The 138,634-nt window shown below is 31.7% G+C and overlaps 11 protein-coding genes, 2 non-coding genes and 1 pseudogene across 14 annotated transcripts; 8 read left to right on the plus strand and 6 right to left on the minus strand.

Moving 5' to 3' along the window:
- Nucleotides 1-19,607: 19,607 nt before the first annotated feature.
- On the minus strand, nucleotides 19,608-20,442 carry LOC108460743 (peptidyl-prolyl cis-trans isomerase-like). The gene has a single exon (XM_017760363.2). The coding sequence runs from the start codon at nucleotides 20,353-20,355 to the stop codon at nucleotides 19,834-19,836; it is 522 nt and encodes a 173-aa protein (XP_017615852.1). The 5' UTR covers nucleotides 20,356-20,442; the 3' UTR covers nucleotides 19,608-19,833.
- Nucleotides 20,443-23,275: 2,833 nt separating this feature from the next.
- On the minus strand, nucleotides 23,276-25,926 carry LOC108460742 (proline-rich protein 4-like). The gene is made up of 2 exons (XM_017760362.2): nucleotides 25,637-25,926; nucleotides 23,276-24,287 (listed from the first exon to the last, which is right to left on the minus strand). The coding sequence occupies exons 1-2, from the start codon at nucleotides 25,809-25,811 to the stop codon at nucleotides 23,482-23,484; spliced, it is 981 nt and encodes a 326-aa protein (XP_017615851.1). The 5' UTR covers nucleotides 25,812-25,926; the 3' UTR covers nucleotides 23,276-23,481.
- A 4,746-nt stretch (nucleotides 25,927-30,672) lies between these two features.
- On the minus strand, nucleotides 30,673-34,826 carry LOC108457737 (translocon-associated protein subunit alpha-like). The gene is made up of 8 exons (XM_017756846.2): nucleotides 34,555-34,826; nucleotides 33,741-33,902; nucleotides 33,601-33,651; nucleotides 33,328-33,416; nucleotides 32,104-32,181; nucleotides 31,796-31,999; nucleotides 31,397-31,468; nucleotides 30,673-31,171 (listed from the first exon to the last, which is right to left on the minus strand). Exons 1-8 carry the CDS (start codon nucleotides 34,619-34,621, stop codon nucleotides 31,124-31,126), a joined length of 771 nt encoding a protein of 256 aa, XP_017612335.1. The 5' UTR covers nucleotides 34,622-34,826; the 3' UTR covers nucleotides 30,673-31,123.
- Nucleotides 34,827-41,968: 7,142 nt separating this feature from the next.
- LOC108457660 (triosephosphate isomerase, chloroplastic) lies at nucleotides 41,969-46,015 on the plus strand. The gene is made up of 9 exons (XM_017756722.2): nucleotides 41,969-42,270; nucleotides 42,629-42,655; nucleotides 43,593-43,662; nucleotides 43,876-43,999; nucleotides 44,324-44,408; nucleotides 44,480-44,612; nucleotides 44,733-44,906; nucleotides 45,481-45,563; nucleotides 45,669-46,015. The coding sequence occupies exons 1-9, from the start codon at nucleotides 42,100-42,102 to the stop codon at nucleotides 45,723-45,725; spliced, it is 924 nt and encodes a 307-aa protein (XP_017612211.1). The 5' UTR covers nucleotides 41,969-42,099; the 3' UTR covers nucleotides 45,726-46,015.
- A 3,958-nt stretch (nucleotides 46,016-49,973) lies between these two features.
- On the plus strand, nucleotides 49,974-50,746 carry LOC108459764 (auxin-induced protein X15-like). The gene has a single exon (XM_017759169.2). It carries the CDS (start codon nucleotides 50,113-50,115, stop codon nucleotides 50,437-50,439), a length of 327 nt encoding a protein of 108 aa, XP_017614658.1. The 5' UTR covers nucleotides 49,974-50,112; the 3' UTR covers nucleotides 50,440-50,746.
- A 4,637-nt stretch (nucleotides 50,747-55,383) lies between these two features.
- LOC108460068 (auxin-responsive protein SAUR50-like) lies at nucleotides 55,384-56,146 on the plus strand. The gene has a single exon (XM_017759448.2). The coding sequence runs from the start codon at nucleotides 55,465-55,467 to the stop codon at nucleotides 55,870-55,872; it is 408 nt and encodes a 135-aa protein (XP_017614937.2). The 5' UTR covers nucleotides 55,384-55,464; the 3' UTR covers nucleotides 55,873-56,146.
- Nucleotides 56,147-58,510: 2,364 nt separating this feature from the next.
- LOC108458365 (uncharacterized) lies at nucleotides 58,511-60,993 on the plus strand. The gene is made up of 3 exons (XM_017757728.2): nucleotides 58,511-58,666; nucleotides 58,851-58,916; nucleotides 60,656-60,993. The coding sequence occupies exons 1-3, from the start codon at nucleotides 58,619-58,621 to the stop codon at nucleotides 60,701-60,703; spliced, it is 162 nt and encodes a 53-aa protein (XP_017613217.1). The 5' UTR covers nucleotides 58,511-58,618; the 3' UTR covers nucleotides 60,704-60,993.
- A 2,094-nt stretch (nucleotides 60,994-63,087) lies between these two features.
- Nucleotides 63,088-63,171, minus strand: TRNAL-CAA (transfer RNA leucine (anticodon CAA)). The gene has a single exon. It is a non-coding gene; the product is annotated as a tRNA-Leu (tRNA).
- Nucleotides 63,172-63,512: 341 nt separating this feature from the next.
- On the minus strand, nucleotides 63,513-63,596 carry TRNAL-CAA (transfer RNA leucine (anticodon CAA)). The gene has a single exon. It is a non-coding gene; the product is annotated as a tRNA-Leu (tRNA).
- Nucleotides 63,597-65,666: 2,070 nt separating this feature from the next.
- On the minus strand, nucleotides 65,667-68,707 carry LOC108459533 (NADP-dependent D-sorbitol-6-phosphate dehydrogenase-like). The gene is made up of 6 exons (XM_017758918.2): nucleotides 68,482-68,707; nucleotides 68,309-68,403; nucleotides 68,092-68,209; nucleotides 67,193-67,325; nucleotides 66,412-66,631; nucleotides 65,667-66,082 (listed from the first exon to the last, which is right to left on the minus strand). Exons 1-6 carry the CDS (start codon nucleotides 68,681-68,683, stop codon nucleotides 65,849-65,851), a joined length of 1,002 nt encoding a protein of 333 aa, XP_017614407.2. The 5' UTR covers nucleotides 68,684-68,707; the 3' UTR covers nucleotides 65,667-65,848.
- Nucleotides 68,708-78,658: 9,951 nt separating this feature from the next.
- On the plus strand, nucleotides 78,659-81,352 carry LOC108457613 (V-type proton ATPase 16 kDa proteolipid subunit). The gene is made up of 3 exons (XM_017756653.2): nucleotides 78,659-78,888; nucleotides 79,617-79,902; nucleotides 80,990-81,352. The coding sequence occupies exons 1-3, from the start codon at nucleotides 78,810-78,812 to the stop codon at nucleotides 81,120-81,122; spliced, it is 498 nt and encodes a 165-aa protein (XP_017612142.1). The 5' UTR covers nucleotides 78,659-78,809; the 3' UTR covers nucleotides 81,123-81,352.
- Nucleotides 81,353-94,078: 12,726 nt separating this feature from the next.
- Nucleotides 94,079-96,843, plus strand: LOC108460720 (arginine decarboxylase-like). Its single transcript, XM_017760328.2, has one exon. It carries the CDS (start codon nucleotides 94,553-94,555, stop codon nucleotides 96,698-96,700), a length of 2,148 nt encoding a protein of 715 aa, XP_017615817.1. The 5' UTR covers nucleotides 94,079-94,552; the 3' UTR covers nucleotides 96,701-96,843.
- Nucleotides 96,844-112,134: 15,291 nt separating this feature from the next.
- LOC108458951 (arginine decarboxylase-like) lies at nucleotides 112,135-121,081 on the plus strand (annotated as a pseudogene).
- Nucleotides 121,082-121,679: 598 nt separating this feature from the next.
- On the plus strand, nucleotides 121,680-124,729 carry LOC108457842 (uncharacterized). Of its 2 annotated transcripts, none has more exons than XM_017757012.2 (10): nucleotides 121,680-121,728; nucleotides 122,140-122,193; nucleotides 122,372-122,449; nucleotides 122,569-122,593; nucleotides 122,688-122,720; nucleotides 123,121-123,242; nucleotides 123,374-123,504; nucleotides 123,797-124,020; nucleotides 124,131-124,384; nucleotides 124,474-124,729. In XM_017757012.2, the coding sequence occupies exons 2-10, from the start codon at nucleotides 122,191-122,193 to the stop codon at nucleotides 124,567-124,569; spliced, it is 966 nt and encodes a 321-aa protein (XP_017612501.1). In that variant the 5' UTR covers nucleotides 121,680-121,728; nucleotides 122,140-122,190; the 3' UTR covers nucleotides 124,570-124,729. The 2 variants fall into 2 exon arrangements, with proteins under 2 accessions (XP_017612501.1, XP_017612503.1); XM_017757014.2 differs by having other exon boundaries at nucleotides 121,681-121,728; nucleotides 122,283-122,449.
- The last annotated feature ends 13,905 nt before the right edge of the window (nucleotides 124,730-138,634 follow it).

Raw genomic sequence — 138,634 nt, forward strand, 5'->3', positions numbered from 1 at the left:
ATTGCGCAAATATCCCTTCCGCTTTAAAAAAACATTCGAATCCTATCGGAGCGGGTCGGGTCGACCCGACCCACACTCAAAACGGCGTTGTTTTCTGCATTAAGGGGGGGACCAAAACGGTGTGTTTTGGCCCCCTATATAAGTTAAAAATTTCTGAAAAAATTCATTTGGGATGGGGAAAAAAAGAAAAAAAGGAGAGAAAGGGAGAGGAAGAGAGAGAGAGAGAGAGAGAGAGAGGGAGCTCCGGCCGGGGGGGTGGCCACCGGTCCGGTCATCGAGTCTCGCTGTGTAAGCACCACCAACCACGTACAGTGGTAGGAAATTCGAAAAGGTCAACTTTTTTTTATTTTTTGTATTATATTATTATTTTTATATATCTTAGTGTATATATATATGGGAAGATAGAACAGAAAACAAAACAAGAATAGATTCACAATCACCTTAGGTTTCCGGTTTTGATTTTCGTGTTTTGGTTGCCCTATTTGATATTATTCTTGCCTTTTTTTTTACTTCCCTCAACTCACTACTTGTATTTTTGTAAAAATCTATTTTTGTATTCATGGAAAAATGGCCGAACCTCCTTTACAGAAAGCCAAATAGGCTTTTATAGCCTTTACAAAATTGTATTTAATATTTATTGTCTTGTCTTCTTTCTGGTCCTGCAGGGAATGGGTGAAAGTGACAGAGGCATGGTGGTACAGAGGAGCAGGTGGTCGACATGGTGGCATGGAGAGCTGGTGTCAGAAGGTTAGTGGGCAAGTGGGACTAGGGTTTCCCAATTCTGGTCTTGGGCTAGGGATTTGGTATTGGTTTGGGCTTGTTTTGTTTAGTGGGCTTTTGGATCAAGGGTTTTTGGATTAGGGTAGGTTAGTTTAGGGTTTGGGCTAATAGTATTTGGGTTTGTAAAAGTGTGAATGGGTTTGGGTTTTAAGGGGTTTAGTGTTTTGTAAATGGGGTTTTAATTTGTAAATGAGATTGGGCCGAAATTGGCCTAGTACAGCTGCCCCTCTTTGCTCATTGTCGTGTAACGGGAATAGAGCAAAGACTAAGTGAAAGGCAAATTTTACCCTGTCCTGCCGAGTCTTGACTTCATTGGTGCTCTTCTTGTTCAGATGGTCTCCTTCTAGTCCACCGTATCTTGTAGCTTAGGTTCAATCCACTGCATATTCTAATATGTGCCTTGTAACTTCAATCTACTCCTCTATCTCTTTAGTGAAACGAGGTTTGTGAACTTCTCTTCTGCAACTTTAGAAAGGCAAAATCTGCTATCCTCGATCAGCTCCACTGTACCTTCAGGGAGTCAAGACTTGCAACTTTGACTTGCTCTACTGCAACTTCAGGGAGGCCAAATCTGGTGTCTTCAATCTTTATTCCTTACTCAGCATGTGGTCTTGATCTCAACTCATTTCTCGCAATATGGATTGACTCATAAACTCTCGCAATATGAGTTGATTTTTTTGAAAAACATAAACTAAAAACAGAAATTGAAAATACCTCAGCGTGTCCTGAGGCTCAACTCATCTCTCGCAATATGAGTTGATTTTTGACAAACAGAAATTGAAATTACCTCATCGTATCCTGAGGCTCAACTCACCTCTCGCAATATGAGTTGATTTTTAACAAAACAGAAATTAAAACGAAAAATTGAAAATACCTCAGCATGCGAGTCGAGGTTTAACTCACCTCTCTCAATATGAGTTGATTCTGGAACATAAATTGAAATTACCTCAACGCGTCTTGAGGCTCAACTCACCTCTCGCAATATGAGTTGATTTTCTTGAGAAGCATGAATTGAAAAGTAGAAATTAAAGATACCTCATCGTGCCCCGAGGCTCAACTCACCTCTCGCAATATGAGTTGAAATTAAAACACAAAAATTGAAAATACCTCAGCGTGCCCCGAGGCTCAACTCACCTCTAGCAATATGAGCTGATTTTGAAAAACATAAACTGAAAACAGAAATTGAAAATACCTCAGCGTGTCCTGAGGCTCAACTCATCTCTTGCAATATGAGTTGATTTTTGACAAACAGAAATTGAAATTACCTCATCGTATCCTGAGGCTCAACTCACCTCTCGCAATATGAGTTGATTTTTGACAAAACAAAAATTAAAATGAAAAATTGAAAATACCTCAGCATGCGAGCCGAGGCTCAACTCACCTCTCGCAATATGAATTGATTCTGGAACATAAATTGAAATTACCTCAACACGTCTTGAGGCTCAACTCACCTCTCGCAATATGAGTTGATTTTCTTGAGAAGCATGAATTGAAAAGCAGAAATTAAATATACTTCATCGTGCCCCGAGGCTCAACTCACCTCTCGTAATATGAGTTGAAATTAAAACAAAAAAATTGAAAATACCTCAGCGTGCCCCGAGGCTCAACTCACCTCTAGCAATATGAGCTGATTTTGAAAAAGTATAAATTAAAAGGTTCAACCCACCTCTCGCAATATGAGTTAATTCTTGAACAACATAAATTGAAAACAGAAATTGAAAATACCTCAACGTGACCTGAGGCTCAACTCACCTCTCGCAATATGAGCTGATTTTTCTGAAAAGTAGGAATTGAAAAGCAGAAATTGAAAAGACCTCAGCGTGCCCCGAGGCTTGACTCACCTCTCGCAATATGAGTATTTTCTAAACATAAACTAAAAATACCTCAGCGTGTCCCGAGGCTCAACTCACCCCTCGCAATATGAGCTGATTTTTGAAACAAAAGGAATTAAAATACCTCAGCGTGACCTGAGGCTTGACTCACCTCTCGCAATGTGAGTAAACTAAAAATACCTCAGCGGTGCCCTGAGGCTTGACTCACCTCTCGCAATATGAGTCAATTTTTTGAAACATAAATTAAAAATACCTCAGAGTACCCAAAACATATCATCTGGTGGAACTCATGTGTCTTTTCCTTTGATTCAATACAACTATCATCATGTCATTTGCTCTATTGGATTAACTGTATATGCCATGCATGATGTTATCATGATATGCACATGTTTGTCTTAAATGCCTTTATGCTTACATGATTATGCAGTGCTCCTTAAGCATGTTTTTCGTATGTCTTTTTTCGTCACGATTCTTGTGATGGACCGCATCCATTACTTCGGCTCTTGACTTTCTCTTTACGCCATGTACCCATCTTCAAGCTTCACGAGTAATCGACGTTTCTCAGATAACACTCTTTTTCCTGGTTGAATTAAGGCTCTTGTACTTATCAAATTTTCATCCGGGTAATGCTCAACATTTCCTTTGTTTAGAGTATGTCATTTCACTATTTATCATCAAATAAACACATAATGAGATGCATGAAAATGGTCAGGTAGGGACAAAAAGGATATCTCATATTCCTTTATTTCAAATGTGGCAAACAAAGCAAGTTGAACAATGAGAGTAAAAAATGTCAAAAAGAAAGAAAGGATCGTATTCAACGGATACAAATGCTCTAGATATTCAACACATGAACTCTTCACGTTCCTCAATCAAGAATCTTTTAGAGTCTGGCTCCTTGCGTAGAAGATTTCGAGCTTTCAGAAATACTTCAATTACTGTAGCCTCACTACTTGACCTATCGTTCGACCGCCAGGTTTGTTTCATTAAGACGCCCTCTCGGGTTTTCATCTTAATCTTTTTGTACTAATCAAGATGCCCTTTTCAGGTTTTTGCCCTTTTTTATTATTAATATGCCATTTTCGGGTTTTTATCTTAAGCATAATATTTCTTCACAGTATCTGAGTTCACTGGATTCGAGAACTCATTCCCATCCATCTCGGTAAGGATCAAAGCTCCTCCTGAGAATGCCTTCTTTACGACATACGGTCCTTCCCAGTTTGGTGCCCATTTCCCCCGCAGATCTTTTTGTATTGGGAGAATTTTTCTCAACACGAGTTCTCCTTCATGGAATTCTCTTGGTCGTACCTTCTTGTCATGGGCTGCTATCATTCTTTTTTGGTACATCGCCGTGACAAATTGCCCGAGACGCTTTTCTTCAATGAGGTTCAGTGATCATATCGAGCTTGTACCCATTCGCTTCTTCTAACTTTGATTCCATTAAGACTCGTAGAAGAGATCTCAACCTCGATAGGTAGCACGACTTCCATTCCATAAACCGAGAGAAGGAGTTGCTCCGTAGATGTTAAATATAGATGTGTGATATGCAAACAAAGCAAATGGAAGCTTCGTGCCAATCTTTAAATGTCTCGATCATTTTCCCAATGATCTTCTTAATATTTTTATTGGTCGCTTCAATGACCCGTTCATCTTTAGGCGATAGGGCGAGGAGTTATGATGCTTTATTTGGAATTGCTCGCATACTTCCTTCATCATCTTGTTATTGATTCATAGCGTTATCTCGAAATGATTCTTTCGAGCAAACCATATCGACAAATGATTTTCTTTTTCAAAAACACGCAAACTGCAGTCTTGGTCACATTGGCAAACAAGCGGCTTCTATCCATTTTGTGAAGTAATCAATGACCACAAAATGAATCAATGTCCATTAGAAGCTTTAGGAAAATAGGCCTATGACATCCATGCCCCACATAGAAAAAGGTCACGGAGAAGTCATGACGTGAAGGGCGAAGGGCTACATGAATTTTATCGCCATAGATTTGACATTTGTGGCATTTTACGCAAAACTAATACGATCGCTTTCCATCGTCAACCAAGAGTAACCGAGTCTCATAATCTTTCCGCCATCTTGAAACCATTGGCATGTGTCCCATGATTCCTTCATGGACATCTTCAAGTATCTTTTCGCTTCGACATCATCCACGCATCTCAAAAGTACTTGATCCTTTCCTCTTTATACAGATATCCCCATCAAGAACAAATCCCGCGCCATTCTTCCGATTGTTCTTTTGTCGTTCTCATCCGCTTGTTCGGGATAGTTTTGATTCTTGATATATTCTAAGATATCATGGAACCATGGCCGTCAAATCGCCTCTTTCTCAATGCTACAACAAGATGCGGGACCTCGTATATGCTCATTTTGAGGGCATTATTTCGCTTCTTTACTTGCTTTGAACATTGAAGCCAAAGTGGCGGGGCATCACCGATTGGTTCTCTTCTCGTGGGAAGTAACGAAAAGTTATTTCTTTGAATTCCTTGATCAACCCAGCCACTAAATCGCTGTACTTAATCAATTTTGAGTCCCTCACTTCCCACTCTCCACGGATTTGGTAAATCACTAAAGCTGAATCCCCATACACCTCCAAGATCTTGATGTTTCGTTCGATAGCTGCACGAAGCCCCATGATACAGGCCTCATATTCTGCGATATTATTGGTACAAAAGAAGTTCAGTCTTACAGTGAACGGATAATGATTCCCGTCTGGTGATACCAAGATTGCTCCAATTCTATGCCGTAAAGTATTTGACGCACCATCAAAGCACATCTTCCATGACTTCTCTTTTGATGACTCGGATTCTATTTCTGTGATGCACATTAAGTCTTCGTCTGGGAAATCGAATCTTAAAGACTCATATTCCTCTATCGTTCGAGTTGCTAAGAAGTTAGCTATTGCGCTCCCTTTTATCGACTTCTGACTTACATCGACAATGTCATATTCCGAAAGGAGGATCTGCCATCGCGCCATTCTTCCTGATAGTGCCGGCGATTCCATCATGTATTTTATTGGGTCCAGCTTTGAAATTAGCCATGTCGTGTGATACAACATATATTGTCTGAGTCTCCGAGCTACCCAAACCAGAGCGCAACAATATTTCTCAATGGACGAATATTTTGCCTCATATTTAGTGAACTTTTTGCTGAGGTAGTAGATCACTTTTTCTTTCTTTCCTGACTCATCGTGTTGCCCCAGTATGCAACCCATTGAACTTTCGAACACAGTCAAATACAATATCAATGGTCTTCCAGGAGTTGGCGGTACTAGCACTGGAGGACTAGACAAATATTGTTTTATCTTATCAAAGGCCACCTGGCATTCCTCGTTCCATTCTCCCGGGTTATGTTTTCGAAGAAGCCGAAAGATTGGGTCGCATTGGTTGGTAAGTTGAGCGATAAATCGGGCGATGTAATTTAATCTCCCTAAAAATCCTCTAACTTCCTTTTGCGTACGCGGAGGTGGTAATTCTTGGACAGCTTTTATTTTATCTGGATCAACTTCGATACCTCTTTCACTGACAATGAAGCCTAGCAACTTTCCCGAGGTAGCCCCAAATGTACATTTAGCTGGATTAAGCTTTAGCTGAAACTTTCTTAGCCTTTCGAACAACTTCTTGAGGTGCACTATATGCTCTTCTTCCCCTCGGGATTTAGCAATCATGTCGTCGACGTAAACCTCTATTTCTTTATGCATCATGTCATGGAATAACATTACCATAGCCCTCTGATATGTTGCCCCAGCATTCTTTAGCCCGAATGGCATCACCTTGTAGCAGAACGTTCCCTACATTGTTATGAAGGTAGTTTTCTCCATATCCTCAAGGGCCATCTTGATCTGATTATACCCCGAGAATCCATCCATGAAAGAAAACAATGAATGTTTTGCTGTGTTGTCCACCAACGTGTCAATATGTGGCAAGAGAAAATTATCTTTTGGGCCTGCTCGATTCAAGTCACGGTAATCCACGCACATTCGTACTTTGCCATCTTTTTTTGGTACCGGGACTATGTTAGCCACCCATTCTGGATATTTGGAAGCTTGTAGGAAGCCAGCGTCAAATTGCTTCTTGACTTCCTCTTTTATTTTCAACAGCATTTCGGGCCTCATCCGTCTTAATTTTTGCTGGATGGGCTTGCATTTTGGCTTTAATGGGAGCTTATGGACCACTAAATCTTCATCTAGCCCTGGCATGTCCTGGTATGACCATGCGAAAACATCCTTGTATTCGCAGAGTAAAGTGATCAAACTATGCCTGGTACTTTCTGAAATAGAAGTCTCAATCTTCACTTCTTGTTTCTTCTCTTCAGTGCTCAAATTTATTGTTTCCACAGATTCTTCATGAGGCAGAATCTGTTTATCCTCTTGTTCCACCATTCTTAACAATTCAGGAGACGAGACATAATCTTCAGCATTTTCTTCGGCTTCAAATTCTCCTAAGCAAACAACCTTCTCAAAATCAATTTCAAGATTCGTAACGGGCTTATTCATGTCGTCAATATCTGAGCACCTGAAAGTTGGATGGAAAAGGAAGCTATAGGGGGACATCCAAGTATTGGAAACAACAAACAAAATGTTATGTCATGGCAATAAGGCAAATGTAAGGATAGGCTATGAAATAAGAAAATGATTATGAAATTAGTGATAATGCGAAAAATCGTGACAAAATGCATCTTCATTGATATTCATTTAAATGATAAAGAGCGAATGCAAGCTCTTACAAAAGAATTCTATTATATCTAAGGACACAATAGAAGGTTAATGTTTAGCATTACTCTGAAGACTTATAAACTATAAGAAGCTCCTCAGCAGTCCAATTGTTCAACATGAAACCAAGAGGGCAAGGGCGTATCGTCGAGACATCTTTACTTGCACCAGCCTCTTTGTCAATGACATTTATACTGACATTCTGAAAACCCCTTTCAATTAACCCCAAACATGTTTCATGGATCATCTTGTCCAGGTACATCATTCCATGAGATGTAAATGTTTTTGACAAAGGAGGGTACTCTATTGGTTCCCATTCTGGTTCTCGGCCCAAAGTTCTTGCAATTCTTCTCTCTTGATCCTTCTTCCACTGTCTTCTTCTTTGACGCATGTCAGGCTAGAACCCTAAACCGTATCGGGCCTTGTGGTGCACTGGTTTTAAAGCCCTAACTATTCCTTGCAGATGTCTCCCTAAACCTCTTCTCGCACGAGCTCCCCTTCCCACATTCAACTTGACACCCATTCTGGTATTTCTCGATAGTTTTGGCATCAGAATTCTGTTTCCCTCAACGACGAAAGTGGCATTGATGAATTCAAGGGATCGAAAGGAACATTCCACTGCGTCCTTGCTTACTTCCAGGTATGGCGCATCAGCAGAGATAGATGCGACGATGTCTTCTTCGCCCTCGACTGTGACCAAACAGCCATCCATGATAAATTTCAACTTTTGATGGAGGGATGATGGGACTGCTCCAGCAGAATGGATCCAAGGTCTTCCCAAAAGGCAGTTATAAGAGGGTGTAATGTCCATGACTTGGAATTCGACCTCATAGATGTAAGGGCCCACTTCCAAAGGGATTTCGATCTTTCCCATGACTTCGCGCCTCCTCCCGTCGAATGCCCTTACCATGGAATGACAATGCTTTAAGTAGGACAAATCCATCGGTATTCTGGAAAGCGTAGCCAATGGCATAACATTTAACGCTGACCCATTATCTATGAGTACGTTCGGTATTATGTAGCCCTTGCAGCGGGTCGTGATATGCAGCGCTTTCACTGAGCCTCTACCATTTAGCGGTATCTCATCATCACTAAAATAGATGAAGTTGTCCGCATTCAGATTGTTTACCCACCTATCAAGCTTTTCGACAGATATGTTGTTGGCCACGTAAGCTCGATTTAACACCTTCAATAAAGCATTCCGATTGGCTCTGAATTTAACAGTAGAGATAGAACTGAGATTCGTGCTGGCTGCTTGCTCAATTGTTCCACCACACTATACTCGTTGTGCTTAATAAATTTCAAGAATTCTTGAGCTTCTTCCTCATTCACGTGCTTTTAGTTTCTTGCACGGGTGGAATTTCTTGCTCGACTTCAACCGTGCATCTTCGCTTTCCTTTTTGCTTCGAGTCGCTACTTTTCTTTACCGGTTCAACTTCTTTAGAATAGCATCGTCCACTTCGAGTAAAATGACCTACCTCCCTAACATCTTCAGTTATGGCTTTGGACTTTTCAACTTCCGGTGTAACGATATTAACATCATATCTCCACGATACTGTTTTGTTGTCCTTATACGGGAAAGGAGACGGTACTTTAATTACCATCTGTGGTTTCAATGGCTCTCTCATCGCGTCGTAATAAATTACCAACGGTCGATCAACACTATAAGGGGGCCCTGATGATTGGCTATCAGAGATGCATACTTCTCTTTCGTTGGCATCTTCCCTCTTGTTAAGGACCTTGATCTCCTTATTATCCATCCGGTCTTGAAGTAACCTTTTAAAGTCCTCACATGACTGAATGTCATGTCCAACAATCCATGAAAATTGCAAAACTCGACCTTCTTCTCCAAAAATTCTATCGAGTGTGAGCAATCCTTTCTTAACCAATACCTCCCAGATTTTCTGCAGAGGCGTCCTTATTTCTGCAACACATCTTCTGACCTTCCATTCATCCTCTTTCCCCACTGTGCTCACATTTCCTTCAGTATGGTTAGGGAACGGGTTCCCCGTGGCGTTACTAGCACTATCGAATCGTAGGATACCCGCGTCAATGAGTCCTTGAACTCTCCTTTTGAAAGCGAGACAGTTCTCAGTAGAGTGCCCCTGGTTCCCTACGTGGTATGCACAACTAGCGTTTAGATCGTACCATTTTGGGTATGGAGGTTTAAGGGGTGCCATGTAATGGGGAGAAATTAGCTGTTTTTCCAAAAATTTTGGGTACAATTCCCCATACGACACAGGGATGGGGGTAAATTGCGGTCTCTCGGGATTATGCCTTGTAACACTCCTTACCCGAGACTGTTGCCAGAATCGAGCACGAGGCATTACTAAACTTATTCTATCCCTTAAATAGGTTTAAATTATTTATTTAAGCATTTCGGAATGTCTTGCCATTCTGCGTCAGAGTCGCCTAAAATTCATATCTTGAGTTCAAACTCGAAATTAAGATCCGTAAATTTTTCCTGAAACTAGACTCATATATCTATCTATTTATTTTTTTCATAGATTTTTTACTTGGCCAATTAGTACAGTTTATTAGTTAAAGTTTCCCCTATTTCAAAACTCGACTGCACTAACCTCTTGTTACTACGAACCATGTTTCTTCCTGTACAAAATTCATATCACTAAGCCGTTTGTTTCTCTTAAAACTAGACTCAACAAGGATTATAACCATATAAAGTATACCTTCTAATTAGCTTTGTACAATTTATGGTGAATTTCCAAAGTTGAAACAGGGGTTCTAGAAATTTCTCTGACCCTGTTTCACTAAAACTCAGATATATCATGAAATATAATACCTTTACCTATTTTTCTTATTCCATAAGAAAATAGACATAATAAGATTTAATTTCATATATTATTCATCTTCAAACTATGTTTATGCAATTTTAGTGATTTTTCAAAGTTACATCATTGCTGTTACTTGAATCTATTTTAGGTTACTTTCACATTTTATAATTTTCATGTGATAATCACCATTCAATCATACATATTAATAAACATGCATATCATCGGCCATTTTATTAGCTAATCACTAGCAAGTATTTACACATCATTCATTGTTCATATTATACCAAAAGTGGCTAAGTTTCTATACATGCCATACACAAAACAAAACGTCTAATTATACCGAGTTATTTCTTTGATAGTGTGATCGGCCTCCGCGTTTCCTTCGATCCCCGAGTGGCTAGATAAGTACTATAAGAAGAAGAAAATAAAGAGATTAAGCACTAGGCTTAGTAAGCTTACAAGCAAATAAATCACAACATTCAAACATAATGGATAATTATGCATAATATCATCTAACATCATAAATTTCTTTACTTCTCAATTTCTATCTTCTTCTTTATTCCCTTACCTTCTTTCTTACGACCTTTCCTTTTCATAAGTATAATCTACTTTTCCTTTGCTGTTAATTCACTGTAATTTAACTCGTATCCTGACCCGTTGAACCACTCGGAATACTAAGGATACTAGGTCGTTCTGTCTATCAATATCTCGCCAATGCCATGTCTTTGACATGGACTTACATGAATTATTCTTGTCTCCAATGCCATATATAATATGGACTTACATGGCTCAATCCTGTCTCCAAAGCCATATTTCTAATATGGACTTACATGGCTCATTTAGATTACATCTGTCAACCCTAATATCCTAACATTCCTAGGGTTCAACCAGGCTTTCTAACACTTTTCCTCTGTCACTTCACCTTAAATTCGACTTTAAATATTTTCATAACATAAATATATAAATGCTGAAATTGACAATAATAATGTAAAATAAAAGAATATTGCATTTATTTACTGTAAACTTACCTCGATACAAAATGTGACTAAACTTTACAATTTAGTCCTTTACTTTTTCTTTTCCCGATCTACTCTCGAATTTCGCTCTTCTTGATCTATAATAGCAAATTTAGCTTATTTAATATCAACATTTATCAAAACAACCCTTTACTCAAACTTTGGCAAAATTACATTTTGCCCTAAACTTTCACATATTTGCACTTTTGCCCCAAGGCTCGTAAATTAAACTTCATCCTATTTTCTTATGTTTTATGACATGCTGATCATTTTTCCTTCTATGGCAACATCAAATTCACACACTAACATGTACTTATGACTATTAGGTATTTTTACCGATTAAGCCTTTTACTCGTTTTCACTTAAAACCAAGTAGCACAAGTTGTCTAACATAATTGAAAACCTCATATTCCATCATAAAACATCAAAATACACAAATTTCACCTATGGGTATTTTTCCAAATTTGATTCCTAACTTAAATTATTGCTAGCATAAGCTTTATCGAGCTAGGGACTTCAAAACGTAAAGATCATTAAAAGCGGGCTTGGAATCACTTACTATGAAGCTTGAAAGTTGAAGAAACCCCAGCTATGGAGAGAGGAAAGGTTCTGCTGGTAACTTGAAGAAGATGATACAATTTTATCATCTTTTTACCTTTTATTAATGTTAATAACCAAATGACCAAAATGCCCTCCTTACTAAACTTTCAAAATTCCTTCCATGTCCTAATTTTGTCCATGAACTTAAAATTGGTCAAATTACCATTTAAGATCTTCTAATTAATATTCCAAAATAATTTCATACTAAAAACTTCTAGAATGCAAGTTTTGCAAATTATTTGATTTAGTCCCTAACCTCAATTTAAGCACTTTATGCATAGAATTTTATCACGAAATTTTCACACAATCATGTAATCATACCATGAACCTCAAAATAATATATATATATATACATATATTTACCCTGAATTTGTGGTTTCGCAACCACTGTTCCGTTTAGGCCCTATTTCGGAATGTTACATGCCTTGCTGGTCTTGGTTCGTTTCTGGGTTGGCTTTGGGCAGGTACCGTGTTTTGTGGGAAAATGGTGACGGGTCTTTGGTTGTTCGTGGCGTATATGGGGTAGGACGGATGTGGTGCTTGGTAGTAAGGGGTTTGAGGGGGATAATAGAAATTCGGGGGTGCATAATTTCGAGGTCGGGGTTGGTTAGGATATGAATTGGGAATGTAACGACTCCCAGTTCCCACCATGTGGGCTTCTGGCTCTTTTTTCCTTACGGGTGCTGCTTTTCTTGAGCCTTCTGATCCTTCCATTCTACCGCTCTTGACGGCATTCTCTATGAGTTCACCGGATATTACAATATCCGTGAAATCCTTCGTGGCACTTCCACTAATTTGTCATAAAAGCAGTGCCTTTAAAGTATTGATAAAGAGAACGGTTATCTCCGTTTTTGTTAGTGGGGGTTCCACTTAAGCTGAGACGTCTCTCCATCTCTACGCATACTGTCTAAAAGTCTCTGATGGCTTTTTCTCTATCATTTGCAAGGTCATACGGTCTGGCATCATATCCGATATATGCTTGTACTGATCGCAAAATGCTGACGCCAAGTCCTTCCAGGATCGAATCTTTTCTCTACTAAGTTGATTGTACCACCGAAGAGCTGACCCTGTTAGACTATCTTGAAAGCAATGTATGAGTAGTTTATCCTCGTTCACATAACCGGTCATTTTTCGACGTAACATAATGAGATGTGCTTTTGGGCACCTTGTCCCATCATACTTCTCAAAATCAGGCACTTTGAATTTCGGGGGCAAAATTAGATCAGGTACCAAACTGAGTTCCTTGGCACCTAGTGCGGAGAAGACTTCAGTGCCTTCTATTGCTTTGAGTCTTTCCTCTAGACTCCTATATTTTGCGTCATGGCTATCCAATTTCAACTTGGCTACCTCTGCTAGGTCATCCAGATCTGGAACTAGTGGATCAGCAGGACTAGCCCCTGGGTTCGACGCGAATATTCTTTGCCCCAAATTAGTGGGTGGAGCAGGTGGCATAGGTCGATGTTCCAAGCCAGTGGGTTCCCCTTGAGTATACCCTCTTTGAGTTGTATATGAGGGCGGTGGAGTGAATCCCGGGGGATAGAGTGGATCCTGATCGTGGTGAATTCTTGACTGAGGTTCCATAACATCGGGGTTCTGCATTTTTCCTTTGACCAAAGTTGTCATCATCTCCATCATTTTAGCCATCTGATCTCTTTGCTCGAGTGATTCCTCTCGAGATTTCACCATTAGGTCTCTCGTCTCTTGTTGCGATTTGGCCAGTTGCTCTTGTAATTCCTTTTGAGCCCTTTCCATCCTTTCAATTCTCTCATTGAATTCAGCTTCCATTACTCTAACTTGTCGGCGCGTTTTATAGGAATGGCGCGGTTCCAGATTTGAAATCTTGCAACTGCGAATTATACGATTCTTTAGTTTCGGTGGATAATTATGGTGATGTGTACATGCGATGAATGAATGACTGAGTATATGAACGGATGAATGTCTAAAGAATAAATGATGCATAAATGTTAGTTATGAGTAAACATGCAAGAATTTGGTATTGATTTCAAGATAGCCCCATATTTAGGCATTTCATTTATCAACATAGTCTATTACACAAAGTTTCCATTTTTCCAACGGTTACACAAATTTCCTAGCCACATTGCCTTGTTTCTTCACTTGCTCTAAAAACTACGATATGCTCGATCTTTGGCTCGGAGGAATTGCAATCGAGAACTTGGCTTCATCGATAATTGAACAACTTGCATAGTCGCTGCAATTTCATTGATCAAGAAGTCGAGTTGCATTTCTTTTCTCGAGAGTTCCTTCATACGCGTGAATGTCCCTATCGTCATCGCTCACTCTTTTTTCTAGAGTCTTCGGAGGTTATCTAATTCTTTGTTGGCGAGATTGCAGCATATTTTCTAGATCTCGTGTTTTCCTTTTTAATTCTTGATGTTCAGACTGACTATTCGCAAATTCTGCAGTTTCATACTCGGCGTTCTTCCTTCTTAACTTTATCACAGCGCGCGCAGCCTTTTCCTCCTCTTTCTTTGCTTTTCTCTTCCAAAACTCCATTCCTCCCTTGATATTGCTAATTTCTTCCTTCCATTCTGCTGTCGACTTGTCCAACCCGCTATTCTTTATAGTGTTTCTTAATTTCTTGTTTTCCAAATGAAGGTCCTTTAAGTCGTTTCTCACAATCTCGGCTTCTCTTTGTACTTTTTCAGTTCTGGACCTTTCAACCTGAACTTCAATTTTCAGTTGATAGTTTTCTTCTTGAAGGGCACTAAGGTCCCGAGACATCTTGGCCTTTTCTCGTTCGAATTCTTGTCTTGCCATTTCTAGCTCAGACGGCGTTTCCTCCGAGAAAGGATTCTGGATGGTGTAGTTTATTGACGAGATTTGCTGACTATTTACCCGTTGCTTCCTCCATATGTCGTAGTCTGGGGTAAGAGTATCAGCATACAAGGCTAATTCCATGGTATGAATTTCCTTCCAAGACTTTGCAGTGTCTCGGACTCTCTTCATATATCCTTCACCCGCGAAAGCGAACTCGAACTGTACTAATCCTCCAGTTGCGGGTAGGAATTGTCACGAAGAAAATTGTCTTTAGACTAATAGCGGAGCATATCCAACTCCTCCCCATAACCCGAGTAAAGGTACCCAATCTTGGCTTCCACATTTGTATAGCAGAACTGAATGACGGATCCAGGGTGCTCTCCATGTTATATCCTCGGCGCGAAGATTCTGAAAAACTGATACCCAATGTTGTTCGGTGACTTCCTTCGGCCATTCTTTCTTGAGGTAAGCTTCTAGCGGGGAGAATGTTTTAGAAAACATATGGAACGGAGTGCGCTCTACCTTCTAGAAATGACTCAAAATCCAAACATTGAGCAACTGAGCACATCCACTAAATCGTCCCTTTCTAACCCTTCGACAAGTACTCAGAGACCTGAAGGTCTCGGCTAGGATAGTCGGGACAGGGTTGACTCCTTGTTTTAACCTTTTGAAGAAATCAACTACTGCAACTTCGAGATGTCCAAGAACTTTTGGGAAAATGACCAAACCATAAATGGCCAAAGCGAATAGATTTACCCTTTTCAGCATGTCGGGATGGTTCAGAGCCAAATCTCGTAGGGAGGACCATGGAATGCAAATGGTTTCATTCTTCTTCTTTATCTGTTTTTCAGCCCATGCATCAGTCATGTCTGTCAGTCTCACTAACTTTTTCTTAAAGGTCATTGGCTTAGGCTCCTTCACATATATTTTGCCGAATTGTATATTGTCGATGCGGAGTAAAGCAGCATACTCTTCTATGGTTGGAGTCATGTCTTCTTAATTGAAAGTGAAACAACGATAAGTGGGTCCCGTAATCGAACCATGACTTGAATCAACTGTTAAATCTATACGGATGGTGATCAGGTAAGCTATATCTCCATACCTCTCAGTGAAAATGTCTCTAGTGTCTGAATCCCACTGATGCCAAATTCGAACCAAATCCTCAAAGTTATTTTGGCGAACATTTACAGTTATATGTTCGGGTAAATTGGCAACACACTCTTCCACTAGACTATCCCCTTTTCTCTCGAGTTTTAGAGACCGATCCGAATCACGGCATTCTTCTCGGTTATTTGTGTAATTGACTCCTCCATCAGAAACCCGTTTTTTGGCAACCAACCTTTAATCAACACCTTCCTAATATGATGCCTATGATGCATGATGAAAATAAAAATAAAAACAAACAAACTTGGTTAGTAAACATAACAAATATAATTTGAAAAACAAATTAAACTACCCAATCCAATTAATTTGCATAAACAGTGTAAATGAAAGGCAAAAGGCATTTTCCCCGTGTACTTATTTTGGTGACTATAAGCGGACAGATGTTCGGCATGGCTCTAATTGGATAGATCGTATGGTTCATTATATGTAGTCTTGATTCTAGACAGGTACTCGAATTGCTCGTACTATCATATGCTAAGATTAACACGAAGCCTCGGTCATAACCCATCACAGGCTCACGAGTTCAATTCGAAGGATTACATTTACTTATGCCTATGCGGAGGGACAAGTTAACTCACGAAAGCATAAGTCATATGTAACCCGAAAGTATTCACTAGCCTGTGCGGAGGGACGAGTTAACTCATGAAGGTGTAGCATTTACTTTCACTTAAACGGACGGGGCCCGGGTAAAGAGCTCATGTTATGCGAAAATGCAAGTGCACGGTGTGTGGGGAAAAACTCATAAACCTTTACGTTTTACTTAAAGAAACTAAACCAAAATTAAAACCATAAAAATTGAAAACTAAAAACAACCAAATAAGCAAGTTAGAAGAAATATTTACAACACGATACAAATGCATGAATTTTGAAAACGAGACTTTCGGATCACGTCCAAATATTTACTTTGAGCAAGGAAATTTGAAAATTTTGACAAAACGTGTTTAATTCCAGACACGACTCTCAAAAAGGCTTCCCCAGCGGAGTCGCCAGCTGTAGCGACGTAAAAATTTTGGTTTTGGGTCGCTAATTGTGGCGATCTAGTGAAAAAGTTTGAAAACTAAAATTCGATTTTGAAATGAAAAGGAGTCGCCACCGATCCCTTTTTTATAGGTGTGATCGGACACCTATTAGATCTATTTTTAAAACAAAAGAAGACTAAGTTCAGGTCTGCGTTGAAATCCAGAGAAAAAATAGGGCTCGGGAGTCTGTTACGTGCGAGGAAGGTATTAGCACCTCATGACGCCCAAAATTGGTATCTCATAAACACAAAGTTGTCTTGATTTTCAAAAATACGGGTTCAATGTAAAATTTAGTCGTGATCCGATTAGAAAAACAAGAAATTTTAGTTTATTCCGTTTTTCTTTTAGAAGGGTATATCGCTTTAACACGGGTCAATTGACGTTCACCCAACATAGCGATGAACTCGATGACTTAATGTTAAATCGATATATTGCCTTGACTATTGGAATTAATTAGAAAATCGGAACGTAATTTTTAAGAGAATGCAAGACATAATTGATACGAAATGAAAATAAGCAAATAGAACGGCTTGATACATTTGAAACAAATAACAACATAACAATAATATTAGAAAATAATAACCGTGCATGCAAGATCAAATGCAATGTTAGCATTGAATACGAGAACGTAATAAGAATACAATGAATACACATATGAAGATAATTAAGAGTATATCGTAAAATATATATATATATAATAGTAGTAGTGTTAGAAATATACTATACGTATAATGTTTGAAATACGTATAAGATAGTAAAAAAGTACATAACTAGCAACAATAAAATAAAATATATACATGGAGATACATAAGAAATATATAATGATAATATCAAAATATTCACATAATAATATATAAAAGTATATGTATATAATATAATATGAAAATATATAATATTAAAACATAATAATACGACATTAAAAATATATGATACATATAAAGTATATTAAGAACACATATATACGACATATGAAGAATATACATAATACTAAACATTTAGGTATAATATATATATAAAAGGTAATAATACTTAGGCATATACAACTATATTAAGTATATATATACGTATTATAAATATATAATTGTATAATAAAACATAAACTAATACATAATAATAATAATAATAATAATAATAATAATAATAATAATAAAATAATAATAATAATAATAATAATAATAATAATAGTAATAATAATAATAATAATAAGAACAATAGTAATAATAATAGTACTAATATTATATGAATAATAAGAATATTTAATAAGAAAATAAGAATAAACAATGAAAATACACAAAACAAAAAAAAAGGACTAAAATTAAATAAAAACAGAGTTGTAGGCGAATTTTAAAGCAAAAAGATAAATAAAAGGATCAATTTGAAAGCGCGTGTAACTGCAGAGGGTTAAATAAGCAATTTACCCAAACATTTGAAACGGCGTCGTTGAAAGGAGGACTAGATCGCAAAGCGTAATAGATTTCAGGGCTAATTTATAAACAAAATAACTTGATTACAAACTATGAAAATGCGGAAGGGCTGATTGCGCAAATATCCCTTCCGCTTTAAAAAAACACGCGGATCCTATCGGAGCGGGTCGGGTCGACCCGACCCATACTCAAAACGGCGTCATTTTCTGCATTAAGGGGGGGACCAAAACGGTGCGTTTTGGCCCCCTATATAAGTTAAAAATTTCTGAAAAAATTCATTTGGGATGGGGAAAGAAAGAAAAAAAGGAGAGAAAGGGAGAGGGAGAGAGAGAGAGAGAGAGGAGCTCCGTGGGGTGGCCACCATGCAGTCACCGAGTCTCGGCCGTGGCGGTGGCCAGCCACCGTGCACGATGGCCGGAAATTCGAAAAGGTTAATTTTTTTAATTTTTTAATTTTTTGTATTATATTATTATTTTTATATATCTTAGTGTATATATATATGGGAAAATAGAACAGAAAACAAAACAAGAATAGATTCACAATCACCTTAGGTTTCTGGTTCTGATTTTCGTGTTTTGGTTGCCCTATTTGATATTATTCTTGCCTTTTTTTTGACTTCCCTCAACTTACTACTTGTATTTTTGTAAAAATCTATTTTTGTATTAATGGAAAAATGGCCGAACCTCCTTTACAAAAAGCCAAATAGGCTTTTATAGCCTTTACAAAATTGTATTTAATATTTATTGTCTTGTCTTCTTTCTGGTCCTACAGGGAATGGGTGAAGGTGACAGAGGCATGGTGGTACAGAGGAGCAGGTGGTCGACATGGTGGCATGGAGAGCTGGTGTCAGAAGGTTAGTGGGCAAGTGGGACTAGGGTTTCCCGATTCTGGTCTTAGGCTAGGGATTTGGTATTGGTTTGGGCTTGTTTTGTTTAGTGGGCTTATTGGGTCAGGGGTTTTTGGATTAGGGTAGGTTAGTTTAGGGTATTGGGCTAATAGTATTTGGGTTTGTAAAAGTGTGAATGGGTTTGGGTTTTAAGGGGTTTAGTGTTTTGTAAATGGGGTTTTAATTTGTAAATGAGATTGGGCCGAAATTGGCCTAGTACAACAATTACGATATATGAATTTTCAATCTCATAAACGTGCATATATCATGTGTAAATTTTGTCCGATTCTTTCTAATCATTTGTCATATATTTTTACTTGCACTGATAATATTAAAATCAATTGTAAAGTATTGTTTCTCCAAATATAGACACTACTTTTTTTTAACAATTTCATTATAAGTTTAGACTCTTTTCAACTTGTGTTTTAGTATACTTAAATTCAGATTTTTCTATATTAACAAAAATATTAATATCAATCAAATTAAAATTCAATTAATTACCAAAATCTTTTACTTGTCTTTATCTTTAATAATAATAAAATTATTAAGCACTTTTCTTTTTGACTTTTCCTTGTAATAAAATAAGAAATAAATATTGTATTGCAAAAACAACAAAAAGGGTATGTAATAACTCAATTATATGGTCAAATATGATGATAAATAGCGTACATTATTTATGGCTGTCATGTTCTTAGAGAACAATCTAAGCCAAATCCAGTAACCAGCAAAGAAAAACACATAAAAATGATAAATTTCAGACATGAATCACCATTCATAGACCAGAGTCAACATTATTCCATTTCTTGTTCTTGTTCTTGTTCTTAACAAAGCTGTCCACAATCTGCAATAACGACAGGCTTAGCAGTTCTTCCACTGCTAGACCCAACTTTTTCAATGGCTTTAACCACATCCATACCTTCAACAACTTGACCAAACACCACATGCATCCCATCGAGCCACTCGGTCTTAGCGGTACAAATAAAGAACTGAGATCCATTCGTTCCGGGACCGGCGTTCGCCATGGATAGTATGCCGGGTCCGGTGTGCTTCTTGATGAAGTTCTCGTCGGCGAACTTAGATCCGTATATCGATTCACCTCCGGTTCCGTTTCCGGCTGTGAAATCACCTCCTTGGCACATGAAATCAGGGATCACGCGGTGGAACTTAGAGCCTTTGAAGTGGAGTGGTTTACCGGAACGACCGACGCCTTTCTCACCGGTACAGAGTGCCCGGAAGTTCTCGGCAGTACGAGGAGTGACGTCTGCGAAAAGCTCCATCACGATCCGGCCGGCCGGTTGACCTCCGATCGTCATGTCGAAGAAAACCTTGGGATTTGAAGCCATAGTTAAAAAAATACTGAAAATTGGCTTATTTTTTGGATTTTGTTTTGGTGGGTTAGTGTGAGATTTAAGCTAAAGAGAAACTGGTTTATATAGAGAAGATGAATGAGGGTTGACCTGCAAACAGGTCGGGTTGATTTTTTAATGGATCTAATTCGGGTGTGGTCATCCATTTTCTTTTTAGTCCTTCAGTTTTACTTTAATGTTCAATTTGGTACTTAAGTTTAGTTTCAATGTTCAATCTAGTATCTATGCCAAAAAATACTTAAGTACTAAACTGAGGCAAGAAAAAATCAAATTTAAGTACTTAATTTGAACAAAGAAAAGCCAAATTCAAGAATCAATCTGATCAGAAAAAATTTAGATACCAAATTAAACATTAAAATGAAACTCATGTACCAAATAACATATTAATTCTTTTGTAGTTAAAGCTAAAAAATTAGGTAGATTCTTTTTATAGAAAAAAATAGGTAAGTCAATTTAGTCTTAACTAGATTGACATGATATTGTTGTCAATACAGGAAGACGTGAGTTCAAGTGGGCTAAGTTGGAGAGGGACTATGGGTAGTTTTAAACATTATGTTAAAAAGAATAGATATGATCAAAATGTATAACGAGATTAATAGCAAAATTGAGTAAAGTTCGATCTCACAAATTAAAACTTGAAAATTATTATATGATATTTAACTTTTTTAAATATCAATTAAAATATATCTCATAATTATTTAATTCATATATAGGATTAAAATATTTTCCTATTGATGTACCAAATAATTAGGTTATATTATTATCTCTTTAAAATGAAAATTTTAATTAACATTAAATTATATAAGATAAATACCTTAAAAAACCTCTCTTACGAAATAATTTATATTTTATATTTAAAAATTAAATGATAAAATTGTGGGTCAAAATTGGATTCGATTCACATTAAATTTGAAATAAATTCGATATACGAAAATAAGAATAATTATTTAAAAGAAAAAGAAGTATCAGATGCGATACGGCAGAGTTTTGTTGGACCATTTTTCCACTATAAAATAATTTTAATAAAAATAAGTTATCATTATTGTTAAAATGCATAAATAAAGTTACATAAATGTTAATTAAGACCGAGATGCCCCTTTTAATCTAGCGTTATACACACGCAAGCTAAATGCGGTCCATTTTATTTTATTTTTGAGGGATTTTTTTTTTACGCTACTTTAAATATTATAGAAATTCAAGTCAACATTAAGTAAATTTATTCATGAGCCAAGTTCAGTTGGGCCCAATTAAAATCTTAAGCTCATTTGTTAGGTCTGTGTTCGGCTTGGGCTCGAAAAATGAGTTTAAAAAAATTTATTTAAACTCAATCTAAATAAAAAATATTAATTTTTTAAAAAATATAATACATTAAAAATATTAAAAGCATTAAAATACATGTTTACCAATAGATTAATAATAAGTTAAATATATATATATATATACATACTTAAATAACACTAATATCGCCCTTTAAAAATTTTTAAAATTTTAAATTAGTAAAGGTAAAATTACTCTTTAGTCCTCTAAAATTATAAAAATTTGGCTTAATCCCTTAAAGATTATAAAGATATAGACTAAAAAAAATTAAAATTTCATTAAGCCCCCCCTAAAAAATTGTTCTGGCTTTGCCCCTGTCTAAAATAGTAACAAAATTAACAATAAAATAATAGTTATACAATATCTAAATAATAGCAACAAAATAGTTACAACATAATAGTGAAGCAGTATTAAAATAGTAAGAAAACAACAAGAAAATAGCAGCAAAATAATAAAAAAACAACAACAACAATAATAAAACAGCAAAAACACAACCATTTTTTTATTTTTGCAAATTCGGGCTAGGTGGAGTCGGGCTCAAGCCAAAAAAGCTTTACCCGAGGTTTGACCCGTTTTCTAAATAAGCCTTACTTTTTGTTGCCCAGGCCTATTTTTTGGGCCTAAATTTTTATCTAAACCTTCCCACTTTTTGAGTCAGGCCACAAGTCTAGGACTAAGCAACTTTGTTTAATTTTTTTCTCTAGTATAATGATTTATTTGACCTTTTAATTTATAAAAAATTTATTTTAGTCTTTTATTTTATTTTTTACTTTTTATTTTTTTAGCCTTTAAACTTGTATGATTTTTCAAATCACCCAAAATAGATGGAAAAATTAACATCAATTAAAATTTTAAGTTTTAAACATTTCAAAAAATAAAAATTAGTAAAATTATTAAAAATATATAAAATATTTTTATTTAAAAAATAATTGCTAACATGGCAATCCACGTGTTTGCCACATTAGCAAAGTTAACAAACATTAACTTTTTCATATATTTTAGGGTGATTTGACAAATAATAAATAATAAAGAGCTAAAATAATTTTTTTTGTAAAGTTAAAGGGTCAAATAAGTTATTATGTCTTTTTTTTTAATTTAAATAGAGTAACAACCTTACTTGTTAACTCAACCCTTAAGGAATTATCATTTTGATCATATAAAAAAATTTCTTTTAGTTTCATAACGGTTGTTAGAGAAAATTTTATTTTAGTCACTCAACCATTAACTTTATTACAATTTTCGACTTAACCGTTAATAATTGAGTGAATAAAATAATATAAAAATTCTAAAGGTGACTTCAAAATTAAAAGGATTTATTTATGAGGGACTAAAATGAAGGTGCCTAATATATCTTAAAATTATTTTAACACATAATATTAATGCATTTTGTTGGATTATAGTAGTTTTTTTTTTTTTGAAAAATCTCATTATAGATTCTGATAATATCTACTCTTTTAGACACAATGTCCCTCCCCAACCCATAAATGGGACGGATAATGCGCTTCGATACACTTGAATTCACTTTCTCTTGTACTGACAACAATACTTAACCAATCGAACTAAGTCTCAATCCGTTGAATTTTAGTTGTATTTATATTGGTCCTTATTATTGCAATAAAAATGACATAGTTTTATAATCAGCAACTAAAGAAAAGATTCTACAAGCACGTCCAACTTAATTAATTTAAACATTTTCTTATATGTTTTACTTAATTTATCGCCCCTACGAAGATAGACCTTTTTTATTGCATGTAACACTTCATTTTACATTACACCCTACGTACTTCAAGGATGATGTGGAGCAAACGGCGGCAACGGCGGCCATTTTCCGAACTTGGGGTGGTGGAAATACTTGGGAGGAAGCTTGGGAAGCGGAGGGCACGGCTTCTTAGTAAATGGAGGAATCTTCGGAAGAGGAGGAAGTGGCTTGTGAGGAATAGGAGGGAAGGGTTTCGGTTTGTAAATAGGAACCGGCGGTGGAAGCGGCTTCTTATAAACCGGCACCGGATGAGGCTTATAAACCGGTGGTTTGTAGACAGGAACCGGCGGTGGAAGCGGCTTCTTATAAACTGGCACCGGAGGAGGCTTATAAACCGGTGGTTTGTAGACAGGAACCGGTGGAGGGAGTGGTTTCTTGTAGACCGGCACCGGATGAGGCTTATAAACCGGTGGTGGAAGAGGTTTCTTGTAGATGGGAGGGTGAGGGTAATGATGGTGGAAGCTTTTCAATGGCGGAAGTGGTGGAAGCTTAGGCAATGGAGGGAAGTTGTGGTGGTGGTGAGGCCAAAAGGAGGCTGAGACACATGTTATTGGTGAGAATTTGAGGTTCTCTTTTAACCCAAACTGGTGTTTCTGGTCGGTGGTGGATTTGAAAACTAGCTTAGAGGATTCTAAGCCATTAATGGAAGGGCAAGGTTGAGGTGATGATACAGTGTGAAGCTGTGCGTAGCAATGTTCATTCAATTTGCCATCTTTGAACAAGTGTTGTGGAAGAGAGACTTTGAAATTGCCTTGTTTGTCAAGCTTTCCAGACCCTCTGGTTTTGAAATGGTCATCATTTTCTGGCTTGCAATCTATGGTTACAAGAAGACCTAGAAAGAGAAAACGCCATTAACATAACATCATAAATATTGCTTCAAATTAAAGAAAGGGAGAATACACCATTAACATAACATCATAAAGTTTAATTTTCTAATGTTAAAAAAATGTTAGTGTGATGGTTCAGTGGTAGTGTCCAGATTTATACGCTAATAATGAATAAAATAAAGACCTCTTTTTACTATTTTTTATACCTTTTGTCTTACTCATGACTAAAATTTATTTGATCCATGGTTTATCTATAAAATTTACGAGTTTAAATTTTTGGGGAGAAGTGTATCTTTATTTAAACAGGTTTTTTTTTTTGGATGTAATGTGTAGTGTGGATTTATCCCTATCATGAGTGCTTGAGTATCAACTCTTTAATTGACCATTGTCAATAAAAAAGTATGTACATATAATTGAGTTTGAATTCGGATATGTATGTATCTCAATCTTAGTGTAATATGTGTGTTGAGGAGAGGTGGCGCTCTGGGTTAATCTTGGAACTTCAACGAAGGTATTGTTCTCTAAATTTCTATGCTCGATCCTACTCCACTAAAGAAATGTTTAACATTTGGCCTTAATGGGTTTTGAACTCATGCCCTTATATGGCATTAGTCGGTAAGAACTAGACCTGTTCATGGATCGGGTTACCGTCCAAGCCCAAAGGCCCATCAAAAATTTGAAAGAGTTTGAGTAAAAAAATTAGGCCCAAAAAAATGGATTTAAGCAAAAAAAAATTAGGCCAATGTATAATATGGGTCGGGCTCGAGGCTTGAACATTCAAGGCCTGAGCCTGACCCGACCCATTTTTAAGTTTATAATACTTTATATTATGTTATTTTTATATATTATATAATTTAGAAAACATTAAAAAAATAAACCTATACTAAATATATAATAGTACTCTAATGTAAATATTAAAATAAAGTTCAGATGACTATATAAAAAATTTTAATAAATAAAAAGTATAAAATTATTAAATAGTAAAATAATATAAAATAAATATTTTTAAAAAAATTAAAAAATAATATGGGCTGACCTAAAATAGGCTTAGATTAGTCTTTTGCAAATATAGAAGAGTTTGAGTAAAATTTTAAGCCTATATTTTGGGTCGAAGCAGGCTTGGACAAGTATAAAGTATATTAATATTATGGCTAGACCCGGCTTGAACTAGTCCATGAACACCTCTAGTAAGAGACAAAACTCACAGCTAATCAAATATAAACACCCAAAAATAATTCTTCCACTGAGGATCCAAAACCGACCCAAACAACGAGCTACTCTCAACAATATAGGCCACTACAACAAGCAAGGAATGGCCTGGAGATTAATTGAGCAGCTTAGATGAAAACAATACCTGAAAATGCTTGGGTGGTGTCCAAGTTATTCTCTTTGCAATCTGCACATTCACCAACCCCGACCACTTCAACTGTTTTACCATCACCGTTAGCATTGCAAAACGTGGTCACAAATAATACTGACCATACTGTGAACGCCACAAGTGCTCTTCCTCGAAACTCGAGGTTCTCCATTGTTATTGCTTCTGTGGTAGTGATATGATATCAGAGATTGGATACAGAAGCCTTATTATATAATGGTCTTCAAAAGGGATCGTTGGATCACCATTTTCAATGGCTTACCGACACCACACTTAAATGCCTCACATAAGGTTAGGGAACGGGACCCTCACCACCTCTTGAGATAACTTTGGTGTAGACACGTAGCTTGAATTTGAAATTTTCACTGATTAATTTCATTTTAAACTTTGGTTTGATATAATAATAAAAAAATTAATAATTTAAATTTGAAATGATTTTGTTAAGTGTTTTTGTTATATATTTTCTTTAATGGGGAGAATCGAATATTTATATGATATAGTTACTGTTCATGGAATTAACGTTCTAGGTAAGCTCCATGTATATAGACACGTATGTTACCCTAGACTTAACATGTGTTCGTTGGTCCAGGTGCTTGCCGGTTCATTCGTTTGGCTTTGTACCATGTGCTCACGAACACCCAGGGATGTGCGAACTGGGCTCGCAAGCCCTCCTCGTGAGCCCCTTAACGACTCCACCTAGTGGGGTCCAAACTCGGGTTGTAGGTCGGTAGCCTGGGTTATATTCAAGTTTCGGGTTGGCAATTGGATATCTCATAATAGATCTAATTCAAAAATTGAACTTCAAATTTAAATGATTTGAACCAAAACAACCCGAAATTGAAATGGCTCGAACTTAAAACAAGTTAAACTCAAAATGATTCAAACCCAAAGTTAATCTAAAAATTCGAGTTAATTCAATCTAGACTGATTGGTCTAAAACTGATCCGACCCACTCAATTTATATGTGAATTTGGTGTAATGGTTTGAAAAAGATTGTAATGTTACCTGAATTACCCGAACCCAAAATAACTGGAAATTAAAATGGCTCGAACTTAAAGTTATTCGAACCTAAAATTGATTCAAACCCAAAATTAACATGAACTGAAATGATTTTAAAATTTTAAAATTCGAATTAACCCGATCTGAATTTGATTTGATCTAAAACTAATCCAACCCACTCAAATTACAAGTGAATTTAGTATAATGGTTTGAACCCAAAACAACTTGAAATTAAAATGATTCGGATCTAAAACAATTCGAATTCAAAGTAATCTAAACTTAAAATTAATTTAAAAATTGATACGATTTAAATTAATTTAATCCAAAACTAACCCTACCAACCTAATTGACAGGGTGTTTAGTGTAATGGTTTGAAAAAGATAGTAGTGTGCCACAACCCCACAACCCCACGACCGATCGGCTTCATTTGTGCCAATGATAGTATCTTTCATTGAATGAGCTCTCAACTGCACAACGAACAGCTAAATTATGCTTTGTGTTTTCTCATATGCATTTTAAAGCCTACTTACTAACTTTCATAAATAATTTTGTTTATATTTACACAATTTTTTGTTGAATTACAAAAATGGTCCTTCAATATTCATCTTAATTTGAATTATTTAAATTGTGCAACATTATGAATTTCAAATAAAGCAACCACAAATGCCAACCAATTTGATTATTACTCAAAAAAACTATTTGCTTTCTAAGTTGTTCTTACTTCTTAGTCATCACTATCATAATTAAGCTCATTTTGTGAGACAACCCCTTGACTATTTTCCATCTAATAAATATGGGGTTCATCCATGTCTTTAAAACAAAAGTGGAGGCCATGAATTTGCAAGTCCCCTCCCCCCTTGATCCAACCTTGGGCGAAACCCTAAATTACCTTTATTATTGAAAGCACATGGTGGAGGTGGACCCTTTCCTTGACCATCAAAGATAATCTAGTAACTTTGCCAAAAGGGGTCTCTAGAAATGAAACCATTTGTTTTAGATTGAAGGTAGCTAGGGTAACCTCAAATGATATTATAATTCACCCTAATGGTTTAAAGAAAATCATTATACTTGAATTTAATTTTCAAAGCATACTTTGAAGCTTAAGCGAGAGCCGAAGAGAGATAAGAAATAAGTATATAAATGAAAAAAGTTATTGAAAATAAATTGATTAGTGTCGGTACGTTTAATATCTTCTTTTTTTTTTTTTTGTGAACCGTCTCATTTTATCCTAAAACATAATGTCAACTAATAAGGATGTGACACTTAACACGTTTATATTAGACGTCATACACTTTTAGGGTAAAAAAATTAGATACTTAAATAAGAAAAACGATATAAATTGAGAATCAATTTTGTAATTAAGCAAAAAAAACATCTTCACATAAATTAATGGCAATGCTGGATTTAGTTACACTTCTTTTTCAAAAATCGGTTTCAAGTGATGTGATTACCATGTGATTAAAAGGAAAAACAAAATCAATCATGGATTTAAATGTTGAAAATGTAGTTATAGGTCACATACAAAAATGTAGGGTCAAACGTTACTTAAATATTTTTCAATTAAAGACAACATTATGCACCTTAATATTTGGTGAGATGGAGTTGCGGATGATATTTATCCCCTATCAAGCTTGCTAATGAGTAGGGTAAAGGTGTATTCATGTAATCTTATGTTTTAACGCAAGTTGTGAATATAAACCAATAAATCTATTTATAAATCGAGTTGGGTCAACTTTCGTAATAAAATTTTGATGAAAGTTATCATTTAGTAGGTTTTTATACCAAAGGCTCAATCGAATTAAGTTCGTAGTGTCTACCAATTTCGTAATTAGGATCTCATGAAGATGCCTCTCCTTCCTCCTTTCTCCCTCCTTTCCCCTTATTTCATTTGTTTATTTATTTGCTTTGTTTTTACGCGAAACCGTTGAATTTAGTAGATATAAATACAGATTCTTATATCAGAGGGTCTTTATCTATTTTTTTGTTTGTTTATCATCTTTCGTCTCTATCAAAGACCCATATTTATTTTTATTTAGTCCAATAAGAAAATATTTTATCATTTTTATATTCGCAATTCAATATAGATGAATATTTCATAACATATATATGTCCTTCTTACTCTCAGTTTTCTCAAACAATTTGGTGGAATACTCGAATGTTCGATTTCTTTTTCATCTTAGCTTCATCTTTTTTATTCTTATAGTTTTATTAGACTATCCTATATAACCATAATAAGAATAGGATAACTAAAAATAAAAATGAAAATTAAATTTATTCATTATTAAATTATTTATTTATTTCTTTATAGTATATAGCTAGAACTAATTATTTATATTTAATAAATACAATTAATTATTCCATTTATTTTTATTTCAAATTCAAGATAATTCAATTTTTTTTAGTTTCAAAAGAGTTCCATTCTAATTATCTAGACTTATAACGTATCATTTCATTTATATAATGATAATATATATAAATAAATAAAAATACTTTGACTCTTATTATATCTATTTAGAACTCTAAACTAAATAAAAATAAATTTAATCTATATTAAATCTATTAAATTGATCGATTAAATAAATTCTATATAACTTAGATGTAAATATACTAAAATCTAAAAATAAACTAGAAAATAAAAATAGAGTCAGTAATATTAGGAATAATTAATATAGAATATACTAATAGAACCAATATATCATTTGTTTCTAAATTTAAATGGAATTTGAGATTTAATATTTGTAATTAAAATTTTTAAAATTAAATCATCCCATTTTTTATTAAAAAATCTTAATTCAATATTTGACATAGATAATATTTTCTATTTAAATTTATCAATTTCAAATTTATAAATTCAACAAATATATACTTGATAGTAAATATTAAAAATCTTGAAGTGAGACTGACCACATATTTTAAAATTTAAGTTGATATTAATATTTATAAATTTTAAATAATTAATAATAATTGGACGAAGGAAGTCTAGTGACTAGTCTTTTGAGTTTTGACTTATAGATCTGCCCCTTAAGGGGGTTTTAATGTATGACTAATATAATGCCGCAAAGTTAGGTGATAAGAAAAAGAATTTCTTTTAGCCCAACTTATTGTCTAATTCAATACAAATAAATCAATATATTTCAAAAAAAAAATAATATATTTGGAATTTAGATAAGGCTTAGTGACATGGATAAATCTAGAAATTGTTTTAGGAGGAATTAGAGATGAATAATAAATTATTAAAGGGTTAAGATGTAATTTTACTATTATAATAATATGTAATTTTATAAAAAATTTAAGGGATTAAATGACAAAACTACTATTTTAGAAGAATTAAGGCCAGTGTCTATTTTCATTATCTTCGTCCCGATAGAACTTAAATACAGAATAATCTAAAAGAGAATCTAGATCAGACATTTGTATCGGATGATATTCGAATCTAGACCACGGACTTCAACCTTACCAACTATGACACATTATTCGTATGTGTATAAGTTGGAATGGTACTAAAGTTGAAAATTATGTGTTATGATTGCACCTATCTTTGGGGTTGCTTTTTTTGCCTACATGAGGGAATCCTTGATAGAGAGAGCTTCGGGCAGTATTCGGATATAAGGTGGGGATTGTTTTGGTACTTTTGCTTCGTAGGGTTCACGGTTGATTTCACAACATGATTTAATTTGCCTGATTTGAATGATTTTTCTAAAATAAAATAATAACTTTTTGCTGTTTCGGCATAAGTATATTGCTTTTTTTTTTTTTTTGATTTAGAATTAGATGGAATTGATTTTAAATTTAAATCTATTTCTAATTTAAATTTAAAAAGGTTCAAACCGTTTCGAATTCAATTTAAGACTTGCTTTTTCGGATCAATTCAAATCCATTTGACTTTGAAATGAACTTAATTTTGAATCAAATTAAGTTAAAGTTCAATAGGTTCTTATTTGTTAATTTTTTTATCACTAAATTGATTGTGAAATTTAGGTTCAAATTCCAAATTCGATATTTGATCACTAAAAATGTAAGTTAAAAAATCAACATGTTTAAACCTGAAATCGATTACAAAAGAAACATAACAAGGGAATTTAATGTATACTTCCCAATAGCAGTGAAAACGTGACAGCAGCTGTGACCAAGATTTCTAACACACCACCACCACACTGATAATACTTATGTTTAACCCAGAAACCAAAAATCCGAAATCCGATGAACAAAGAAACCGAGAAAAAAAAAAAGGGGTAAAATTAGTCCTGCCTCGTATCACAGTTAGTTTCGCTTCTAAAAGCCTCGATTTAAGCATCCTCAAGAAAAGATGTAGTGAAAACCGAAAAAGTTCAAATGCTACAACAGCAAAGGTATATATGTCTATTTTCCTGGCCTAATTCTCAGAACTACCTCCGCCCTCACTTACAATTTTTCCAAATGCCTTGGCAAGAGTTACAATAGCCCGACTTTAGCGATCACTTTTCTCGTCTACTTCTTCTTCTTTGATTTGGAAGCCGACTGAGTGTAAGCAGTTCCCTGAAAATTATGACGACCAAAACCAGAAAATTGTCAGTAACACTCCTATAGAGATCATTATTTGATGAAGTCCCATGGTGAACTCATGAATAACCTCAATCATATCCATTGAATAAACAGATAACGAGCTCTTGGGGACGAAAGTAGTGAAAAGAAAATCTAGCTAAAATAGAAAGAATGGGAAGTGATGATGATGATGATGTGATGCAGAAGCCAAGACATAACCTGAAGCCATTCATCCAGTGAAGCATCGGGAGCCCTGGTCCCAACTTCCACCTTTGGAGCCCTCTTAGTTTTCTAGCAAAATAAATAAGTCAAAACAAATTAGCTTTATTCTACAAAAAGAAGCAAAAAACACATAAAGTAACACTGCAAATTAAAGCTTTCTTCAATTTAAGAACAAAATATCACGGATATTTAACATTTTCACAGCAAAACAGCTTGCTGAAAACTTGAAATAGGTCATGAATGCTAGAAACCTAGAGCAATGTTGATTTCCTTACATGTATGCATGAATGTGCTCTTTTAATTTCTATCAGCAAAAGCCTTGTTAGATCGATCTTATAATAACTGGATACTGCAGCGAATTAATATAACAATAGCAAGGTAGCACAACTACAATACCTTGGTGATACGCTGAAATTGACCATGAAGCCACAAACCAAGGAGAACAAGAAGTGCAATCCCAAGGGTAACAAGGAAAACGGACTCAACACTGAGGAAACCACCAGCCTCAACAACTTCAATGGTACCATTATAGAATGTACTTTGGTATGGTTGCTGATCAATATCATAGATAATCGAACCCACAAGATCAAAAGTTCCAGGCTGCAGCAAAATTCTGGATGTGTAAGCTCTACTGCAAGACTGTAATTCTCACAGAGAATTTATATACAGTACCAAGGCATAAATCTCACAGAGTAATCATTTACCTGTAAGAACTTGCTAACAGCAAATACGTAAGGGAAAGTAGCTTGAACTGAAGGGGGTACAGTAGCATTGTTGAAAGCCTACATTAACACAGACACATTCAGTTCCAGAATCTACAAGGAAACATCACAAGGCAGCTTTCATGCAACAACATAAGCTGTAAAACTCCAAAATTACAAGGAGCATGACCAACTTTGTACCAACAGAGAGCCTTGAGATCTTTTTCAAATAAAGCGGCAAAGTTTTGATAATGAAGTAGGCAAAAAAAAAAAAAAAAAAAACAGCGCAGCATTATTATTGCAAAACAACCAGTTAGAACATGAATGCCTTACATGCTCAATTTCATATCTGAAAATCATTGTAAGGTCTACAATTAAAAGTTAAAGATACAGCAAAATCTACACTAGTACCAAACCCTCTGCTAAAGTTTCTTAAACTGAGATATATAACTTCTCAGTGCAAGTTCAACATCCCTCCACCATATTAACAAGCACTGGTTAAAATAATTGACTCTACTATAAGACTATAACTGTTATAGCCTATTAGTGAGGGAAGCAGTTACAAATGAAACACAAACTAGTGTCGCAATGCATAAAACTCAGATTATTGACCATATGTTTGACAATGGATATTTAAAACATCCAATAAGACACCATATCAACATGAGAACATGCATGTTTCAATGCTCTTGGGGTTAAGCTGGCTTGTCAAGCTTCAAGTAATGAAGGCTGAAATAGAGAATAACTCTTTAGTTATTATTAGGTATCTTATAGGCAATGATCTAGCAGTATGAAGCTTGGGGCACCTAATAACTGAAATTAAAACCCTTTGTGTGCTAGCTTTGCTAGGTTAGGAAGAGATAATGTTTCTACTTGGTGGCAACAACCACTGAATAGTACTGGTCACTGGCTTTGTCCTGATGATGGTATTATTAATAAATGACCATACAACCGCACTCTTTTTCCACTCTTCATTTAGAATAGTGGTTTTTTAGTGGGGCACATTTTTCATTAAAAAACCAGTGAATGCTAAATTGTATTTTATAAAACAAACTCATTGAATGATTAATTTTATTTATAAAAACTAAAGGGCTAGATACTAAATTATGCAAAGCTCTTCAGTTAGGAAATAATAGAAATTAATCAAAATGAAAACTGAACTAACTAATGAATCAGGAGTATTTGAAAATGTTAAACCAGAACAATATCAAGAAATTCTATGATTACCGCTGCTGTAAGATTTTGAACAAGCATACGGTGATCAAAAGGAAGATGAACACTGGCTTTGATAGCAATGACATTCACAGGTGACTCCCCTGCAATTTAAAGAAGTAAGCTATGCATAAGATTGAAGGAAACCTCACATGGCTAACAGAAAAGACTAAGCATTTAAGCATAGTCAACTACGGAAAGATAAACTGTGTGTTGCTATCTCAACACAGTAAAAACAAACTTCATTGTAAAATATATATCAGCAAAGAAGTGAAGGCAAATTATTACCAATATTTTCCATCCCAACGAGGAGCTCAGTCTGTTCTCCAGCAAGAACCACTGTCCAAGATTAGCCAAAAAAACAATACACATCACTCTCAAAATCATAAAACATTGAAATCAGAGATGCGGCTCCAAAAAGTTCTTACATTTGGCACTATTTTTGGGGAAAACGCAAACAGTTTTAACTTCAGGAGCTGAACTGTAATTAGGATCACCAAAATCCTGAACATCCTCCCCAACAATACCGAGATCACCTCCTTCAACAGCTTCTGCAACATCTGCCTCTGCTTCTGATTGACACCTAGCAACTATCACAGAAAAGAAAACCCATGTGAAGCCATAATTTTAAAACAAAATGAAAATTTATTTATTTATTTAGTAATTTACCAAAAAAAAATTAAAAAGTAAACAAAATTAATACAACAAACGGATCCGACATCCGGAAATAACTGCTTTAATAATGTTATTGAAAAGGACACCAAACTCCAAAGTACTTGCCAAGGCCCTAGTACTCTTTCCTTTCATTTTCCAAGAGCAAACCTAAACTGTATTTCTAAAACAGCCACTAAAATGCCAGTAAGAACAGATATCAAGAAGATACCTAAGCTTCTTTCAAAAAAATTCAATCGAACTTTCATAACCACCGCCATGCAACGCAACAATGAATTTAAAAACAAAGAAATCACTTCAAAATGTCACTATCAAATCATAAATCTAGAAAAAAAAAACCAATCTCACATGGAAGTTAAAAAAAAAAAGCGAAAGAAAAAAGGAAAACGAATCGAATTGCTTCTCATTTAAACAGATCAAAGCAATCGCAGTAAGCAACTAAGCATTAAATCCAAAAAGCAACATAGAAACTCCACAAAATGAAACGAATCGGTAAGCATAAATACCTAATTATAGATCTTAAATATAACAAAACAAGTAAAAACAGATCAAGAAAAAAAAATTACAAACCTTGAAGGAAAGGAGATGCGAGGAAGAGGAGAGCAAAGAAGAAAACGCTGAAATTTTTCATCGCCATTTCAGAGATTTTTTTTTTTTCCGTCAAATGAGAAATAAGAAAAATAAATTAATCGGTGTTAGAAACGACAAATAGATGAAGGAGGGACCGCGGGTTTTAATCCAACGGCTATAAATGACAGAGAGCTCGGCCGAACGAACATTCTCCGTTGGATCTTTGGTCAATTGTGTGCTTTTAAATAATATACAACTACTTCTCCACCACCCTTTTGTTCATTTGCGCTTGCAGAAAAATCAAATATAGCACGACGCCGTTTTAGTGCTGACTTATTTTTCATTTATAATTTATTTTTTTATTATAGATAAAATTGAGATTTAAATATCTTGATATTTTAGGTTGAAATATCATAATTTATGAATTTATTTTAGGTTTCAATTATTTTTATAATTTTTAAATAAAATGTAAAATGAGTTTTAAATCATTCCTTTAACTGAATTGATGTTAAGTTAATTGTATTTTAAATTATTAAAATTATTATTACTAAATTATTATGGTAAAAAATTTTGTTTAGCAAATGTATTTATAAAATTTTATATTAAATACAAAAGAAGGTTTAGTTAAAATGGTAATAGATTTGATCATGGGTTGGATTGGATTGGATTCGGTCGGATTGATATAAAATTTTAGATTCGGGTTCGATTGATTCGAAAAATGGGTCTAAATTTTTTTCCAAATCCAGTCTAGATAAAAAATACTAAACTTGAGTTCGATCCGGCCCTCCCGTATTAAAAAATTTTATATATTTTTATATAAAAATAAATATAAAAAATATAATACATCAAATACTTTAAAATTATTAAAATAAATGTTTTTCAACAAATGTATTATAGTTGCAACTTAGCAAACAAATATTTCCAAAGTAATAGCAAAATTAATACTAAAACAAGAGTTATACAATATCCAAATAATAACACAAAATAGTACCAATATAATAGCAAAATTGCAGCAAAAAAGAAATAGAAAAAATTTAGCCAGATTTAGACCGACTCGGGCAAAAAAAAATCTTACTCGAGGCTCGACCAATTTTGAAAATGGGCTTTATTTTTTGTCCAAGCCTATTTTTCGAGCCTATATTTTTCTTAAATCCTCCCACTTTTCAAGTGGACCTTCGAGCCTAGGTGGATGGCTCAACTCATGATCAGATCTAAATGGTAAGTTTGGATGTATGTGATCATCTTGACAAACTTTGTCGAGGATTTATCCAAGGTTCTACTTTTGACACGAGGAGAGTGAAACTTGTAAATTGGGATACTACTTGCTTATCGTTGGATTGAAAGAAATGCTCGACAAGAATTTGGTGTTGCTTGCGAAACTTGAATGAAGGTTGGTTACAAAAGTTGAAAATTTAGTGGCGCTACTTTGTAAGGTCTAATTTAGAAATGCTTCTCAAAAATATTTTTTAGACAAAAGCATTTCTAAACAATGTGTTTTTTAGATAAAAATTATTTCTCCCAAATCAAAAATTGGTCAAAAAATATTTTTTTCAGAAGCTGAAAATTTTAACTTCTCGCCAAAAATGCTTTTAATAAACATTTCTAAATTAGGCCTAAATCAAACTAGAATTTGTTTGAGGTTGAATCCTCTCCTCAATCCTATCACTTAAAGTTTAGTGTCTTAGCATGTAGGACATTTACACAATCTTTCTGATTTCGATATGTGCAGCATTTGTGGTATAGATCGGGAGAGCGTGTTGTATGTCTTAAGGGACTAGTGGATGGCCAAATATGTTTGGAGAAATCTGTTAGGAACTGATCTATATTCCTTACTCTTTTCTTTAACAATTGACGAATGTTGGAAGTTCAACTTGGTTGATTGCAGGTACAAACTGGTTGGACATTGCAGCTAGCCAGTGTTCTTTGCAACCGTTTGCTGGGGAGTCTAGAGGTGGTGAAATGAGTTAGTGACATTGAACAATCGATTGCCGGTGGATGTTAAAATGAAGTTAACATATCACAACTTGAATGAAAAACAAGTTATGGTGGTTGTTGGTTTATGCAAAGTTCAAAAGGAGGTGCTTCTTGGTTGGGAGAAACTAGCTGCGAGTTGGATGAAATTGAATACCGATGGCAAGAATAAAGTTGCAGGTGCTGGTGAAGGGGATATTGCTCTCTTCTAACAAGCCTTGTATACCCCAATTATTGAGGGGATATTGATCACGATTAGAGGTGTGCATGGGCCGGGTTACTCGGCCCGGCCCGAGGGCCCGCTCATAAATTGAGAGGGTTCGGGTAAAAATATAGACCTGAAATATGGGTTTGGGCAAAAAAACGAGGTCCGTTTAGAAAACGGGTCGGGCCTCGAGTAAACTTTTTTAGCCCGGCCCAAATTATATACTAAATATATATATTTTTATTTTTAATCACATTTACATTTAATTTTCAATTTTAATATAGCCACTTTTTATTATATTTTCAAATTGTGTATTATTTTAAGAATTGTTTTAGTCTCATTTTTTATTTGTTTTTTGTTTTAATATTTTTTATATTTTTAAATATATTTAATTTATTATATTTTAATTTTTTTATTTAATGAAATAAACTAAAAAAAATAACATGGGCCGGGTCGAGCCGGGTTTGGACAAATTTTTAGGCTCATATTTCGGGCCGGGCCAAGTCGAGGCCTAGAAAACGGGCCTAAAATTTTGTTTGGGCCCAGCCCGGCCCATGCACACCTCTAATCACGATTCCTTATCTTTATTTTTTTTGATACAATACTCAGAATTCCCCATAACTCTTTTCCAATGCGTTTCAACAGTCTCGAAGCCACACAACAGTCTCGAAGCCACATACTCTTGCACTAGCAACAATATCGATACCAACTTAGTTAAAACTCAATTAACTTATAAAGCTCATTTTTGTTGGCCTTAATTTACTATTATCTTATTAAAAAGAAAAAGAGAACTAATCTGCGTTTGAATTTAAGCTTTAATCGTTTTGATACTAGAATTATCCTTATTTAAATTATTTAACATATTAGGAATAATATTAATTTTTTTTAAATTAGTTTAATTGGTTGAAATATAAATTTTGTTTCTTGATGATATAATATTTGGTCGTTGAATTTGGTAACTAGGTTCATCTTGGTATTTATATATATTTTTGTTTAATTTGGTACTTGAACTTGATAACTAGGTTCATCTGGGTACCTAATCTTGAAAAATATAAAAGTTCAATGATGCAACATAATCTCAAAGTGTCACATTCGGTATTTTAATAATTGAACAAGTGGTTGAGCAGGTTAGACTATCGGTTCCAGATTCAATCGGTTTAATTGATTCGATTGCTTGACAAACAATAATTAAAAATTCAAAATATCTAGATATATTCAAAAAAAATTGTCAAATTGGTTCAACCTATTTAATTGTCAATTTTTGTCTCGGTTTTTGATTTTTACTAATTTCAAGTAATTTTCGAGTCAATCAATTCAAGCCCTTTGTTCGACCTATTATATCGGTCAGTTCTAAATCCGTCCAATTCGGTCATGTTCTAGTAAAATTGGTCATATCATCAAATCTTGAAAAAATCCCAATTCAAGGACTAAAATTGATCTAGTTGCTAAGTTCAATAATCAAAGTAGACCCAAAAAAGTACAGATACCAAAATAGACTTACTTACTATGTTCAGGTGTCAAAATTATAATATCCTTTTGTTTCTTTAGTTGAATGAATATAAGGTAATAGTACTATTTTACTAATTAATTTTTTAATTACAAATAAAATAAATAAAATTATAAAATTATACTAAGAGTGAAAGCTATGAAAATAGAGAAAAAAAATGAAACAAAACAATAATGTATAAAATGTTAAAATTTATTAACTAATAAATAATTAAATAATAAAACCTATTTATATTAACTAATTAATTAAAAATAAAGGCAATACAATTTTATCACACATATATATTTGTGGAAACCACACAGTACTAAACAATAAATTATTGATTTGAACGTAGTAAATGATAACGAAATCATACATTGCTATTGATAATGTAAGATAACTTGATCCAAATGTTATATAAGGCTATATTTGATAAATTGAAAAATTAAGTGTGGCATTTAAGTTATAATGTCCGTTTGAATATAATTTAATTATTTGATGAAAGATAATATAATCTTAAATGAAATAGAAATAATAAAAATAATTGAATTTATTCTCTATATCTATTTATCATTTTCTGTATTTTTAGTAGTTTTCATAGTGGGTTATCAAATGTGTTTAAAAAATTAAGTTGCTGAAAATATTAATTAGGCATAATATTTTATTTGACCCTCCACTTTATAAAGAAGTTATTTTAGTCATTCATTTAATTTTTCGCTTTTTTTAACAATTGAACTTGCATTATTTGTTTAATCACCTTAATATAAATGGAAAAGTTAATATCTTTTAACTTTGCTAACGTGGCGTATGCCACATCAACAATTAATTTTTAAAATAAAAATTATAAAATTAAAATTAAACTTTAAAATTACTAAAAACATAAATTTTATTTAATCATAAAAATTATAATAATATTCTATGCTTTTTAGAATTTTAAAAAATAATTAATTGCTGACGTGGCATATATATCTATATAGATGTCATGTCTAGAAAGTTAATAAATATTATTTTTCCATCTATCTCAATGTCTTTTGACAAAAATTATTAGTTTAGGGTTAAAATGATTTTATTTTTATAAAGTTAGAAAGTCAAATAAATTATTATACCTTATAATTATTTATCTAATTATAATTGAATAAAATTTTTCAATTCCCATTAAATTCCTAAAATAAAAGTGTAAAAAGTAAATCTTATATTTTGACAAAGTATAAGGACCAAGAGCAAAATTAGACCTTAATATTATGAAGTTTAAATGTACGGTCATTGTCACTACAGATTCAGGGAAGATTCAGATCAGTTTCTTCATCTCACATTATTCATCACTTGTGTTAAACCACGTGGCAGGATTATACTATGGTAGGTTCAAAGATAGCCAAAGAAAATCTAGCCAGCACAACTGAAACGACATCGTTTGTCCCTTAGCCATTATCAACTCCTCGTAGGGCAAAGTCAGGGACATTTATGGAAAACGGAACCACCATGTTCAGATAAATGTCAACCCCAGCGGTCCTCATTCGCGTGACAACACGCTACTTTTGGTTAATATGTAGTTTACTCCCTAAATTTATCTAAAATTATTTAGTTGGTACCTAATTTTTTTTGTACCTATTTGGTAACTGAATTTCTATTCCATCACACGCATTGTCCCAATTTATTAAATAGAGTTAATTTTTAAGTGTTAACATATAGTCTCCCCTTAAATTAGTCTAAACGTATATAGTTGGTATCTGAACTTTTCAAAGGAGTACCTAATTGGTACTTGAACTTGTCCAAAAAGTTTTACTTTTTAAATTGATGAGTTAATACATAGTTTCTACTCAGAATGTGTCCAAAAGTACTTAGTTGATACCTGAACATGTATTTCGTCACCCAGGTTGGTACTTTCGCACTAACATCGTTAGTTTATGCTAACGTGACACTAATGACAAATCTTATAGCAACACGTGGTAGCCTTTTAAGCTTGAACTTGAATATATACAAGCTTAATCGAGCTCAAGTGCGAAATTTGATAAACGAGCTTAATCAAGCTCAATCTTACAAATAGATGTTCAATCAAGTTCAAACTGAGTTTTGAACTCCAAATTTCAAGTCAAGATTAAGCTTACCCATTTTTTAACTTAGCTTGGCTCAACTACACCTCGAGTTTTAACCTTTTTCGTTTGAGTAAACTACACCCGAGATTACTTAACTATTAGTAAGTTTAAGTTTTGCTCACTAAACTTAAAAAAATTACAAAATGGTCACTGAACTATTCAAAAGTTTTCATTTAAGTTACTGAGCTATTAAAATCATTGATGTATGGCCTTCTCTATTCACGCTGCATTGCCTACACCAATCAAAAGCTCTTCTTCCCCTTCTATTCTATAGTTCATTTTTTCTTCCTTCATGAAATAACTTTGAATGTCATAAACCTACGAACCAAAATCTAAATAACTTTTTTTCTAATCTCCGACACTAACTGTCAAATCGACTTGGATCTAAGGTATGTTCATCTATTCGTTGATGGGTACTGATCACTATACTTGGGGTTCAATAGTTCAATGACTTAAATAAAAACTTCCGAATAGTTCAACAACTTAAATGAAAACTTACGAATAGTTTAGTGACCATTTTGTAATTTTTTAAAGATAAATGATCAAAACATAAATATATTAATAGTTTAATGACATGGGTATAGTTTATCTTTTTCATTTTTAATGTTGCAGAACGTGCATTGACGTTTCCCAAAAACCGCGTGACTAAAACTGATCTCAGTCCTCGACAAGCCTGCGATTAAAGGCTATTTTACCAAACTAACCCCAAAAAATTTAATATTTACAAAAATGACTTAGGTTCAAAAACAATCACCAAAATGACCTAAAATGAACAGTAGAATGGGGTTTTGGCCTTCTAATGGCCGACACCACATCGTATTTTGGTCCAATGATTGCTTGATGATTATGTCAAGCTTTAAAAAATTGATTTTTTTGGTTTTGGCCTTCCAATAGCCGGCACCAGAGTATTTTTTTTTAAATCATATCATACTAGTATAAAAAAATGAGTATTTAAAAAAAGAAATTGGTGCTGACCTGTCAATGGCCGGCACCAGGTACGAGTATTTATTTTTTATTTTTTTGTTTTGGCCTTCTAATGGTTGACACTAGTACAATTTTTTTTTAAATCTCGTACCTGGTGCCGACCATTGACAGGCCAGCACCAAAATTTTTTTTTTTAAATACTCATGCTGGTGCCAGCCATTAGAAGGCCAAAACAAAAAAAAATTAAAATCTCGTACCTAATGCCGGCCATTGATAGGCCAGCACCAATTTTTTTTTTTAAATACTTATGTTGGTGTCGACCATTAGAAGGCCAAAAAAAAAATTAAAATCTCGTACTTTGTGCTAGCCATTGACAGGCCAGCACCAAAAGAATTTGATTTTTTTCTTATTAATGTCGGCCATTGACAGGCCAGCACCAAAGATTTTTTTTAAATAGTTGTATTTTTTTATACTTGTATGATATTATTTAAAAAAAAATCCTGGTGTCAGCCATTGGAAGGCTAAAATAAAAAATAATAATTTTTTAAAGCCTGACACAATCATCAGGCAATCATGGGGCAAAAATACGAGGTGGTGCCGACCATTAGAAGGCCAAAACCCTATTCTACTGTTTATTTCAGGTCATTTTGGTGATTGTTTTTAATCCTAGGCTATTTTTGTAAATATTAATTTTTTTTGGGTCAGTTTGGTAAAATACCCACGATTAAACCATTAAACATAAAACATAAATCCTAAGCAAACGGTCGCAACCTCACCCTCACTTCACTTTACTAACCAACAGCCACCACCACATACCCTTCTGAAACCTCACCCGCACCAAACTCCAGAACCAGCCTCCGTTATCAATGGCGATGATATCTACATATTGCCCACATTTCAACGGACTTCGCCGATCATCTCCCAAGCTCGACAGTTCTCAATCTCAATCTTTCCTTCAACACATCAACTCTCAGCTTCGCCTCGCTTCGTCTCGTAAACCTTGCAGAGCTGTTACTGCCATGGCCGGTTCCGGAAAGGTAAAGATAAACTGTTACTTGATTTGAAGGCTCTAGAGTTAACCCACCAACCCCCTTTTTTTTAGTACATTTTTAGCCATTTTTATGACTTCGGTAGGTTTTCTAGTTTTGATGTCTGTCAGTCAATACTTAGCAATTAAAAGGAAAAAAAGGGAAAGTTTTAGATGCTGAATCTAGAAATGAATTGCTGATATTTGTTGGGATTTTGTCTCTTTGTTTAGGTAGTGTATTAAGCATTAAGCTTTAAGCAAGAGGGTTTTCACAATGATATTTGCCAACTTCACTTTTTTTCTTTTGGGGGTCTTTTATTAATGCTTTTGGTAAGTACTGACCTTTCTATTTTTTCTTGCACTTGCAGTTCTTTGTTGGGGGTAACTGGAAATGTGTAAGTACCCTTGTCTCACAGATATGGTGTTAGTCTTTGTTCTCTATATTTGTTCTTGGTTTTCTTCTATTGTTAGCTCTTTGTGCCAAATATGGTGCACTACACTCAATGATTCCGTTAGCATCTCCGTTTACTCCGTTTACAATAGTAATGAAGTCCTTTTAGAGTTTTCTTTGTGGTTGTTTGATGTGGAATCTTTCTTGCTAATGTCATTTAATTGTGTTGAGGATCGGTTGGCTCCTTCAGGAGAAGTCTTTGAAGTGTTGTCCCTTGGGAGGTTTTTGTCCCCAGCCTCCATGGAGAGCCAGCATGCTGTAAGCAGCTGCCCTAAGGGCCTGGTTCATGGAGGGGGGCACCTTGACTGTACGCCCACCAAGGTGACCCGAGCATCTCACCCTTGGTAGGGTTTGAACCCCTGACGTATGGCATATAGGTCGCCTTGGTGGGGGTCCAGTCGGCTGCCCAGTGGACAACACTACGAAGACTTCTCATGAAGGAGCGGACCGACCCTCAACAAAATGATACTTATCACTTTGGTTTTTGTTATGACATTAGTGTGAAGTTGACTCTTGCAAGTATTTTGTTCTCATGGTGGTTCTGGTTACTACCCTCCCCCATTTTGATTTATTTTATCATTGCAATTATTATAAATTGAAATGATCTCCTGCTGCTGTTAATTTTGTGCCTGTTCAAGTGATCTATACCTTTCAAAAGTTTCTCAGCCTTTTCTTTTTCAGACTTCAGATTCTTCAAGTTCGTCATGCCCTGCTAACCCCTTTTCCGAAAGTACTATTGCAATTTTTTCCGCCAATACGATTTCACACTCTATTAGTTGTTATGCCGGGATCTTTTTTATTATGGAACAACTCATGTATGTCTATTTGTTTCATTCTCTAGTTCTATTTCCTTCACTGATGATGTTATTTTCTTCGTATAGAATGGAACAAAAGACTCCATCACAAAGCTTGTTTCTGACTTGAACAGCGCAAAGTTGGAGACTGATGTTGGTAATTTAGTGCCTTAAATCTTGCAATTTTTGTATGGAACTTGGCTTAGGGTTTATATATGCAAATGGCTAAAAGATATACAAAATTTTATCGGTTTCATATGTGATCCTTGATAAATTATGGAACTTGGATCGGTTTTGTATTTATCAGTTTTCATCAGTATATCATGTTAAATGTTATGAACATTGCTAATAATTCATTACTGTTTGACAGATGTTGTTGTGTCACCTCCCTTTGTTTATCTCGATCAAGTGACAGCTTCATTAACCAGTCGAATTGAGGTATCTGCTCAGAACTCTTGGATTGGGAAAGGTGGGGCTTTTACCGGAGAAATCAGGTTAGCTAACTTTTTCTTGATGAGCTAAACATGTTAATTCTTCATTATTTCGTACCCGAGGGTCTGAAAATTTATTGTATTTTGCCGTATTACTTCATTGGTACTGACATATGGTCCTCATTTCACTCTGCATTTCTTGTAAGTAGGCCTTTAAGTTTTGGGACATCTGTTATTTCATTTGATCTGTTTCCAAACATAGTGGAAGCTAATTCGTGTTTTGTTTTTTAGTTATGGACATCTTTGTTTGCATGTGCCATACTGTTTGATTGAGTTACTTCAAATCTATCCACGTCTTTAATATGATTCATCTGATTATTTCTGTAGTGTGGAGCAATTGAAAGATATTGGCTGCAAGTGGGTCATTCTTGGGCATTCTGAACGCAGACATATTATTGGTGAAGATGATCAGGTAAAAGCTTATGTGCTTAATGTTCTTCTGAGGTGTTAAAGGACTTACCAGAGATTTGTTGTTGTCTTCAGTTTATAGGAAAGAAAGCTGCTTACGCTTTGAACGAGGGTCTCGGAGTAATAGCTTGTATTGGTGAATTACTAGAAGAAAGAGAAGCAGGCAAAACTTTCGATGTGTGTTTCCGGCAACTGAAGGCTTTTGCTGGTAATCTTTCGTGTCCTCTTTTTGATTTTTGTTACTTTTTTCCTCATGAATTACTTAGGTTATCTTGTAAATGTAGAGGAAAGGATCGTGGCCTAACTCTAATGGTTCCATCATTTGCAGATGTTGTACCCAGTTGGGACAATATAGTTATTGCTTATGAGCCTGTATGGGCCATCGGGACTGGCAAAGTGGCTACACCCCAACAAGCTCAGGAAGTGCATGTAGCTGTCCGTGATTGGCTTAAAAAGAACGTGTCTGAGGAAGTTGCATCTAAAACACGTATCATATATGGAGGTAACTCAGATACTATACCATTCTTATATACATGTATTTGTGGTTTATGATATGAGAGAGGCATTCTAGGATCGTGTAGGTATGACACATGTTCCCCTTGGGTAAAAGTACTAGAGGCTTTTATATTTGGAGTCAAGTTGCATTTTGCCGTTTTTACTAAAAAATGGGCAAATTAGCCCTTTGTATATTGAATCAAAGAGCAAACTAGTCATTCTGTTAAAAATTCCATCCATTTCTACTGTTAAAAATTGGTCCCTGTACGTCAACACGAGGTACATATGATACATCACATGTAACTGTATGATTAATTTGTCAGCTACATCAGTTTTTAACAGAAGAAATGGATGAAATTTTAATAGAAATGTCCAGTTTGCTCTTTAATTGAACATACAGAGATTAATTTGCCCATTTTTTGAGTAAAGGGGGTAAAATGTAATCTAATTCCTAATACAAAGATCTCTATGATACTTTTACTGTTCCCTTGCTATGATATTAGTACAGGGGACGGTCTATAAGAAGATAGTACTGTAACACATGAAAAAACTTGTAAGAACATACTATCTCTTTTTGGCAGGGTCCGTTAATGGAAGCAACTGTGCTGAGCTCGCAAAGCAGGAAGATATCGACGGGTTTCTCGTAGGTGGCGCTTCCTTGAAGGTATTATTCACTCTGTTCCATTATTAATAAAACGTACTGAAATATTATTCGGTTATTCGGTTATGGCATTGCTGACGACCGGATTCAAAATATTTGTTGTTGCAGGGGCCGGAATTTGCTACAATTGTCAACTCTGTAACATCCAAAAAGGTGGCTGCCTAAATATATATGAAGCTGATTGAAAGTAAGAAATAAAGGACCAAAATAAAGAAGCTATTTGAGGTTGAAGCTCATGTGACCCCCATGGAGTTTTTTGATTACTTATTGAGTTCCATTTTCCCGGAAAATGATAGGAAAAAATGAATTGTGGTGTTGTGAAATAAGTTGAAATTCTCGTTGTAACACTTTCTAAATGATCCATGGAAACAAATTGAGGTTGTAACCTATACACGACCATATACTTGAACTTAAATAATTTATCTCTTGCAGTAAAGGTATGCACATTTTCATCATTCTTTTTGGGTAAATTCCTTAGTTAGTCATCCAACTTTTAAGGCTTTATCATTTTGGGATCAAAATGAAATTTTTTTAATTTCGTTACTCAAATTTTAAGGTACTTTCACTAAATCTTTAACGATTGTTAATTGTATACATCACACCTTTGTTTTGGTAACTCAAAATCTAGGTCATTTTATTTTAGTCACCTAAAAATATAATTTTTTTAAAATTATTGATTGGGTTAAAAAGTATTAAAATTAAAATGAAAAAATGGTAGATATTAAAATAATGTACTAAAAAATTGTCAAATTGTTCTTGTTGAAAGTTTTATTTTTATTTTAATATTGAAATTTGAATTCCAAAACATCGAAAAAATTTATCCATAAATAGTGTCATTTGTTCCTATAATAATGAAATTAATTAAAATAAACTCCTTAAATTTTAGATTTTATTTTATGCTTTCAAATTAAAATAAATTTTAGATTTTATTTTTTAATAAATCAAATTGAACTATTTCTTAAGTCTCTCGTTACTTCAATACGTGAGAGAATTCAATTTAATTCAACAGTAATAAAATAAATATATTATCTCGTCAACATATCCTACTCCAACAGGAGTTGGATAACTCGATCTCATTCTCTAAATTTATAATGATAAAAAATATATACATGCTTGATTTCATATAAATCAATTTTGCTCAAAACTCAATTCAATATTAATACAAGCTCTTTATTTTCGTTTTCATCACATAACAATTATTGTTATATTAAACATTGATAATGACGGTAGAACGATCGTAAAGTAATAAGAAAAAGAAAAATAAAAACCACGATAGAGGAGAAAAAATTCACTAATGTTAAAAAACTAATGATACCAATATCAAATTTTTTCGTTCTAATCAAAGTCAATTAGTAAAAATGTAATTCTATATGAATCTACTTGTGCTTCCCTTGTTTTTTAACACTATATTTATTTTTCAATAAATGACGATATTCGAATCACTTAAAATCTAACCGTTATAATCCCCCATCAAACATTTTTATCCAAATCAATTCATTTGACAAATTCATCCAATTCTATTCGCAGCCGTGGGACATATTTAGAGGCCCGACAACATCAAACAATCACATGGCTTTGGTCACTCTAATCGAAAGGACCAGCAGGGGTTAACCGATAATGTCAGACAAAACAGACGGCCGTACATTGGAAAACCCTTCCTGACCTGAAAAACCTCCCTTACCTCTTCTGTTCTACTTTTGGGTTATTTATTTATTTATTTATGTGTTTCTCTTCTAATTTTCAGACACCTGCCATGGCTGATGTATGTGGATTAAAATCATTGTTTAGGGCATGGCACGGCATGGCATGGCACCAACAACATTGGACTACAATGTGGATTCTGGGATTAAATTTTGAGAGATTAGTAAAATTTAATAAATTTTTAAAAAATTAAGATTAAAGAATTAATTAAAATTTTATAAGATTAATGAGAATTTTAAAATTTGAGAGGTTTAATTAAATATTTTTAAATATTTTGAAGGAAAATTTTTCAAAATTTTGGTGCCTTAGGCACCCAAAAAGATCCGCCGCTAACTAGAGAGCTAATGCTTGATAATTCATAATTAAGTTAATTTATGAATTAATCAGAGTCAATTCGATTAAAAAATTAATTTTTTAATAAATATATAATTACATTATCATGATTGCATTTTATCTTTTCAAAATTTTTTATAATAAAACTTATACATTTAAATATAGAACACAATGAAATCTAAATATTTAATTTTATGTAAATTTTAATGAATATATTTATTATATATTGTTTTTTTTGTGAATTACAAGAACAGGACAAAGCCTAAAATAATAAACGCGACAAGTGTGACTTAAACTCAAACCACATCTGGGACGATAAATATTCTAACCATTATGTCATCATATGAGATTCTAAGTAATTTAATATTTGTAATACTAATAACTTTGTATAAGGTTTGAGATAAAATAATATAATATTAAAATGAAAAAAATATTAAAAGATTGGAAGGCTTAAATTGAATTATAAGCATATAATCCTTCACTCGAACCCATGACATGAGTTGTAGGGTGAACACTTTTGGTCAATGAGCCAACAACGCTGTTCAAGTTATCAATATTTGGATACATGTAAATTCGTCAATTAGGTGAATTGAGTTGATTTAACGTCGTATAGATTAGAAATGGGTTAGTTCAAGTTTAAAATATTTGAATTATTTATGTTCGGATTATTTCGGTTATGAATTGTTCTGAGTTTTAATTATTCGAATTTGAGACTCGATTCTTTTTAAGTTCAATTATTATAAAATCATTTTAAGTTTGAATCATTTCAGATTACTTATTTAGATCTTTTATTTCAGATTATTGTTAAATTTTATAATTGCAAAATTTCTATTGGAAAATTGACTAGTGATCAACTAAATTGAATTTAACTTGGTATAAAAATTGATAAATCTACATATAGCTACTTCACATCCGCCCAAATCTGGATGACCTAATACTAGATTGACGTCGGGCACCAATTCGCAGTGGATAGCAGCTGCCTGCCATTGCCACGTTTAACTGGATAATATAACAATATTCATAACCACATGCATCCGTCGACCGATTGGCTGGCTCAACCATCCCCCAATTAAGGTCTTCAAAAAATCATCATATATTTGTTATTATTTTTACCATTTACACCCATTATTTATTTATTTTTAATTTCATTAGTATAAAGACAATATTATTATAAGTATATAATAAGTACAAATTATAAGTATGAATATATGTCCTATTAATTATAATGTAATATTCAACTAATACACAGCACATCACATAAATAATTTGACAAAAGTTAGACTAGTTAAAAAAAATCAGGCAAAATCCATGCAAGGCATACCCGTGAGGTAATTAGAGGGAGACCTATTATTTATAAATATTACCAATAAGTGTGGGATGCAATAATGAGGTATATTGCATTCTCAAGAAAGGAATGTATATTTGAATTTTAAAGATAATTTTTGTCTCAAACCCTAAATATGAAATATATATATATAAAAACATTTAAAATACTGAAAAAGAGGAAGAAAAAAAAAAGCTGCTCAAACCCTTCAGCATGCATGTAATGCGTATGGGACGCAGTTTAATGTGTATAATTTTATATACCGTTAATAAAATTATTCGATCATAATCAATAATTACGAAAGGTAAGTAAATTTTACTTTTAAAATTTTAAAATTATATGTTATTATTTTATTTATTAATAGAGATATGTTGATGGCTTTAGAGGAATGAGTGGTTAATCTCAAGGAATCCATGAGGGACATGAGGGAGACACATGATGAAGTTAAGGGACGCACTATGGAATTGGACTTGAAGGAAGAGCAATTCAAGGAAGTTTGTTGGAGTCTCTCGGTTCCAATGTAGAAGAAATGCAAGGGATACTTAATTTCACTACGGATAAGCTAATAGTGAGGGACGATGCTCTTGAGTCCATGGTGTTGATTTTGAAGAAGGAAACAATGGCCACAACCGAGGACTTTAAACATGAGGATTGAGAAATTTGAGGGAGAGCTTGCCGTGTGTCGAGCTGTCGTGGATAAAATAGTTTAGTAAAATTTCCGTTTTAGTCCTAATTTAAATTTATAAATTTAACAATTAATTTAAATGATGAAAATATATTTTAACCCTAAAAATTTAATATTCAATGTAGACGTAGTTTGTGGCAGAAAGAGAAAAAGAAACCATGAATTCCCGGATATAGAGACTGACATAAGAACATGCAAACAAAAGCTCCACATAAAACCCTTCCATGGATATGTGAGAAACCAGTGGGCGAGAGCTTCATCAAAGTAGTTTTCCCTCATAGGGTCCTTTTTAAATCCCTTTTTAAATCCAACTTGTTAATATAATATATATTATATATACAACTTCAAAGCTCAAGGACAAAGTACATGTTGATTCCTTTTTCATCCATGCAAAAATATTATATCAATGCATTAAATCCCTAAGCCCTTGTGTATATATATAATATACCCCCATAGGCGAAGGACATGAAAGTAATTAAAAAAAACCTACTAGAGATCAGATCATATCAATGGGGATTCGGTTACTGGAGATGATGCTTCACGCGAAGCAGATTATCAGAAGACGGTCACACTCGAAGCAACAGTGCTCATACAGAACATCGTCGGATAGTAAAGTGGTAAATATTGTCCCAAAAGGCCATTTCGCGGTTTACGTTGGGGACGAAGAGAAGAACAAGAGATTTGTGGTTCCGATATCGTACTTGAAGCACCCTTTGTTCCAAGCTTTGTTAAGGCAAGCCGAGGAAGAGTTCGGTTTCGATTATCCGGTGAGGGGTCTTATTGTTCCATGTGCCGAAGAGGAATTCATCAAGCTAACTCGAATAAGTAATGCTTGAGCCAAAGCTCGTAATATTTTTTTTGGGTACATATTACAAATTAGAGAAGAATGATAATATCAAGATATAAATCTTGATTTTTGAGGTGCTAAGAAGAACAGAGATTAACAAGCAAAGCCATATATATATATATATATAGATATGGTGATTTTGATTTGCATTTTTTTAATTTTTTATTTTGTAAATGTGTTTTGAATTTTGAAGGTTGCAAATTAATCCCAAAATTTTGTTGCTTGTTTGGGTTTCTTTTGGAAAGTGCATAAAAAAATTTGTTTAAGATGTTTCACCATATCATGTAATTATATTCAACCCCGTTAAATTTGAAGTCGAATTGGATCAAATCTTTAAACGGAAATAAAAATCTTTCAGCACTGTTTTTTTCAAATCTATAACCTTACTCAAAGGACATCAAATTCCTTTTCAATATGAAGCGTTGATTGATAAAGGTATCGTGAAAATTCTTATACTAGGAGTGAAATTGTATTTTACCCTCTTTACTAAAAAAAATGAGCAAATTAATTGTTAGTTTAAAAAGCAAATGCGTCCTTTCTGTTAAATTTTCATTCATTTTTACTGTTAAAAATTAGCTTGACTAATGAAATAACTAGACAATTACACATGACGTGCCAGTGTACAAAATCAATTTTTAGTAGTAGAGATAGATATATTTTTTAAGAAAAACATCAGTTTCCTCTTTGATCTAATATATAAAGATTAATTTATTTATTTTTAATAAAAAATAAAAATAATTTAAACTTTTAATACAATAATATTCATATTATCAAGTCGCCATGATTCAACGATATTGAATATGGAATGGGCCATTATTGTTGGTTTTACATAATGATAGGCCATGAATAGCAGATTGCAACAAGAATAGGCAAGAGTGGGACAACCTGAAGATTTTTATCATCCTCTGGGGGATCTCTTTCATCACTCTGACAGGGACCTACGTGCTAGAGGTTTATTGTCGGGTTGAATTGGTTCGAGTCTAAATATGATATTAGTGAATTTTATGTTTATTTAAGTTTAAATTGATTTAAAATATTAATATAAAATTTTATTTAAGTTGATTCATATTTGTAATCACTAATCCATGTCGATTTTAAGAACACTTATATTATATTTATAAAAAATTAACATATATATTATTTTTATATATTTTATTTATTATAATTTTACATATAGTCATCCTAACGATTTTTAAAGTTTACATTGTTGTAGTATTATATATTACTATAAATTTAATTTTTATGTGTTATAAATTGTATAATATATAAAATAACATAATATAAAGCATTAGAAATTTAAAAAATGGATCGAGCTCTGCCAAGCTTGGGACTTGAATGTTCAAGCCCGAGCCCAACCCTTATTTTAAATAGACCTAATTTTTTTGCTTAAGCTCATTTTTCCGACCTAATATTTTTGTCAAAATCCTATAAAAATTTAGGTATGATCGGATAACTCAACCCATCAACGGTTGGTATGGACCTACCCCTTCCCTTTCAATTTTTTTTGATTTTAAAAAAATTAGTAAAACATTTATTTTGTTTCCCTAAAAATTTCGTAATTTGATTTTAGCTACGATAATAAAAACAAATTAATTTTGAACTTAATGTTTTATGTTAATTAAGATATATAGTATTTGTTGGTTGGGCTATGAGCAGTTATAGGTATTGTGTCAAAAAGAGCTGATATGATCAGAACCTGTAATGAAATTGTTCAAAAAAATAAACTGGTCGATTATAGATTATGGAAATATAATATATTATTTTAAATTTTTATGGAAACATTTAAAGCATAATAAATTTCTGCATTAGAAATTTTAAAAAAGGATCGAGCTGGGCCGAGCTTGAGACTTGAATGTTCAAGCCCAAGCCCAACCCTTATTTTAAATAGACCTAATTTTTTTATCTAAGCTCATTTTTCTGACCTAATATTTTTGTCAAAATCCTCTCAAAATTCAGGTCTAAACAGACAACCCAACCCATCAATGGTTGGTATGGACCTACCCTTCCCTTTCATTTTTTTCGATTTTAAAAAAATTAGTAAAACATTTATTTTGTTTACCTAAAAATTTCATAATTTGATTTTAGCTATATATAATAATAAAAACAAATTGATTTTGAACTTAATATTTTATGTTAATTAAGATATATAGTATTTGTTGATTGAGAAGGGGTTATGGGTAATTTTAGACATTATGTCAAAAATAACTGAAATGATCAGAATTTATAGTGAAATTGTTCAAAAAAAAATTTAGTCGATTATAGATTATGGAAATATAATATAGTATTTTATATTTTATAGAAACATTTAAAGCATAATAAATAATTATAAGATTATTTGATCAAAACTTAAACCAACTTCTCTTGGTGTTCGATTCTCCCTCATGAGTATGGAAAATACTTTGTGGCCAACAAGATGAGGAGATTAGTCATCTTACTAATGGTGGATACATTGATTTCGACCAAAATATATATATGAGGACGACACCAAGGGAGCCGGGTAGGGGCTTTCCCCCTCCCAAAATGGAAAATTTATTTTGTAATCCCTTCAAAACTTTTAAAATTATTAATTAATATATTGGTAAATTTACGCGTTAAGCCCTTAAGATGGTAAAATTTTAATTTAATACTATTAAAACTTTTTAAAAAATATACTAACACAAACAATGATCTGATACCCAAATATTTCCAAAAAGGAAAAAGAAATATTTGTCTTGTGGGGGTAATTTATTTCCTTCACACAACACTGCATGTGTGCCTTTGATAGATTGTGACATGTGGGGTAATTTATTTTCCCTTTTTGTTCATTTGTTTTTCTTAGTCTTAAATCAAGCATTCATGTTCTTGTTTTGGTATTGCAAATTTAAATTCGAATATATCTTATAATTTTGATTTTATACATATTTTAAAGTAATTTTAGTGAATTTAAATATCCGAAAAATAATTGAAAATGTTGAAACCCTTTTCCAATTACATACCTATGTTATTATATGAAAGCCCATTATAAAGATCAAACATATCCACAAACATAATTAAAATAAATAAATAAAACTAAAAAAATTGCATTAAACAAAGGGTCAAAACCTGCAAATCCAACAGTAAAAACCCACATGGGGTTTCTGCAAGTTACTATGAACAAGTCTTTTTTCTGCACTTCAAACACAGACACCAAAGAATCACAAGCCATAATTAAGGGTAATCCTCATCCACCCTCACAAAATTATTAATAAACTTACGTTTTAATCATTAACTTCAAAAAATTATAAGATAATCATGAAATTATTTAAAAATTTTTATTTAAGTCATTAAACCGTTAAAATCGTTGTTGTATGACACTTCATGTTAGAACCATCTGCACCAATTGTTTTTTTGCATAAAATAGCTTTTAACATCACGAATTTGCGAATTAAAATCTAAATAATTTTTTTCTGAGATCTCTAACTCTGATTGCTAGGTTAACTTGAATCTAAAATATACTTTTCTACTCGTCGATAAGTATTAATCAATCATATTAATTGTCAAATCATGGTTTAAAACTTGCTGATTAAACTTTTAAAAAATAAAAATTTAACAACTAAATAACTTATATTAAAACTATCGAATAATTTAATTACGTAAATAAAAATATTCGAATAATTCAATTTATAATTTTTTAAATTTTAACCATAAAGAAATAAAGAATTTAGTCATCTTAGGCGGAGTTAACCCTCACATTAACAAAACACAAAAATCCAAACACAACAACAGCTGCTGTACTGTCCCGTACACACTTAATTATCGGTCCGTGATTTAAGGCAGATAGATAATGATGATTCAGCTTATCCATTTAATTAAACATAATAAAGACACCATTTTCATTTGATAAATCATCCAATATTTCCTCTCTCTCTCTCTCTTTTTTTATTATTATTACATAAAAACTTCAAATTTCCAGACAATTAAAGCCAATTTACTGTAATAATTCCACCTTGAATCTGACTCAGAACAGAATCCATGGGCTTTTCAACAGTTAACGTACACCTAAGTTTAGAACCCGAAATTCCATGCAACCGTATATTGTTTTTCACTATAGGGTTAATTCCATTAAACGTCACAAAACTCTCATCCAGAATTTAAATCGGTCCTTGGACTTTAATACGTTCTAATTAAGTTTTCAAAGTATTATTATTGCATCAATGATGCTCTTCCGACTGTTGAATCGGCAATTTAGATGTTAAGCATCGGATCATATATGATGCGGATTATATTTAAATTGCATGGATCAAATTATAAATAAGTATACCTATATAATGGATAATTTGTCCCCAATTCCTAATTTTGGTAGGAGTATTTTTTTCTCAACATATCTTAACATACGAGTTAGAAATAAACTAATTTTATTTGGCAATATTTAATCACTCTCTTGACATTTTTTTTAGCAAAGAGAAGGAAAATTTTGTGCTTATTTTTAACAAGAGTTTTACTCATTATTTTTAATTTTAAGTTTAAATTTATACTATTTATTATTTATTTTATATCTAATTATTTTAACACATGTATTAAATAAAGTTTTTTACATTAGTAATCAAACATGTTGCTATATCAAACACGATATAAATAAAATTTAGGACTTTTTATACATGTCCGATTCAAGCTACAAAGGGAAGTCAATTTTCTTAAAGGATCATAAATGAATTGTAAATATTTAGAGGGCCAAAATATAAGTTTTACCATTATGATCCTAAACCCTAAACCCTAAACCCTAAACCCTAAAGGAATTTCGCTTGCAATTTTAAAATTTCTAAAGGAATTTCATTGAAATTTTATTATTTTTCTGGGTAAAGACCTCTACTTGCCTGTGTCATGTAGTAGATAGACATGTGCCTTAAATATGTTTTACGTTGTATATGAGCTAACATCTAACGGCCTAGCCAATGGATAAGTTGACTAAAAGACCTGATCAATACGATATTTGATATTTTGAGGAATTAACATTTTGAAGTTAGGGTCAGTTTAAAACCTAGACCCTAACTTAAGGATGTTAAATGCAATTAAACCTATAATATATATACCCAAACTTTTCTCCATAAATAAATACCCTCCAGGATCCAAACCATCCAAAACATCAATGGCGATCAGGAAATCACACAAGCTGCCTCAGACCGCGGTTTTGAAGCAAATCCTCAAGAGATGTTCGAGCTTGGGGAAGAAACACCGCGGGTACGACGGAGATGGTCTCCCTCTCGACGTACCCAAAGGCCACTTTGCCGTTTACGTTGGCGAAAACCGAAGCAGATACATTGTCCCGATCTCGTTCTTGACACACCCCGAGTTTCAATTCTTGCTCCACCGAGCCGAGGAAGAGTTTGGGTTCGATCACGATATGGGCATTACGATCCCTTGTGAAGAAGCTGTTTTTCGAACGCTCACATCTATGCTTAGATGAACATTTACTTTGTACTAAGAACATTAGAAGATGCATATATTTATAGCAACATGGTACTTTGTCAGAGAATGTGGGTAGGTAAACAAGTACTGATCTCAAGGAAAGATGGTTTTTGAATTAGATATTTGTATTTTGGGTAAACTACATTATTAGTCATTAAATTATGGGTAAGTTTTTGTTTTGGTCATTTAATTAAATAAAGTTACAATTTGGTTATTGAACTATTTAAAAGTTTTTATTTAAGTCACTGAACTATTCAAAAGTTCTTATTCAAGTCACTTTACTGTTAAGTTTTTTTCTTTAAAAAAAAAGTTTTGCGAGCCAGCTCCAAGTGACGATTCAACGATTGGTACGGTTGATCAATACCCATCAACGAGTAGAAGAACATACCTTAGATTTAAGTCAATCTGACAGTCAGTGCCGAAGATCGGAGAAATTTTTTTTTTGAGTTTTGGTTCAGAGAATTGTGATGTCCAAAATTATTTCATGAAAAAATTGAACTGTAGAGAAAAAAAGGAAAGAGAGCTTTCGATTAGTACAAACAATGCAAATAAAGAAAGTCATATAGCATCAATTTTAACAGTCCATTGACTTGAATAGAAACTTTTGAATAGTTCAATTTTTTTTTTCATGAAACAACTTTGGATGTCTTGAATCTATGAATCAAAATTCAATCAACTTTTTTCTCTAATATTCAAAACTGACCGTCAGATCAACTTGGATTTAAGTTATGTTCTTCTACTCGTTGATGCGTATCGATCTGCTTTATCTATCATCGAATTGTCGCTTGGAACTCGTTGGCGAAACTTAAAAAAAAAAAAACCCTATAGTCTAGTGACTTAACTAAAAACTTTTGAATTATTTGTACATACTTTTGGAAGATTGTAGTATCGATTAAACTGATGCATGCAGAAAGAATTTACTAGTATGATTCTCAGGCTTTGTGTTTGGTTGATTATTTGTTTATGTCAAATTATAGAGAAAAAAATTGCAGGCTAAACTATATTCCAATCCTATTTTTATTTTTAAATATTTAAACTCTCTACTTTTTGAATTTAAAAATTTAGGTCTAATTTGTTGTCACTTTTAAAATTCTTCTATTAAGTTCACTTGTGTGACATTGTGAAATGGGTTGATTATTTATCTATATCAAATTATGGAGTAAAAAGTTACAGGTTAAAATATGATTTAAATCCTACACACTTCATACATTTGAAAATTAGTCTCCTTATTTTATTTTTCAAGAATTTACTTCCTTTACTTTTCAAAATTAGAAATTCAGCTTCAATCGTTACCACCATTAAAATTCTTCAGTTAAGTTCAATGGTGTGACATTTTAAAATTAAAAAAAAAATCACTTAGTAGTGATGTAATGAAAAATTTATATGGAAAATGCTTATGTGAATCTTTTTATTAAAAACACGCATTCGAACGTTATGATAGAATAATTTTTGTTGGAATAGTGTTCTTAAAAAATAGATACAATATTGTAATTGAAATAGTTAACAATATTAACTATTTAGACTAATTAATAATATTATAAAAGTGAAAAGACTAAATTATGTCAAAAATTAAAATATATAGATTTAATACAAGCTTTAGTATAGTATAGAGGTCAACATTAAAATTTGACCATTATCTTATAATGTAAAAAAAAAGTAAGGCGAGCTTAAAAATATGTATATTCCTATGACCCTTAAAGTATTCAAATTATATATAACCATATAAAATTTTAATCGAAAAGTTAACTATATTAATTATTTGGATTAACTAATAATGTTATGGAAATATAAGATCAATTTATGATAAAATTTAAGTATAATGATTAAATTTCAAATTTAAGTATAATGGAAAGACTAAATTTGAAATTAAACCACTTTTGTAAAATTGAAAAAAGAAAAAGAAAAGGAGCACGGGTGAGTGCCCACGTGTCAATAGGAGGAGGGCCTTTTTGTTCCTAAGAATTTTAATGTATTCAAATTATATATAATCATGTAATATTTAAACCGAAAAATTAACTATATTAATTATTTGAACTAACTAATAACATTATAAAAATATAGGACCGAATTATGTTAAAAATTAAATGTACAAACTAATGCAGACAAAAGCTCAATTATTGTTTGAAGATTTTTGGTTACTAAAAAAGAAATTAAATAATGTAAGGCCGCAATTAGAATTTTTCATGGGTTAGTGATCCGATTTAATAAGTGGAAGGGATTGTGTAAAAATATAGGCTTAAAAATGGGCTTGAATAAGAAAAAGGCCCTTTAGGAAATGGGATGGGCTTTAAGTAATGTTTTTAAGGCCCAAATTTAGCTCAACTTTGCAAAAAAAAATTGTTGTTTTGCTGCTGTTTTTCTACAGTTTTGCTGTTATTTTATTATTATGTTGCTAATATTTTCGAGGTATTTGATTATTAAATTGCACTTCCCTCAGCGTTATTTTAGTATATATATTTTTAATTTTGTTGAAAAATATTTATTTTAGTATTTTTAATTTGGTTAAATTTTCCCGGGCCTAGAATTTGGTTAGGGTCCAATCCGAACTTGACCTGGCCCAGGCACAACTCTAACCAAAGCAGCCCCTTTTCTCATCCTAAAACGACTTCGTTTTGTAGATGAAGCTCCACAAAATATAAAAACCAAGGCCAAGAGCTCTTTGTTTTCCCTTCAGCCACTGCAGACTATATTTCCATTGCATCTCCATCACTCATTTTCCGATCACACAAACAAAAACCAAAGCCATGGCGCCGCCACCTGGACCTTACTCTGGCACCAGCACTCTCGCTCTCGTAATTTATTTTCCCTTTTTCTCCTCTTTTTTTCTTTTGATTCCCTAATTGACTTCTGCAAGACAAAGCATAAAATTATATGAACAATAGATCTCATTTTGATTCTTTGCCAATAAATAATCTAAAATCAGATTATCTTTTGTTTAAGTTGATTGAGTTTTTGGTTTTATATATAATATAATAGGTGGCTCGTGCATCTGCTTTTTCTTTTGGACTTGTTTATGGGAACTTTAAGCTCAAGTACCTCAAGGTACCTCCATTTTATTTGCTTTTATTTATTTTCTGTTTACTGAGTCTTGATTATGTTTTTCGCATTTCATGTTATCTTATTGTAATTGGATTTTGATGTGGTTCTTCATTATCTGATAAGATGCATTTTCATAACCCTTTTTATTTGTTTTAGTTTTAATTGTTGTTATTAGAACGAAGATATTAGGCTATGTTGCTCCGACTCATTCGGACTTGGTTTCGGAAATATGATCAATTGGGAGGGTTGGGTTAGTTTTGGTTGGCTTAATCTGAGTCGGGTCAATTCGAGTTTTTAACAATTTCAGGTCATTTTAGCTATGGATCATTTCGAGTTCAGGTCTCTTTCATGTTCGGGTCATCTAAGTTTGGTAGTCCAGACTTAAGGATAGTTTTTTGGGTTTTTGCGTTGGAACTACATTCACTTTCGAGCCAATTGACATTACTTGTTCTATCATTTTAGGTTTAGGGTCATTTCCGGGTTCTGGTTTGGCGGACTGACCTTTTTTGGTTAAAACAAGTTGCTAAGGTTCGGGATTGTTGGAGTGTGGTTTTTGAGTCTGGGCCAGAATTAAAAGGTCTACTTTAAATATATGTTAAAACTTAATAAAATTAATCATACTTGTATTGGATATATTCTTGCGTGCGACACTCACACGAGTCTGATTATAGCATAGCATGTACCATGATCAGGATATCAGTTTCTTTAGTTGATAAACCCTGCTCGAATGTGTTGTTTCAGAAATCTTCTGATCTATTTGCAAATCTTCAAAACATTCATTGGTTGTTATAAATAATAAAAGGGGATTTAGAGACATTGTAGATAAGAGTGTTTTGAAAATTTAATCTCAGGAATGAACAAAGTAATGATGTGGTAAATTTTTAGCATCTAATGCATTATGCATCTAACAATAACAAAGATTGTTTGACATTTGCTTTACATTCAAATGCATTTCCATGGATGCATAAGATGTCATATGGAGTTTGGACATTTTACTTTAGGATATATGTTCATAGGTTTTGTCTTGTGCTGGATGTCCACTATGTTAATTGTGTCCTCCATTTTTTATAAAGTATAGTGTTCAATACTTGTATTTGATGCAATTTTTGGATATGGATATTCGGATATGATCATCTAAAATAGGGGAATTTTTTCTCTTTTCTAAAAGAAGAAAATACTGATTATACTCACGTCGTACATGTGCTTATATCCGCTGAAAGTACTATAGAGGCCTTTGTATTAAGAGTTAGATTGCAATTTACCTCCACTACTAAAAATATGGGCAAATTAGTCCATATACATTAGATCAAAGAGCAAACTAGTCTTTCTATTAAAAATTCATCCATCTCAACTGTTAAAACTTGGTCACTAAATGTCAGAATGAGGCACATGTGGCATGCCGCATGTAATTGTTTGGTTATTCTGTCAGCAATGTAATTGTTTGGTTATTCAGTCAGCAATGCCAATTTTTAGCACTAAAAACGGATGGAATTTTTAATTGAAAGGACTATTTTGCTCTTTAATCTAATGTAAAGAGGTTAATTTGCCCATTTTTTTGAGTAAAGCGGGCAAAATGCAATTAGACTTTTAGTACAAGGGTCTCCATGGTACGTTTACTGTTTATATCTGCCATGTTCTAGTCCGGATAACACAACATATATATGCAACCATTCAGTAAAGGGTATGAGATAAACTCATAATAAAAACAAATGCTTACACGTTACTCTTACTTTTATCCTCAGATGAAGGCAAAGTCTCAAAGGAAAGCTGAAGCAAAGGCACACCATTGAAGCAGGGGGGGGGGTCTTGTTCATAGTTCAATTGCATGCGTGACCTGAGGTTTTTTCTTTTTGTCGTAATAATGCATTAACAATGGGATTATACCAGTTTTTCATTTTGGCCTGCAGCTTTTTATGGACCATGGTGAACCGCCTTTAATAACTTTTTCGGGTAGTTATCATCTTAGCCATTCAGGGTTTGTTTATTTCCTGTAGTTAAACATGCAAGCTGCTGGGGTGATTATCTATTCTCCGCAGTTCTAATTAATAAATTCAGTCTCTTTTTTGGCGCAAAAAAAGAATCGGGGGTTTTCTAAAATTGTGTGTTATAAATCTTGATATTCTAAGTGCTGCTTTAGACATTAGTTCTTTCCTGAACCATACTATTATGCATTCCATGTCGGCTTTATAAAGCCAGTGTTACTGCCTGATACCTGAAATGGTGTGAAAGTAGTTTGTGTTGGAAAGCGACAGTGCTGGTAAGGATTGAAGAAACAAGGCTTTGTCCCTCGGGTTGCTCTGGATTTCATTGGAAAATCGAAAACTTCCATGGGAAAACTGAAACTAATGATCCAAACTGAAACAGTGTTGGACTAGTAATGCTAGTGGCTCACTTGTTTTCTGCTTAAGAAATCTAAGAGTATATGCTGGTTTTCAGAAGAAAAATCAGTTGCTTATTGTAGAAACCTAACAACCGAAAATCGACATGACCGTAAAAGGAAAGAAGGGAAAGATAGGATTAAGGGAAACTCTAGAGATCACAAACAAGGTTCCAAGAGAATCGGGAAGAACATCGAGAGGTGCAAATGACTGAAATCTAGGATGTTTCAGCTCACCAAATGCCATGCATCAATGGTATTGGAGAAGAATGCAGTTGCTATGCTATCGACATACATGGATTAACACTTGAAGAGTATATTAGCAGGTTTAAGAAACTGGTTGGAGAGGTAAAAGCAGTGAAGTATGCTTGCTAGTAGCCATTTCAACATCAATTTGCACTAAACTCATTTCTCCTTTTTTTTTTCTTTCTCTAAAAATAATTCATTATGGAATAAATGCTATCCGATTCAATGGAAATAAATAAAAAGATGAAAATTGATCACTTTTTTTTTTGATAAATATAATTGGTGGGAGAGTGAATTTTACGTGTTAAAATTATCTTTGAGACAAATTATCTTTATATAATACTATTTCAAACTACAAAATCATAAAAAATATGCAATTTTAAATATATTTTAACTACTATTGAATTAAATTTAAATTTATATTCTAATTCAAATGCATATTAAATATTTAAAACTTATTTTAAATTTAATTATATATTAATTTTAGATACTCGTATCAAAGTACTTTTATTTAAAATAAATAGATAAAATTATGTGTTTATTAATAATAAACAAACTTCTGTTAATAATAAATATCATTGAAAAATATTAAAATTAATAAATATTTTATTTTATTTTATAAGTGTAAATTTGAAATTTATCATAACATTTCTAGTAAAGTGTTCGATAAATTAAACTTATCAATATATCTTTCTAGATTTTAATTAACACTTTCTCATGTATACTAAATTTTAAATATTATAATATTTATATTCTTAGCAATTACATTCCATTAAATTTTTATTATGAAAAAATAAAAAAGTCACTGTATAATACCGAGCTTTAATTTTTTTCTTTTTAATAAGTGAGTAATTGTTGTTAAGAGATGAAACTCAAAATTGATGTCAATTGAAGATTTGAATACAAGTCTTTTGCCACGCCAACAATAACAATTCGTAATGATTTGAACACAAAGATATTTAGGGACCAAAATATTAGAAGATTTGAACATAAAAATTTTTTGGGTAAAAGTATCATAGAGGCCATTGTACTAAGAGTCGGATTGCATTTTGCCCCTTCAACTAAAAATAGGCAAATTAGTCCTTTTACATTAGATCAAAAAGCAAATTGATCCTTTATTAAAAATTATATAAATTTGTACTAGTAAAAACCAGTCCCTACACGTCAGAATGAGGTACAATAACTATCACGGTATTCTGTCAGACATGCTGATTTTCAACAACAAAAATGGATAAAATCTTTTTACTGAAAGTACGAGTTTGCTCTTTGATTTAACTTACAAGGAATAATTTGCCCATTTTTTTGAGTAAAATAGATAAAATTGCATTTTTTTCTTTGTGCAAGGGCTTCCATAATACTTTTACCGAAATTTTGTTACTCCAATATTAATTTATCTATTTTTTAAATAAAGAGAATAAAATGGAATTTAACTTTTAGTGCTACAGGGACTTCTATGATACTTCTACCCAAACTTTTTTAAACCAGCACTAAATTATATTCCGAAAAAAGCTAAGAGAATTATGGGGTGTGGGGTAAAATGAAAATGAAAAATGTTAGAAGTGGGATTTGAACCCACGCTCTCTAACGAGAACCAGAACTTGAGTCTGGCGCCTTAGACCACTCGGCCATCCTGACATTTTTGTCTGGAAACTAAACACTAAAATATAAAAGAGAAGAAAACAAAGAGGAAGCCACTTTCTCAAGTAACAATTCACAACCTGGGTTTGCAGCATTTACTTGAGTGGCAAACGGTTAAAAACGAAGTACCCAACTATTTTATTTACTTAAACGAATTAAAAACACTTAGAGGAGTTAATTTTAAGTTCAAGGTTTTCTAATGCCAATGCAGTTTGTTCTACACAGCTTTTCTTTCAAAAATACTTTTGAACCCAGAAATACTTTTGAAAAGTAATCCAGAAAATGACGTTAAATTACATTCCAAAAAAAGCTAAGAGAATTGTGGGGTAAAATGAAAATGTCAGAAGTGGGATTTGAACCCACGCTCTCTAACGAGAACCAGAACTTGAGTCTGGCGCCTTAGACCACTCGGCCATCCTGACCTTCTTGTCCAACAACTAAACATCAAAATATAAAATAGAAGAAAAAAAAAAAAAAGGAAGCCACTTTTTCAAGTAACAATTTACAACCTTGGTTTGCAGCATTTACTTGAGTGGCAAACACTTAAAAACGAAGTACCCAATTATTTTATTTACTTAAACGAATTAAAAACACTTAGAGGAGTTAATTTTAAGTTCAAGGTTTTCTAATACCAATGCAACAAATCATGTCTAACTTATTGTTTAAACCATAATACATAATCCTTACATGCATGCATTGTAACCTATCTAATATGTTAGTGTTGTGCATGAAGAAAAATCATAATGTCCCACTCCAGTAGTGCACTAGGGAGAATCTTATGAGGATTGATGAAATGTTCTACATCGTGTCCATGGTAAATTTCAACGAAAGTACAGAAAACTTTTGTTGGAATCAATTCATACTTATGAAAGTTGTTGTCAAAGTTAAGAAATCACCTTTTAGAGGTTTCCAACACTTGCCAAATATATGTTTTGTTTGTGCTGGATTAGGTCACACTTTCAATTTTGTTGGGTGATTAAAGAGGCGAAGTAATAAGAGATTGGTTAAATAGATGACATGTATCAAATACTAATAGGATGTGATACCATGGAAATTGATCTTGGTGGTGATGGAAAAGAGGAGAGGAAACAATGATTTGATGGTCCAGGGCCCGATCATGGGGACAGTGTCTACTCATGCTTCCTTGTGTTAGCCTTAATTGATGGAAGTTGATCATGGTGGTGATGGAAAAGAGGAGAAGAAACAATGATTTGATGGTCCAGGGCCCGATCATACGGACAGTGTCTACTCATGCTGCCTTGTGTTAGCCTTAATAGATCTACCCCCAAAGCAGTTTTTGAACATTTGGATCTCTTATTGTTCCATAAGATCATCTGTTGCTTTTTGTTGCTATGATTGTATCGGTTATGTTATAAGTTTCATCTTATCATATATTGTTTACTCTTCGCCTATTGAAGGCAATCCACTAAAAGTATTAAAGTTGGTCTTCCCATTATATACCATTACAAAAGGTATTTATGTTAAGCTTTTGTCCAATGATATTGTCATATGTGTATTACCATAATGGAATATCTTTGATCCCTTTAGATTAAATTTATTCACCTAATTCGATTAATATTATCTCATGGTCGCCATTGTATCTTACGTGATGTGAATAATTATTATTTACAATTAGTAATGATTAGTCATTCATCTCAAACAAACAACTTATGATTACATTCCATTTTCATAAGACAAAAAATGACAATGAGATCATTTACTCGTTATTTGAGCTACGATTCCACTATTGTGAGTGAAACAATTTCATGCACAAGTCATAAACATACCAACTTATCCACTACCATGAAAGCATAAGTTTTTAATATATCAATGTACATGAGTTATACACACATGGTCATTCATTTACTTAGAATATTTGAGGTAAATTACATAATAAACGTCATAAGTGAATAAATCTATAAAAAGATCTAGGATAAATTCAACTTGGATTCAGTCTGATGTATTACCAGTATAGACAATTGTACCTATGTCTCTATCTATGGGAGTCAAACTTGCTCCGTTAACCAAGACATGCTGTAAATTTATTTATTCGATAAATTAAAAAAATACAAATAGTCATGATAAAATCACTAATTAAGGTCACAAATCCTAACAATAGGTTGTTTACATAAGTTGAATGCACATGTTAATTGTGACTACTTTAGTATTATAAATATTGTTATCATTGGGAAGATTTTTCAAAAATAACTAATGAAATATTGATTAAGCCTTAACTCAATTGATATTAGCATTGTTCTTAGTGCAAGAGTACTTGGATTCGAGTACATTACCCTCCTATGTAAGGGTTGGAGGGGTCATGAGTAATTCTAGGCCTTATATAAAAAATCAAGATATAATAAGAATTTATAATGAGATTAATGTTCAAAAAAATATAATGACACCATTATACTTTTTCTTTGTGTGTTTAGCAATGAGAGTTTGGTCATGATTGTTGCAACATTCTAGCACAACAACAAGAAGATTTGAACCCATTTGGCTAATAATCATTTGAATTTGTAAAATTCAATAAAAATTTAAAAGATCATAACCATAAATCTGATTGATTTGATCACCGATTTAAAATTATAAAACAAGTAATTATCTAGACTTCATTCTTCATAGAACACACAAAGAAAATCCTTAGACAAACAAGAATAAAAGATGTGTTTTTTTTTCAAGCATAGAGATCTATGCCCCAAAACTTGGCAGGTTGAATATTGGACCTATAGTTCTTGTCAATAGCTTGAATTACGTCCATGTCCTCTTTGGCCAACTCAAACTCTAAAACTTTGAAATTTTCTTTCAACCTTTCGAACTTTGATGTTTTTGGGATCACCACTGTGTTCCTTTGGATTCCCCAGCGAAGAACAATCTGAGCCACTGTTTTCTTGTACTTCTCAGCTATCCCCTGAAAACTCGATATTCGAATTTGAATTTAAATCAACCGAAATAAAAAAAAAATTTAGAACCCTACAACATTCAGTAGCTCGGAAATTTAAATATCAAGATTTGTATCCATTTTCTTTAGATTTAATGTTGAAATTTGTCATTATACTTTCGGTTAAAGTTGAAATTTAACACTATATTTAATTTAAGTTGTCCATTTAATTGATATACGTCTATTTAAAATTTGATCCAAATATTTTAAAATATTTTCTAAATTGATATTTAACATCCAAAATAACGTTAAGTTGATAAAATGACCTAATTATATGATACCGAATAGATGAAACATACCTTGAGGATTGGATCATCCAAGCAAGAAACAGTACCAAAGCGTTTGGTATTGGCATCGGCACCACCTAAGGGAGTATGGGCTGTAACACAGATCCCATGCTTTTGGCAAAATTTGACCAATGATTCACGTTGGAAATAAGGGTGTGTCTCTATCTGGTTCACTGCTGGCTTTATTTTGGAGTAAGCTAAGCAATCTCTGGTTAAAAATATGTCATAGTTGCTGCAAAACAACTATTTTGTCACAAATTTCATAAAGATTTAAGGAAAAAAATGGTATAATGATAAATTTAATCTTCAATCTTTATATCTTTCGTTAATTTGATATTTTCTTTTAGCTAAATTTAATAATTAATCTTTAAAAAAGAGTTGAATTACTTTTAATTGAAATCTTGACTAAAACATTTAACTTTTTAATGATGTTGGCATGACAACATGTATGGTAGTATATGTGTACTTTATGTTGATAAGATTATTTATTTTATATGTTATGTCAATAAATAATTTAAAAATTATAAAAATATTCAAAACTTTAGCATGAAGTGCATGTGAATTGTCATACTGATGTCTTATTTAAAACTTAATATTTTACTTTATATTTCAATTAAGAAAACAACAATTCAACTCTTTTTGAAAGGTTTGTGGTTAAATTTAGTTCTTTTTAAAATGTTGAGAATCAAATTTAGCTTAAAAAGAATAAATACCAAATTGATAAAAGATGTAAATATTAAGGACTAAGTTTATCATTATGCCAAAAGAAATATATAATGCAAAAATTTAAAACCTGATCCCAATGCTGCGAACTAAACCCAAGGAAACCAGATCTTCCATTCCATGCCAAGTGGTCTCCAATGATATGTTTGTTTCAATGTCGAGAACCCCATCTTCATCCAATGGACTGCCAGTTGCACCAATTCCTAGAAGGGCGTGCATGCAGTTGTAATGGTGCATTTTACGAGACAACTCAATTTTCACTTTGATAGATAATAAAGGGTAAAAGTAGATGCAGCTGATCTCGACAATTAGATCGTATTTTATCTTTTTTTTATTAAAAAATAAATAAATTATTCTTATTAAGTTAGACAAAAAGAAATTAGTTCTTTTAATAAAATTTTTATTAATTTATACTGTTAAAAATTGATTGAGTCACGGAATAATTAAATAATGACATATACATGCTAACGTATATTGATTAATTTTAATAGTAAAATGGATGAAAATTGAAAAAAAAAGATAAATTTACTCTTTAATGTAATATATGGGAACTAATTTACTCATTCTTTAAGTAAAGAAGAAAAAACCTGATACGAGAACATCTATAATGCTTTTATTATAATAAATGTGTCGGTAGATTTAATTCAAATTTATGTATCTCCAACAATGGAGTGAGAAGGCAAGTAATATACTTGGCGCCTTGTACAATTGCTTTAAAATCTCGTAAGATTATAAGTTATTTCAGTGGTGAAATTAGATTTAACCTTTAAAAATTTATAATTTAATTGAGCTCTCTTAAAAGATTTCTAGCTTCGTCTTTGGATATGAAGTTAACATGTATGTATTTGGACATTGATCTTTAAGTTCGGTGTTTTGCAATATTTAAAAGAATGTGAGTTTGAGAGGACATGAATTCAAACACGTTTAAATATATATGAAACAGAATGAAAAGAGCCAATAAAGAATCACCGGTGTGTCTAATGGAAATAGGAAAGTGAACCAGATATAAATCCAGATAATCCAATTGAAGCTTCTTAAGACTGTGTTTACAAGCTTCAACGACATGTCCATGATCAGTATTCCAAAGCTGCAATTATTCAAAACCCAGATTATTGTTCTCAAATTCATCAAACAAAACCAAACATAATTTAAAAAAAAAAAAATCAAAATCCCATTTAGCCCTTGCCTTAGTAGTAATAAACAGCTCTTCTCTCTTAACAAGCCCAGTTTTAATGGCTTCACACAATGCCTCCCCAACTTCAGCTTCATTTTTGTAGTCAGCTGCACAAAACATCAAACATTTTGTGAACACAATGTCAAAATTAGTAAATGCCAAAGAGTTTTGGAAGGAGATGATACAAGCACAGTCGAAATGGCGAAAACCAATCTTGATGGATTCGATGATGAGATCTTTAATGGCTTTTTTTTCCATACGCCAAACACCCAAACCGATTATGGGCATTTGGAATCCGTTATTGAGTGTTATAGCCATTGTTGACCTCTCTCTATCTCTCCTATTCTTACTAAAAATGGAAGACTCTAAAATGGAAGGCAATATCATTTTCTTACGTCCACTTCATATAGTAGTTGTGTGGTCCTTGAATGAATAAAATAATAAAATAGTCGATTGTGATTTAGTTCGATTGGTATATATTTTTTTTATTTATGTAGGAGAACATGGGTTTACTTTTAAAAGGATATTTCAAAGCATACCAAACACAAAAAATAATATAATACCATTCAATCATAACACAACAAACACTTAAATAGAAATCAATCAAGAAGAAAATGACAAAAAGTTAAAAATTATATATATATTTTAATATTATTCATGCACTAATTAGTGTATAATGTTTCAATTAGTGCAATTGAAATTAGGTGGAACAATAATAAAAATTAAAATATTTATGTACCAAAATAAGAAAAGTAATAAAGCTCATGACCAAATCATTAGTAAAACCTTGAAAATATTTCAAAGAATTGATTTAGAGATACTCTAGGTTAGGCAGTCAACAAAAGCAATGAAAATGCCACGAGAGCTAATTATAAGGTGCGGTGTGGTGATTGCTCATCTAATCCCTTAATCATGAGGTCGGGAGTCAATCTTTACCCATGGAAATAGAGCACATTTCATGGCTAGCCATTTATCTCTTTGGACAGCACCCGTGACAAGGGGATTAGGCATTCCTACTGACGATAGACACCCTAATTTCGACAAAAAAAAAGGCAATAAGAGCCATTGTGCGACAATTTCTCTTTTGTACAATCATATTTTATAACATTAAATATTGAATTAAAATTTAGTTATAAATTTATTCAAAAAATATAAATAAATAATCTTTTATTAAAAACGAAAATAAAATGAACTAAGTATGTTGTATTTAAGGAAAATAAAATGAATTAAGTATGTTGTATTTAAGGTGACGATGACTATCAATAGTCAATCAAGCTTGGCATTGTTGCCAATGCAGGAGGACGTGGGTTCGAGTGTGCCAAAGCGCATTATCCTCTTATTAAGGGTTGAGGAGCGACTATGGGTAGTTTTAAATATTGTATCCAGAAAAACATATATAATAAGAACTATAATGAGATTATAGTTAAAAAAAAAAAAAGAGGCAATAACTACCAATAAAAATTAGGGTAAACTACATTGAACGTCACTTTAAAATAGCGTTGATACTATTTTAGTCACCCTAAAATTTTTGTTGTCATTTTAGTTACCGCTATTAGAAAAATTGACCAAAATTGTCACTAAGTCGTTGAATTCTTAACAAATTGCTGACTGGACCTGAAAGAACAGATAAAATTATTCTTTTAGTTCTTTTAAAAATTACAAAAATTTTAAATTAATCCTTTAAATCTCCATAAAAAAATTCATATTAAATAATATAAAAAATGGTAGATCTAGCGTCCGATATGCCTCCGCCGCTATCTTTCCCCATTATCTCCTTCATTTCCTCCTCCAATCTCGACACCAAGGTAAATTTCTTAATCACCCATGTTTTCCCCTTTATTTATTTTCCAACCAAAGTCAGCAGTGACATCAATAGTGGAGGAAGAGGAAGATATTGAATCAGTGATGACATTTTTTAGGGCAGAAATCATGATGGAGTTTTCTTGTTTATGTGAAAGACGACAGAGCAGAGACAATGGCGACATCATAGAGGGTAGAATTACAAAAAATATATATATTTAAAAACCAAACCTTTTAAAGAATTACAATTGAAGCCAATACCCAATAGGTGATCACGAGTAGGGGTGAGCGTTCAATCGAATTGAGTGCAAAAATTTCGAGTTAATTGAGTTCACAAATCCTATTTTATCATCTTAACTCAATTTGAATTTTTTTTTGAATCGAATCGAGTAAAATAGAATTTGAGTTGAGTCAAATCGAGTGAAAATTTTATTTAAATTAAAAAATTAAACATTTTAAATAAAAATATTAAATAAAAATATTATTACAAGATAACTAAATTCATGTTAGAGCACATAAATTTGAAACTATATATATTTAAAAATAATTTCAAAGCAAAATAAAAAAATACTTGAGTATGACAAATTTGAATCATTGATTAAGTCCCCAAATTTATTATTTTAGAAAATTTATATTTTTTCTAATTTTTTAATTTTTTTAAAAATATAAATTTTGAAATTTTGTAAATATTTTGGAATTTAAAATTATTTTGATTTTTTTGTAATTTTGTTGGGAGAAAAACCAATTTGTTTATTTTCAAAGTTAAGGAATTTACACTAATATGTTATTCGAATTATTTTTGTTATTTGAATTGTAAAATTCAACTTGACTCGAACTCGAAACTCAAATAATTGAATAACTCGATTTAATTAACTCAAAATTTAATTTTTTATTTTTAAATCAAATTTTGTTCACCTTTAATAACGAAAATATTGCAAATTGATTATTTCATTTCTTTTAATAGTCCATGATATGAAAAAGAATCACCGGCAAACCTTTTAGGATATTAAATTGAAGAAAAATAATTTAATTTATTAAAATGTTCAAAATTTTATTAATAATATCAAATTTCAATTATTGCGCTTTACTGTATTTTATACAAAGTGACGTACCTATATCTAAATAATTGATTTAATAAACAATTTTGAGATTGTGCAAAGGAAAAAAAAGATTTTATTTCCTATCAACATACATTGATGTGGTGAATTTTGGACTAAATTGTAAAAATTTTAATTAAAATTTTATGAAATTAATAAATTTATTTTAATAATTTTATTATAAATTTTAGTTATATATGTAATTTTATTAGACAATACTTAAAACTATTTAAAGCCCTCCTAACTTATATATTGGAGGATAATATGTTTCAAGATATTCGAACTTATATCTTTCGTGTTTAATAACAATATTTAACCCAATCGAATAAAGATTCGATTGATAAATTAAGGAAACTTTTAAATAAAAGAGTTTAATTAAAATATTAAATAATATAATATAAAAGGCCACGTGATGTAAAAACACTGATATGTAAAATGATTAAGGGGACAAAATAATAGATCTCTCCACACATTTATGTCAGATTGAAATTAATGTATGGTCCAAAGCTTTGTTATTTTTTATTGGCCCCTCCCCAAAACGGTGAAATTTCCTTATAGTCATTTTAAAAATTACGAAATGATATGTTAATTATAATAATAAAATTATATTTTGACGTTCCTTAAAAAAAATAATTTTATCTTGCTTTCCCTCTCTTAAAATAAATTTCCGACTTCGTTCCTAGTTGTTGGTTTAAGGAATAGTCCCACATTATATTAAGTTGGATTAAAACTGCTTTATTAATATGATATAGCAATATTAAGAGTTAGATTGTATTTTACTCATTTTATTCAAAAAATAAGAATATTAGTTACTGTAGTTTAGATTAAAGAGTAAAATAACCATTTTATTAAAATTTCCTTCTATCTTTACTGTTAAAAATTGATCTTTATATGTCTGCATAAGATCCACATGGCATAACTGTCTGGTTATTTTGTCAACTACATCAGTTTTTAACAGTAGAAATATATAAAATTTTTAACAAAAATGACTAGTTTGCTTTAGCGTATAGGGACTAACTTACTATTTTTTTAATAATAAAGATAAAATACAATTTAACTCGTAATACAGAGACCTCTATAATACTTTTACGATCAACTTCATATTTGACTTTAAAGGCAAGTTAATAGTGTGGGTTTTCTTTAAACCCTTCGTTTTAATGAGGTTCCCACTTGATCCAAGAAAATAATTAAAATTATGAAAATGATTTACATAATTTAAGATTAATGATTTGATTTTTTTTTTTATAATATCATGAATTTTTTAACATTGTTGAATTATTTACTTTTTTAAGTATAAAAATAAGGATGCCTAATGTGCTAAACATTTCTAAATTGCGTGTTTTTTTAATATTAATTGTACCTCGCCGTCCTCATGGGTGGCTGCTAAAGTCTAATAAATATTGAAAATAAATAAACATATTTTAAAAATAAAATTAAAATATTATCACATCTCAGAAATCGAATTAGTCAAAACTGGGTTAGTGAACCAAGAACGGTCAAATTATGTTTTTAAATTAAATGTTGTAGAAATTATTTTAAGTAAAATAATTTGTTGAAGTGGTTGAGTGTTACTTATGTGCGCTTGAAGTCTTGTTGAATTTTTATTATTTTTGTTCTAACCACTAGCTTTGAAGATCTAGCTTATTTATTATTTCCGCTCATCTATTGACATAAATGAGCTTGCTGGTTTAGTGGCAATGCTTCATTTTACCTAAAGGTCCTGTGTGTGCAAAGTGAAATTATTTTTACTTAGCCTTTGTCTGTGCTGTCCATATGGTGTCAAATTCTGGGAAAATTGATAGAACTAAGATAAATAATTTTTTTTTATTTTTTAAGAAGAAAAAAAAATACCTCTAAGATTTCTCCTTTTAGTCGTCTCACTTCCCAAAAAAAATACCTCTAAGATTTCTCCTTTTAGTCGTCCCACTTCCCTCAATTTTCTCACTAGTTTTGCCGTCCCACTTTTTCCCTTTCTCCTCGATCTTCAGTTCAATTTTTTTTGGAAATTTGCTACTGACGTTCTTCTTTCTTCTCTTCATCCTGTTTTTCCTTGCTCTTTTTGTTCATCATACTCTCTAATATCAAACTATTGTGACTTCATTGCTTATTGAACCTTCCGTCGTGACGTTTTTTTGTCACTATTCTTCTAGCAATATCGCTGTTGTGTCGAGTTTGTGAACAAGAATTGTGTTTTCGTCTCGGTGTAGCTTAGCATGTGTATTTTTCTGGTGGTAAGATTATTTTTGTTTCGTGTGAATGTTAGGGGATTTTAATTGTTCTTAAATTTGATGTTGATCGTTTTTCTAGGTTCTTTCAATGGTGGATCTTGCAACGGTTACTCTGTCGATAAATTCATTGTTGTTGGTATCATTCATTTTGGTTGGTAAGTGACCGAACACCTTTGATAGAGGTTGGTAAGTGTAGAATTTTTGGTGGTTGAGTGCTTAACCGTACTTTGGTCGCATATTTTAATGGAATAAGGGTTGAATACCTGTTTGATTCTAGTGCGACTATTGGTTTAATCGACTTAGTAGTTGTCATTTTAGATTCTGGAATCGTTGCGGTTGTGTTGGCATCGAAAAATGACTAAGTGTGTATCTTCTATACCCAAAAACAACGAAGAGGGCGAAGCCAAAAAGTATATTGTCGACACCACATTGCCGTGTGCCAGACTGTATGAGACACAAAGGCGTGAGCTAGGCCATGTGGGCCACACGGCATGTGCTACAGATAGGCTGTATGGGCCACACAAGCTTGTGGGCCCATTTTCTGTAAAATTAGTTAGGGTCGTGTTTCAAAGTGCATTTCAATGTCAACAATATTATAGGCTTTGTTAAGTGATATTCAGTATATGAATATGTGGTTTTTCCTTTATATGAGTTTTTTCTGAAAGAATGATAATTAAGGTAATTCTGTATCTGATCTGAAAATTCTGAGTATATCGTTAACATGATTCTGAAAAGTAAGTATGTCTAATATGTGTGCATCTAAATATCTGGTTATGCTTATGTTGCATGTGCATTGGGGTGAGATAATCATGTGATGGAGGAAGTGTTGGCAAGTTAATAATTTGTCGTATTTGGTGGTTTAACCACATATTTGTTTTGGCAGCTTGGCTGCAAATCTGGTGGCTTGACCTGTAACAACTCAAAAATCAGGGGTGACGGAAAATGCGATTTTGAGTATAGGTGAATTAAAATTTTTTTTATAGGTAACTTTACTAAAAAAAAGTGACTAATTCTCTCTCGCTAAATTTTCGGATCTTTTCAATTTGTGAGCAAATGAACTCAATTGGGTTTAAGTTTTGATTTAATTCAATAACTAGTTATTATCATTTTTTATGTGGAACTAAATAGTAAATTATAAATAAGGGAAAAAGGATATTAATCCTAATTAAATTAAGGGGCCGACCAATTATATGGTGAAAGGTTAGTCCAATTATGTTGAACAAAACACATTAGCGAACAAATATATATAAATAAATAAATATTTATATATATAATAAAATAAATTGAATAAGTTATATTTAAATTATTGGATATGAAAAATCAATAAATAACATAACGAAAACTAGAAATCAAAAAGAAGAAACGAGTTTTACTAGATGTTGAGGCATGTTTTACACAGTTTCCTTAAGACAAATTTGGCTGCTCCTACGATACTCGGAGAAATGTTGGTCGAATGACTCCCAAGATACAACATGATGATGGTCGAAGCAATAGCCCCTCTGCAGTGATCAACGAACAAATGTTGCATTTTTCTATCACTGAAATGTTGGGAAATAGGGAAAGGAAAAGAGTAGAATTTTGGAGAGAAAAATAATTTCTGTGTGAAAGAGTGAGATGAGTAAAAAATACTAAAGAAGTCTTGACATTTTATAGGCATTTAATATGGAGGAATTTAGGAAATATTCATGAAAAAGGATGCAAAATCTGTATTAAGGGAACAATTAAATCCATTTGATTAGAATCAAAATAGGATATGTGTCCTTTTAAATCAGATTTTGTATATTTGTTGAGAAAAATATATTTCGTGTTGGGCTTAAAATATTCATAGGCTAATTTTGGACCCAATCAGTCTGGACATTTCAAATCGCCCACATCATACGAGTGCAGCCCTAACCCTAACAGGTTTGGATTTGCACCCCTTATGCACGAGGCAAAATTTCAAGTTTAGTCATTTAATTATTTTTGAAGTGGGTTCTCATATATATACACATCTCACACTTGTTATTTAACCAATATGGGACCTAAGTTTTTCTTTTCCTCAACAAATATTTACAAGTAGCTTACTTTAAGCATCAATTTCTCATTCGCTCAACCATTTTAAACAAATGATATACTGTTATAAAGGTCTCATGAAGTAGAATATAAAGCCATAATTTTATGATTCAACTTTCAACCTTTACTAAGTGAGAATATGCCTCAAGATTCTCATAAATTATAATTTTTCCAACAAATTAACCTTTAGGTGCTAACTAGCTTAGTTAAATACTAATTTTGAGTGGCAAAAATGATGATGATGGCATGAGAAGGGTTAGTGGTATGCATGTTTGGTGATTGTTGGCTGGCCAAATTGAAGGTGGTTGGTTGAATTTTGTTTTGTCACATCACTTTTATCTTTTTCTTTTTTTAAAAAAAAATTTGGGATGAATGAGATGAGAGGGATAGACTGTGAGTAAAAAAACAGAAACAAGACAAATGAAAGAACATTTCAGCTCATTTCTTCTTCAATTTTTTTTTTAGTCTCACGAATGGTGAAGGTGAGAGCCACCGGTTGCATGTAGAGGAAACCAAAAATTTACTTGTTTAGAAGCTAACTCCTCAAGCATTGGTAACCTTTCCAAGCTCAACTTGTCCATAGATTTTGTTTTACAGAGAAAACTAGTGTGATTTTGAGTTGAATGTTTATCCGTGACTTTGTGATGAAGAGTTTTCTTTAGTTGCTAAATTTCTCTCTTGAGTTAGAGTAAATTTGTTGACTTTGTAGTCGCTTTCAATTTTATTGTCTTGTAACCTTGTGGTCAATGGCGGAGTCAGGGAGGTTGGCAAGGACCCTAGCACCCTAAAATGGAAGAAACTTGCGTAAACCACACTAAGTTCAAATCTCATGAATGATTGGAGGGATTACAGACGGTCCCACTTAAAATTCAATCTCTTAGATAGAATATCTCACTAATGTAATTTAATAAAATACCGAAATTTTTAGAGAGCAAGAACATGAAAGAAAAGAGAAAACTGAATTTTTCTTATTTTTCTGTGTAGAATAGCCTGCTATTTATATTATTTTCAGAATGGACAAAATGATAAAATATTAGTGTCAATTTCCAAAAATAGTAGAGGATTTTCCAAAAATATTCTCATGTAATGTAAACGTGGTCATCACATGTTATTATCCAATTGATCGAATAACCACATCAACAAAACTTAACAATTAAATTTGATCAACGGGATTTGATTGGTTAATTTTTCATCTTTAAGCAGGGGTGAAGAGAGGAAAACTTTTTAGGAGGCCGAATAAAATTTTAATTTTTTTATAATCTATATCTTTATAATTTTTAAAGGATTAAATCGAATTTTTATAATTTTAAGGAGACTAAAGTGTAATTTTACTTTTATTAATTTAAATTTTTAAAAAAATTAAATGTCTAAAGAATAATTTTTCATTTTAAGGGGCCAGACCTACCAGCTTCTAGCTTTGCCTCTGTCTTTAAGAGTTCAAATTAATACTAAATTTTATTGAGGGCTCGATTTTAAAATTTTTCACTTTTTTTACTAATAAGCCAAAGTCTCATGTCATGAATTGTTTATTTTATTATTTTTAATTCAACTCAAATAAATATAATTTAATAATTTTTTGTTGTGTAAATTCCTTAAGAAATATTTATCATGGGTTGTTCGCGGGTCGTGTCAAAGTATGGCATGATTATTTACTAAGAAAAATTAAGAAATTATTTTCCTTAATATTTATATATATTTAATTAAATTTAAATAAAAAGTAATTTTTAATTTTATAGTAATAACTCGAATCAAACTAAATTAAATATGTTTATAGGCCAAGTTAGATTTGGTTCAGATCAGACCTATGCATGTATCAATATCATATATAATCTGTTCAAGCTCGACTCAATTTGATATGAGTCTCAATTTTATCTAAATTTTTCTATTTTTGTAAATGACTAACCTAGACCCATTTAGACTAACTCATATTATTTTTATTTTTTAAATATAATTTTTAAAATTTTATATTTATTAATTATATAAATATATCTTTTACTACTATTATTTTTTCCCTTTATTAAATTTCTAAGCATTAATAACTTAATATATATTTTAATATTTATAATATAGCATGTCAAATTTTTATGTAATAATTACATAATATATAAAATAATTAACTTAGTTGGCATCATTATTATTGTTGCAACAATCAGAGAATACAAGTTTGAATATGTATTAGCCTCATTTAAGTGCTTAGGAGTACTATAGGTAATAATAGAAATTGTATCTAAAAATAAATAATAATAACAACAACAACAACAGCAACAATAACAACAATAATACTATAAACTTTAAAACAGGTCGAACTAGGTCAGGTTTGAGCTTAAAGCTCGAGCCCTTCCCATATTTTAAAAAAACTTAATGTTTTGCGCAAATCTATTTTTTAGCCTAATAGTTTTTCCCAAACCCTTTGAAATTTCAAATGGACATTTAAATTTGGACAAATAATCCGAGCCTTAAACTAGAGATATACATCGGTCGCATTAGACTGGGTTCAGTTCAGGCTTAAATATGATATTGACACATTTTATACTTACCCAAGTCCAACTGAAATATAGGTCTAAGATTTTATTCAAACTCGTCTATATTTATAAATGTCTAACCTAAGCCCATTTTATATATTTGTGAATCACATCGTAATATTTTTAATATTTACATTATAAAATCATATATGACTATAGGTTTAATTGGTTTGTATTCCACATAATGCACATATTTATAGTATATAAATTCAAATTTTAAATTAATTATAATGTGAATGTATTTGGACTATAATATTATTATTACAGTTTTAAAAAGTCATGTTTATTATTTTGATATAGAACTAAGAATCAGTAATAAGATTAAATTGTGAGATATGTGAAATACAAAGAACCAAGAGTGTTACTTAAAAAGATAAATAAATCTATTACATAAATTGATTTAGGCCGGGCTCGAATATTGAATGTTCAAACTTAAACCTGATCAATATTTTAAACATGTCTATTTTTTGTGTCTAAACTTATTTTTCGAGATTAATATTTTTATCTAAATTTTCTCAAAATTTGAGCGGACATTCAAGCTTGGGCTCAAGTCTACCTCCATTTTAGACCAAATTAATTCAAAATCAGATTTTTATAGGCCCAAGAACGGCCCAAGTCCATTACCAGACATTGGATCCGTCAAACATAATTGAATTAATAATTTAAAATTCTGGTGGCTAAATTTGCTGCCATTTCTTTCATTGGCAACAAAAATAATATCAGAATATTGAGATAAAAGATCAAACAAAGCTATCCACTCCTTTTTCTCAGATCCGAAACGCCGTCGTCTTAGTCGGAACCACTTCGATCCACAATGTCTTCTACTTTCAGCGGCGATGAAACGGCACCGTTCTTCGGCTTCCTCGGCGCCGCTGCTGCTCTCGTCTTCTCCTGTATTGAATCTTAACCCCCCCACTATAAATTTATCGTTAATTTTTTTTAAAGTTTTAATATTCGATCTCTTTTAACTCCTTTTTGAAAAATTAGATCTTTTGTTAATTTATATTCGTTTGATTTGGTTTTCTGATGGAGAATTGATGGATCACTATATTGTTAGCTTTTTAGCATGATTTAGCTTACGAATTGAAACAAATTCTTGATTTTTTTTTATTTTACTGTAAATTATGCCTGGATTTTCTGGTATTTGATGTGGATCTTTGGTATTGGAGATGTATAATTATGAAATGAATTATTATTTTGATTCAGCTGAGTAAAATGTATGCTTTTATAATTAGGTTTAGTTTTTAATTGGAAAAGATTGATGGAATTCACGTAAATTTCAGTCTTTTAGATGTAAATCTAATAAGAATTTTGCATTGAAAATAAATTCAGAATGGTTGAAATCTTTTAAATTTGAAAAAAGCCTTGAGGCCTTAGCACAATTGGCAAAGGCGGAGGTTCTGAGTCTGAGTACCCAAGTTTGAGATGGTCTTTGAGTCACATCATGTGCTGTTGACAGATTTTACTTTATGATTACTTGGACAGTCCGTTTATGGTGTAACAGTTTGATATTTGTAGTTACTCGGACATGTATTTGTATTTTGGTTGTACTGTATTGTACTTGTAGCACTTTGAAAAAGAAAATATTGAAAGAAAATAAATATGTAATTTATGATTTTAGGTATGGGAGCTGCATATGGGACGGCTAAGAGCGGTGTTGGTGTGGCTTCAATGGGTGTGATGAGGCCTGAATTGGTGATGAAATCTATTGTACCAGTTGTTATGGCTGGTGTTTTGGGTATTTATGGCTTGATTATCGCTGTCATTATTAGTACTGGGATCAATCCTAAGGCCAAATCGTATTACCTTTTCGATGGTTACGCCCATCTTTCTTCTGGTCTTGCTTGTGGCCTTGCTGGGCTTTCTGCTGGAATGGCAATTGGAATCGTCGGCGATGCTGGTGTCAGGTATGGTTCTTTTATACCCCTTGGTTTTGGATATGTTGTTGCTTAGAACCTGATATAATTGATTTCAAATCATCAATTTATAGTTTTTGTGGTTGCTTTATGCCCTTGTGGAGTTTACTAGCTTAGTGAGCCCTCTCCTTATTTGATTAAAGTTGGTTTTGAAATCTATGCTGCCATTATATCCAGACATGGCTTCTATTACAATGATACGGTCCTACGTTTTAGGCACTAATGAAATAGAAATTTTCTTCTATGATCAATTGATATGAACATTGAGAACTCCGATTTGGATAAGTTTCTCTTTGAAAAGCAAGTGCTTGGGCCTATAAGTAAACAACATCCTACCTAATGGAGAAACCGTTGAAAAGGTGACAAAACCTTTATACTTTTCATTACAAAACCAGTAAACTGGAAAAAAGGATGTATTGTTCTGTGCTAGTTTTTGGACTTGTAGAAAAGTGGAATCTGTGCTTATGGGAATTATCGAATTACACTGGAAATGATTGATTACTGATGTATTTAGTAAATAAAGGTGTCAGAAAATTCCATTTACAGTAATAGTAAAAGTATCACGAAAGCCATTGTACTATGAGTCAGATTGCACTTTGCCTCCTCTACTAAAAAAATAGGCAAATTAATCCCTCTACATTATATCAAAGAGCAAAATAGTTATTCTATTAAAAATTTCATCTATTTTTACTGTTCAAAACTTGTCTTGTATGTTAGAATGAGTTTGTGTGGCACATCATGGGTAACTGTTTGATTATTTAAACAGTCACGCCAGTTTTTGACAATAGAAATTGATGAAATTTTTAACAAAAAAGACCCTTTTACTCTTGATTTAACATATAGGGATTAATTTGCCCATTTCTTAAGTAAAGGGTATAGGGATCTTCAAGATACTTTTTCCTTACAGTAATCTAATGAAAGCTATAGTTTGTGAGCCAGCCGAGTGTCTTAATAGTAAGAAACTTGCCGATAAAGGTAAAGTCATATAACTTACAGATTGCTCCATCTGTGATAGATCTTGTTTATCTTTCGCTATCATGGAAAATATTTTGAATGTTCGAATGATCGTTTATTGCAGAGCCAATGCACAGCAGCCCAAGCTTTTTGTTGGAATGATCCTTATCCTCATCTTTGCTGAAGCTTTGGCTCTTTATGGTCTTATTGTCGGCATTATCTTGTCATCTCGGGCTGGACAATCCCGAGCAGAATAAGATACTCAAGTGCTGCATAGTATTCTCTTATTGATTTTATCTGTAGCACTAGACCGAAAACCATTTCGATCAATATCAGGTTAGTTATGGTTGGACAGCAAGTGCCGCGTTCGCACATAAATATTGATGAACATTTGTTTTTGGTGGATGCTCTTTTCCTCTTTGTAGTAGTAGAAAATTGAGTTTCTTTTAACTCTTAATAAAATGTTTTGGAGCTTTCCCTTGTTTGATTCTTTTTCAGCAATGTATCTTTTTATAAGTTGAAACTAACTAATGGGTTAATTTGACGGGCCAAGTTGGTTTTGATCAGGTTACGTTAATGTGGGTTTTAAAATTTTTGGTTTATTTTGAGTACGGATTGGTTTCGAGACACATTTTGGGTTTAAGTCATTCAGATTTGTCAATCAAGTTTTATAGTAGTTATTTTGAGTTCAAATTATTTCATGTCAATTATTCAGGTTCAAGCCATTTTGGATTTTAGACATTTTCGGTTTTGATCATTTCAGGTTTGGGTTCGGGGCATTTTTTGAGTTTATTTTAACTTTTTATGGGTCAAATAAAGTTAGGTTGGTTTCAAATTCGGTTTAATCGGGTTTGATTAATCAAGTTAGGTTGGGTTAATAAAATTCATAAGTTACTATTAAAAATCAGAGAAATTTAATAAATTCTTTGTTGAATTCTCAAAAGAAGGGGGTAGATTTAGACTTGAAATGTTAATCTAAAACTAATTGAAGTGCAAATTGAGTTAAAACAAATTCAAACATTCATTATTTTATTCTGGATTTTAATGCCACAATCTTTTCTCATTTGACATTATCCTCAGGTTGAATTTATAATTTATAATTCTTTTATTTAAAGATGATGTACAAGTCTAAAAAATAAAAATGTTATCATAATAACATTAATTATAATAATTATAATTTAAAAGTTTAGTGTTTTGTAATTTCATAATTGAGTTGGTGATCCGGTTAAGGGTGATACTAACTTAGAAAAACACTTCAATAAATAGTATAAATTACAAGATACGTTTTTGGGTTGATATAACTTTTATCTTTGAATTTTGAAATTCATTTTACTTTGCTACTTATATTTTTTTGGTCCATTTCGGTATCTGAACTTGATAACTAGATTTATTTTTGTCCCTAAACTTAGATTTTATCAAGATTCGATAATATAGCTCTTTAAAATTGCACCACATCATTAGACTTTTATATTTGTCAAATTCAATGACCAAATTGAGTTTAGTTACAAGTTCAAATACCAAAATAGAAAAAAAAAAATACATATATCAAAATGGACGTATTTGTCAAACTTAATAACTAAAAATTATTTTTACCCTTTTTTTAAAAAAAAAAGTAATATCAATTAATCAATATCACTAGACACAAAACAATTAGAGGTGTTCATGGGCCGGGCCAGGGTGGGCTCAACTAAAAAATTATGCCCATTTATTGGGCTCGAGCCAGGCCGGGCCCAAAAATAGGCCTAAAATTTTGCCCAAGCCCGACCCGAATAAAAATACTAAAACTAAGGACCGGCTCAGCCCACCCATATTAATTTTTTATATTATTTTCATATTATTTTAAATATATATAATACAACAAAAAACTAAAAACATCAAAATAAATATTTCCCAACAAATTAAAAATAAATTTTAAAAATATGTAGACTTAAATAACACTAAGATAGATGCAACTTAACAAGCAAATACCTCTAAAATAATAAAAAAATTAACAAATGCCTTTACAATAATAACAAAATTAATAATAAAATAAATTTTATACAATATCCAAATAATAACAACGTAATAGTAGCAACATAATAGTAAAATAGTAGCAAAACAGAGAGAGAACAACAAGAAAATAACATTCAAAAATAAAAAATAAAAATACAAATTTTTTTTGTCCTTTAGTGAAATCGAGTCGAGCCGGGCTGAGCCCGGGCTAAATATACCTTACCTAAGGCCAGGCCCATTTTTAAAATGGACCTTATTTTTTTGTCCAAACCCATTTTTCGAGCATATATTTTTGCCCAAACCCTCCCACATTTCGGGCGGGCTTTCAGGCTAAGCCGGGTAGCCCGGACTATGAACACCTCTAAAAACAACATTTTGGGCCAATAAGAAAAAGTCACTTTTGGGCTAAAACTAGCCTACACAAAAAGTTAGAAGGGATTACATTTTTTTCTAAAAGTAAGATACTACAATGAGATTCTACTTTGGTGTTAAATTAATTACTTAAAAAAATAAAAGGATTAAAGTTTGATTTTGAAAGGATTAAAGTTAATAGGTATACTTCATCTATTAACCATATGATTAAGGGTTCGATCTTTGTATACAAGAATGGAATATATTTTATAAGTAACCGTTTAACTCTTTGAAAAACACTTAAAATAAAAGGATTAATCACTACTATCTATGATAGATACCGAAAAAAAGAACCTTCAAATAAAGTGTAAAGTATATACTATAGAAAAATAAAAAATAAGGTAAATGATAATGCAAAGTATAGAACTTTTAGCTCAAGGAGATAAGATTAGACCAAACATTTTGCCACCCCCAACAAGGAAAAAAAGCAACATTTGTTTAAGCCTTTTGCTTCTTATATGCATCAATGCATCATTTGCCATTGTATACCCTCTTTTTACTTTAAAAACATTTTATCATTGGATGATCAAACAAGAACTATGGTGAGTCATTAACTTATATATACACATATATGCATATTTTACTAGAAAGGAAGATTTGCTACCATCATCAAAACCTTTATATATATATATATATATATATATATATATATATATAATGGAATTCATTTCTTTCTCTAAACAAAATGTATGCATCAACCATTAAAGTTAAATGTTCAAATGTCATACATTAAATAATTGAAAATTGAGTTTACTCTAATTAATTCATATAATAATATCCATGGTAAATGCACTATGGAGGTTCAGATACTACAAGTTAAATTGTATTTTACCTCTTTTCTTCAAAAAAAAAAGAGTAAATTAATCTTATTACGTTAGACCAAATAATAAACTAGTCATTTCTAATAAAAAAATTACCCATTTCAACTATTAAAAATTGGCGTAGCTAACGAAAAACTAAACATTTGCATGTAGCATGCCATGTGTACCTCATGTTGGTGTACTAGGACAAGTTCTTAATGGTAAGAATTGATGAAATTTTTAATAGAATGACTAATTTACTCTTTGATCTAATGTAAATGGACTTATTTGCTCATTTTTTTAGTAAAAGAAACAAAATGCAATCAAATTCTTAGTATAAGGACCTCTATAGTACTTTTACATAATATTCATTAGATTAACATTTAATATACTATTGATGAATATTTTTAATTGCACAAACAGAGTTGAAATACGGTCAAATATCATGTTAGTTTTATTACTTAATTTTCTTATCAAATACATACGGTAACAAGGGCATAGGGGGCTTATCTCCTATTACTTTTAGGTGCTCTAATTTTGAAATTTCTCATTAAGCCGTTCAAAATTTTTAATTAGATCCCTATAAAAATTTTGTCAATTCTCATTAATCCTTTAAATTTTTTAAAGTTACCTACCAAAATCTTTAAACATTCTCATTAAATCTTTTAAATTTTTTGAAAGTTTTAGTTAAACTCTCCAAATTTTAACACCAAAATTCACCTTAAAAAATCATTTCACCTTTTTTTTTTTATCAAAAAGAAAGAGCATAATATAACAAAAAACTATCAACCAAGCATTGAGCTAGGAATCTCAGCCATCACAATGTCATACACCATCTAGCAAGGTTCCTCAAAAACCCTTCATACGACAATCATTCTTATAGTCAAACTCGTCATACCATCTGCCACCCGATTCTTCTTCCCTCTTTATGAAATCTAGAATTTTCACTAATAATATATAAAAAAAATTCATTTTCATTTAGTACTCAAATCTTTTTAAAACCTTGGTACTCAATCTTTAACGAATCTTTTCATTTATCTATGTAAAGAAATTGGGTTGATTAGGTCACTTCCATGCTCATCATCCTATGTAGTGGGATAATTTTAATTTTTAAGTGTATACACATACATACATATATATATATATATATATATTGGTAATGAAATGACCAGAAAAAATTAGGTCATGTTTTTGTAATTAGCTTAAGGGGAGTTGGAATCCCTTCATGTTCTTTTTACTTTTTTTTTTTTTTTGCAATATTGGTTAGCCATTTGCTTTCACATGCAATCATAGGCCACATTTAGGAATCTTCAATCTCTTAATCTTCTTTCATTCTCCTTTTTGTCACTATTTTAATTTTTTAAGTTTTAGGATTTAGATTTTAAAATTTAAAGTTTGGATTACTCTTTGGTTCACCATTTCAACATTTTTTAAGATTTAAGTTTTAGAATTTAGGCGAATTGAGTTTTAACTCGATTAATATGGGTATTATTGTCAATGTAGGAGGACGTGGGTTTAAGTGAGTTGAAGCGCATTATTCTCCTATTTATAGGTTGGGGAGAATTTAAAAATTGTTTTTATTTGATTTAGAGTTAATTACGCTATATATTCTCAAACTATAACCTTCATTTTAAATTGGTCTCAAGCTTTAAAACATTTTAATTATAATTTCAAACTATCGGGTTATATCAATAATGTTTTTAATTACTAAAATCGTTAATTTAACCGCTGAATGATATGTCAAATCTTATGTAACATAATTTAAAATGAATATTGTATAAATCTTGGTTTTGAGATTTTCGAAACTTTTACAAAAACTTTCTCGTTGACTCTCTTTTTTTTTCAATTTTACTTTATTTTTAGTTTTAACTTTTCAAAGATATACGTTAACGTTTTGTTTTTCTTTAAAATTTTCATTCTAAATTATATATACCACATGGGATTTGACACATTATTTAACACGATATAACATTGATGATTTAAGACCAATATAGAATAAATATCATAGTTTGAGGATGTCTAGCATAATTAACTCTTTAATTTACTATTTTAACTAATATTTTTAGAGTTTAATGTTTATGTTGGTTTGTTTTAGGGTTTTCACCATTATTTTTTAAATTTAGAATTTAAAATTAAGAACTTGGGATTTTTGTTTTTAACTGGTTCATGATTTCAACACGTGATTTTAACCTCTCTAATTTGTCTGAATTCATTTATTACATTGTCCTCAACCTTTATCCTTCCAACAAACCATACAAATTGTTCCATTTAGGAAAAAAGAAACAAAAAAAAAAACCCAAAAATATTTATATATATGTGTGTGTATATATATATATAACATAACACACGAGTTCAATGTTGTTGAAATTTTAAGAGATAGGACCAAAAATTGAAAAGAGAGAGAGAAGGGGGGCCAAATTAATCAATTTTACATTTATTTCAAAAACAATGACATGAATCTTATCCCCTAAAAAATAAACTGCAAAGATTATATCTGTTTTTTAATACAAAAAAGTATAATATGTTTTAACGTACTCGAACTCGCATCTTCCTGTATTGGTAATAATACCCATATCAATCAAGCTAAAACTCAATTAATTGCATGCTATTTTTTTAAATTCAAATAAATTATGCTTTATTAATTAAATAATGTTGTAATCAAATCAACTAGATTTATACTTTGAATCAATTAAAATAAGACTCACTTTTAAAAAGAAAAAGGTTATGTAAAGTAAAAATAGGATATTAATTTTTAAGATTTAAATTAATAATATTTAAGTACTCAATTTCTAACCTAACAAATATCACAACTAGTATTACTTTTATATATATATATATAAGAACTTTTAACACAAACCACAAATTTCTTGGAGTAGGTTATGTAGTTTGTTTTAAAACTATAATTTGGATTGGGTGAATATCATCGGTTTTGTTATAGTAAACGTCGATAATGACAGTAGGACGATCACAAAGTAATAAGAAAAGAAAAATTAGAGCATACAGATTTTACATAAAAATTTTTTCGGAAAAAAATTATGAACAGAAGAAAAGAAATTCACTAATATCAAAAAACGAATAATACAAGAGAAGTTTTGACAGTTATACTTGCATAATAAAAATATGCTTACACATACATTAACACATTACGTTGAAAAGGTGCTACCAAATAAAATTCACCTTAGGTAAGTTCAATGAATGAACATTCTTTATCGGAACCCATATCCCACCTTTAATGAATTTGTCCATTTCTACAAGCTTTGCTATTTTTATTTTACATAATTTATTAAGAATAATAATACTTGTGGTTGTAGATCCATCTATCCATTCCCATCCCCTCAAGTTGAACTATTCATCCTTAGAAAAAATGTGGTGGGTTTTATTATTTCAATTATGTTCTCACTCGATTTATTATTCCGTTCACCGATAATGAAATTTTTTTATAAACAAATTTAAAATGATGTTACGTATCTTTTAAATGATACTCGATAATATTTTAATTTTGATAGAATAATCATGGTTCTAAAGTTTTAGTGTTTTTACTATTTTGTTGATAGTCCCTGTACTTGCATAAAATTCTTTAAAAGTTAAAAATTTAATCTTTCTACTTTTTCAATTTAAAAGTTCTAGTTTATTCGTTATCATTATTGGTATATATCACGTCATATGAGGATAATCTGATCAAAATTTCAAGTTGACAAATTTTATCGGAAAATACTTGCTACTTTAATGGTTGGATTATGATTTTTAAATAAAAAAAAACTTGGGAGGACTTAATTATTAACATTTTAAATACATAGACTAAGTCTCAAATTTTGTCAAAGCACAGGGGCTAACAACATATTTTAACCCTTATTTTAATTTCGCATTTTTTGGTTTCTCTATTTTATAATATTAACTGGTTCAAATCGATGTTTATTTTTAATTTTATTTAATCACACAATCAAAACCAGCAGAAAATCAAGTGAATCATGTTTAACCCATAATATACAATGCCTACTTGTATCGATAAATCTATCAAACCCTTAAATCGAAAGAAAACATCCGCTTCAACATGCTCAAACTCACAATCTTCTAATTATTACAATTACAATGGTGTCAACTAAAGCTCCATCGACTAGACCCTTCTTTTAAATTCACATTATCATTTTAGAGGCAATAACTAACAATTCTATTAATTTAGACCTAATTAAGAATCTACATAATAAAAGGATTAAAACCGTAATATACCCATAAAACAATAAACTAATGTTTCCCCCTACAATGTCTTCTTTTAACATCTTGGGACACACTTAAACATCAAAACAGCTTCCAAAAATTAAATGTGTCCGACATTATTTGCTCTAATCTATCTCTTTGAATCATAACCAAACTCAGAACTATAAAAGACTTGTATTAAAATTCTCATCATAGGAAAATATATGAAGAAGGCAATGAATGTTGCTTTAATGGCCGACGACACCAAGCATTGATTTTAAAGCTATTTGATGTGTTTGTTGGGTCATTTACAATTTTCTTTTTCTTTTCTTGGTGAAGTTCTATAATTTCTTCTTTAATTTATCAACAACTTGGGTGGTCTTAAAAGTTATTTAGGCTTAATTTAGCAATGTTTCTTAAAAACTGTTTTTGAGAAAAAAATACTTTCGGAGAAAAACTAAAATTTTTAGCTTCTCAAAAAAATGCTTTTGGGCTAATTTTTTGTTTAGGAGAAGTATTTTTTCCTCAAAAATTAACTTGTTTAGAAATGTTTTTAACTCAAAAGTGTTTCTTAGAAGTAATACCAAACACACACAATTAGTATCACACAAGAAACCCGATACATATCTAGGGTAAACAGAGTCATGTCAGTATGAAACACACGTGAACTGTCATAGGGGTTGTCATGCAAATAAAAAATAAGTGTTTTAATTTTCTTTTTTAAAATGTCAATAGCTAAATTTAACTAAAAAAAAAAGGTCAAATTAACATAAAAAAAATAAACATTAATGGCTAAATTTAACATTATACCTTTAAAAGCATGATTTAGTTTAAAAAGCTCCTTATTCATTATTATTTTTCTGTATTTCATTATAGATTCGTATCATATCTGTTATTTTTTATATAATGCCTAGAACTATTCATAACCATCTCTAATATTTAAATTATAGGATAATACATTTCAACGGACTTAAAATCACGTTCTCTCATACTGACAATAAATCAATATTAATCTAACTAAGACTTAATAATTACTCGTTTAATAATTATATATATACAATAATGAAATGATCTAGGTTTTACATATTAAAAAAAAAAGTGTCATATCTGCTATTACAGGTGTTAAAATATCACACTGTAGCTACGAGGTGACCCTCCTATGGCATGTAGTCTTATCGTGCCCCAATCCCAGTTTTAATTATTTTTAAAAAGAACTACTACGTAGACAGGTTTTTCATCATGAAAAAAATGAAATAAAATTCCTTAAAAAAACAAATTAAATGGAGTAGATAGATAATAATATTATATTATGGTACAAATATTATGGGGTGGTCGCGGCGCCTGGACATTGGACCGTCAGAAAAATTGGACCACTGATTAACACATCACACAAATTCCATAAATTTTGGACCCCGGCTTTGGATGATAACACCATTCTTTGTACAAATATTATTGTGTTTTATTCTAGGTTTGGACGTTTATATATAAATACATTTAGTGTGTTTTTTCTTCACGTTTTTGTTATAGATTTTTCACAAAAATATTGTGTAAATTTAGGATTAAACTATATTTTATTTTTATATCTATTTTAGGATTTATGTTTAACTGGTTATTTTTCAATAATATCGTCTTCAAGATTCAAAATTTACGTTTTGAAAATATAATGTGTTTTACCTTTGCATCTAACACTTGTTAGTAGATTAAACCATTTGATTGACTTTTTAGATCGTTAGATGTGAAATTAGATGATATAAAATTATTTCTAATACAATTTAGTATTAAGTATTATTTTCTTCGACAAACATATTTGACAAGAAATATAATATATGATTTACATTTTATTTAGTTTCGATTAAATTTATACACATATGATAACATGTTTATTTTAATATTTTTATAATAGCATAATTTAATTTAATAAATTTAGTAGTTACCATTTGATCAAAAGTACAACAATTAAAAGTGACATATTATAATAGATGAGTTAAATGATTCATATATTAATGATAGACCTCTATGGAATACATTGTGTGCGATAGTCGTAGGCTTTAAATTATGACCCGTAACACTAGAATTTATACTTCCTCATCAAGAATTGCAAAAGCCTTGGCAATAAATCTTGGAGCTTCCATTTGCTACCCAGAACCATTGAAACAAGTTTCAAATAAAGTCTTAAAGATCTAATTATTTCTTCTCTCAACTCTACTTTTTGAAATTATTGAAAATGTTGTGCTATAGAGATGGATATTAAGTGTTTCCTGGAGTCGATGAAGATTTATACGAAAAAAATAAAACTCTAACAGTAACACGACTTTTTACATTTAAGATGATAAATATCCTGACTATCAGGTTAACATATAGAATTCATCTCGATATGATTTTGAGCAACGATGTGAATGCTATACAAAGTATAATACAATAATTAATAGAAGAATATGAGGTTTGTTCTTATGATTATGTAGAACTCGTGAAATTTCCATTACCTTCGAAAAAAATCCACCAGTCTATGCCGGACCCATTACAGCGACTCTTATCTCGTTTTTGGTTTTCCGCGACTCAGTAATAAAAGCACAAATTTCATATATTTTTTAATTTCTGGTAGATAATAATTTTTAAAAATTCCAGCTGTAGATTTGATTTGACCTAACAATATTGTTTTAATTTTCTTTTTAAATAAAAATATTTGCCTTCAAAAAATAAAAACAAATATATTTTTATTCCAATTAAATGTTTGTCATCATGGTTGTTGGATTGTTGTTTTGGCATTGGTTACACTTGGCAAGGACCTTACATTAATGTCAAATAATTTAAGCTTTGTTTTGATATAAAATTTTAGTGTATTTTAAAAATAATTATTTTAATTATTTATTTAATTTTTAAATTTTTTTTCCAACTCATAAATAGAAGAATAAAGAGTTTTAGTGTACTCGAAGTCACTTCTTCCTGAATTAATAACAATACTCATGCTAATCGAGTTAATACTCAATCACTTAACTTCTTTTAAATTTATACAGGTTATCTAAAGTTTTATTTTTTAATTTTTTCAAAATTTATTGTTGTTTTAATTTTTAATTATAAAATTATTAAAATATTCTCATTTAAATAAATTAAGTTTTTTTTGTAATTACGTAACCTAAACATTAATTATTTATAATGTTAATTTTAATTAATATATTTATTACATACGTAGCTTTTTTCGCCCACAGATTATATATTTTAATTTTAAATGTTAGAATAAAAATAGTTAAGGAAACTTTTTTAATTAATTTAAAATATCATAATGTTGTATAAATAATATCAACTCATTACATTGATATAAAATAATTTTTTATAAAATTGGAGGGCTAAAAGATATTTATCCTTTTTTTCTTTGAGAAAAAATCATTTTGCTAAATTATAATCAAGACACCCCACCAACTCTGCAAGAGCTTTAATTTGCAATAAATCCTACCGTTGAGAAATTAGCCCATCACTGCTTGAAATATATGTAAAAATAAAAAATAAAAATAAAAATAATTTGTTTATTTTATTGTTTGAAAATATTCAATTACTTTCTTAAGATTTAATTAATAAAATAAACTATTTTTAAAATTTAATTAATTAATTAATTAATTAATTATTTTTAATATATTCAATTTTTCATACAATAAAATTTGATTAAAAATGAAAATATAATTATTTATAAAAAATTATTATTGAATTAGATTATAAAATGTATTGTTTTCATTAATTAGCTTGTTTACTTAGTTATCCAATATTGGAAAATGTCATTAAGTCCTTTAAATTTTAAAAAAATTATTTGGGCTCCCCAAAATTTAAAATATATATACTTAAGCCTTACAAATGTTTTAGAAATTTTAATTAAACCCTCTAAAATTTTAATTTAGTTGTTTTTTTTTTTAGAGAAAACACCAAATAAACCTGTCTAGGTGCACCCAAAGGAGAGCCAAAATCACAATGGAACTTTTCAGCATGAAAATCTTGTTTTAGATCTTAAAGGAAGAAAAAAAATAAGGGTAATTACATTAGTAGTCACTTAACTATTAGTAAATTTTTTTTTTTAGTCACCTAACTATTAGTAAATTTCCTTTTTGGTTACTCAACGATGAAAGTTACAAAATGATCACTCAATTATTCAATTTTTGTGTTTTTTGGTCATAAAAATAAAAATATCCCAAAATCCAAGAGAGTCAGGTGACCAAAAAATACAAAAATAAATAATTAAGTGATCAGAAAAAAAGTTATTAATAGTTAAGTGATTACTAACGCAATTTATCCAAAATTAATAAAAAGATAAAAGAAAAGAAAAACAAAAGGTTGGACAACTCTCATTTATTTGCTTCACTGATTAAAGCCTGTCATTGATTTCACTCATTCAAGTCAATCATTTACCTGCCCCATTTCATTTTTTTTAAATTTTAATATTAAATAAAAATTAAATTTCTAAGTAAAAGGGATAATTATTAAATAAATAGGGCTAAAAATGTGACAACTGTTTTATTTTTGTTTTATTTTTACTTTTATTATATTTTATGAAATACATATTATAACCTCAATTCACTCTTGGAGTCCGACCCAAGATATCTAATCTTTTTACTTTTTTTAAGATTATATAAGAAAGGATAAATTTTAATTTTGATTTTATATTTCATTCAAATTTAAAATTTAATTTTTATTATTTAAGTTTGACATAATTTAAACAATTGTCCATTCTTTTTTTTTTCTTTTCTTTTGACATGAGAGAAAATAATAGTTAATTTTTAATTCTAATCCATCTAATTTTTAAAGATTATATAAGAATGTTTTTGATATCTGTATTTTACCCATATTTAAAATTTAATCTTTATATTTTAATTTTAACAAAAAAGAAAATTGGTAAAAATAAAACAACAATATTACATCATATTAAAAAGATCAAAAGCATTCTTCGCTCTGTCTTGTTTAAAATATATGAGACTTCATTAAACATGTATCAAAATTTATAAACTTGACTTCCACATAATACCCAATTTAACCAAGTGATCTTCGATTATGTTTTCTTCTCTAAATATATGCCGTAACCACCATTGTCATTCAGCAATCCCGAAGCACATGACTAATTTTATCGTAAAATTTAACATAATTTGATAGGGGAAAACAACAAAATTTCATTACCTTTAAAAAATCCACGAGCATGAGAGCCTATGCCGGACCCACAGCAGCAACTCTTATCTCGTTTTTGGTTTTCCGCGACTCAGTAATAAAAGCACAAATTTCATATATATATATATATATATATATATATATATATTTTAAATTCCGGTAGAAAATAATTTTAAAATTTCCAGCTGTAGATTTGATTGACCCAACAACGTTGTTTAATTTTAATTTTATATATTAATAATAAAAATATTCGCCTTCAATAAAATAAAATTAAAATCTTACTGTGTTTTAAAAAGGTATAATGGTTGTTTTTTCCATCAAAATTTATAAAAAATTATTTTATATTTTTAAAATTTTTAAATTTATATTTTTATCAAATTATTTCAAATTAAGAAATTAATTTTTTAACATAACATATACATAAATTATCAAGTGAACAATATGTCAATAATTAATTAATTTTTAAGTACAAATTTTTACTATAATAATTAATATTTTACATATACATAAATATGTATTATTAAAAAACTAAAATGTTTTTTAATGATTTTAATAACTTTATTTCACTTAGTCAGCAACATGAAAGTATGTTCTATGTTACATCTCGCAATAATGTATTTTTACGTGAAAACGTGTTTGGAATCTTATACACCTCAATTGATCTCCCTATATAAAGGGACCATCTGCCTCCATACAAGCCTCACCAACAAACAGTCACCTTTGTATACTTCCTTCAGTCTTTTAACCCCGAAATCATACTTTTCTTGAGATTTTCTTTCATTTTCCCGAAAATTTTCATTCTTTTCCTCTTTCCGATTTGACCAATCTCGTTTATCTTCTTTCTTTTTTCCATGGTGAACTTCATTTTCGAAGCTTAAACTGCTTTAAATTAAGTGAAAAGAATCGTTTTTAAAATTTTAATTTTGATTAAAATCTTCTTCTGAAAGACCGGCTGGAGCATTCGAAGTGTTGGGTAGTATCGTTTTTTTTCCCCCGGTTTTAATTGGGTCTTTGGGTTTTTCTTCTGAGGGGGTGGCCGGGGCCTCGGCCTCGGCCTCGGCCTCGGCGGGTTTTGCTAACCCCCATTTTTTGAAAACTAATCACATATTAAATCTTTTTTAGTTTTTTACATAGTCTCGGATTTTGTAATGGGGATGCCGGCCTTGGCTTGCCGTGTAGATTCCGCCGTACCGCCACCTGGCTACTCAGCTTTCATTGCCGGGGAAAACTCCCTTGCCACGGCGGTCCCATTTTCTTCCTCCACCACCACAGGCGCCGCCGCCGTCGACTCTACTAATTCCAACTCAACCCATTGGTCCCCTGCTCATTCCTCTACTCTCTACCGTATCGACAGCTGGGGCGCTCCTTACTTCGCCGTCAATGACTCTGGCAACATCACCGTCCGTCCCCATGGTTCGAGCACTCTATCCCACCAAGAAATCGACTTATTGAAAGTCGTTAAGAAAGTTTCGGATCCGAAATCGGTAGGCGGACTCGGGTTACAGATGCCACTCATCGTTCGGTTCCCCGATGTGTTGAAAAACCGGCTCGAGTCACTTCAATCGGCTTTTGTATCAGCAATCCAAACCCAAGGCTATGAGTCTCGTTACCAAGGCGTTTATCCCGTGAAATGTAACCAAGACCGGTTCGTTGTTGAAGATATAGTCAAATTCGGAACACCTTTCCGGTTCGGTTTAGAAGCCGGGTCAAAACCCGAACTCCTCCTTGCTATGTCTTGCCTTTGTAAAGGAAACCCAGAAGCTTTATTGATCTGTAATGGTTTCAAAGATGCTGAATACATTTCACTTGCTTTACTAGCAAGGAAGTTCCAGTTCAACACAGTGATCGTACTTGAGCAAGAAGAGGAAGTGAAATTGGTTATTGACATAAGCAAAAAGCTTTCGGTTCGACCGGTGATCGGACTTCGAGCTAAGCTAAGAACCAAACACTCGGGTCATTTCGGGTCAACGTCGGGTGAGAAAGGGAAATTCGGGTTAACAACGAACCATATTTTACGGGTCGTTAAAGACTTACTTGATTCGGACATGCTTGATTGTTTACAATTATTACACTTCCACATCGGTTCTCAAATCCCTTCCACGGCTTTACTTCAAGATGGTGTCTCTGAAGCTGCACAAATTTATTCGGAATTAACCCGACTCGGCGCTGACATGAAGGTTATCGATATCGGAGGCGGTCTCGGGATCGATTACGACGGTTCAAAATCTGGTAATTCAGATCTTTCCGTATCGTATGGTCTTGAGGAATACGCTTCGACTGTTGTGAATGCGATTCGGGTTGTTTGTGATCGTAAATCGGTCAAACATCCGATTATTTGTAGCGAAAGTGGGAGAGCTATTGTTTCCCATCATTCGGTTTTGATATTCGAGGCCATGTCTACAACTGATACGGCACCATCGATGAACCAAATTAACCTTCCTTTTATCGAGCTGTCCGAGGATGCTCGTAGTGACTATTGGAACATGAGTGATGCAGTAATGAGACATGACAATGAGACATGTTTGTTTTATGCTGATCAGTTGAAACAAAGATGTGTCGAACAATTTAAAGAAGGGAGTTTGGGGATCGAACAGTTAGCTGCTGTCGATGGGTTATTCGATTTGGTTACGAAAATTATTGTCGGAACTGAACCTGTCAGGACATACCTCGTAAACCTTTCGATTTTCACTTCGATCCCGGATTTTTGGAGTATTGATCAAATTTTCCCTATCGTCCCCATTCATCGTTTGGATCAAAAGCCGGAAGTGAAGGCTATTTTGTCGGATTTAACTTGCGATAGTGATGGGAAGATCGATAAGTTCATTGGAGGTGAAGCCAACCTGCCTTTACACAAGCCAGGTAATGGCCAGTACTATTTAGGGATGTTCTTGGGCGGGGCTTATCAAGAAGCTCTCGGCGGTGTCCACAACCTATTCGGCAGTCCGAGTGTTGTTACTGTCTTGCAAAGTGACGGTCCACATAGCTTCGCAATAACACATGCAATGCCCGGCCCATCATGCGCGGACGTCCTTCGAGTCATGCAACACGAACCCAGACTCATGTTCGAAAACATTAAGCACCGTGCCGAAGAATTTTGCGGCATTGATGCTGGTAGTTGTTTAGCTAGCGCGGTTGCTCGTTCTTTCCACAACATGCCTTATCTCGAACCAGGATCTTCGTGTTCGTTGACCGCCATGAATAACGGTGGCTTTTATTATTGTAACGAGGAAGATTATTATAAGGGTTCAGAAACTGGGGCTAATGAGGACGACCACTGGTCCTATTGCTTCGCTTGAGGCAACAGTAGTTTCAGTAATTGCTTTGTTGTATGTGTTTTTAATGTCTTGTCATTTTTAATTATGTATTCCCATTTTGCAGTGCGTTTATTGTCTTTGTTTTATCGTTTCTTTGATGAAGACTTATCTCAGTTTTAGCTTAAGATTTTAGATGGTTTTCTTTTACTAATTTAATTTCGGGTTAAAATTCACTCCATTAATTTTTCATCAAAATTATTTAAAACCGGCTGAAAAAAGGTATTAAATCGATTGGCCTAAAAATTAGTACAAACCAATTGAACCAGTTTTACATCCATAGAACAGAAAGAAATTTTACAATAAACCTAAAGTTTTTAAATAAACAAATAGAATCTAAAACTTCCACGAATAATTATTGTGTCTTAGTTGGATTGGTATTAATATTATTATCAGCGCGCTGAAACATATTATGCTCTTATTTAAGAGTTGGAGAAGAGTTATGAGTAATTTTAAGCATTATATCAAAAAAAATTCTACTAATAATATATCAAATAATTTTTTATATTTATTTATTCTAAAATTTTAATTTCAACATGTTTTTATCTATATATACATGCATATTCATACATAAATAAATATAGTGGTGATGAAATGACCAGAAAAAATTAGGTCATGTTTTTGCTTTCACATGCAATCATAGGCCACATTTAGGAATCTTCAATCTCTATCTTTTTTCACTATTTTAATTTTAAACTTTAAGGTTTGGATTTCTTTTATTCTTTGGTTCACCATTTCAACATTTTTTAATATTATTTAAGTTTTGGAATTTAGAATTTGTTTTTATTTGATTTAGAGCTAATTACATCATACATCCTCAAACTATAATCTTCATTTTAAATTGATCTTAAACTTTAAAACATTTCAATTTCAATCCCAAACTTTCGAGGTTATATCAATAAAGTCCTTCTATTACTAAAATTGTTAATTTAGCCGTTAAATGATATGTCAAATCTTATGTAGCATAGATGTAGGATAGTTTAAAATGAAAATTTTAAATAGTGAATATTGTAAAATATTGGTTTTGAGAGGTTTTCAAAACTTTTACGAAATTTTTCATCTCTCTCTCTCTCTCTCTCTCTCTCTCTCTTTACTTTTTTATTTAATTTTTCGTTTTAAATTATGTAACATAGGAGTTGGCGTGTTTGTAATACCCCTACCCGTATTCATTGCCTTAATAGGTACCGTGCATTACCGAGTTTATTTAATTAATTTTTTTTATATTCAATATAGCCCTTTTATAAATATCTAACCTTCCCGCAATATTAAATCGAGACCAATCCACATCAACCAAATCAATTCAACATATTTTCAAGATAAATTCATACATATTTATAATATAACGTCATCACATATCTAAAACCGTGTTTGTTAACCATACTAATGGCTAACTTTACATTCATTTCACGTTAACATTTACTTTGTTAGCTTATACATGCCATTGATTTCCAAAATAAAGTTTCTTTATATACCGAAATCCCGAGGTTGATAATGTGATGTGTCTCCACCAAATCCAACCTCCGAGCTCTTAACACTACAAAACAGGGAAAAAGGAAACCGGGTAAGCACTTCGTGCTTAGTAAGCTCATGTAACAAGAATTATACTTACCTAATATTTTCAATACAATACAATAAACATCCATATATCCATTCGATGCATTATTACCCTAATATGCACAAACTCAACATTCAAGTTAGTACAATAATTTCCATGTACCAATAATATATACCATGATTGATGAGCTCATCAATATCATAATTTCCATTTCCTTGTTATTTTTTTTATACTTTTCCGTTGAATTTATCGAATTTCGATGGATTTTCAGAGGTACACTTTTAGTGTACAATTCCGGGTCCGTCAATTCATATTCATGTGCGACATTTCCATTTCAGAGAGCACACTTCGTGAACCTCAACCTTGCAATGGGATTACCGGTCAAAGCTAAATCCTCGCAATATAAACTCATAGAGTATTGTCGAGATTACCAGTCCAAAGCTAAATCTCGCAACAACAATTACTCTAATGAGCTTGGATCCAATTACCTATCTAGGATAAATTCAGACCCTAATTCGGATTACCCGCTCGCTAAATCCATTTTACACATATTCTTCAGAGGGCTATATCAGATAGGATCACCCGCTCGGCTAGATCCTTTTACCGCCAATTCCTTTTCGAGATTCATCGAATTTTCCTTTCATTCAAACGGATTTCTTCCCATTTTATCAAATATATCAATGTTTCATAAATTTCCATATAATGAACATTCAAATCATATTCATATCAAAACATGCATTTCAAGCATTTAAGAATATAATTCAAGTTACACGAACTTACCTTGATACTTGTTTGTAAACAAGAAAATCTACTAATCTCGAACTTTTTCCTTTCCTCGATCTAGCTTCAGATTTGAATCTTCCGGATCTAAATAAATAAATTTAATTATCAATTTAATACATTTCATGTTCATATGCAACATTCTCTATAATTCAACTATTATTTATAGTTCATTCAAAGCTGTCTACTTGAGTCATAGTCACTAAATTATTTATAACTTGAGCTACGGAACTCCAAATTAAGATCCGTTAATTTTCCCTAAAACTAGACTCATATATCATTTTACCATAAAATTTTCAGAATTTTTGATTTATCCAATAAGTACAGTTTATTCTTTAAAGTCACCCATGTTCTGCTGTCGACAGTTCTGACCCTTCTTCACTAAAAATTAATTATCTCTTCATACAGAATTCAAATAGTGTTCTCGTTTGTTTCTCTTAAAAATAGACTCATTAAGGATTCTAGACATATAAATTTAAGCCCATAATTGTTCTTAAATTTTTTATTATTTTTCAAATTCAGAACAGGGGAACCCGAATTCATTCTGACCTTGTCTCACAAAATTCATTATATCTCAAAATTTACAAATCCATTGCTTACACTATTTCTTCTATGAGAAACTAGACTCAATAAGCTTTATTTTTCATCTTCTAATTCGATTTCTACAATTTATGGTAATTTTTCAAAGTTAGTATACTGCTGCTGTCCAAACTGTTTTTGTGCAAGCTGTTTATTACCATTTTTCCCCTAAGCTTTTAATAAATGATAATTTCGTCCCTACTCAATTAGCCTCTCAATTGAGCTGATTTTTCTCAATCAACATTTTATTCTATCACCTTAAACTAGTTTACAACCTTTAGGAATCAGAATTTCAGCAATAGACTTTAATTCCAAGCATTTTCACAATTAGGTCCTAAAAATCAATTTCTATTGAAATTACCTAATAAAATCACCTCATAAACAAATTAAAGCTTTAATTTCATTCTATTTCATCATAAACTTACAGCACTCAACCATGGTGACTTTCAATTTCATCCATGAAATCAAAAACTAATGAATTTAATAGTAGGACCTAATTGTAAAGTCTTAGAAACACAAAAATTACAAGAAAAAGGCAAGGATTAACTCACTTGTGCAAAAATTATGAGATACCAGCTTAGAGAACCCTCCTATGGCGTTTTTACCCGCTGGAATTGAAGAGAAATGAAGAGAAATGAAGAGAAATCTAGATATTTCCTATTTAGTCCTAGTTTTATTTAGTTAATTTTGCAATATTCCAATTTTACCCTTAATTTATCAATTTTTCTGCTGATTTCATACCCTTTCCGTCCAGCCCAAATAACTTTTGGGTCTAATTTCCTTTTAAATCCTTTCTCATTAGACTTTTAAGCTATTTAATCATTCTAGCAACTTTTACACCTATTATAATTTAGTCCTTTTCATTTAATTGACTACCCAAACATTAAAATCTCCTAACGAAATTTTAATACCACATTAATAACATTTCATAAATATTTATAAAATTATTTTTGACTCGGTTTTACGAGATAGAAGTCTCGATACCTTGTTTTTACCCAATTTCTTCAATAATTTCTTTTTCTATCTAATCACTAAATCGGTAAAATTTTTCTATCAATATTTTCATACGATTTTCCTATCATATCAAATTTCATGCAAAAATATTGAAATAAATTTCTCTTTAAATCGGATTTGTGGTTACTGAAACCACTCGTTCGATAATTTTGAATTTAGCCATTACAACTCTCCCTTTAAGGATTTTCGTCCTTGAAAATCTTACCAGTAAAGAGATTTGGGTATTGTTTCCTCATTGCCTCCTCCGGTTCCCATGTCGCTTCCTCAATCCCGTGTTTTTGCCACAATACTTTCACCAAATTTATCTTTTTATTTCTAAGCTCTTTTGTTTCTCGTGCCAATATATTGACCGGTTCTTCACTGTAAGTCATATCCGGTTGAATCTCCACTTCTGTCGGAGAAATAACATGGGAAGGATCTGGTCGATATCGTCGTAGCATAGATACATGAAAAACATTATGGATTCTATCAAGTTCCGGTGATAATGCCAATCGATAAGCGACCGGTCCAATTCTTTCTATGATTTCATATGGCCCAATAAATCTTGGACTAAGTTTACCCTTTCGACCAAATCGGAGGACTTTCTTCCAAGGAGACACTTTCAGGAATACCTTGTCACCGACTTGAAATTCAATCTCTTTTTGTTTAAGGTCGGCATATGATTTTTGACGATCGGAAGCTGCTTTTAGACTATCCCGAATAACCTTTACTTTTTCTTCTGTTTCCAGGATCAAATCAACCCCATGTATCTTCCTTTCACTAAGCTCTTTCCAATATAACGGTGTTCTACATTTTTTACCATACAAAGCTTCATACGGAGCCATTTTAATACTAGACTGATAACTGTTATTGTAAGCAAATTCAATCAAAGGTAGATACTTCTCCCAATTACCTTCAAACTCTAGTATACAACATCGGAGCATATCTTCCAATACTTGAATTACACGTTCAGATTGACCATCTGTCTGAGGATGAAATGCAGTGCTGAAATACAACTGAGTACCCAAGGCTTATTGCAATTTGTCCCAGAAATGAGACGTAAATCGGGGATCTCTATCTGATATAATGGAGGCAGGCACTCCATGTAGCCTGACAATCTCAGATATGTATAGTTCAGCTAGTTTATCTAAAGAATAATCCATACGTACCGGAATAAAGTGAGCTGACTTTGTTAATCGGTCAACAATCACCCAAATAGCATCTTTTTTCCTCGTAGACAAAGGTAACCCCGATACAAAATCCATAGTGATTCTTTCCCATTTCCATTCCGGTATAGTAATTGGCTGAAGTAACCCCGAAGGTACCGATGTTCACTTTAACTTGTCGACATATTAAACACCTTGATACAAACTCGTAGATATCACGTTTCATTCCGACCACCAAGATATCTTTTTCAGATCATTATACATTTTATTACTCCCGGATGTACAAACATAGTATCGCTGTGAGCCTCGTAGAATCTTTCAGATGAGCTCAATTCGAGGTACACATACCCTACCTCGAATAATAAACAACCATCGAACCAATCAAATTCGAATCATTACCGACTCACACTGTGTCTGCTTAACTTGTAACTTCTCATCATTCTTCCGAGCTTCACATATTTGTCAGAAAAATGTCGGTTTAGCTCTTAATTCGCTAGGATTGAACCATCATCACCAATGATAACCGGTATTCATAGCTCGTAAAGCAACAGAGATTTTACTCAAAGCATCGCCATAACATTAGCCTTACCCGGATAGTAATCAATAATCAAATCATAGTCCTTTATCGTTCAAGCCACCGCACTGCCTCAAATGCAAATCTTTCGTGTCATCAAATATTTCAAGCTTTTATGATCAAGATAAATATGACATTTCTCACCGTACAAGTAATGCCGCCATATCTTCAACAAGAAATACAATAGCAGCTAATTCAAGATCATGTACTGGGTAATTTCTTTCATGTGGTTTAAGTTGTCTTGAAGCATAGGCTATTACTTTACCTTCTTGCATCAAAACACAACCTAAACCATTTAATGAGGCATTACTGTAAATAACAAATTCCTTACCCGGTTTAGGCTGCACTAATACAGGTGCTTTCGTTAATAGGTCTTTCAATTGGTTGAAACTTTGTTGACATTCATCAATCCACTCGAACTTTACATCTTTCTGTAATAATCGAGTCATTGGAGAAGCTATCATAGAGAATCCCTGTACAAATCTCCGATAATAACCAGCTAAACCCAAGAAACTACTAACTTCAGATACATTCTTCGGTGGATTTCAATTGACAATAGCTGATATTTTACTTGGATCTACCCTGATGCTTTCGGCAGATACAATGTGTCCAAGAAAACCCACTTCTCGAAGCCAAAATTCACATTTACTGAATTTAGCATATAACTACTTCTCTCGTAGAATTTGCAACACAATTCTCAAATGTTCTGCATGTTCTTCTTTATCCCGAGAATAAACCAAAATATCATCAATGAATACTACTACAAATCTGTTTAAGTACGGTCTGAATATCCTGTTCATCAAATCCATGAATACTGCAGGTGTATTAGTTAGCCCAAACGGCATAACTAGAAACTCATAATGCTCGTACCTGGTTCTAAAGGCTGTTTTTGGCACATCTGACTCCTTTACCCGTAACTAATAATAACCCGATCGAAGATCAATCTTTGAAAACACAGTAACACCTTTCAGCTGATCAAATAAATCATCAATTCGGGGTAACGGGTACTTATTCTTTATGGTTACTTTATTAAGCTGCCGGTAGTCGATACACAATCTCAAAGACCCATCTTTCTTTTTCACAAACAGAACCGGAGCACCCCAAGGTGAATGACTCGGTCGGACAAAACCCCTGTCAACAAGTTCTTGCAACTGTGTCTTTAACTCCTTTAATTCTGTAGGAGCCATACGATACGGAGCTATGGAGATCGGAGTAATTCCCAGAATCAAATCTATAGAAAATTACAAGAATTACAAGAAAAAGGCAAGGATTAACTCACTTGGTGCAAAAATTATGAGATACCAGTTTAAAGAACCCTCCTATGGCGTTTTTAGCTGCTGGAATTGAAGAGAAATGAAGAGAAATGAAGAGAAATCTAGATATTTCCTATTTAGTCCTAGTTTTATTTAGTTAATTTTGCAATATTCCAATTTTACCCTTAATTTATCAATTTTCTCACGATTTCATACCCTTTCCGTCCAGCCCAAATAACTTTTGGGTCTAATTTCCTTTTAAATCCTTTCTCATTAGACTTTTAAGCTATTTAATCATTCTAGCAACTTTTACACCTATTATAATTTAGTCCTTTTCATTTAATTGACTACCCAAACATTAAAATCTCCTAACGAAATTTTAATACCACATTAATAACATTTCATAAATATTTATAAAATTATTTTTGACTCGATTTTACGAGATAGAAGTCTCGATACCTTGTTTTTACCCAATTTCTTTAATAATTTCTTTTTCTATCTAATCACTAAATCGGTAAAATTTTTCTATCAATATTTTCATACGATTTTCCTATCATATCAAATTTCATGCAAAAATATTGAAATAAATTTCTCTTTAAATCGGATTTGTGGTTACGAAACCACTGTTCCAATAATTTTGAATTTAGGCCATTACAACTCTCCCCCTTTAAGGATTTTCGTCCTTGAAAATCTTACCAGTAAAGAGATTTGGGTATTGTTTCCTCATTGCCTCCTCCGGTTCCCATGTCGCTTCCTCAATCCCGTGCTTTTGCCACAATACTTTCACCAAATTTATCTTTTTATTTCTAAGCTCTTTTGTTTCTCGTGCCAATATCTTGACCGATTCTTCACTGTAAGTCATATCCGGTTGAATCTCCACTTCTGTCGGAGAAATAACATTGGAAGGATCTGATCGATATCGTCGTAACATAGATATTCTATCAAGTTCCGGTGATAATGCTAATCGATAAACGACCGGTCCAATTCTTTCTATGATTTCATATGGCCCAATAAATCTTGGACTAAGTTTACCCTTTCGACCAAATCGGAGGACTTTCTTCCAAGGAGACACTTTCAGGAATACCTTGTCACCGACTTGAAATTCAATCTCTTTTTGTTTAAGGTCGGCATATGATTTTTGACGATCGGAAGCTGCTTTTAGACTATCCCGAATAACCTTTACTTTTTCTTCTGTTTCTAGGATCAAATCAACCCCATGTATCTTCCTTTCACTAAGCTCTATCCAATATAACGGTGTTCTACATTTTCTACCATACAAAGCTTCAGACGGAGCCATTTTAATACTAGACTGATAACTGTTATTATAAGCAAATTCAATCAGAGGTAGACACTTCTCCAAATTACCTTCAAACTCTAGTATACAACATCGGAGCATATCTTCCAATACTTGAATTACACGTTCAGATTGACCATCTGTCTGAAGATGAAATGCAGTGCTTAAATACAACTGAGTACCCAAGGCTTATTGCAATTTGTCCCAGAAATGAGACGTAAATCGGGGATCTCTATCTGATATAATGGAGGCAGGCACTCCATGTAGCCTGACAATCTCGAGATATGTACAGTTCAAACTAGTTTATCTAAAGAATAATCCATACGTCTCGAATAAAGTGAGTGACTTTGTTAATCGGTCAACAATCACCCAAATAGCATCTTTTTTCCTCGTAGACAAAGGTAACCCGATACAAAATCCATAGTGATTCTTTCCCATTTCCATTCCTAGATAGTAATTGGTCAAGTAACCCGAAGGTAGGCGATGTTCAACTTTAACTTGTCGACATATTAAACACCTTGATACAAACTCGTAGATATCACGTTTCATTCCCGACCACCAAGATATCTTTTTCAGATCATTATACATTTTATTACTCCCGGATGTACAAACATAGTATCTTTGTGAGCCTCGCGTAGAATCTTTCAGATGAGCTCAATTCGAGGTACACATACCCTACCCTCAATAATAAACAACTATCGAACCAATCAAATTCGAATCATTACCGACTCACACTGTGTCTGCTTAACTTGTAACTTCTCATCATTCTTCCGAGCTTCACATATTTGCTGTAAAAAATGTCGGTTTAGCTCTTAATTTCGCTAGATTGAACCATCATCACCAATGATAACCGGTATTCATAGCTCGTAAAGCAAATAGAGATTTCGGCTCAAAGCATCGCCTACAACATTAGCCTTACCGGATAGTAATCAATAATCAAATCATAGTCCTTATCGGTTCAAGCCACCGCTACTGTCTCAAATGCAAATCTTTCGTGTCATCAAATATTTCAAGCTTTTATGATCAAGATAAATATGACATTTCGAACGCACAAGTAATGCCGCCATATCTTCAAATAAATACAATAGCAGACTAATTCAAGATCATGTACTGGGTAATTTCTTTCATGTGGTTTAAGTTGTCTTGAAGCATAGGCTATTACTTTACCTTCTTGCATCAAAACACAACCCAAACCATTTAATGAGGCATTACTGTAAATAACAAATTCCTTACCCGGTTTAGGCTGTACTAATACAGGTGCTTTCGTTAATAGGTCTTTCAATTGGTTGAAACTTTGTTGACATTCATCAGTCCACTCGAACTTTACATCTTTCTGTAATAATCGAGTCATTGGAGAAGCTATCATAGAGAATCCCTGTACAAATCTCCGATAATAACCAGCTAAACCCAAGATACTTCTAACTTCAGATACATTCTTCGGTGGATTTCAATTGACAATAGCTGATATTTTACTTGGATCTACCCTGATGCTTTCGGCAGATACAATGTGTCCAAGAAAACCCACTTCTCGAAGCCAAAATTCACATTTACTGAATTTAGCATATAACTACTTCTCTCGTAGAATTTGCAACACAATTCTCAAATGTTCTGCATGTTCTTCTTCATCCCGAGAATAAACCAAAATATCATCAATGAATACTACTACAAATCTGTTTAAGTACGGTCTGAATATCCTGTTCATCAAATCCATGAATACTGCAGGTGCATTAGTTAGCCCAAACGGCATAACTAGAAACTCATAATGCCCGTACCTGGTTCTAAAGGTTGTTTTTGGCACATCTGACTCCTTTACCCGTAACTAATAATAACCCGATCGAAGATCAATCTTTGAAAACACAGTAACACCTTTCAGCTGATCAAATAAATCATCAATTCGGGGTAACGGGTACTTATTCTTTATGGTTACTTTATTAAGCTGCCGGTAGTCGATACACAATCTCAAAGACCCATCTTTCTTTTTCACAAATGTAACCGAGCACCCCAAAGTGAATGACTCGGTCGGACAAAACCCCATCAACAAGTTCTTGCAATCGTGTCTTTAACTCCTTTAATTTCAGAGGAGCCATACGATACGAGCTATGGAGATCGGAGTAATTCAAATCAAATCTATAGAAAATTCCAATTCTCTTTCTGGTGGCAATCCTGGTAATTTCTCTCGAAACACATCGGAAAATTCACATACCACCTGAATCGCTCGTATTTTTACTCAGATATTTTGGTGTCAAGTACATAAGCCAAGTAAGCATCATACCTTTTTTTGACATATCTCTGTACTGCCATTACCGAAATCATATCAGATAACCCCTCTGTCTGATCAGATTTAACCCGGAACAACTCACCATTCTGACATTTTAGCACAATATATTTTTGTCTACAATTTATTACCGCATCATGCTGGGTTAACCAATCCATGCCAAATATCACGTCATATTCATCAAATGGCAGTAACATCAAATCAGCCGAGAAACAATAATCTCTTACCATTATTGGACAATTTTTACAAATTTTATCCACCAACACAGACTGGCCCAAGGGGTTCGAGACTTTAACCACAAATTCAGTATGTTCAACAATAAATTTTTAATAATTGCAAGTTTAACACATATATATGAATGCGTAGAACTAGGATCAATCAATGCAGTAATATCAGTATCAAGTAAAGAAAATGTACCAGTAATAACATCGGGTGCTGAGGCATCTTCTCTGGCACGAATGGCATATGTCCTAGCAGGTGCTCGTGCCTCAGGCCTACCTGTAGTATCTTTTGTAGCTCCTTGGCTACCACTGACATTACCGGATGGTCGAGGTGGTCTACCTCTCGAAACTGGATTACTCAGCTTCGATATCTGTTCAGCTTCTTTTTCACCTCTTTCTGGACAATCTCTGAGGAAATGGTCAAAAGAACCACATCGGTAACAAGAACCGCTCTTTAATCGACATTCACCAAAATGAACTTTATTACAGTACTGGCATCTCGGCTTAGGAGTGCCAACACTACCAACACTGGTTACTAATGGAGTAGAAGGTCTTGGATTAGTGCGTTGAGAACCTCGCTCTCTGCCCGAATACCCAATGGCTGAAGTAGAACTATCCTGATACTTCTTCAATTTCTTTGAAGCAGAAAACTATGATTTTCCCATCGGTCTTTTGCTAAAAATTCGAGCCTCCTTCTCAGCCTGTTTTTTTTCTTTGCTCAATTCTTCTGCTTTATAAGCTCTCTCTGCCAATGTAGCAAACTCTCGAATTTCAAGAATTCCGATCAGTAGTTTAATGTCTTCATTTAACCCTTCTTCGAATCGTTTGCACAATTTAGCTTCTAACTGCACCCATTCTCGAGCATATTTACTATATCAAACAAATTCTCTTTCATATTTAGATACTGATCTGTTACTCTGTTTCAACTCAAGAAATTCTTTTATTTTCTGATCGAGAAACCTCTGACTGATATATTTTTTTTGAACTCGGTCTGAAAGAATTCCCATGTAATTTCTTCTTTCGGAACAACTAAAGCTTTAGTATTCCATCAATGGTAAGCTGTGTCTTTTAGCAGTGAGTGAGATGGCACATTTCAGACATTCTTCTGGTGTACAAGATAATTCTTCTAAAACCCGAGTAGTGTTTTCTAACTAGAATTCAGCCCGTTCAGAATCATCATCAACTGCTGCTCGAAATTCTTCGGCCCCATATTTTCGAATTTTATCTACTGGAGCTTTTCCTTTTCTGACAGATTCAGTACCTGCACCCGGTGGGATCTCGGGAACCGGTGAAGGAGTAGGAGGGGGAGCTTGAACTTGCTACATTACAGGGTTAGTTTTTAAATATTGATTAAACCATTCATTCATCATTTAAAAGAAGGTTGTTTTTGCCTCCTCCCCTCGACCCTCTGTCTCAGGCCTTCTACAGCTAGTTTCTTCTCTTTGTACTGAAGCCGGAGCATGACTCCCAGCTTCCTCATATTGAGCTCGGTCGGATGACATTACTATAAGAAAAACACATTTTAAATGGTCAGGAGATATCACACTATCAATAATAATTTAAATGGCATGTATAGCTAATCCCAGATTTGCTACATCGGTCCTAGAACCGCTAAACCGTAGCTCGATACCAATAAATGTAATACCCCTACCCGTATTCATTCTTGGAATAGGTACGAGGCATTCTTGGAGTTTATTTAATTAAATTTTTTATATTCAATATAGCCCCTTTATAAATATCTAACCTTCCCTGCAATATTAAATCGAGAGCAATCCACATCAACCAAATCAATTCAACATATTTTCAAGATAAATTCATGCATATTTATAATATAACGTCATCACATATCTAAAACCAGGTTTGTTAACCATATTAATGGCTAACTTTACATTCATTTCACGTTAACATTTACTTTGTTAGCTTATACATGCCATTGATTTCCAAAATAAAGTTTCTTTATATACCGAAATCCTGAGGTTGACAGTGTGATGTGTCTCCGACCAAATCCAACCTCTGAGCTCTTAACACTACAAAACAGGGAAAAAGGAAACGGGGTAAGCACTTCGTGCTTAGTAAGCTCATGTAACAAGAATTATACTTACCTAATATTTTCAATACAATACAATAAACATCCATATATCCATTCAATGCATTATTACCCTAATATGCACAAACTCAACATTCAAGTTAGTACAATAATTTCCATGTACCAATAATATATACCATGATTGATTAGCTCATCAATATCATAATTTCCATTTCCTTGTTATTTTTTTATACTTTTCCCGTTGAGTTGGTGGTGGAGCAAGTGTGGTTAGTGGGGAATAGAGCAAAGACATAATGAAAGGCCAATTTTGCTCCGTTTACAACATAAACCCCAATAACCCAATTTAACCCAAACTAAATTGAACCCAAGCTACCCCAAACCCAAAACAATTCAGACCCAAAACCCTAAGCCCAAATCAAAATAAAAAAACCCTAGCCCACAACCTAAACTTTTCTCAACTAAATCTTAGCCTTTGCCACCACCAACTCCACTAACCACACTTGCTCCACCATTAACTCCACTAGCCACACTTGCTCCACTACCTACTCCACTAGCCACACTTGCTCCACCACCACTTGTACCTACAAACGAAGACATAAACAATAAAAAATATTTTGTAAATGGCTATATAAGCCTTCTCATATTTTGTATTTTGAGGGGGGAAGTTTGAAGAAAAAAAAGTTTTTTGAGAGAAAGTTATTGTAAAGGATTTTTGAAGAGGTTTTTTGGAGAGTAATCAAGGAGAAAAGTTATTGTAAAGGCTAGTTTTTTGGAGAGGCTGGTTCTTTTTTTTAGAGATTAATCGAAAATCAAAGCAAAAGAGGTACCTTTGTCTATTCTCGTTTTAAGTTCTTTGTTTGTTTATTGTTTTCCTTTTAATTTTATTTTATTTTTTATACGAAAGTAAAACCCATTTTAGAATTACTGAAAAAGGTTTTTTTTTTTAGGTCTAGCTGCCGTGTACGGTGGCGCCAACGGCGGTCCTGCGACCGGACGGTGACCGGCCTTGTGGCCGGAAATCACCCACCCTCTCCCTCTCTCTTTTTTTTTTCTTTCCTTTCAAGTGCAAAAATGATTTTTTTTTTGAAGAAAATGGGTCTTTTATAGCCCTCCAAAACGACGTCATCTTGGGGTTGGCCATTAAACCCCAAAACAACGTCGTTTTGACTTGGACTGGATTGACCCGACCCGACCCTCCTAGGATCCGCGTGTTTTTTAACGGAAGGGTTAATTGTACTTTTAGCCCTTCCGCTTTTTTTATTTACTTTATAATTAAGTCATTTTTTATTTTTAATTTGGTCCCAAAGTTTGTCGCAATTTTCAATTTAGTCCCCGCTGATGTACTGCGTTTTGATGGGAATGAATAATTACTGTTTCGGTCCCCCTATCAGATCACATCTTATTTCAACATCGATATTAGTTTTTTCTTTTTATTTTTATTCATTTTTTTATTTCAATAAATAAGGCAACGCGCCGATTTAACATTAAGTCGTAGATTTCATCGCTATGTTGGGTGAATATCAATCGGCTTGTGTTAAAAAAGGAACGTCCTTTTCAAAAGAAATCGAAATTATAAAAATTATCGTGTTTTGATCGGATCATGATTAAATGTCACATTGAACTCGTATTTTTGAAAATTAAGACAACACATGTTTAACGATATACCAATTTTGGGCGTCGCGAGGGTGCTAATACCTTCCTCGTGCGTAACCGACTCCCGAACCTTATTTTTTCTCTGGATTTTCACGTAGACCCAAATTTGGCATTCATTTTTGTTCAAATAAATTTTCTTTTCAAAAAAGATGATTTATTAGGTGTCCGATCACACCTAGGAAAAAGGATCGGTGGCGACTCCTCTTTTTAATAAAATCGAAAGTCGGTTTTTAAATTTTCAAATAATCGCCTTAATTAGCGACCAAAAGAAGAAATTTTTACGTCGCTACATTAATAATATGACCTGATTGATTTAACATCGATAGTTTAGGATGTAATTAGAATGTTTTGAAATTTGAGGACCAATTTAAAATGAATGTCATAATTTAGAGATGTCTAGTATAATTAACTCTTTGACTTACTATTTTAACTAATATTTTTTGGGTTTCAAGGGTTTTTTTTACTTTTAATTCACCATTTCACCATTATCATTTCAAAGCGTGATTTAAATTTTTTTTATAATTGGAGGAGGAGAATGTGATTACTTAAAATCGAACTCAATTTTTCATATCTACAACATAAATGCTTTAATCAGGAGCCAAAAAAACTTTTTAATTTGTCAAAATTCATTTATTTCATTGTCCTCAACTTCATCCTTCCAAGAAACAATACAATTGTTTCATTCTAAAAAAATCAAAAAAACAAACAAATCAATAATATTTATATATGTATATATATAAGGACATGAGTTCAATGTTGTTCAAATTTTAAGAGATAGAGCCAAAAATTGAAAAGACAGGGACCAAATTAATCAATTTTACATTTTTGCCGAAAATAATGACTTGAATCTTATCCCCTAAAAAAACCCAATGCCAAAGTATATATATTTTAATACAAATCACAATTTTCTAAAATATTCTGAGTTTTTGGATAAAAATAAAATATTTATTTTAGATATATATTGAAAAAGTTAATTTAGCAATTACTCTCTTTTTTAGTTAAATTTGTCTTTCAATCTTTTTAAAAGAGTCGAATTTAATCATCAACTTTTCAAAAAAGAGTAAATCTATTTTTTAATAGAATTACTAATTAAAACGATAAGTTTTCAAATAAAGCAGCTCACGTGGCAATCCTTGAGTACTTCATTTTTTTAAATTTCTATGAACTTTTATATATTTTTCTATTTTTGAATTTTCATAATTTTTAAATATTTTTGACGTGGAGTATAGAAAAATAGTATTATGTCAATATGAAGTACATGTGGATTGTCATGTAGGTTATCATACTAAAATCATGAAAAACAATTAATGTTTAGTTGGCATTTTATTAAAAATAAGTGATTTGACTTTTTTGAAAGATTAATGATCAAAATTAGCTCAAAAAAGAATAGTGACCAATTTGACTAAAAATATAAACATTAAGAGCTAAATTTATTATTATACCTTTAAAAGCATGGTTTAATTTTTAAAACAGTCGGTTTAGCTTTTTTTTTTTTTTTGAACTCATGCCTTAGTCTTATGTACACTAACTTCTTAACTAAAAAAATATATTGATTTTTTTTCTATAACACGTTATTACTTTTTAATAAGTTATATATGTAAAATGATAAAATGGTAATTTTATGTAATAAAGAGTAAGATGATTAAAACAAGTAATTATCATAATCCTCTACACTTACAGATCAAAAGAAAAAAATCACTCACCCTCAGCACTTGTCAAAAGAAATCCACAAGTAGACAGATTTGATATCTCTTTGGAGAGGAGCATAGCTAGGGGTTGATAGGACCCGACTCTCCTAAAATAGAAATTTTTATTTAAATTCTTTAAAAATTTTAAAATTTTAAATTAGTAAAGATAAAATTACACTTTGACTCCCTTAAAAATAATAAAAATTTAATTTAATCATTTAAAAATTATAAAAATACATACTATTAAAATGATAAAATTATATTTTTACTATTATAAAAATCATAATTTAATTATCATCCCTATTTTTTTTTTTAACTTCACCCTGATTTTAGGGGTTTAGAACACCAATTGTGAGACACTTCTGAAAGCCTCACCTCGTAGTAGCTATTTAATGTATATTTGTGTTGCATATATACACACACACACACACACACGAAAGATATGAATTATTATTTTTATAAAAATAATAGTTATATATTTTACCATTATAAAATAAATATTAATAATTAATAATTTAATACTATTATATTATTTATTTTAATTATTATTAATAAAATATATATTTCATCTTTATTTTTAATCTCATTATTATAGTAATTATTTTCCATCGCTACTATTATTTTTAAATTTATCGAAACCAATCTCAACGCGTATTCAAACGGAGCTCTAATAACTAAATAAAAGGTAACAAATCTGATGTTACACGTGTCAAATTTTCTTACTGTAGCTACGTGGTGACCCTCCTATGGCATGTAATCTTATCGTGCCCCAATCCCCAGTTTTAACTGTTTTAAAATGCAGTAGTACGTAGACAGCTATTTTTTAATGAAAAAATGAAATAAAATTCCTTAGAAAAACAAATTAAATAGAGTAGATAGATTATAATATATAGGTTTAATAATAAAATTGACCATTAAAGTTTACATATTTTTATCAAAATGGTCCTAATTATATTTTAAGTCTTTTGTTGCTATTAACCTTAAATTTTTTTTCAAACTATATTTTCTAACAAATTTAATGAATAAATTTAAGGTTTTAATATTTCATACGTTTGTTTATTGAGAAGTTTTTCTACTGAGTTAAATTTTTAGATAACTATATTTATTTTATTTAAATTAAGAGTTATTTTTAATTTAATGTATTGTTTATTTGTTTTATTATTTTTCACATGCAATAATCTTATTGGGTTATCAAAGTAATAAATATTTTAAATCATCACCGTTAACTTTTTAACGGTACTTTTATTAGAACCGTTAGAAAAAATAGATTAAAAAAAAAGAACAAAAATTGATGATCAAAAATAGCTCAAAAATACAATTAGTACCATTTTGATAAAACTTACAAACGCTAATGGCCAAATTTATCATTAAGCCAATATATATTATAGTACAAGTATTATGAGGTGGTCGCGGCGCCTTGACATTGGACTGTCAGAAATATTGGACCACCGATTAACGCTTCATACAAATTCCATAAAATTGGGACCCCCGCCTTTGACGATGACACCACTGTTTCTTTGTAAACCCTGTCTGGGGGGTATAATTGTGTTCTTTTGTAGGTTTGTTACTGATTTTCTTTCATCACTTTTTTGTTATTAATTTTTTTACAAAAATATTAAATGTAAAATTAGATTTAAATTGTCAATTAAGTCTTAATTCGATTGACATCGAAATTATTGTTAAGTAAAAAGACGTGAATTCTAAGACGCTGAAGCGTATTATTCTTTTAATAAGAAATATTATTATATACTCATTTTAGTAACCTAATTTTAATAATTTTTCATTTTGGTCATTCAATATTTTTACTAGAATTGTTTTTCAAAAAAAAAGTCTAGTACTTTTGTGGTTAAAATGAAAATTTATTGAAACTGGGTAATTAAAATGGGTGTATGATAACATTATCTAAACCTAGACTAGCAACATGCAGGAGTGGTGCGACGGGACTAGCAAGGGCCCCAACAACTTAAAATAAAAATTTTTAATTTTGACCCTTTAAATTTTATAAAATTGGTATTTGTCCTTAAAAAATGATAAAATTTTGATTTAATCCTTTAAAAATTATAAAGATATAAATCATTAAAATGATGAAATTACATTTTAACTTTCATAAAAATAAATAACTAAACTCCAATCCCCACAAAAAAAACTATGGCTTCACCCCTGACGACAGTTGACGAGTGACCAAAAACTGTTTGCAATGGCAATGCTTTTATTGCAATCCTTTTTATGCCCAAAATGAAATTTTAAAAAAATTGAGTGACCGAATATGTAATTTACCCTTTGTCCCCAAAACTACACCATTGTAAGCTAAACGAGATTTATTGACATACTAAGATTCCATTTGAATCTTAATTAAAATGACATTGCTTTAATTAGTCTAGGCCTTGTACTTTTGGGACTTTTTAAGTTTAACCTCTCTTCTTCTAATTCTAACAATTTAGTCCTTTTAATTGTCTGATTCATAAATTAAAGTCCAATTGATAACAATTAGGGGTATTAACAACATTACTTGTTAAGCAAACCAAAATTTATTATAGATAAAAGAACCGAACTAAAAAAAGTTCGATTAATTCAATCAATTTTTGTTTAATCAATAAAAATTAACATCTTAATTTTTTAATACATAATTTTATATACCCAATTAAAATACCAAAACAAATCAATATTTAAAGGAAAAACATAATAAATACGTGAATAATTTTAAATACCAAATTTAAACACACTAAAGTTAAAAAATAAAAACTTTAATTAAATAACACATTTAAATTTAAAATAAATAGCTTAACAGTGCTATCAATTAGACTTTTATTTTAGATAGCTCACTAAGAGTATAGCGAATAAATTTTTAAATACAAAGAGTTTAGGGACTGAGGATATAATTAGACCGAAAATATTTGGTCGTTCCATTTAAGGGTGAAATGAAATATTGTGCTTGAGTTGTGACATAGGCAACTGTCATTCTATTAATGTTGAAGATGAAATATTTGTTGTGTTGATGGAGCTTGTCATTCACCGCCTACAAAGGGTATTTGTTATTCCCCTCCCCCGAATTGAATGGTCTCATTCATTGAATGGTCTCACTAAGAGTATAGCGAATAAATTTTAGAATACAAAGAGTTTAGGGACTGAGGATATAATTAGACCGAAAACATTTGGTCGTTCCATTTAAGGGTGAAATGAAATATTGTGTTTGAGTTGTGACATAGGCAACTGTCATTCTATTAATGTTGAAGATGAAATATTTGTTATGTTGATGGAGCTTGTCCTTTACCGCCTACAAAGGCTATTTGTTATTCCCCTCCTCCGAATTGAATGGTCTCATTCATTGAATAAATTAATGAATTTCCTTTTAAAAAAATGCCCAAAAAAAGTATTTATATTAAAATTTTGAATAAAAGAATATTCGCCTTTTATTCTTTGAAAAAAAATCATTTTGGTAAATTATAATCAAGACACCCACCAACTCTGCAAGAGCTATAACTTGCAATAAATCCCACAGTTGAGAAATTAGCCCATCACTGCTTGAAATATAAGTAAAACACAATATATTTTAATTTTTATTTTAATTAATTTTTTCTTATTTTAATTTTAAATTTAATATAATTATAATAGCATTATAAATATCGAAATAAATCAATATGAATAACCGCCGTAAATTTTTAACCTGTAAATTAAAATAGCATAAATATAATTTATTTGGACCGATTTTTTTATTTTTTTTCTCAGCCATACGATTGGATGGGCTGGCATTGAGAAAGATAAAGGTCAAATTAGTAATATCCAGATTTTTGTACGACCTTGTAAAATTCTTACTATAAAGAAAAAGTGGAATAAAAATTTAACTAATATATTGAAAATAATAAAAATTGGAGGGTTAAAATGCAATTTTATCATTATACTAATTTGTGATTTCATAAAATTGAAGGGACTATATAAAGAATTTTCCAAATAAATCAGGCTAGGTGCGTCCAAAGGAGAGACAAAATCCAAGGGCAACATGAAAATCTTCAAAATTTGTCATTAAGTCCTTTAAATTTTAGTTAGTTGTTTACTTAGTTATTCAATTTTGAAAATTTTTCATTAAGACTTTTAAATTTTTAAAATTTTATTTAGGCTCTCCAAAATTTTAAAAGTTCTAATTAAGCCCTAAAAGAGTTTTAGAAATTTAACTAAAACATCTAAAATTTTCGAAAATTCTCATTAACATTTTCAAAATAAAAAAACTAACTAGACCCTTATTTAAAAAAATCTCATTAAAGCCCCAATTTTTTTTAAAAATAGACCCTCCAAAATTTTTAAAAATTTTAATTTAACCATTCAAATTTAATACCACGTTCCACCACTGACTAATAATAATTTATTCTAATTTGAAATGTTGATATAAGTTGTACTAACTTAATTTTACATTTTAAAAAATATACCAAATAAACATAGCCACGTGCACGCAAAGGAGAGCAAAAATCCAAGAAAAAGTTTTCAACATAAATGATTTTGGATAAATTACAATAGAGGTCATTCAATTATGATTTTTTTTTTATCATTTAACTATGAAAAATTATAAATAGTTGTTCAGCTATTCAATTTTGTTTGCTCAAATAGTCTAATTTTTCCTCCACGACAATAAGGGACTAAAAGGTTGACTACTTTAGTTCATATTTCAAAAATAGATAATTTTGTATCTAATTGTATGAAAGCGGGCACGGATTTATGAAGAGGGGATGTTGTGCGAGTATCTACAGAACCTAAATTATCAACGGGCATCCCAAGCACGTTAAAAATTCATCCTAGGGTCACTCCACCGACTGGAACACTTAGAGGAGCTCCCGTGTCAATCACTTCCATTCCTCTCATTAGACCATTTGTAGCGCTCATAGCTGCAGCTCTAACTCGATTATTTCCTAATAATTGTTGTACCTCACAAGTTACATTAATTTGTTTATTGGTGGCATCTCAACCCTTAACTACTAGGGCGTTGTAAATATTAGGCATCTTGTTTGGGGAAAAGGCTACATCTAGTACTGGATCGATGATTTGAGAAATTTATTCACTAACTGATTAACGTAAAAATGGAAATATCTAAAAGTTCAAGATAGTTAGATGACCAAAAAAAGATAAATTGAATAGTTGAACAACCATTTTACAACTTTTCATAGTTAAATGACTGCTAATGTAGTTTACTCAAATATTTTTTCTTTAGACAAAACACCAAATAAACCTGGCCGGGTGCACCCAAAGGAGAGCCAAAATCACAATGGAACTTTCCTTCACTGATTAAAGCCTGTCCCATTTCATTTTTTTATTTTTAATATTAAATAAAATTTAAATATTTAATAATTTTATGTAAAAGTAGGATAATTATTTAATAAATAAGGAAAAATGTGACAACTGTTTTATTTTTGTATTTTTAATTTTTAAATTTTTAAGGAAAAAATGAATCCTTTTACTATATTTTTTGGGACACATATTACGTCTTTAAAATTGGAGTCTAAATTAAGTGGGAAGGGCCTAAAATGGAAAATTTCTGCTTTAAACCCCAACATTCTTAAAATCATAAGTGGATTTATGGTAACATTATAGTTTAACCCCTTAAAATGTTAAAATTTTAATTTAATCCTTTTAAAACCTTAAAATAATAGCTAATGTAAAGGTGAAATTATATTTTCACTCTAATGAAATTATAGAATTTAATCTTGACCCACTTAAATTTATTTTTTCACTCTCAGTTATTTAATTATTAAAACACCCTCTCATATACAATTTAAATTATATTTTTATGAGAATATTTTTGTCTTTTAATATAATAAATTAATAAAAGTTTAATCATAATAAGATTTGAACATGCATGATAAAATATAATAATTTTATCATTATAATCAAATCATCAAGCAATTTTATGTAAATTTTAAAAATTTATTTATTTCATAATTATATTTCACCCACTTCGTGAATGTGACATACTATTATGTGTATTTTTATTCCTAACAATTAGATTCAAATCTCTTTTGGAAAATTGAAAATTATAACTTAAATAAAAATAAAATTTAATTCAATTCGAATAATTTAAAATTTTAACTTTAAACTGTAAATCAGATCAAACAAAAAATTTTAAAGGTAAATTACACTCGAAGCCATTAAATTATTAATAAATTTACATTTTGATTTTGGTTCAGAATTTATAACTTTCAATACTGTTTTATAAAAAGAAAACTAAATTGTACAAGAGAAAGGGAAAAATAACTTTTGATTGCTCCAGGCGATACGAATAGAGAAGACTATACAACAACAATTTTGACAACTCAATGACTTAAATGAAAATTTTTAAATAATTCAATGACTGTTTTATAAATTATTAAAGTTGAGTCATCAAAACACCCTAATTTAAATACCAACTCAACCGAAACTGTATCATGTTTAATGAATCTATCTAAAACCAAACTCAACATTACAATTTTAAATCAATTTCCGATGATTTGCAATTTTTTAACTATATTTCGTACAACCGGTGATTGGCCTCCGAGCTAAGCTAAGAACCAAATACTCGGGTCATTTCGGGTCAACATCGGGCGAGAAAGGGAAATTCGGGTTAACAACGGACCAAATGTTATAGGTCGTTAAAGACTTACATGGTTCAGACATGCTTGATTGCTTACAATTATTACACTTTCATATCGGTTCTCAAATCCCTTCCATATCTTTACTTTGGTGTCTCCGAAGCCGCACAAATTTATTTGGAATTAACCCAACTTGGCACCAACATGAAGGTTATCAATATCGGAAGCAGTCTCAAGATCGATTAAGAAGGTTCAAAATCCGGTAACTCGGATCTTTCCACATCGTATGATCTCGAGGAATACGCTTCTAGTGTTGTGAATGCGATTCGAGTTGTTTGTGATCATAAATCGATCAAACATCCGATTATTTGTAGCGAAAGTGGGTGAGCCATTGTTTCTATTGGAACCCACCCATTGTTTGAAAAGTCAAAAAGGGTGGGCATTGAAAGTAGAAAGTAAGATTGGTTGGCAAGTTGGGTTAAAAGTTGGCATGGGATAATTGCAATTTTGGTCCCTAATTGTATAGGAACATTGTAAGTTGATCTTTGAACCTCAATTATAAATAGGCCTAACCATTTCTTACTTTCTTCATCCCATAATTGCCATTTTCTACTTAAGGCATTATTCTCTCTCCCTATTTGTAAATTTCACTTGTAATTTTTGGAGTGAAATATATTTGGTAGTGCCCGAGGACGTAGGCAAAATTTGCTGAACCTCGTTAAAATTCTAGTGTTCTTAATTATTTATTTTGCATATTTTGTGAATGTGATTGTAGTGATTTATTGTGCTATTAAATTACGATAGAGGGATATTCTGGCTAGGAAAGACTTGGTATTTAAGTGATCTTCGTGATCTACCTCTCTTTCCTGAGAATTGAACTTAGTGTGATTTTTCAGTACAATATTTTTACTCTTTCACACGCTTCCCTGCAACAGTTTCTTATCATTTCTTTAACCGATACAACACCATTGATGAGCCAATTTAACCTTCCTTTTATCGAGCTGTCCAAGGATGATCATACTGATTATTGCAACATGAGTGATGCAACAACGAGACATGTTTGTTTTATGCTAAACAGTTGAAACAAAGCTGTGTCGAACAGTTTAAAGAAAGGATTTTGGGGATCAAACACTTGGCTGCTGTCGATGGATTATTCGACTTGGTTCCAAAAATGATTGTCGGATTCGAACCTGCTAGGACATATTTGGTGAACATTTGGATTTTCACTTCGATCTCGGATTTTTGGAGCGTTGCTCAGATTTTTCCTATTGTCCCCATTCATCGATTGGATCAAATGCCCGAAGTGAAGGCTATTTTGTCAGATTTCACTTACGACAGTGATGGGAAGATCGATAAGTTCATTGGAGGTGAAACCAGCTTGCCTGTACACAAGCCGGGTAATGGCTAGTACTATTTAGGGAGGTTCTTGGGCGGGGCTTATGAGGACACTCTTGCTGGTGTCCACAACCTATTCGGCGGGCTAAGTGTTGTTGTAGTATTGCAAAGCAACAATCCACATAGCTTCGCAATAACACGTGCAATGCTCGGCCCATCATGCGCGTACGTCCTCTGAGTCATGCAACATGAACCCGAACTCATGTTCGAAACCCTCAAGCACCGTGATGTAGAATTTTGCAACATTGATGACGATACTTCTTTAGCTAACACCGACACTCTTCTTTCCACAACATGCCTTATCTCAAATCGGTTATCTCAAATCGGTTAATCGGGGGTTGAGTTTATATGATTATATATTTATTATATATTATAAAATATAAATATATTTTAAATAATTTAAAATAATACAAAATAATTTTCGATCGTTCAGTTCTAAGATTTAAAAATTGATAACTAACCGAATTAATTAATTAAACTAATGTCAAAACCAATCAACGCGTCCCATCAAACTAAACCGAAAAATTAAATGGATCAATTTTTTCGATTAAAACCAAAAATCACACTCTCAATTAGAATAGTTTGGACAAATTCGAGAGAAAATCGAAGCGGAGAATCCATTGGTAGGAGTAAAAGTTGAAAATTGAAAATTGAAATACCCTTCTTCTTGAGTTTTGCCATTTTGATTCAATGGGCCTCTAAAGTAAGCCCAAAAGTAGTCTAATATTAGAGATTTTGCTTTGGGCCTATTTGCAAAACATAATAATCTTTTATGGACTACTCTGTCCAAAGAAAATTTTCTTTTCTCAGTAATTGGCCCAAATTAGACACGTGGCTGAATATTAATGGTAATATGTAAAAACCTTAAGATACACTGCATCATTGGCGATTCTATCCCCCATATTACGTGATCTTTTCATCTTCTCCACTCTTCTATTTTTGCTTCACCGATCAAATTTACCTCTTAAAGAAGTCGCTGATTCTCTCAGGTTTTTTTTTTTAAATCAATTAATTAAATTTCTTCCAATTATGCTTTTTTTATCTGTTTGAATGGTTTTTTTATTTAGATCTATTCAATTTTGCCCTATTTTTTTACGATCTTAAACCCTAAATTCGGACGCCCTTTTTTCCCTTTTCGTCGACGGACGGAATTTACTGATTAGCAACTGAAATAAGAAGGGGAAAAGTTTGAATCATTGTTAAAAAATTCGTTCGTTTCCATTCAGAGTTTCTTTCTTTTTTCTTTTTTTTTTTTTTCTAAATGATGCACTTTTGATTCTAAAATAGAAGGAATTGTGGAAATTGTGCAAATTAGTAACTTTTTTTTTTTACATTTTTTTAATTTTAGTGAATTAAGTTATATGTATATTAATTTGAATGATCGTATCTTTTTCTTGTAGGGAACTTGAACAATAAGTTACTTGGTTTGACCGTTTTACAAACAATACAAGATGGTGAGTTTTACATTCTCTTTCCCCCATTATTTGGATTATCTAGTTTTCATGAATGCTTATGGGCTGATTCCAATTGTTATTAAACTCAGCCTGTAACTTTGAAGTTTGGGTTACAATGGATATGAGATGACAGTACGTGGTAGTCATTTTTAATTCTCTATGTCGCTCAATTTCACAGTTTTTTGATGGGTACGGTTATCATGGGACATCGTTTGAGCAGAGTTACCGATGTTACCCGGCATCTTTCATCGAGAAGGTTTGAAAATTTGGATTGTTATTTTTGTATGTTTCAATATCTCGATTTGTTACGAATGTGGTCAATGATTATGGCATGTGGTTGTGATCATTTATTCTTTTTTTGTTGTTTTACTGCAGCCGCAAATCGAAAGTGGTGATAAAAGTAAGTTTTTAAGACCTATGGTTTATGGCAATATGTTCCCTTTTTATTTATGTGCAAGTTCCTAATGTGTACTTCTTTTTCATTGTTGTTTCAGTTATAATGCCTCCGTCGGCCCTTGATCGCTTAGGTTTGTTGTTTTAGTCGTGGCATTAAATTTGTGTAATTTGTTGTTTCAGATTGTATTTTTCCCTTTGAGCAAATTAATCCCTATATCTTAAATCAAAGAACAAACTAGTCCTTTTTGTTAAAATTTTCATCCATTTCTACTTTAAAAATTGGTGTGCTTGACCAAATAACCAGACAGTTACACATGACACGTCATGTGTTCCTCATTTTGATGTAGAGAGACCAGTTTTTGACAGTAGAAATGGATGATATTTTTAACAGGACTAGTTTGCTCATTTTTTTTAGTTGAGGGGCAAAATGCAATCCGACTCTTACTATAAGGGCCTCTATGGTTCTTTATCAATTAGTGTTGGTTCTTCCTAAGTCATATGGAATGCTAATGTGTTAATAAAATTATGCAGCATCTCTGCATATTGATTATCCAATGTTATTTGAGCTTCGGAATGATGCTGCCGAGCGTGTCTCTCATTGTGGAGTACTGGAGTTTATTGCAGAAGAAGGCATGATCTATATGCCATATTGGGTAGGCAATGCATCTTTCTGTGTATTTATGCTTCGAGTTAGGAGTATTTGCATATTGCTTTTGGTCTGCCTAGATCTAAGAAATGTACTTATCTGATTTGCACGTTTTGTTTTTTAATGGTTTTCGTGTAGATGATGGAGAATTTGGTCCTACAAGAGGGAGATATCGTGAGGGTGAAAAATGTAACTCTTCCAAAGGGAACCTATGTTAAATTACAACCTCACACGAAGGACTTTTTGGATATCTCAAACCCAAAAGCTATGTGAGTGGGTTATTTTTTGAAAAACATTCACGCTTGATTCTTTGATGTTTGATGTTCAGCTAAGAAGTCAGTTTTCAAACTCGAGACATATGTTATCATCGATTCATATACCGTTCATAGATGTTGGCAATGTTTTGTGACTCAGCTTCTTGTGAGCCAAACAAATTTCTGTGTTCAGTGATGTAGATTCTTGAATCTTTTCCCCGGTTCATCCTTATAGATGATTTAAGAACATGGGTCCTTGAATCTGTTTCCGTTGATTTAAGTGTCTCACTTTTCATTTATTGTGCAGCTTGGAGACAACACTGAGGAATTATTCCTGTTTAACCACCGGGGATAGTATTATGGTGGCATATAATAATAAAAAGTATTACATAGATATCATTGAGACGAAGCCATCCAATGCAATAAGTATCATCGAGACAGACTGTGAGGTGGATTTTGCTCCTCCCCTGGATTACAAGGAGCCGGAACGGCCTGCTGCACCAACTTCTTCGAGCAGAGCGTCGTCTCAAGGTGAAATGAAGGCTAACAAATTGTGCTTAACCTTCATTAACCATGCTGTTTATCGTAGAGCCAATTTTTCTCCTGTTTTCTTATGCTTGTAATGTTCTTTGTTCGTTCAGTTGAAGAAGCTCCTGTTGAGGCTGAACCAAAGTTCAGCGCCTTTACTGGTACAGGAAGACGCTTGGATGGGAAGCCTCTGAAGCAGCAGTCTCCAGCAGCTTCTTCGTCTGTGTCAAAAGACAAAGGACCTGCTATTTCTAATGGGAATAATACCCGACCTTATTCGGGATCTATTTCACAAGCTACTGCAGGCCAGGCTCAAGGGAAACTCGTTTTTGGATCACATGTCAACCGTTCTAAGGATACAAAACAGGTACTCATCATTTCCGCATGATCTTTCTTTTGGCAATTTGCTTTACCGTTACCCATCCTATCTTTACTGTTATTCATCTAATTTTGCAGGAATCGGGAAAAGAGACTAAATCGGAGCAGCCTGAAAAGAAGGAAGAGCCGAAGTTCCAGCCATTTACAGGGAAGAAATACTCTTTAAAGGGTTGATTATTTTCATCCACAGTTCATTTACCGTGCGTTGTTTCGATACAGGAAAACACCGTAACCATACTTTGGACATTGTATTATCGAAAAACTAAACTGTAGGTTCCCGTGTCAAAACGAAGTGATTCCGTTGTGAATTTTAAAATATTTCAAAGAACAAAAAGAGAGGATTCTACACGCTATTATTTTGCATTTTCATTTGATAACTTTAGAACTTTTTATCTTCTATTATTTGATGATATAGGCTGTTGATTTCTGGAGCTCCATTATCTCACTTCTGTAGTGCATACAGTATACTCCTCCGAAGTGTTTTATACCCATGAACTAAATATGTATCGAAACAGATCGGGGGTAACACAGTTCAAACAACCCCACCTATTGTGGCATATGATATGGTACCACATGATTCGTGGCGAATTGCACTGGATATGTACACTACTAGGGCTGTCGGTCAGGTCGGCATGATATTGTTATTGATATGCTTCAATTATGAGCTTAAATTGCAAATGGTTGATCCAAATTTCTGAGTTGTTTTTTTTTTTTGAATTTTTTAAAATGTTTATATTATATTTAATTTAATATTTTTATTTATTAAAATTTTGTAGATAGTCATTTAAAATTTTTAATATTTTACATCAGGGTAAATCATCAAAATAGGTACTTTTATTTTATTCAGGTTACATTTTAGTCACTTACATATAAAATGTTACGTTTTGGTTATTTGTGTTATCGTTTTATTACATTTTGATCATTGAGTTGTTAACTGATGTTAGTCGTGTAATGACAAATTGATGTGGCCTGTTATTTCATCATATTAAACTAAAATTTTATGTCAAATTTCACAGCTAGTCCTTGTACTTTTATTTTTTTTAACCATTGTTTTTCTTTATTTTTCTTCTCTTCTTCTACCCTTCTCTCTTCTCATATTCTTCAATGCATAAGCATAATCTTTGCCCTACCAAATAAATCAAGTATTTCTTTCACATGATTTCTACATTAAATTTTACTCAAATCGAATACCAATCATTCTTAATCATATCTCAATTTGAATATAATATAATTTTTAAAAATAAAACTAAATTTAACTAATCAATATAAAAAACCATATCCTTAATCAAATCTAAACATAAATTGAATTCTTTACACTCAAAAGTAATTTTTTACTTTTCCAAATTTTGACAGAATCGTGTAGATTATTCATTTCCTTTTCTTTTATTTTTTAACTAACAAAATTAAGTAAACAATAAAATTGATCTAAACCTTTTTGGATATTCCTAAGAAAGCTTGATCGGAAATCGAGCATGGAACCAAACTGGTTTCGGTAAAGTTGAGGGTAAGTTTTGTATGGTCGTCATTTTAGTCATTGAGAGTGTTGAGCTCGTTTGAAAAATTCGTGAAACAACATAGTCTCGAGAGGGCGTGAATGTTGTAGGTAAGGTAGATATAGTGGTCATGGGGGTTGGTTAGGAAGTTGAGGGAATGAGCTCAAGAAACTCTGTTGAGGGTGGACCGCCATAAGTCACGACTGACGAGGTCTTCAAGTGAGGCAAGCTTGTGGACTAAGTCATTGAGAGATCTGAAATGGCCCGTCAAAACGACAGTGGATGATGAGAGTTTATAACTGTAGGGTGAGAATGTGCGAGGTAAGTTTTATTTTGGTTCCTGCTTTTACCTTTTCTTGTTTCAGAAACATAAAAAAGTTATGTTAAATGAAAAGGAAAACATAGAAACGTTTCGTCAAAAGAAATATAAAGAACAAAGGAAAACAGAGGGAGAAGCAAAAGATAATAGAAAATAAAAAAAAATTAAAAAAACATAAAAGAAAAAATTTAAATTGCTCAAAACAAAAAAGGGACCAATTGTATAATTTAACCTGATATTTTCGTTTGAAATGATTATTTAATGTGTCATGTCAGCTTACCGTTATACCTTTAATGACAATTAACGGTTCAGTGACCAAAATATAACAAAACGATAACGTAAGTGATTAAAACATAACATTTCAAACATAAGTGATCAAAATGTAACCAAAGACAAACAAAAATAAATATTTTAATAGTTTTCCCTTTACATTATAGGTTTAGTCTTTGTGTTATAAATTATATAATATATGAACAACAGTAAGTGTACTTGAAAGATTGCTCCATTATGGAAACTTGCTTAAATTAGTCTTTCTATTATTAAATAGATCAATTTAATCTTTGCACCATGAAAACAATCAGATATAGTCAAAGAGAAAAAGTTAACATTTACTAATATTTTTAAAGTTTTATGGTTTTATAAATAGAATCTTTTATATGGAATTAAACAACAACAGCAAAAAACAATTTTAAAGATATTTTTATATCGTAAATGTTGATTTTATTATAATTTGAACTTATTTATTTCTTTTTAATAGTATAGGTAGTATAGGTGTTAAATTTATCTATTTAATAATAGAGACTAATTTAATCCGGTACTATAACTTAAAATATTTTATTATAAACATAGAAGACGGGTTGGATTAGGTTGGGCCTTAAATGTTTAAGCTCAATCTTGGCTCGTATTTGAAATGGGTCTAATTTTTTGCCCTAATCCATTTTTCGGGCATTACATTTTTTTCTCGAATTTTCTCAAATTTCAAGCTAATTTTTAAACTTGTGCGGATAACCTGACTCATGATTTCAAGGACAGCCGAGGGGATTGTGCGGTGGAGAAGCTTCAGGGCCTTTTCCTTGCATTCAGCACCAGGAGTAACCATGCTAGGCTTCGAGAGGATGACCTCGACATCACATTATTCTCAGCAAGGTAGAAGAAAACCTCGGGCCGTACCTTCTAGGCTACTTTGAAAGTCCTATCCATTCCAAGGTCACCATCAAGCAAGATTTCTAGTTCCACAATCGGCACCAACCCACTGTCCTGTAAAAGATTTATATTATGATTGCATGTGTTTATCACAATTACAAACATAATGAATGTTGTTGTGATTCTAGCATATAGTAATTAGGTTCGCTTTCGATATATGTATTTTCGTTTGTCCACTTTAGTCACTAAATTTGGATTTTGTCAAAATTTAATAACGTGACCAATGTTACTAGAACCAAATCAAGGAAAAATAAAATTTTTAATAAAAATTTACAATTTTTGTATCTTTTTCAAGAGGAACTAATTTACTCGTTTTCAAGATTGATAGTAACCCAAAAATTATTCATACCAATTTATTATTCGGCTTATTTAAACTATAAATTTTAACATCCTGGACTTGAAAATTTAATTAATTAATTTAAATTAATTTATATAAATAAATACTTCAACTCAATTAATTCGAAATTTATATTTAAGAATTCGGACATTCTTTAGCTTTGTTGTTTAGGCTTTTGGATAGAACACGACACAAGATACTTTACTTACATACAAAATTCATATTTATGGATAATTAGGTGCTAATCATCTGTCCTTTTCACTAGATTTTCATTTTAGTTAATAGGGTTAACTACGCACAATGTCACTAAATTATTAATAAGTTTACGTTTTAGTTACTCAACTTAAAAAAGTTACAAAATAGTCATCAAACTATTCAAAAGTTTTTATTTAAGTCACTAGGCTGTTAAGTTTTTTTTTTAAAGTCCGGCAAGCGAGCTCTAAATGATGATACGATGGATCAGTACCCATCAACGAATATAACAACATACCTCAGATCTAAGTCAATCTGTCAGTCAAAGTCGAATATTGAAGAAGAAAACTGTTTGGATTTTGGTCTGTAGATTCATGACATTCAAAACTGTTTCATAAAAAAAGATGAACTATAGAAGAGAATGAGAAGAAGAGCACCATACAACAACGATTTAACAACCCAATAACTTAAATGAAAAATTTAAAATAATTAAATGACATTTTATAACTTTTTAAAGTTAAACAACTAAAACGTAAATTTATTAATAATTTAATTATACTGAAAATAATTTACCCTAATATTAATCTTTTTGACCTTTTGTTAGCTACATAAATCAATCAACCAAAAACATAAAAAGTTACAAGGCAGCTCATTTCCAATCCAGCCAAATCAAGCAATAGTCCAAATTTATGTCATAATTTCGTAGGGACAAAATGAGTGGAAAACGATTGTTCTGACCTGTGACCTTTATATATGAAAAAAATAAAAATTAAATGGAAATATCAAACGATGTGGCACACCACATGTTAAAACGTGACAGATTAGCTTTACACGTGGCCCACTATTGTTACTATAACTGTTAATGGGTTAAATATCCGAGAGGTCCTTATATTATAGAACCGAATTAAATTAATTTTTTATTATTAAATAAATTAATTTAATTTTTATAGTATTAAAATAATTAAATAAGTTCAAATTATAATATGGTTTAATATTTATTATACAAAAAATAAGTTGAAATTTATTTTTTTCAATTGCAGTTCAATTCCATCAAAAGATTTTACTTACATAATCATAAAAATTTTAAAAATATTAACTTTTTTTTAAGCAGTAAATGATTTTTTGTTAGAGATATAATGATAAATTTAGCCTTCAATTTTTATATTTTTTTGGTCAATTTGGCCCTTAGTCTTTTCAAAAAAAAGTCAAATCGCCTTTTTTAACGGAAATACTGACTGAAACATTAATTTTTTAATTTTGTTGGTGTGGCTACTCACATAATAGTCCATATGCATATTATGCTAATAACACCAGTTGTTTTATATGTCACGTCAACAAATAATTCAAAATTATAAAAAAAATCAAAATCAAAATTAAAAAAATATAAAAAGGTCATTAAAAAAATTAGCATAGAGTACATGAGAATTGTCATGCAAGCTGCTATGTTTGAAATTTTAACATTTTAGTTAGCATTCTCGCTCAAAAAATCGTTTCGACCCTTTTCCAAAAGGTTGGTAGTCAAATTTGATTCTTTTTAAAAGGTTGTGGTCTAAATTTAGCTAAAAAAAGGAATAATGGTCAAATTAATAAAATATATAAATATTAAGGGCTATATTTTACATTATACCTTTTTTAATAGTAAATGTTAATCCTATTCTAATTTGACCATATTTGATTTTCTTTTTAATAGTATAGAAATTAAATTGATCTATTTAACGGTAGATAAATTAATTTGATCAGGTCCTATAAAAAAGGGACCTTTGAATATAAGGTTTTTTATTTTGAATTTATTGAAACTTAATATAACTATTGAGTATTGGGAAAAAAATTATAAAAGGGAATAGCAATATTCCATTCCCAATCACCAATTCATTGCTTGAATAATAATTTTGCATATGAAAAGGGTGATTTTACCTTTAAAAGAAAAGAGTAGTTGAGACAAAAGAGATTGCTCAAGGCTTTGTTTTAAATTTCGACTTTTGAGAAATTTGCTGTTTTAGGAGCTGGAAATTGTCATATATTTTCAACATATAGTTGTTGGTTAGTTCAAACAAACCCATCTTTAGGTCACTGTTAATTTTGGACCCATGGTTACTTTTTTTTTTTCCCTATTAGTAAGCAATATATTGGTATCATTTAAGTTCATTTTACAGTTTAATTTCAAGATTCGTAGGTCATGATTACTCATTTTAATAATATCGTTTTCCATTCAAATAGATATCTAATTTTGCGTATCCAAGAATTATGCAACCGTAAGTGGAGAGTGCTCATAAAGCGAGTACCTAGAGAGGTAAACTCTGCTACTGATACTTTAGCTGATTTGATGAAAGAGGTTTGATAGAAGTTTTTGGTTATCCAATCTTGAACTTACTGTTAGCTCGTAATTAATGCTATTTATATATTGTTACAAAAAAAAATGTCATTTTCAAAATTTGAACTTATATTTCCCTTAAAAATGTAACATGCCTTAGTAAGCATTTTTGTGTGCATTATTATGTAGAAAATTGGATAAAGGGCGGTATATGGGACATTTGATAGACATATAATAATGAAATTACTTAAATACGTAATATATTCTATTTTAATGATTTTGGGAGTTACGAGTAGTTAAGTATCGGGGTAGATATTAAATGCGCATACGAACTTTCATTTAATATGTAATTTAATATGTGAACTTTGATTTAGTACAATTATATACATAAAACTTAAATTATGATTCATATATAAAATTTTAATTTTGATTCAATTGTACTCAATTAAAGAAATGAACACATAATTTTATTTTCATATTCGATTGATATAATTATTTGTGTAAGTAAAATATAAATGTAAAATTGTGTCGATTCAATAATATTGTTAGGAATTTGTGAAATTTAAATTAAATTAAAATTTTATGTATAAAATTACATAAAATCGAGATTCATGTATAGCATTCCACATTTAATTAAAATTAATATATTATTTTAATATTTATCTATTTAAGTATAGTATATAAGAGAATTTCTGTAGGATTTTTAATTATATTATGATGAAAAAAAAGTTCATGAACACATAATCAAATGGTAGATCTCATGCAATCAACTTAAAATATAAGAAATGCATTCAGTTGGATGGGTCAACGATGATGTTGAATTTTCTTTTGGTGGACGCGGTTGCAGTGGAACAATCACTTCCACATGCAAGCTTGCTGGATATTGAATGCACTCGGGCAGGTATGTTAGTTAACACATCCATCAACTTCAGTGCACCCTCACTCGATGGTGGCCCCACCGGCACTCTTTTCTGCTGACATAGAATTGATTTTACGCTCCTCATCGTCCTCGCGTCACCACCCCGTTTTTCCTACGTGGCACTGGACCGAGTCACCCACGTGTTAGTTTAAAACATTAATTTTTTTTATTAAAAATATCAATATTTAATTATATAAACTTTTTATAAATATATTTTTATATATTCTTTCTACTAATATCAAGGAATTATAATTATATAATATTCATCTAATTAACATCATTAATATAAAATTGATAATTTCGGATTTTTTCTAATATAATATCTAAAATTTTCTTAAATAGGAGGATAATGCGTTGTAGTATTGTAACGCCCCAATTTTCGGGAATTCTGTGAATGTTGGCATAGGTTTAATTATGTTAATGGGCCTCTAGAAGGCCCAAGCTTAAGATAGAACCCGACAATTTTAGTTAATTTTTGTTCCATAAGAAAAAGGGGGTGAAATTATGAAATAAGACCTATGTAAAAATATTTGAAAATGCTATATGCTAAATTGAAGTGGCCAAACAAATAGGAGTGCAAAATAGGAGGATTTGCATGACAAACCTCCCATTTTACATGAAGTGGCCGACCATCATGTTGTTGAAGACAATATGTGCACTTGATATCCATAATTTATGGTACAAGTTGATAAAAATTGATAATGGGTTAGGTAAATGTTCCATGATGGGCATTTCATGTCTTTTGTATTAAAAAATTAAATGGATGAAATATGAAATTTTATTAAAAGAAAAAGGGGTGAAAAGAACAAAGTTTTGTCCATCTTTATTCATCATAGCCGAAAGTTAGAGAAGAGAAAGGAGAGGAGAAAGCTCTTGAATGTTCGGTCACTTGGGGAAGAAAATTGAAGGTAAGTTCATGGTAGTTTGCTTCTATCTTGATGTTCATGAGTTCTTCTTGATTCTACCTTAACTCTTGAAGCATATTTTGGTTTTTAGTTGTGTTGTGAGCATTTAGTCATGAATTAAAATGAAGGAAATGGTTGTTGTTTCATGTTCTCTTGATGAAAAATGGAAGATAGGTGAAGTTGAGCCAAACAAATGAGCATGCATGTGCCTTAGATGCTAAGGGGAAAAATCGGCTAATATGTTGTGCTTTAAAATGATGAAATGGAGATTATACTTAAGTAAAATCATAGATATGTGATGATTGATTGGTGATATACATGTTTAAATAACATGCATGCAAGTTAGGTGTGTGAAAGAGTGATTTGGTAATAAATCTGCTTGGGACAGCAGCAGTAACGTGACTTTGGAAAATCACCATAAATTGTGGGAGATGAATTAGAAGCTGAATAAATTATGTAATTAAAGCTTAATGAGTCTAGTTTCAAATGAAATAAACTAAAACATATTTTGAATTCTGTACAATGAGAAATTTGATTCGTAATGAAGAGTGGTTAGATTAGTCAAACAGTGAAACATGGGAAACTTTGAGAAAAATATGGTATTGATTGGCTAAACCAAAAATTATGAAAATTTTGTGGATAGAAGATATATGAGTCTATTTTCAGGGAAAATTAACGGCACTTGATTTGGAGTTTTGTAGCTCCATTTATAAATGATTTAGTGACTGTTGCTCAGGAAGACAGCTTGCAGTGAAATTATGATTATGTGGTAAACATTGACAAAAATTTGTTAATGAGTTGCTTATTAATTTCTTATAAGCTTACTATGATCTGTAGGTGTGGTTGGCCGAATATTGTAAGGGGTTAATACGTAGTTCGTATTTGAATAGTTAGATTAACGTGTTAGTAATCCAATTGTAGGCAGTTCGTGTGTGCATATCGTCGCAAACAGGTGTGTAACTAACACCCACTTTCTTACTCTAGATCGGCAAAAGTCGAAAAGTCGAAATGCTGAAAACCGGTATTTTGTAGATTTGTAAGTGTGCGAATGCTCGTGAGGTAAATCGATTAATGTTTTTGGTAAGCTGCAATGTTTGGACTGCAAAGTGCATGATTTCTATGCCCTCGATATTTTTGGGCTTAATGGGCCAAAATTGGAATGATGGGCCAACGGGCCTAATTCGGTAAGAACCCTCGGTACGTGATTCTGTTAGTACGTGAAAGGTAGGAATATGCATGAAAAACCCTAAAATAGATAAATTACTGAAATACCTTTAAAAGTGGAAAATTTACAGTTTTACCTCTAGGAGATAAATTACCGAAATACTCCTAGGGTTAAATTGACGTAAATGCATGTTTGACTGTTGTTACTTACTGCATGCCATGTTGTTATTATCTGATGCATGGGACTGGAATATTGACGGAGGAAGTCTTGAAAGTGGCTTGTCCACGTCTTGGAGGCTTTGCCTCAATTCTTTGTTAATCGAAAGCAAGGATGCAACTGTGGAGTGTTAAATGGGTGGGTTGAGCTATTCCCACATCGAGTGTATGGTGGTACGGTGGAGTGTAGTGGTTGGTGGGTTGAGTAGTCTCCCAAATGGGCTTGCATATGTTATTGATGTTGCATGTATTTTGAAATGGGCCTATGGGCCATATCATTATCTGAATAAGGGCTAAGGCCCGGTTATTGTAATCTAAAAGGGCTCGCCCAAGACCACTGTTACTTGAATGGGCTTAGGCCCAATGGGCTTGAGTGACTTGGGCTTTGAATGAGTTTTCCTTACACACTGAGTTTCCAAACTCACCCTTCTTTAACCTTTGGTGAGCCTTAATGTGGGTGACTTGGAGCCGGAGGGATTCAGAGTGGCCATGGTGAATACTTTTGGGTTTGAAAAAGAGACTGGTTTTCTTAAGTTATTTTAATTACTATTTAATTTTTGGGTTGTAATAAGGCCATTTTAACTTTATTTTCTTCTTTGATTTTCTGGGATTATATTATTTTAAACAACTTTAAATTGATGGATAATAATTCAAATGGGCTAGACTTAGGGCGTGATTTCAAAACGATACTTGTTTTTTTTTAAATAACACGACGTCACGAATACTCGATTTACCAAAGATAACCACTCAAAGAAATTTCAACTTGTTATAACCAAGTGTGGCAATGGATGTGGACATGTCTAGGATTGGATCCAATCGGAGAGCTTGGTACTTAAGCAGCCTTCATCGCTCACCTCCTCTGTTATGGATACCTACTTGGTGCCCAGCTTCCATTCACTTGGTTAGTTTAACAAAAGTCGGCTTTTAAAACACTAAAAAGGGAACACGGGTTTTTGACTTCAATGTGGCACGTCGGATTCAGCCTTAACATCTGGGCCGGGTTTGGGGGTGCTACAAGTATACTTAAATTCACGTATTCAATACTATAACAATATCGATATCAACCGAATTAAAACTCAATCGATATAACATCTCAATTAATCGCGTTCTTTCCTCGTGGAGGGATGATAATATTTGACTTGTTCTATTGTTATTTTTCTAATGTCTCGATTAATCACACTTTCCTTGTAATGACATGGGAATATTTGACTTATTCTACAAATTATAATATTAAAGGATAAATATCAAAATTATACATCAATTTTGATACAAATTGCAATGTTATACATTAATTTCATCAATTTGATGTATTTACATACATTATGATTTTCTCTTAAATAAAATTAAAATATTTCTTCATTAAGCGACTAATTATCTTTTTCAATGTTTCTTTCATTGAAAAACTTCTATCGAGTGGTTTTTTTTTTTAATATTTGTTATAGAAATTTTCATTAAAAATTTTAATGGATTATCAAACTAAGGATAAGTTGGATCTCATTTTAATATCATTTTGTATGAATTCGTTGTTAAAATTTATTATAATTTAAATATGTTAAAATTATTGTATAAAAACTTTTGTAATAATAACTCTAATTTGCACTCAATTGAATATTTAAACTTTTTAAAATACATAAAAAGATTGTCAAACTTTTTCAAAAGAAGCAATTAAGCCCTTCTTCTTTTTTTGCGCTCAATTAGGTATTTAAACTGTCAAAATATATAAAAAAAACCTTTAGACTTTTTCAAAAATAGTAATTAAGGCCCTGCTTTTTTTTTTATTGCACTTAATTGTCAAAATGCATTAAAAATGTGATTTGACCGTAAACTTTAACAGTTACTATTAAAGTTAATTGACCGTAATTTTTTAGTTAAAGTCATCCCATGTCATAACCACGACATGACATGTAGCAAAAAATTATAAAAATTATTAAACTTTAATAAAAATATAAATAATATAGAATGTTGTAAAATAATATAAATTTTATAAAATTTTATAAAAATCATAAAAATCATAAAAAAATTTATAAAATACATCAAAGGTTAACTTTAAAGTTGACTGTTACAATTAACAACCCCGTTGTTGTTTTTTGATTAAAGCAATCAAGAACACGATGTGACATGTAGCGAAAAATAATAAAAATAAAAATCAATAAAAGTTATAGAAAAATTATAAAATGTTTCTTTTGGTACAATAATTTTTATAATTATTTTATGACATTTATATTTCTCTACTTTTTATCATTTTTTACGACTTTATAAAATTTTATATTTTTATATTTTTTACCGTTTTATAAAATTTTATAATTTTTTACGATTTTTATAATATTTTTCTAATTTTTAATAAAATTAAATGTTTCTTATATTTTTATTAAAATTTAATAATTTTATAAATTTTATTGATTTTTATTTTTATCATTTTTGTCACATGTCATATCGTGGTTGTGACACGTGATGGCTTTAACTCGAAAAAAATTAGAAGTGGTTAGCTTTAACGGTCAAAAGGTCTTTTTGATGCATTTTGATAATTGAGTACAAAAAGAGAGAGCGAGAGAGAGAACGAGCTTAATTTATTTTTTGAGAAAGTTTGAAGGCTTTTTTTAATATATTTTGACAGTTTAAATACCCAATTGAGTAAAAAAAAAAAGTGGCTTAATTGATTTTTCTAAAAAAGTTTAAATTTTTTTTATACATTTTAAAAATTTAATTACTTAATTAAGTGGAAAAGAAAAACTTAATTATTTTTTTGAAAAAGTTACATGAATGCAAATCCTAATTGTTGAAATGGATATGGTCCATGAGAATAGGAATCACAACAGTGAATTGGCGTAAAGGTAGTTACATAATTGGTTGACTCGTGAGGTTTTGCAATGTTATTAAATACAGCCAATAGCCACGTCCTCCCCACGACGCTTCTCCACTCATTGGACCTCGCCTCCTCAATCTTTGCATATACATACCATGTTGATTTTTCCTACTTTTTTAATATACCAAACATTATTATAAATCATTTATTACAAAAAATATACCAAATTAATTTTACTAATAATTTTGGCCTTCCAAGCATTGTCCTATCTTGCCATCATCTTCCAACCTCAAAAAAAAAAAAAAGTAATATTTTCATTCACTTTAAATAAAAATAAATGTTTAATTCACGATTTGATTTTTAAAATATATTCACTTTCTCACTTTAGTGTTGTTGATACGAGTTACCAACAAAAAGATTACGATGGAGGAAGTGAGGTAAGGCGGAGAGCTGATGGAGTAAGGGATAGAAAGAAGGAGATGTTATTTGAGGAGAAGGATCTAGGGAGTGAGAGGAAGAGGGAAAAAGGTGATGGTTGTGATGGGAAAGAAGAATAACTCCCATGCCCTCATGCACTTAAGATTATATAACGGGTTGCCCTCTGTCTAGTAGTGTTGTGTGGAGGTCTATACGACGTCTTGCATGGTTGTGCAAGTTGGCTAGGTGTCAATGCTATTACTGGTTGCATGGTTGTCTCGTCTATGGCATGGGTTACCTTGCTTTAAGACCTGTATCATTAAGGTTGTACGAAATGATTAAGCCTAAGTGGTCCCATGAGGGGCGAGTTGTGGAGGGTAAGTTGTTGGCCATCCGTAGGCTAATTCACCAAAGGGTCCACCAATGGGCAACCTATGGACCGTTCGACGATTTGCCATGTGTCCTTCATTGGTAATGGTATAGCAAGTACCTTTTTGATTAATTTTGGTATATAAAATATTTACTCAATAGTTTTTGTCCAATTTTTTAACATTGTTTAAAAAAAGATATAATGCTAAATTTAACCTCTAATGTTGATCTATTTTGTCACCTTAGCTCCATTTTTTTTATCACTTTCACTTCAACCTTCAACATTTAGTCAAATTACTTAGTTTTGGACGGAAAAGTTAACTGAACTATTAAAATTTTAATAACATTGACATGGTAGTTTGTACGACAGTTTGCTTGTACTTCATTACCGACATGAACAATTTTTAAAACCTTTTATGAATATTTTGAAATTTGTTAAACTTTTAAATAGTTATTATTATATTTTAAATTTATAAAGTACACATGAATTATCACGACAATTCTATTAAATTTTCAAGATCCAACTAATTTTGTATTCAGAAACACATTAACTAATTTTCAAAGGTTGTAGCCAAAGTGATTAAAAAATAAGAATTAGAACCAAGTGAAAAATGTGTAAACACTAGGGATAGATTTATCATTATGACTAAAAAATAGTGGTTGTTTTAAGTAGTTTAGCCATTGAATGCACGCCATGTAGCGTTTTTAGAATATATATTATCATATATAAAGTTAAAAAAATAGAAAAAATTTAAATCCATAATAAAATATAAATAAAAAATTACAAAATATATAATTTTAAAAATCATAATATAGAAAAACAAATAAAAATTAAAAATTTCCTCAAAAATACAAATTTAAAAATTATAAACATAGAAATAAATATATAAAAAACTAATATATGTTAAAAATAAAAATAATTTTCTTTCATCAAATATATAAAATTTTAAATTATAAAAATAAAAAATTAAAAACCATAAAAGTATATGAAAATTCCAAATGTATATAAATTTTATAAAATTATCAAATATATAAGTTTTAAAAAAATAAAAAATCATAAATATATATAAAAATGTTGAAATTTTTAACAAATACGTAAATCTTAAAAATTATAAAAAATATAAGCATAAATATAAAAATCTAAAAGCATATATAACTTTTTTAAAACAACATATATTTGACAAAAGATCGACGTCAACAGCGTTTTGACGATTGATAAGGGAGTCGGCTGAACAGTTGAGTGATCGTGCGACCTGGATTGCGTTGGAGGGACGTGCAAACAATCGGCATGTAACGATGCTGGGCAAGTGGGACAATCAGCATGCGACAGTGCTGGGCAGATGGGGTGTGCTGATGAGATTATTTTTAAAATTTTTTTTTAGACATTTCTAAATTTCCAAATGAGACTAGGGAGTGTAAATTTTTTTTGAAACAAATTAAATATATATTTTCGATTTTTTTTAAATTTGAGAAATTTTCGATATTTTGAAATGAAGTGAGAGTAAGTAAAAGGAATTTTAACAAAAAAATCCAATTTAATAATAATATTCTTTATTCCTTTTAAATAAAAATAATATATATTCAATAGCAC

The sequence above is a fragment of the Gossypium arboreum genome, chromosome 4 (assembly GCF_025698485.1).
Source record: "Gossypium arboreum isolate Shixiya-1 chromosome 4, ASM2569848v2, whole genome shotgun sequence".
Lineage (NCBI taxonomy): Eukaryota > Viridiplantae > Streptophyta > Magnoliopsida > Malvales > Malvaceae > Gossypium > Gossypium arboreum.

What these genes read in the sequence shown, in the direction of transcription:
- LOC108460742 (XM_017760362.2), bottom strand. Translation starts at nt 25,811, where the DNA reads ATGGAGAACCTCGAGTTTCGAGGAAGAGCACTTGTGGCGTTCACAGTA. An exon ending in CACCACCCAAGCATTTTCAG is followed by an intron (nt 24,288 to 25,636) that starts GTATTGTTTTCA and finishes TTCTCTTTCTAG; the next exon opens with GTCTTCTTGTAACCATAGAT.
- LOC108459533 (XM_017758918.2), bottom strand. Translation starts at nt 68,683, where the DNA reads ATGATATTGCCTTCCATTTTAGAGTCTTCCATTTTTAGTAAGAATAGG. An exon ending in TCGCCATTTCGACTGTGCTT is followed by an intron (nt 68,404 to 68,481) that starts GTATCATCTCCT and finishes TGTTTTGTGCAG; the next exon opens with CTGACTACAAAAATGAAGCT. An exon ending in TGGATGATCCAATCCTCAAG is followed by an intron (nt 66,083 to 66,411) that starts GTATGTTTCATC and finishes TCGAGTTTTCAG; the next exon opens with GGGATAGCTGAGAAGTACAA.
- LOC108457660 (XM_017756722.2), top strand. Translation starts at nt 42,100, where the DNA reads ATGGCGATGATATCTACATATTGCCCACATTTCAACGGACTTCGCCGA. An exon ending in CCATGGCCGGTTCCGGAAAG is followed by an intron (nt 42,271 to 42,628) that starts GTAAAGATAAAC and finishes TTGCACTTGCAG; the next exon opens with TTCTTTGTTGGGGGTAACTG. An exon ending in GCAACTGAAGGCTTTTGCTG is followed by an intron (nt 44,613 to 44,732) that starts GTAATCTTTCGT and finishes CATCATTTGCAG; the next exon opens with ATGTTGTACCCAGTTGGGAC.
- LOC108457613 (XM_017756653.2), top strand. Translation starts at nt 78,810, where the DNA reads ATGTCTTCTACTTTCAGCGGCGATGAAACGGCACCGTTCTTCGGCTTC. An exon ending in TGCTGCTCTCGTCTTCTCCT is followed by an intron (nt 78,889 to 79,616) that starts GTATTGAATCTT and finishes TTATGATTTTAG; the next exon opens with GTATGGGAGCTGCATATGGG. An exon ending in GTCGGCGATGCTGGTGTCAG is followed by an intron (nt 79,903 to 80,989) that starts GTATGGTTCTTT and finishes CGTTTATTGCAG; the next exon opens with AGCCAATGCACAGCAGCCCA.
- LOC108458365 (XM_017757728.2), top strand. Translation starts at nt 58,619, where the DNA reads ATGGCGCCGCCACCTGGACCTTACTCTGGCACCAGCACTCTCGCTCTC. An exon ending in GCACCAGCACTCTCGCTCTC is followed by an intron (nt 58,667 to 58,850) that starts GTAATTTATTTT and finishes ATAATATAATAG; the next exon opens with GTGGCTCGTGCATCTGCTTT. An exon ending in TTAAGCTCAAGTACCTCAAG is followed by an intron (nt 58,917 to 60,655) that starts GTACCTCCATTT and finishes TTTTATCCTCAG; the next exon opens with ATGAAGGCAAAGTCTCAAAG.
- LOC108460068 (XM_017759448.2), top strand. Translation starts at nt 55,465, where the DNA reads ATGTTAAATGCAATTAAACCTATAATATATATACCCAAACTTTTCTCC.
- LOC108457842 (XM_017757012.2), top strand. An exon ending in CGGCATCTTTCATCGAGAAG is followed by an intron (nt 122,450 to 122,568) that starts GTTTGAAAATTT and finishes GTTTTACTGCAG; the next exon opens with CCGCAAATCGAAAGTGGTGA. An exon ending in GTCGGCCCTTGATCGCTTAG is followed by an intron (nt 122,721 to 123,120) that starts GTTTGTTGTTTT and finishes AAAATTATGCAG; the next exon opens with CATCTCTGCATATTGATTAT.
- LOC108459764 (XM_017759169.2), top strand. Translation starts at nt 50,113, where the DNA reads ATGGGGATTCGGTTACTGGAGATGATGCTTCACGCGAAGCAGATTATC.
- LOC108460720 (XM_017760328.2), top strand. Translation starts at nt 94,553, where the DNA reads ATGGGGATGCCGGCCTTGGCTTGCCGTGTAGATTCCGCCGTACCGCCA.
- LOC108460743 (XM_017760363.2), bottom strand. Translation starts at nt 20,355, where the DNA reads ATGGCTTCAAATCCCAAGGTTTTCTTCGACATGACGATCGGAGGTCAA.
- LOC108457737 (XM_017756846.2), bottom strand. Translation starts at nt 34,621, where the DNA reads ATGGCGATGAAAAATTTCAGCGTTTTCTTCTTTGCTCTCCTCTTCCTC. An exon ending in CCCCAAAAATAGTGCCAAAT is followed by an intron (nt 33,652 to 33,740) that starts GTAAGAACTTTT and finishes AATCTTGGACAG; the next exon opens with TGGTTCTTGCTGGAGAACAG. An exon ending in CACTGGATGAATGGCTTCAG is followed by an intron (nt 31,172 to 31,396) that starts GTTATGTCTTGG and finishes CATAATTTTCAG; the next exon opens with GGAACTGCTTACACTCAGTC.